This window comes from Malus domestica, chromosome 02, assembly GCF_042453785.1.
Source record: "Malus domestica chromosome 02, GDT2T_hap1".
Classification (NCBI taxonomy): domain Eukaryota; kingdom Viridiplantae; phylum Streptophyta; class Magnoliopsida; order Rosales; family Rosaceae; genus Malus; species Malus domestica.
In genome coordinates this window covers 20,315,369-20,459,547 of record NC_091662.1, presented here as the reverse complement: position 1 = coordinate 20,459,547, position 144,179 = coordinate 20,315,369, and the positions used below count along the sequence as shown (strand labels likewise).

Below are 144,179 nucleotides of genomic sequence, written 5' to 3'. Positions count from 1 at the left end.
CACCATTAGGAATATAATGTTTGTCGATACAAATTTCCACCGTCTCTAGCTTTGACGAAAATGCACCTACAGGGGTTAGGCCAATGAATCTCCGATGCCTCAATTAGTTTCTTTGAGAAGAGTAAATTGTTTAGGGCTTTTTTAGGGTAGCAAAAGTGTACCGAAATTTAATAAAACAAGGGGTATTTATAAGGGAGTGGCAGGCCATGGTGTTAGGGTGTTAACCTACACATGGCGGCATCCTATTGGCCAAAGTTTTATGGAGAAATATTCTCAAGGTATTAAATAGGAAATAATATTTTGAGATAATGGAGTAATTATCCCTAATTGATTTAAATAGGGATTACTTGAATGAGTCAATCTTCAATTGAGAATGTATTAAAGATAGGATTTGGGTAATTAATCCTTATCTTTAATGCTTTGAATTTTCCTTACCAAAGGTAGGTGAGTTGTGGGCAGTCGTATTCAGCTGCAGGGACCTTCAGTTGTGTGTGCTGCACGTGGGAGTATCTGAGAAGCTTGCCCATTTAATGAGGGCAATCTTGTCTTTCTTTGGCAAAAGTCCACGTGTTGCCTCCATAATATTTGGGATTATTTTAGGCTCCACAAATACCCCCACACCTGCTGGGCTAAACGTGGGAAAAAGGGCAATAAGTGTAAAAATCCAAGCTGTATTGGCTTGTAGAGTTGTTTCCCAATTTGAACTTGATCTCCTTCCTTAATTTGGAGATAGACTTCTTCTAGGAAAAGGAAACAAATCCCCTAATACCTACTTAATTCTGCCTTAAGCAGGGGATTAAATAAATTTGGAGCACAATCATCATTCAAAAAAGGAAGAGAAAAGCCAGAGGAAATTTGTTCCATATCCCCTAACTTTCTTCTTCTCTTGCCCTTGCAAAGAGTCGTCTCTCATTGTTGTTTTTCTTCTTCGTGCCGCACCAAGGTAAGAAAAATTTGAATTTTCTTCTTCTTAAATTTTTGGGAGCTTTGGGGCTCAAAAATATTGGCTTGGCAAGGCCGTGGTTGCATGAGGGATATGGCAAGGGTGCCACAGGGCTGTTGTGCATAGGTGGTGCGGCGGCGAAGTTCGTCTGGCGTGGGCTAGGTGCTCGGCTCGGCTCGGCTTTGGCCAAGATGACAGGCACACTGGGAGGCCAGCTTAGGCTGGGCCTCCAAGGTTGTTGGGCATAGGCCCTTGTAGGCGAAAGGAGATAGAGAGGGAGAAACCGACGTGGGTTGGCTCTTCGGTTCCTGTGACCTAGGCCTAAAGGCCTGAGCCTACTTGAAACGAGTTGGGTACGAGATAAGAAATAGGAAGGAGGCACGTGCTTCCTCCCATGTTGGGCTGAGTGGCGTGGGCTGTATGCATAAGGGACCAAGGGCCTTTGGGTTGCACTGCGTGAGAGAAATGGCTAGGCATTTAAGGTTTGGCTGAGTTAGCGAGTTGGGGCATGGAGCCTGGCACTTGACCATAAATGAATAGGTTATTTGATCTTGGCTTGACCATAAATGAGCTTTGGTACTTCTTCAAAATTGGCCACAATGAAGGTTTGGGGCAGCTAAGGTCTCACCATAGGCTGCTTGATACTTCCTACAAAGGTAATCATGAGTAGGTGAGAGATACGTTTAAGGTAAATGGAGAGTGGAAGTCTGATTTCTCTCTTGAGTGTTCCGATTGTCTTTATCAGTGGTAAGTGAACTGCTTCATTCCTGGCTTGCTTGAATTTTTGTTGAGCTGCTTCATGACTTCAGTTTATTAATCGTCTTTCTTACTTTATGTAGATTCGAAATTTGGCTAAACTCTAAGAACTTTGGCGGATACGAAGAAAGTGCACATCGCCTTGGGCATTCCTACTAAGTACTGTGAGTGGAGCTGGCTACTCAATCATCTTTGTCGGGAGAAAGACGGGCTGCCTCTGAAAGAATAGAGAAAATGGATAAAAGATAAGGTGTTTGCTCGTCCGATCGCTGTTATAGAGCCTGCTACCAGTGAGGGTGGAAAGAAGAGACATTCCTCACCTACTTATGAGCCTTCGACCAAGAAGAAGCCAAAGACTTCTTCTACTGCTCGCGATGGCTCGTCTACTATTGATAAGCTTATCATCGATTTGACTTATCCCAAGGGGACTAAAAAGGCTGTTTAGTCTGAACTTGTGAAACCTACTGTTCCAAAGGTAACCACGGTCATTTTTTAGAGAATGACCCAGTGGAAAGGTTCGGTGGTGCCCTTGGTGTTTGGGTTTGTGTTAAAGCACGCATTGGGAGCTAAGTCCGATTCGGCTTCTGAGAGGCTCACCGTTATGAAGAGCGGGAAGGTGGAATCTGCTGTTAAGATGGCCCTTGGGCCTATTCCTTCTTATGCTGCAACTAATTCGTCTGCTAAGAAAGGGAAGTCTACTTGCACAGGCAGCTGTAAGAGATCCATCGAGTTTGAAGCTGGGGAGTTTCCTGAGATCTGTGCGTTGCTGAAGGCTGACCTATTTGAGGACGTTAAAGCATGAGCCAAGTTTGTTAATAGTGTTAGAAAAGTTTTCGTCCTCTCAGACTCTTTTGTGAAGCGTCCTACCTACTAGAGGAAGTCCTCACTTATTACTACAATGCATAAGATTTTGATCCTGGTAGCTAAGCTTATACGCATCGATCAGGATGTTATCGAGTGTGCTAAGGAGATCGAAGTGGCATTGGCAGCTCAGCTTCGCTCAGCTGCTGAAAAGATCGATAAGCTCGAATCTGAACTCACCGTTTTGAATAGGTATGATGTCTCTACCCCTACTTCTATGCAGCTGGAGAATGCCGAGGGTCAGGGAGTTGGAGAATGTGCAGCTGAAGAATGAAAAGATCGGTCACGAAGTGGCGCTTGCTTCTTGTCAGGCCGATTTCTACAAACTTGGCTATGTAGACCATCTTCAGGGTATGAGTTTTTCGAGAATGACTTCGAGACTTTCTCCATTTCTCCAGTTGATTTGTTTGACTTCTTGTTTGAGGCTGCCTTTAGTGAAGTAGCTGAGGGTCAGGCAGTCCAGGCAGGGGCGGCTAAGGATGAGCTGATAGAAGCTTTAGCTGCTGAAAGCAATGCGGCTGTTGAAGGTGTGGTAGTAAAGGGACCAGTGGTTGCGCAGGTTACTGATAAGTATTCTTTTTGCTTAGACTTAGGAATTTTCTTCTTTCCTTTTTCATTCTACTTTATTTGAACTTTGTTGGCCTTCGAGCTGGTTTATCAATTTGCTAGAAATTTAATAAATAGTTTTCCTTGCTTTGCTTCATCCTTCTATTTCACCATGTCTTTTGTACAACTTTACCGTATGATAGACTGTTGTAAGATTTCTAACTTATAAAGCTGGCGGCCAAACTTGTAGCCTCCGTAGGAAGCAGGTGAGTCTATGTATCTATTATAGTCGTGAATCTCGACTTTAGTGGCTTTACGAGCCTTGGCCATCCCGGGGCATGTTGTGAAAATTTTAACTTATAGAGTTGGTGGCTGGTCATGTACTTCTTGTAGAAAACAGAAGAGTCCGCGTAGCTGTTATAGTTGTGAATCACGACTTTAGCGGCTGCACAAGCCTTGGCCCTCCTGGACATATTGGGAAATTTTTTATTTATAGAGCTGGCGGCCGGACACATGCTTCTTATAGAAAGCAGATGCGTCCGCGTAGCTGCTATGGTCATAAATCTCGACTTTAGCAGTTGCACGAGCCTTAGCCCTCCCAGGGCATATTGCAAAATTTTTAACTTACAAAGCCGACAGCCGGAAACGTGCTTCTCGTAGAAATCAAAAGAGTCCGTGTAGCTATTATAATCGTACATTTTTGCTTTAGCTCTTGCAAGACTTAAACCGTAGACCATTGATCGAAGGTGCTGCTTTTAAATAGGCAAACAGGTATTCGTAGTCATAGCAAGTGTAAGTCTTTTCTTATAGATTGCTTAGGGTTGTCAACCATTGGGTCGTCGGTCGGGCATCTTACTTACAGAAGTAAATGACCCGCGTGACCACTTTAGGAGTTAGCCCTAGCTCTCGGAGGCATTTTAGGATTAAGTTGTAGGCGAAATCGCGACTCAGAGGCCATATCATTTCGAGCTACTTGTCTATTAATCTTCTAAGCTGGATGCAGCTCAATACAGATCTCTTAGGCAGCAATTGTAACTTGATTCCGCAGGTCGCTTAACTAGTATTGCAACATTTAAGAGTCGAGTTACGTTTATGAAGACTTGCACGTCGAGGACAGACCATCTAGCCATGTAATTCTTTCATGGGCATGGATCCTCCACTTAGCGTCTCTTCCGATTAAAGAATCAGGTTCCCACATAATAGAATCCTTCAGTTAGCTAAGTCTTTTTAGGAAAAAGTCTATTGTGGCCAATTCTCGGAGCAATCCAGCACAAGTAGTCAATGTATTCAAGGGAAACTGAGCAGTCGTAAAACCCATCCACGTTTGGATATCTTGGATCAGTTTACCTTTTCTTGATGGGAGAGCTCACGCCATGTCTGCAAGGGCAGCTGCACAGGGGTGGTCAGTTTGTTTATGCATTCGTTCCAGGCTTGTGAATAATTCCTTCAATCTTCATTGAAAATAGAGAAATATATTAACTTTGCTTATAAGCAGTAATAGCATATCAACTTATAGTCCTCGACATGCAAGGTCTTGTTTGTCGAGCTGCTTGAGCCTTCGAACTTTATTTATCTTGGACAGGGTCCAAGGAATGGTGGGAGGTCACACATAGTACTTTCTCAAGTTGTAGGCATTCCACTACTTTTCGATCTGTTTATCGTTCATAGTGGTGAAGGTCTAGCTGCCCTTCCTGCCTACTCGGCTAATTCTGTACGGACCTTCCCAGATATGAGCCATCTTTTTGGAGCCTTCTAGGCAGACGATTATGAAGGCCTTTCTGATGACTAAGTCTCCTGGCTGGAACTGCCGGATTTTTGCCCTCTTGTTGTAGTTGGAGAGGATATGTTACTGATAGACCACAATGCATGTGATAACCTTTTCACACTCTTCCTCTACCAAGTCTAAGTTTATAGCCATCTCATTCTCATTCTACTTAAAATTTGGCAATACAATGCGAATGCTCGACACCATGATGTTGGGAGGAATGATCGCCTAAGAGCCAAATGCTAGAAAGAATGAAGTTTTACCGGTTGCTTGTCTTTTGGTGGTGCGATACGCCCACAGAACACCGGGAAGCTCATCTGGCCAGTTGCCTTTCTTGTCTGAGAGGGACTTCTTAAGGCAATCGAGAATGGTCTTGTTGGACATCTCAGCCTGCCAATTGCCCTGTGAATACCGCGGCGTGGACATGGACTGCTTAATGGCATATTTTTTTAAGAACTTTGCCAAGTCTTTGCCCACAAACTACGGACCATTGTCTATGACGATAGAGTAAGGGATGCCGAAGCAGTAGATGAGGTTCTTCCATATGAAACGTTATATGTTTGTTTGGGTAGTTATAATCATGGGTTTGGCTTTAACCCATTCCATGAAGTAATCGGTCTCTACAATCATCATGCCTCAACCCCTAGTGGTAGGTGGCATTGGTCCCACCAGGTCAATCGTCCACTACATGAATGGCCAAGGGCTCATCTGTGGGTAGAGTTCGCTGGCAAGTAGTTTGGGTGAAGTTCGCTGGCTTGAAGCGTTAACAACTGTCCTTTATACATACTCATTAGCATTTTGATGCATGGTCGGCCAATAGTAGCTTGCGTTAAGAACCTTTTGCGCCAAGAATCAGCCTCTAGAGTAGTTTCCATAGACACATTCGTGGATTAAGCTAAGAATCTTCAGGTCATTAGTAGGTGATAGGCAGTCAAGATGTGGTCCTGAGAAGGTTCTGCGAACGAGCATGTCGTTCCACATGTAATAGCATGCTGCCTTTGTTTGGAGCTTCTTAGACTCCAGTCTGTCTATGGGAAACATTTCGTTAACTATGTAGTCGATGATAAGATCCTGCCAACTCGAAGTTGTGTTGATCTGTGCCACCTTAACTATTGGTTCCTCATCTATGCTTGGTTTCTCCTAGTACTCAACCGAGATGGAGCATTTGAGCTGATTGTCTAAGGTAGAGCCTAGGCCTGCTAGTGCGTCTGCATGGGTATTTTCTTTTCGTGGAACCTGAATGAGTGTGTACGCTTAAAATGTCACTAGCTACTTTCGTACCTTCTCGAGGTATTGGGTTATCCTTGGATGTTTTGCTACGTACTCCCCTGAGGTTTGGTTAGTGATCAGCTAAGAATCAGAATAGATCGCAAGCTTCTTCACTACTAGGTCTTTCGCCAATCAGAGACTTGTTAGTAGGGCTTCATACTCTACTTCATTGTTTGATGCTTTAAAGCTTAGAGTGATCGCCTGCTCGAGCATCGAACCGTATGAGATAGTGAGAACTAGGCCTGCTTCTAATCCCTAGTAGTTGGATGATCCGTCGACTTCCAAGCTCTAAAAATCTCCTACATGTGGGGCTTGTGCGGCTACATTGTGCTTGGCTGCCTCTAAGCATTCTTGGGCTGAGTTGCTACATCTTTAAAACTTAGGGTGAATTCTACAACTAAGTCTGTCATGCCTAGGCCTTTATCGCCGTGCGAGGTTGGTATACTAAGCCGTATTAGCCAAGTTCCAATGCCCACTTCATCACTCGTTGAGAAGTGTTTGGACTATGCAAAACTAATCACAGTTATCATAAGTCTTTACCAAGTTGCCAATGTGGTCTGACAGCTGCTTGCCTTTCACCATGATATCGTCGACGTAAACCTCCATGGTTACTCCGATTTACTTATTGAACATTGTGTTCATGAGTCGTTAGTAGGTTGCTCCTACTTTCTTGAGGCCATAGAGCATAACCTTGTAGCAGTATGTGCCTCGTTCGATCACGAATGCGGTTTTCTCCTTATCAGGCTTGTGCATGGCAATCTGATTGTAGCCTGAGTATGCGCCCAAGAAGTTGTGGTTCCCAGATGTTGAGTCAACGAGCAAATCAATTTGGGGAACATGGTAATTGTTTTTAGGGCACACCTTGTTAAGGTCTATTAATCCATTCATACTCTCCATTTGCCCTTATCTTTTTTCATCACCAGCATGACGTTGACCAGCCATGCTGAGTGCACCACTTCCTTAATGAATCTAGCCTCCAGTAACTTTTCGATCTCTACTTCAATAATCGCTACTCGTGGGGTGTGAAATGTCACATTTTTTGGATCATAGGTTTGGTAGTGGGGTCGACATGCAGCTTGTAACAAGCTATCGCTGGATTAATACCATGCATGTTAGAGGGTGACCATGTGAAAACGTCACGATTTTCCCAAAGGAAAACCATGAGTTCCTCATTCTCCGTCGGGCTCAGACGTGAGCTAATCCTAGCCATCTTCTCCGACTAGTGGAGGTCAAGAATGATGTGCTCGACGTCCTTCTTAGGTTTCTATCCTGATTCATCTTCCAAGGCATTGTCGACCTTAACGCTTTCTTCATGCCCTACATGTTGTGATTGTTATTTGATGGAGGTAGAATTGTCTTTCTGCACTTTAGTTGCTACTGCTGAGGCGAAAGACTTCTTCTTCGACTCCTAAAAAACTTGTACAATTTATCACCAAGACATGGCCTGGTCGCCTTTGATCTCTCTAACTGGTCCTCTAGTTGCGAAATTAGATATTTTAATACTAGATCGAGGTCATAGCTCTAATCTTCACTAACCAGGGCCAACCCAATATCCCGTTATGGGGAGATGGGTCGCTGACGATCATAAAGGTCTGCGATGAGACAATGAGAGGGCTGGTTACGTTGAGCGTGATTGTGCCAATGGCAGTTAAGGTAAGTCTATTGAATCTGGTCAAGATCTTTTCTTTGCATTTGATCGTGCTTTCCAGACCCATATTCTGGATGACTGACAGTTGTAGGGTCCACCATAACTCTGTCAACGATAGCGTGGGCTAGTTGAGCAAAAATCACCAAGGCGTTGTCGTGGGGAAAGTCTACTCCCTCGGCGTCCTGCTTGGTGAAGTTGACGATTGGTCCAAGTACAACATCTATGGCTTGAACCTAAAAAATTGATCTCACTTGCTTGGTCTTCCCCTTTTTGGAACTATTGGTGGCCCCACATGCTCGGATTCGAAAAAGACATCATTGATTCAAATCGTCTTAGCTGGGGGTTCGACATCGACGTCTGCTTCTCACCTTAGCCAGGCAGCTGGTTTTTCGACATACTGGTCGTATTTGCCTTTTTTTACAAACTTCTCAAGGTACTTCATCCATGTGATGCATTCATTAGTTGCGTGCCCTAGGCTTTTGTGGAATGCACAATATTTGGTCTAGTCCATCTTAAAAGTGTATCCTCTCATTATTTACAGCATCTTGAACCATGGCTTGTCCTTAAGATTGCAAAGGATTTGGTTGATCGGGATTGAGAACTTAGTGTACACCTTAGGTGTCGTGCCTTCTTTCATCAGGGATTGGTCCCTGCATCTGCTTTCTGGCTCATCTTTGTCATTTAGCCGTTTATCGCCAGCCTTCTTCTGAGATGACTTTACGTCTTTGCGCGGCTACTGGCAGCGTTTAGCCTCATTTCTAAAGGAATGTTTTTCTGCCAAAGCATAAGAATCTGCCAGGGTTAAGTTTTCGCCCATGATCACCTCTCCGAAAAGTAGGTAATCTGCTAGGAGCCTCTTCCGAAAGGCTAAGCTTGCAATGCTATCATTTATCCGACAATCTTCACCTTCTTTGCCTTGAACCTCTTGACATATGTACGAAGTGACTCATTCGGATCATTCTTCATATTGAAGAGGTGGTCAGACTTCTTCTTAATCGAGCGGTATGATAAATATTCCTTAGTGAAAACCAAGGAAAGTTCACTTAAGTTCACGATTGAACGTGGCTGCAGGGTGTGGAACCAATCTTACACCTCGCCTTGGAGCGTCGTGGCAAAGATTTTGCATATGAGAGTGTTATTGTTACCGTAGAGAGTCATGGGGCTTCGGTAGTGTATCAAATGTCTGTCCGGATCTTTATCTCCTTTGAACAAGGTGAAATGTGGCTGGTTAAACTTCTGTAGTGGCTCCGTCTTCTCGATCTCGTTTGTAAACGATAACCTGCTTATGTTGGCCATGTCTTTACAAAGGGTATCGTCGGTAGTCTCAATGCGCTGGAATCCACGTAGTTGCTCTGCGAATAGTACTTCCTCCTATATTTACACCTGGTGGGGCAATGGAGTATCTAGCTGCCCTCAATGTTAACCTACTGGTTTATGTTGCTCTTCGGCATGTTTTGCTAGTCTGTGCCACAGACGTGGTACACGTGGTTCACTCTATGCTACTCGCCGTCACACTTGGCGATGACTGCCAACAAAACTTAAACTTGACTGCTCTCGAGCTCTCCTAGATCTGTCATGTGGCTGCCTACTCTAGTGCCTCGTAGGAAGATATCCTTGTAGGCCTAATCTCGTGTGGATGTTTCACCTGGAATGTCTTGAGTGCTTATCTGAGTGTGGACCCAACCTCGAATGCACATTGACTTGCAAGTTGAGTTAGAAATTAACGTTTCTCTGCGCACTGAGGTAGAAGAAGAAGTTTTCCTGATGGCCCAAACGAAAGTGTACACTACTTGAATTCACAATTCGGGACGAGCTGAACGGCTCTTTGCCAGGACGTCGCTGGAATGAGTCATGTTTTTTCACCCATGTCTAACTTTGGAACACCTTGTTTGGGGCGCGTTGAGTCTCGATGCGCTCAAGGAACTAGTTCACCAAAGTAGTATGCTGCGTGAGGGCGTTTGTCAAACTGGCAACCTGCTCAGGTAGGTGTTGCTCGCCATTTGGATTACAAAAGTCTTGATAATAGGTATATTCATATGTCGTAGAAGTGTAGTGGACTGCAGGTACAAAGCTTGAGCCCAGAGTGGGCATTCTTGTAAAAAAAAGTAGGGTAAAAATAACCCTGAGTCGATCGCAAAACTAGTGGCCGGAATTTGGATTGTCGAATGTGGCCTCATATTGGATTAGGTCGCAGGCTGAGTCGTGGGGCGAGCTAACCCAGCTGGATGGCTGGGCCGGCACCTGCTCTCTTTGGGCTTACACGAGATTGGGTTCTTCTAGCTGTTGGGCTATCACGCCATAGCCTGCTGGCTAAGTAGCTTGGGCATGGGCTCGTTGGGCTGCCTGGCTGGTAGCAACTACTGTGGTTTGAGCTCGGGTTTGGGCTTGCTACTGCAGTGGGATGGGCCTTCTATCCGTAGCCCGTTGGTGCCCTAGAAGCGTGGTGGGTCACTGTAGCGCGTGCCTCGGCTTGGGCTGTTGCTGCTACGGTGGTCATTGTCATGGGCTGCAAGGTGGTGATCGTGGTGGTGGGGCTCATCTCGCTGTCGCATAGAGACATGAGGACTTCCATCGTGGGGTTATATCCTCGTCTCGCTCTCCAGTCCAAATCCTTGTACATATGGGGTCCCATTTATTGTGGTTTAAGAATTTCCTACCATTGTATCCTTTCTCCAAGGATTGTTCAAGAAACATTTCTGGGAAAAATTAATTGATACGATGTGTGAGAAATTCAACGTAATGGAAAATTCAAGAAACAAAATGCAAGAGGCTTCTGTTAGTATTTGAATCAGCATTCAATGAAAGCACCAATTTGTTGATGCAAATTTCCACCGTCTCTAACTTTGATGGAAATGCACCTGCAAAACAATCAACACCTTTGGTCAAGGACCTAAGCCTCACACGCCCACAAGGTAGAGGGGATTAAGCCAATGGATCTCTGATGTCTCAGTTAGTTTCTCTGAGAAGAGTAAAGTGTTTACGGCTTTTTTAGGGTAGCAAAAACTTACCGAAATTTGGTAGCATAAGGGGAATATATAGGGGAGTGGCCGGCCATGGTGTTAGGGTTTTACCCTACACATGGTGGCATCCTATTAGCCAAGGTTTTATGGAGAAATATTCTCAAGATATTAAATAGGAAATAATATCTTGAGAAAATGGAGTAATTATCCCTAATTGATTTAAATAGGGATTACTTACTTGAATGAAGTCAATCTTTAATTGAGAATGTATTAAAGATAGGATTTGGGTAAATTAATCCTTAACTTTAATGCTTTGACTTTTCCTTGCCAAGGGTAAGTGAGCTATGAGCTGTCGTATTTAGCCACAGGGACCTTCAGGGGTGTGAGCTACGCATGGGAATATCTGAGAAGCCTGCCCATTTAATGAGGGCAATCTTGTCTTTCTTGGGCAAAATTCCACGTGTCGCCTCCAGAATATTTGGGATTATTTTAGGCTCCATACTGTCAACTTTGATGGAATATTATGTCTCCTTCTTCCTCTTGCCGGTTGTTAGCTGGAGTTTCGCAATAATTAAAATTCATGGGAAAACTTTAAAATAACATATCTAGCTCAAAACTCAACCATTTTTTACTGATAAGATATCAAAACAAAGCTAGAAAGAGAGGAATCAAATTATACCTATTTCGAGGCCGAAAGTTGGCTAGAGACAACCAGAAAGCCACATCTCATATTGAGGTTCTTGGATTTCATCGATTTTTGGTGGATTGGAGCATGAAATGCTCGAATCTAGGTCTTTGGATGATGTGAATCGATTGCACACCTCAAACTTGCCCAAATGAATGTATTTAGGCAGGATTTTTATCAGGGATTTCGAAACTCTCTGGAGTTCCCCCTCTGTGCCAGAGCTATTTATTTGTAGGTTTTGCCATTATAAAAACGAGAACCATGACCTAGGTGAAACTATAGGGATGAAAGGGTGATGGTTTGGGTAGTTGAAAGTGGTAGCCTTGCTGGTGGGCGAGTGAATGTGATAGTGCTGCTATTTCTCTGTGCTTGATTGAGGGGAGAGGGAAGAGAGAGTTAGAGCATCCCTAATGTGAGCTTTATCCTCCATGAAGCCACTATATTTGAAGCCCTAGTGAGAACTTTCATCTCTAATAAGCCAGAAAATGGAGCTATATCCACCAGTTAGGCTAACAACTTTCTTCATTGGATAACAAAAAATTAGGCTACATCTAGCCCCAAAAAAGCAATGGGTCCATGAGAAAAGTAGCTACCCATGTGAGCCAAATACTGCCACTCTTCCCCCACTTGCGAATACACTTATACTCTCTTTTTATTTTATTTTTTAATTCTTTTTCTTTACATTTTTTTGTTCCAAAGATCCCCCTCCATTTTATTTGTATGTTTAATGCTTAAGACATAAAATGATAGAAGATGTTCCACTAAAAGGGTTTGCTTTTATTAATTTCCAAATAAAAACACACTACATCTTAAAATGACATTGGAAGTTTAGGGACCTAACTGAAAACATAATCCAATGGTTCATAAGTGATAAAAGAGCCTAATCCAATAGTTCATAAGTGACGAAATAAAACTTTATCACAATTTGAATTTTTTTTATATTGAAACGTTCCTAAATTTTTTTGAGATAACACGTCCAAAAATCAACTTAAGAAAAGTCAACACAAAGAAAAAAAAAATTATCGCATAATCAAATTACTACATAATAAATAAATATATAGCTCCATATAGAGCCCGAAAGTAAATAGCCTTTCATTGAGGGAAATCCTATTTTAAAGCCCCAAAGATTCCCTAGATCACCACTTTTTCAGCCATAGATGGAGACCCTCACTGGGATGCTTTTAGAGAGCCAATAAAAGGGATAGGGGGAAAATGAGAGACAAGAGAGGGAGGGAGCCGAGAGAATGGGAGACGGAGAGAGATTGGAGGGAATAGGGTGTGGGCCCCTCTTAGCACACACTCTAAAGCCATAAAGGATAAAATAGAAAATATCTCCCACGACGTGAATTTACCAAATTACCCTTGACATTCCATGTTCATATTCATTCATTAATGTAATACCCTGAAAATTTTAAATATATAAATTAATTATTTATGTTTATGAATATGTGAAGGAAATAGGAAAATAAATCAATAAATGGTTAAGGAAATTTCAGTGGAAAAATGTGAAAATCCGTTCCAGGATTTGCATATTAAAATAAGTATTTTGTAGTCATATTCATAATTACGACATATTTATAGTTACGGTGGATATTTGTATTGATAAGTTAAAAAGATGAAAATGCCCTAGTTGGCTTAACAGAATTATACGAAGATGTATTTTATCCTCATATATTTTAAACTATTTCTTGCCATATTTGAATAGAGCTCAGTCCCACGAGCATGTAGGCGAAAACTGTTCGCCAAATGGAGTTATAACGAATGAAATAGAAACGAACGAATAAAGGGGAAAAATGGTCCTTTTGCCGTGATTCTGGAATGCTCCAGATTTGCTGGAGTTTTGCCTTGGTGTAGAAAAGCCATGTTGTGGTTATGGTTAGAAAAGGGGAAAGAGACCAATCGGGAAGAAGAAGAAACAGAAAAGAAAAAAAAAAGGGAGGTTGGCTGAATGGGAAGAGGAGAGAGGAAGGCTGCCCAATGGGAAGGGGAGATCAGGGAGGGAAAGGAGAAAGGTGCACCCAACCAAAAACTCCATCCCCTTGACCCGTTTTTTTCACCCCGACCCGGTTCGGCCGGCATCCGTTTCCGACGCCCAGCTCCCCACCACTGCCAAATCATTTCCCCACCACTTTCCCTTCAATTTCCAACCAAACCCGACGAGATTTAGACCTCAATTATGCGGTGGAACATTGATGGGTCCGAGGGTGGCTAGGCGTTGATCCTCCAATTGTGAACGTTTTCTTCCATTTATCACCACCATTAGACTTCTCTTAAGCCCTGGAACAAAGCCCAACCAGTTGTAGGGGCAGTGAAGCACCGGAGAAGTCGAATCGAATACACCAAAATTCTAGGGTTTCAGCGGGTTTAAGGAAAATCTGAGCACTTCCCGACCAAATTGGACTTCGGCCCAGGTATAAAAGTTGTTTCTCTTGACTTGCTCTACATTTCTGTAAAATTTGAGAATTTTTAGAAATAGTGAAATTTTTCAGCGAGTCGAGGCGGTTGACCGCCACATGCGGCAGTGCGTGCGGCGGCGCAGGGCTGTTGAGCCGACATTGCATTTTATGTGAATTTCTTTATTTCCAATTATGTTTTTGGTATCGAATTGACATGTTTTGAGTAATAACACGAATGTTGGATATTTTGGATTAATTGAATATTTTCATAATTGGTTTGAAATTGAATTGTTAACCACGAAAGGTTTGATCCCTCTCAAGGATACGTATGCAGTCTAACAAGGTTAGATGCAGCCCTAATAATCGAGAATAAATTCTTTAGTTGAAATTTTTGATCTAAGAGATAAATGGTGATAATTTGAAAATAAAATCATATGTGTGGATAAAAGAATTATGGTTATAGATCATGTGTGGGATTAAGGAATTTAATTAAAGAATCAAAATCAATGGTAGTTAAATAAACAAGAGTTTAGTTTGGGCATATCATCGATATTATTATTTTTTTCGACATAAATATTTCGAGGCGGGGTGTTACAACTAAGTTCATAAATTTTCAAATAAAGTCATACCTCTAAGCTCTACATTCATTCACAAAGTTCATAAATTTTCAAATAAAGTCATACCTCTAAGCTCTCAATTATGTACATCTACAAATACTCATGGATCGTCTACTTCTTCGTTGTCGACCAACGGAGAATTCTTAGGTTGGTTGTTGGATTAGTCATCTTGCAATAGCTTAATGGCTTATCCAATTGGGGAATTATTTCATATGCCTACACCTACATGCATACTAAATTAGTACTCAATCACAATAATTTAACTATTATTACTGCTCAATCAAAGCAACAAATAGTACTTGGAAAACATAGTTAAACCATTTCCAGCCCTATCCGAATCTCTGCATCCTCTTACTTCCCCTGCCTTCTTCCTTTTCCTCCTTCCCATCTCCTTCCACAATATCACAATATCATCCACTCTTCATCTCCCTCTCCTAAAAGCAGCAAAAGAGAGGATGTCATGTAGTTGTTCAAAATATATCGTACCTTATGAATAACTGTTGAACCTATACATGTCATCTACGAGCTCGAAGTAGTCTAGGTTCATAGCCACATTACTCTTTGCCCCTATCAAGACACCCTTGGTGAAGTATACCAACACCATCTTTAACGCATCATCCTCATTTTTGCATTCTTTAAAAGCTTTTTCGAGCTCGACACAAGTCACCGAACCTTTTTGCTACCTTTCTTGGGAACGGTCTGCGTCTTACCTTTGCCTTTCCAACCCTTTCCCTTGCTACTTTCTCCAACAAAACCAATTTTCTCAGGAAAATACTTAGTCAAAAGCCTAATGTTGGAAGGCTCAACCTTTATATTATAGGGTTTGCCACAACGGAGCCCTGTAATGAGGCAAAAATCATTCTTCATGAACCAGGTCACTTCGTAGCCTATTAAATACGTGAGTCTCTCTAAATCTTTCACCCTTTAATTACCTACTTTATAGAGCAATAGTTCATACACCAATTGGCTACTAAAGGCTAGGCTATCGACACTCTCTAAGTGTCCAAATCATGATGCCCTAAAACCAGTAAGCCATGCGTCATTAAACTTTTGATGCATGACTCCTAGTACATGACTTGCTTAAGAAAGGTTGTTAACCCTTCCCCCTATACAATTCTTCCTCCTTTGTTGCTAGTTGAACCCCCTGAGTTGTCATCTCCTGTACACATAACAATACAAGCATTCAATACAACCAAATTGATATATATATGTAAAACATTAACGCAACATGTCAACAAGTTTTCATAACAATATATCTTCAATGGACAAACCTTCATGACTTAAATAATATCAACATAATTCATAAGATTAAAAAAGATTTCATCAACACAAATCATTCCCAACTCAACAATATAACTTAAACAAAACAAAACCGAACGACCTATCCCTTATACACAACTTGCCAACAACATTTCAAAAACTCACATCCCACCGAAATTTCTCAAAAATTCCACAAATATCCACCAATTTCAACTAATTTCATCAACCATGAACCCAATTTCAACTAATTTCATCAACCAACTTCCATAATTAATCAAATTAACATAAATAACTAAATTTATTTCTAGGTTCCATATTTCCAAACTCACCAAATTTCAAATTTACTTCGGAGAATGAAGTATGGCGTTGACTATTAGGGAAGCAACGATTCTGAACCAGGGTCCTGAGATTTTGGAGGCCCTATGTGAAACTTAAACAGAGGCCCTTACATGGTCTAAATTTTGGTTGCTATATTTTCTTTTATATTTTATATTTTTTTTATTGTGTATAAATTAATATAACGCCAAATAAATAAATAAATAAAAATGAAGTATAGTATGGTGTTTATGTAACTATATGGATTCTCTATGTTTTTTGTTCTCATCTCAAGAAACTTTTATGTGTTAAACGAATCAATGGTTATGATATTAGTAACATCTTATAACGAATTTTTTATTGCATTTTTGCTCATGCCCTAAAGTGAGGATGATTCTCACTCCCCCTCTCCCATTGATTGTCGTTAGAATAATTCAAATTTTGAGATTCATGTCTTAAACAATTAAACCAAATTAATATAACGAAGGAGTGTACTCTAATTTCTTTTGATATAGGGATGACTAAATAGAATGAAAATTAGATGATCTTTAAATGGTAACCAAAAGAATAAACGATTCTGATTATGACATGTATTATATTAAATGATGTCATATAAGAAGGGAGCTTATAAAGATTATATTAGACTTTTAAGAATTTTAATTTATTATGAAAGAAATTAAACTACAAATATTTAAAAGAAAAAAAAATAGTGTAGCTCAAAAAGGTTGCCGCACAAAAATTAACAAATATGTGCAAGTAGGGAGTCGAACTCATGCATCATGCCTGAAAACTCCACTATGAAGATAATGTGAATTATTTCCAATCTTTTTTAATATATAGTATATTGTATGTTTTTAGAATTGGTGGCCCCAAAGAATTTGGGGCCCTAGGCAGTTGCACACCATCAGGGTCGGCCCTGCTCTGAACCTAACTCAAATCAAGTAAGCACCATGTATTTTTGTGGAACTAACTGCTCACTCTCGAAGCCAAACTCGCTTGAATTTCTAAACTTTTGTTTGAAATTGTAGTGAGGGCGGTGACAACAAGCACAACAAAACTTTGACTGGGTTTCGAACAACTACTAATTTTTTGAATAGTGAGAAACTTTTCAACAGGAATGATGTTTGAGGGTTGGTGGGAGATGGAAAGTTTTGGAGGAGAAGGAAAATTTAAGAGGGTAACTATTTATGTTGGGTAGTATTTTCAATAAGTGACGGGTCATTTTTAACCTAGTTTCACCCTAAGCTTATTTTAATAGATTGATTTTCAATTATTCAAATTTCATCCAACGGCTCATATTCAATCCGTACGTGCGGTCGACAAAGCTCGATTCGCACCTTAGAAATCGCGATAGAATAATTGCGACTATTTTTTAGCTTTCGAGCTTTAACCCTCTCCATTGTCCTAATCCAAAAGGAAAAAAAAGCTTGACCCAATCTTGGTGGCCCCAACCAAGAAAAAAACGTTTTTCCAAAGAAAAAAAAAAGGTTTTGAGAAATGAAAAATACGTTGCCTTCTTTCAAGTTTGAATCCTCCACCATTCACTCACCATTCTCCATCCCCGTATCTCTCTCTGTGAATGGCGCTCTCTTCCAGATTTTGGCGCCTAAATCTCTTCCCAAAACCTTCACTTTCCCCCTTACAAACCACTCTCAAATCCCTAAAACCCCTCCGACAAAAACTTTGTCCAATCCTTTCACTTCCCATTTCTTCTTCTTCTTCTTCATTGAACTCCTCCAATTCCCTTTTCTCGACATCGAAAAATTCTGCCTTTTCGGAACCTCACAGTCGAACTCCATCTCCCCAAGATGATCTTATTGTTCTGGGAATCGAAACCAGCTGCGACGACACCGCTGCCGCCATCGTATGACTCTGATTTTGCTTCCTTTGGTGCTTTTTGTACTTGGTATTTGTTAATTTTGTGTTTTTTTCTGATGGGTTTTGTTTTGTATTTTGTGGGTTTTATGAGTACAGGTGAGAGGCAATGGTGAAATCCTCAGCCAAGTTGTGTCTTCTCAGGTATGAACATTTTGTTCCTTGGATTTGGTTTGGGTAGTAAAATTGCAGAGTTCTGATGAACCATTAAAAGAAGAAGAATTTGGCACAAATTAGTTTTGCACGTTTAGAGAATGAGGAACCTAGTTACGCTTCGAATTTTTCCGTACTGTAGGTCGTGAATAATGTTCGAAAAGGGCAATTGAGTTATCTAATTTTTCCAGAGAAACCACAATGGAGATTTATGTAATGCAATAAAATGTCCTTAAGGATTCATAATTTCATGACAAACAATCTGCAACTCGTAAATCATCCACAATGGAGATTTATGGTGAATTTGGCAGAGAAAGAATGGTTGTCTATTGTGCTGCTTTTCATATACCTACTTGTTAGAAAAAAAGTGTGCTGTGGAAGAAATATGGTTCTAGGACAGTGCCACATACTACGTTCTTTTACTTACCAATATTCAATAATGACGATTCATTTTTAGTTTTTCTTTGTGGTACTTATAATGGATACGTTCATCTAATCTTGAGCCTTGGCCACATATCAAGGCAGATTTGCTTGCTCAATATGGAGGTGTTGCTCCAAAAATGGCAGAGGAAGCACATTTGCAAGTGATTGATAAGGTATAGCATCCTCTGTACTATCACCTTTAAACGCAGTATGATGTTCATATCTTATTTACATCTTCTACTTGAATGAGATTTTGTTATTTATGTTGAGCACCCACGTAAAACACAAATAGGCTCGATATTTTGCAAACTTGCTGTGTCATTTGGATTGCTTATGCCATTTCAAAGTGTCAGTTGTAATCTAGTCAAATGGTTCAAGGCTATCTCCTTTTTTTCTCGGTGATAATATGGGCCTGAATTTGTGATTGTTGATTGTAGGTTGTGCAAGAAGCACTTGACAAAGCTAAGTTAACTGAGACGAATTTATCTGCAGTGGCGGTTACTATTGGTCCTGGTTTAGGCCTTTGTCTTCGTGGTAAATTGCATAGCAGCACTCTCTTTCTTTCCTCTTTTGCTTGGTGTTGCAAAATTTTCGTACTACTGATGCCTTATGGTTGGGTTTGTGCTATGGAATTTCCAGGGCATAGGTTCGAGGAAAGTAGTAAATGTAATTTTTCTATTTGGCAGCGATTTACCATTCAAAACTGGAAATGGGTTACATTGTCTTTATTATGCTCAGAAATGACCAGACTTGAATTCTTTTGTATCCTCAGAGCATATTAGCACTAATTTTGTATTCATGCAGTTGGTGTGCGGAAAGCTCGTGAAATTGCTGGTAGCTGTAACTTACCAATCATTGGTGTACATCACATGGAGGCTCATGCTCTTGTAGCCAGGTACGGAAATTTTGACTATCTATGCAATGTAAACTGGAGAGGTCGCACTTGGTGCGATGGCAAGTGCCTTCGCCCATGAGCGGTAGGTCTCGGGTTCGAGACTTGGGAGCAGCCTCTCCATAAATGGGGGTAAGGCTAGCCGACATTCACCTCTCCCAGACCCTGCGTAAAGCGGGAGCCTTGTGCACTGGGTACGACCTTTTATGCAATGTAAACTGGAATGTACAAACTCTCTCCCTCTCTCATTTTTAGGGGCATAAAGTATGTGGTTGTTATATGCACTTAAAATATTGATCTGAGTTGCTCTTGTGCATACAATGAATTTCCTTTTCTGATCTAGGTTAACGGAAAGAGAGTTGCAATTTCCTTTCGTGGCCTTGCTTATTTCAGGTAAGAAAATATAAGAAACCGCATTAGGTCTTTTTACTAATTCACTGGACTTTGCATCTACATTTTTAGACTACATGACTGTACCCTTTTCTTTTTTGAAAAATAAAATAAACATAAGAAACCGCATGAAAACACTCATATCCATCAGTTACTTCTGTGGTGTTTGCTGCCATACGTGCAAACTTAGTTTCCACAGGTTGCTAAATACCATTTATTAGTTGTTTTTTGTTCATTTAAAATCTAAAAGTTCTATATTGTTTGTTTTTGACAAAACTTTTTTGGTGGTTTAGCTATGTCTTATTGTCTTATTGATTAAGTTGAAGAAAATTTATTTGAGTGTTTTCTTTGGAGGGGAGGTTTTGAGTTTCGGTGTTGTGGATAAGTTCAGAAGTTAGCATTGCAAAAAAGTGAGTGAGTGAGACAACTACAAGAAAAATTATGAAAAAGTGAGTGAGACTACAAGAAAAAAAATGAAACACTGTATTTGTATTTTAGGGAACATTTGTATTTTTTGGAAGCATTAGTGTGGTTTCTGTAAAACTTGAATTGTCATTAGTTTATAAATAAATGAATTGTTTTGTAATTTCTTCACACTGCAGTTTGGCTATTAATCTAGTATCTTGCTTTTATTTCTTGTATTTCTATCTAAATTTGGATTTCTGCTTTGATAAGAGATGACACTTATGACTTCCCAGACAATCTAAAGTTGTAGACTCAATCAAAGTTTTTGGTGCTGTATGACATTTGATTTGGGATGTCATAATTGTTTAACAATCTTGTTGTCTGTCTTTAGGAGGACACAATCTACTCATCCTTGCTCGTGATCTTGGTCAGTATGTACAACTTGGCACCACAATAGACGATGCAGTTGGCGAGGCATATGACAAGACTGCAAAATGGCTTGGCCTTGACTTGAGGAGAAGTGGCGGGCCAGCTATTGAAGAGCTTGCTCGTGAGGGTGATGCCAAATCAGTCAAATTCTCAGTAAGTTTATTTCAAGGCATATACTGGTTCTACTTAAGAAGTCTATTACAGATGACTGAGATTTTTGCAATGTGAAATTGTATTCTAAGCCTGGTACTCATTTGTTTCTAGACCCCAATGAAACAACACAAAGATTGCAACTTCTCGTACGCTGGTCTGAAGACTCAAGTGAGATTGGCAATTGAATCTAAAAATATGTATGTATAATCTGTAGATATACATTATTATCATTGATTCTTGGTTGCTGCCAGTACTAACTGTACTTTTTTGTGCAGTGATTTATGGTCTGCTATCTTAGCTATTAACTTTTACCCACCCAACTTTCCTATGTTATGCAGTAATACTACAATTCCTCTTTCCTCAGCAAGTAGCGAAGATAGAAGGATTCGAGCTGATATTGCTGCTTCTTTTCAGGTGACTGGATGTATATTTGTCAGTCTTTATCTTATTTTGATCAAATACAGCATTATTCAGTTGTCAGCGTTATTTATCTCTCCTATTTCTTTCTTCACATTAAGATTGTCTGATGCATGCAGCGAGTCGCAGTGTTACATCTAGAGGAAAGGTGTGAGCGAGCAATTGAATGGGCCCTGAAAATTGAACCTTCTGTAAAACATTTGGTGAGTAAACTGCAGCGTTTGATTTGGTATTCTTGAACCCACCACATGATAATGAGCACCTCCTCTTTATGATGGTATTCCTGAATATTGCTGATCATGGATCCCTCCTTATGTTCTTCCTATGCAGGTTGTCTCTGGAGGCGTTGCATCAAATCAATATGTTCGGTCTCGCCTTGATCAGGTTGTCAAGAAAAATAGCTTACAACTAGTCTGTCCTCCTCCCTGCCTTTGTACTGACAACGGTAATTCCTTTTCTCTAGTTTCGGCTCAACTTATGAATGAAGCTAACTTTCCTTTGATAAAAGAGGATCATAGCATTTTAACCATCAGTAACTGACATGACGTTATTTTGAGTATTAAAAGAAATTGTACCTGTAGTTGGCCATCACGAAATTAATGTGGAAAAAATCTCTAGTTTTCCGTCTTTACAAATAATTTTTCTTTTGGAGCGTTTCCTATGTTGCTTGTCAGACAAGGTGGTCGTTGCCTGTCAATTAAGACCGATACCTGAAACTTCAGCTAAAAAAAGACTGATACCTGAGTTTTAACCTTGGCAGGTGTAATGGTGGCTTGGACTGGCATTGAGAACTTTTGTATGGGAAGATTTGATCCACCACCACCTGCAGATGAACCTGAAGATATTGTGGTTTGTATGAAAACTTTTATTACATATTATTGCTTTTCAATCAATTTTTTTATTTTCATGTTTATTGTAAGCGTTATTAATTATTTTGCATTATGAATCAGTACGAATTGCGGCCAAGGTGGCCATTGGGGGAGGAATATGCTGAGGGAAGAAGTGAAGCTCGCTCAATGAGAACGGCCCGCATGCATCCTTCTCTGACGTCTATGATCCAAGAATCTTTGCAACAGCAACCGTAGTCTTCATGTCATGAATCTGCAGCCACTTCATGGTGCTCAACAGTTCGACCCATCCTACAACTCAAATTTATGTTTAGATGATGGTATGGTTGACTCGAACTGAACCACCTATCTAACAGTGAACGGAAGATTGATCTCAAGTGTGGCTCTAGCTAAACGACTGGCCATTGACATCAAGAAAATGTCCTGTAATGTTCGTGATACCCCTTAAATATGGTTCCAAAATCCTTGCAGGAGAGGAGCTTCTTACATTGCCCATGTAATATAACATTGGTTGTGTTAAAACTACTGAGCTGGGTCCGCCATTTTGCAAGTGAGATTTTTCTCTGAAGAGTTGTGCCGTACCTGTATAGTTTGTGACTCCGTGGAAGCAGAATACGATTATTTTGTTTTGTTCATTCACTTGAATAATATTTGATATCAGAATCACTTTGGCCAATGACCGTACTTGGAGATGAGATCAAGAAGACAAAGATAAAGATGTGAAGGAGAAATAAGAATGAATATCAGTGTTTTAAAATACTCGCCTCGGGGCACACCTAGGCTACCTCGGAGACTGGGCAGGTGGCTTGTCGCTTTTGTTTTGTGGGAGCCGATGAAGGACTCAACTAGGCTCGTTGGGGCGTGCTTAGTTGCTTGAGCCCCGTCTTAGGGTGTTTTGAGGTGGTCGAAATCTTGCCTGAAATTTGTTGGGGACCCCAAAGTTGAAGGTTGGCTCTGTTGCAGCAGTTGCCCTTTGGTTTTTCTTTAATTGCAGTGGCAGCATCTACACGAAGAAGATGACCACGCAACAAAGAAAAGGATTTTAGTTTTTATTTTTTGTAGACTTGGCTCAAAACGATGTCGTTTTGGCCAAGTCTTTTAATTTTTTTTAATGACTTGGCGCAATCGTTTTGAGCCAAGTCTTCTAATTTTTTTTAATGACTTGGCCCAAACAACTTCGTTTTGGCCAAGTTTAATTTTATTTTTAAAAAAAAATTATAACCCCAACCCTCTTCTTCCCCATACCAATACCTGATTCCCATCTTCCCATTCACAGTTCACCCAATCACATCACCAATTCCCCAATTCCTCAAACCCTAAATTCTCAATCCCAAGAAGGTTCCATTAGTCGAACCCTGCTAGATGTATCTATCATCATCAGAATCAATAAGTCTAGCAAGGATCCCAATAATCTCTTCCACAATATCATTAGGTAGCACCTCTCTCAGCTTGTTAACATTCTTGGAAAGTTAAAATAAAATTTCAAACCGAAAGTGAGAAGGAAAATAGAAGTCTTTGTTGGAAGATTACTCACATGTGGAGTAAGATTGATACTTGAAGACAAAAAGACGGGGTTTCATGCATGTTGCACTATTGAAATGGACGTCTAAGAAGGAAAAAGTAATGTAGGCCAAAAATCCCGACAAAGATAGATAATAGGAGGAATGCTTATCGATTAGTTGGCATTTGCCAGCCACTAGAGCAAGTAAGAGAACCTACCGTGAATGCACTTAAAGAATCGCAGAGTTTGACCGAATTGATCCCATATTTCAATTTTACCCCAATCTCATACTTCAATTTGTTTCAAAATTCTCCACACCACCACATTTTGTTTCAAAATTCAAGTAAGATTTGCAGTGTTCTAATCTCAATTTGGTCTTGAGTGCTTGTTTGATTGTTGATTAATTGTTTTACAAAGTATTATATGATATAATTATATATACATTCTATATTAAAATATTTAGGTCTCATGAGTGAGGCTTCGCCTCACGCTTAGCCGAGACTATTCATGGAACGCCTCTTTTATGCCTTTGCCTTTTAAAACATTGATGAATATACAACGTGTTTTTTGAAACAAGAGCTAAAACTTACGGTAGAAAAAGTATTATATCTCGCAATTGATATGCACAAATTCACTTGTTTGAATTAATAAACATAGAAATTCAAAACTACTATGTGTGGAACAAAACATAGGAAATTTACACGCCCACCACCACCATCCCACAACCACCTTGAACTCGCAACCACCAATGTCGCTATTGCCGCTACAACCTTGCCATCATTATCATCGCCACCTTCTGTATCATAACAACCAGTACTTTGCTCATCACTAGAACTAGCACCATCACCCTACCATTTTGCTTAGTGAAAAAAAAAATCATTTTCAATTAAAAGTATTTCTTTAGTGTCTTTTATCGTCGAAATAGTTACCCTTTTGTTACCATTTTTAATATAACTATCTGTTTATACCAAAAGTTAAGAAAATATATTGTTGCGAACAAGGTCTAAAATATCAATGATATCGGAAATATTGGTAGTCCAAAAACACGGAAATTTTGATGGAAATGTCGGGATATTATTGATATCGATAAAAATTGAATAAAAACCACGGAAATTGTAAGAAAAACTTGGAAATTTTTATTGAAACTTTGCAGGATGTTTATATAGTCAATTATCTATTAGTTTATCACAAAAAATTGGAAGGAAATGCATTGCATGATGGATTTAACTGATTTAAGTTAATTATATAGCGAGCTGGCAAACATTGTGAGTATAGAAAATATGTAGTAATTAATGAAAGAAATTTAAACACACCATAATAATTTATATATAATGAATTAGTACAATATTTTACACTTTATACATTGCATGGTAAGATACATGAGTGACTTAGTACCACATAGAGTTCCTATGAGGTTTATTTGTACCATACTTAGGGCCTCCGTATTTAGACCTTGTTTAAATACTCGGGGGGCCTCTGTATTTAGACCTTGTTTAAATACTCGGGGGACTCAAATGTAATTATGTAATAAATGGAGGGGCAAATATGTAAAAAGGGGAGGAGCCCTTATTCTATAAAAGTGCCTCCTCACCTTCACAAACGACAAGTCCCTTCACCCTCTCAAAGCCTTTGATATTTAGAGCAAAGCTCTCAAGCTCCCTCTCCCTCTCATCTTTTCACAAACAAAGAAATACAATATCAGTGTGGACGTAGCCCAAACCTTGGGGGTGAACCACGATACATCTTGTGTTATTTACTTTCTTGCAAATTCACAGTCGGATTTACGTTGTTCCAAGACCTTTCCAGTTTTGTGCATCAACATTTGGCGCCGTCTGTGGGAATCGACATGAAAAGCTATGTCGGTTCTCTTTAATTTTTTTCATCTCACCACCATGAATTTGCACAACCTAGGACCCCGGAACCTCCCTCCTTGGGCTTTTCCAGAAAACCTTCGCGGACCTTAAAACTCTCTCGGCCTCTCTCTTGCTTCTGACCTCTTTCACTTCTTCAAACAAAACACCAATCTCTCTCTCCCCTACGAAAACACTCTGGAACCATATCACAACCTCATCCGCCATCACCATGGCCGTTCCTTCAACAACCTTCGTTTTCATCCTCCTCCTCTTCACCTTCTTCCCTCTGACCCACCAAACTGTTTCACTCTCTCTCTCTCCCCAACCTCCCTCTCCAAATCGGGCAACTCCGTCCTAATCCAATGGTCCGGCATCGACTCGCCCCCCCGACTCGACTGGCTCGGCATCTACTCGTCGTCTTCCTCCCACCACAACAACTTTATAGGATACAAGTTTCCTCTCATCCGCCCCCATATGGAAATCTGGGTCGAGCTTCATTTCCCTCCCTCTGGTCAATCTTCGATTCAACTACTCCTTCTGGATTTTCCGCTCGAACGAGTCCGAGGTTGACCCCAGACACGTCGACCAGGACCACAACCCTCCCCGACACCACCCACTTGCTTGCCACCTCAGATGACAAACTTAGCTTCGAATCAGGTCGGGTTCCGAAACAAATCCACCTCGCTTACATAGACGGAGATGACAAGATGCGGGTCATGTTCGTGACACCAGACGGCGGGGAGAGGAAGGTTCGATACGGTCAAAGGGAGGACTCACTCGATGACGTGGTGATGGTACATGTGGGGAGGTATGAAATGGAGCACATGTGCGATACACCCGCCAACAACAGTATCGGGTGAAGAGATCCCAGGTTTATCCACGATGAGGTTATGACCCGACTGGGAAAAGGCGTCAGATATTATTACAAGGTCGGAAGTGATTCTGAAGGATGAAGCAAAACGCACAGCTTTGTCTCACGAAAGGAAGACACAAATGAAACTACGGCCTTTATGTTTGGTGACATGAGGACTACAACACCTTATGCAACGTTTCTTTGGACACAAGACGAGAGCATAGCCACTGTGAAATGGATCTTCCGGCCGTCGTCAACGACCCAGCTAGAAATTACCCACGCTTCGTCGGCAACCTCTGTAATCAGAAGATCTAAGGGTCACAAAGCATTGTGGCCAAGCTTACCAGCCTCCCTTTCTAGCAGTGCCAGCATTGCCTCCCTTTCCAGCAGTGCTAGCATAGCATCACCATCGTGACCAACCTGCAGATTCAAGGGTGCACATGCATGACAGCTCAGAGACAGAAAGAGAGGAAAGTGAAAAGAAAAAAGCAAAAGTAAAAGCAAAGCAAAAGCGAAGATAAGATTCTTTTCTTATTATTAAATCTATTATCATTCCTTGTCTGCCATATTCATCAGGGTCAAGAAACAGAAAAAAAAATCAGAAAGAAAAGCAAAAAGCAAAAAGCAGAAAGCAAAAGAAGATAAAAAGAAACAGACATAATTGCGGTGGTGATGACATGCAGAAAAGAGAATTATAGGCGTGACCCATTGAGCAGAGGGTTGGATTTATTTTTGAATGATGTAATTTATTTTTCTTATCTTTTGGAGACATCTGTATAAACCCTATCAGAGGGTAATAAAAAAAAAACGGCAAGCCCAAAATAATGGGCTGCAATGTCAGGTGGATGGCGAAGGCCCATATGCCCAAAAGAGCTAGGCCCTATGACTCCAAATTTATTCGGCACCCTGCCGCTATTATCACCAACCAGACGATCAAAAGTACGCCCAGTACTCCAAAATTATTCGGTAGCCTGCCGCTATTATCACCAACTAGGTGATCAAAAGTACGTTCAGAACTCCAAAATTATACATGAGCATCACTCATGTCAATCATACATAAACATTCATGACCATCATTCATGTCAACATTCATGAGCATCACTCATGTTAACATTCATGACCATCACTCAAGTCAACATCCATGACCATCACTCATGTCAATCAACATAAACATTCATGAGCATCACTCATGTCAATCTAGCTTTGAAAGCTTCATTTACAGAGCTCTAGCTTCAAAAGTTTCATTTACACAAGCTTTAGCTTCAAAAGCTTCATTCACAGAGCTCTAGCTTCAAAAGCTTCATTCACATAGCTCTAGCTTCAAAAGCTTCATTTACAAAAGCTCTATCTTCAAAAGCTTCATTTATAGAGCTTTAGATTCAAAAGCTTCATTTACAAAAGCTATAGCTTCAAAAGCTTCATTTACAGAGCTCTAGCTTCAAAAGCTTTATTTACAAAAGCTTTAACTTCAAAAGCTTCATTTACAAAAGCTCTAGCTTCAAAAGCTTCATTTACAAAAGCTCCAGCTTCAAAAGCTTCACTTGCAAAGCTTTACCTACAAAGCTTCAGTGCAGGGTATACAAATACCGTCTCCGAACAACTGCCACTTCAGCCCATACATGGATTCAGTTTGAAGTCTCCAGCCAACAGACTCTATTGACTGAAGACTTTGGGGACTACACTATGTACTATATATTGGGCCTCATAAAAAAAATACTTGGGGGACTTAACCCATTATTTATGCATTGAGGAGCGAATCCTTATTCTATAAAAGAGACTCCCTCACTTTCATGAGAGAGCACCCATTATTTATGTACTGAGGAGTGAGCCCTTATTTTATAAAAGGGACTCCCTCACCTTCATTAGAGAGCATCGCCGTTAGCTGAGTAACCGCCTCGCCACGAGCATCACTCCTAACCCATTACTCATGTACTGAGGAGCGAGCCCTTATTTTATAAAAGGGACTCCCTCACCTTCATTAGAGAGCATCGCCACCAGCTAAGCAACCGTCTCGCTACGAGCATCACTCATAACCCATTATTCATGTACTGAGGAGCGAGCCTTTACTTTATAAAATGAACTCCCTCACCTTCATTAGAGAGCATCCCCGCTAACTGAGCAACCTTCTCGCCGCGAGAATCACTCTTAGCCCATCACTTATGTATTGAGGAGCAAGCCCTTATTCTATAAAAGGGACTCCCTCACCTTCAAACGCTACAAGCCGAGCCAACCAAGGTAATATAAGCCACAAGCAGAGCAGCCTCGCAACATATGCTACTTCTAGTTGAGCATCACTTCAGATTGATCACCACCTCATATCGAGCATCAGTTCAAGACAACATCTAGCTACTTCGGCCCACACATGGACTGAATTTCAAGTCTCCAGCCAAAAGACTCTCTTGACTGAAGACTTGGGGGACTACTGTTTGTATCATACTTAGGGCATCTGTATTTAGACCTCGTATAAATACTCGGGGGACTCAAATGTAATTATGTAATAAATGGAGGGACAAATATGTAAAAAGATGAGGAGCCTTTATTTTATAAAAGGGCCTCTTCACCCTCACAAACGACAAGTCCTCTCACCCTCTTAAAGCCTATGATATTCAAAGCAAAGCTCTCAAGCTCTCTCTCCCTCTCATCCTCTCACAAACAGAGAAATACAATATCAGTGTGGACATAGCCCAAACCTTGGGGTGAACCACGATACATCTTGTGTTATTTACTTTCTTGCAGATTCACGGTCGGATTTATGTTGTTCCAAGACCCCTCCGATTTTGTGCATCAACATTTGGCGCCGTCTGTGAGAATCGACACGAAAAGCTATGTCAGTTCTCTTTCATTTTTTTCATCAACAAGGTTCAAAATTTTCACTATCTTCATCATCTCTATGTGTAGAGTAAGTGTATTGTGAAGAGTAGTCATCAAATGATAAATCTCTAAAATAGTTTTGCATGTAGTTGTTAACATGCCACCCATATAGATCCGAGATTGGTTGACGTTGTCCATAAGCAAAATCATTTGAAGATTGAGTCTCGGATTCTTTCCATGAGTCGTTCAATTCCATCCCAACAGGAATGGGATATGAAGGGTAGGGAAATGGTTGGTTATGAGTATAACCATAGTTACTACTTCTCATTATGAGTATAACCATAGTTACTACTTCTCACTCCAACAGAGTCCGAAGTTATAGATAACGAGTCATTTTCTTGACTTGACAAAGTCCCCTTACCTCTTTCTCTACGAGTATAGTCATTCCCTATGGCACCAATTCTTGGTCCTGCCCGCCTACTGCCATGGTCCTCATCCTGTATTACATGCGTGAAGTTTACCTTACCAGTGAAGGGGCTCATAAATCCGGAATGTGGTCCAACATAGTTTCTATATCCACCACTACCTCTAGCTCCACTATATCCTTCATCATTCCCACCTCCGGTGGTAGGTGAGTCTCCTGATCTTGTACTAGAGCTATCATTATGATCAGCAGGATCTTGTGGTTGTGTAGGATTGGAAGAAAGTGGAATTTCAGTGTTTCTTGGTCTTGGGCACAAAAGTTCTTCGAAAGAGTTAGCGCTGCTAGATCCCACCTCCTCCTCTAATACTCTTTCTACATTTATCCCTTCATTACGTGCTTATTCAGCAACTCTTAGAGCTGGGTTACCTTCATCATCATCTAAATGAAGAGGTCTAATCCATTGATAAAGTTGGTTACCCTCTGTATCATCATCTTCAACAACAATATCAAACACATATAGTGTGTCACCACGGTCGACATGATCTATTTCTGCTTCCTTATCTCGAATTTGAAGCTTCATGTTGTAGTAGCAATAAACTAATTTTCCAACCTACTATGAGCCAACCTATTTCTTTGCTTTGTGTGTATGAGTGTAAATGTACTCCAATTTCTTTCACAAGCAGATGGGGAAGCTATTTGTGATAATACTTTGATTGCTAACTTTTTTCACAGTTGGTGCATCAGTCTCATACATGATCCACTATTCAGTTATAATGAAAAACAATGTTGATAAGCCTAATAACTCCAACAAATTCTATTATAAACTGATAGTGAAATATGTTTACACTCACTAGGAGACATTTTTGTTCGAGCAGCAACTAATGTTGGTTCTCCAAAAGTTCTTCTTGCATCTTTAAACCATGTTAGTTGAATTCAATAAATCGTGTTAGTTTAATCCAACAATGTAATTATTATAATTTAAGTAATTGTGTACCTCATTTTCAAATTAGCCAACTGCTGGTGATGCAGGTTCTAATTTAGAGTATACATTATGTACAGCACGTATAAAGGTACCATCATCTCCAACACCGGGTCTGTATTGGTATCGAGGATTAAAATAATATGCTATTCAAAGAAACACATACTCTAATAAGAGAAATAATACTTATGCAACTAAAGAAATGAATTGCAAATTATGACATAATTTATACCTGCTGCATGCAAATCGTGGTATGATGTTTTATACCATCGGTCATCAATTATCTTTATGACTCACCTTGCACCATGTTTTCTTTCCAAGTCCTCCTTCACTACATGCATCAACTTATATATTGCCCTCATAGTAGGATACACTTTTGTGTCAACAATCCGTAAAACTTTGTAAAGAGGTTCAAACAGTTGGCACACATGTTCTGATTGAGTCCAAAAAGCATGATCAAGCACTATACTTTTCACCATACGACCTGCATTTGAGCGGCTAAAGTTGTGGTTAGCCCAATCGTCACTAGTGAATAGTTGCTTCAACCCTGCTTTCTTCTTAATTAGGTTGTCTAATGCAATATAGTTGGTGGCGAATCGAGTGGTAGCTGGACGAATAATTTCTCTTTTGCAAAATTCATGCATCTTTGCCAACAATCAACCGTGATTGTAAATATAATTTGTGATCGTTCTAGCTCTTTTTACGACATTAGCAATATTCTCTCTCTTCCCCATTGCCTCAAACATGAGATCAATACAATGTGCTGCACATGATGTCCAAAACACATTATGATGCTTCATTAACTTTTTCTAGCTTTGACAAATGCAGAACCGTTGTCGGTCACGACTTGGACAACATTATGCTCTCCCACCTCCATGATTACATCTCTCAATAATTTGTAAATATACTTGTAGTTCTTTATATGGTCTGAAGCATCAATAGACTTCAAAAAAATTGTCTTTCCCTTGGAGTATACCATGAAGTTTATGATAGACAATCTGGTCGGGCCAGTCCATCCGTCACACATGATTGTGCAACCATTAGTTTCCCACTTTGACCTCAACTTGTTAACATACTCGCCAATGTCTTTATACTCCATTTCCAAATATTTATTTCTTACCTCATAGGGAGTGGGAGGTTGTACTCCCAACATCGGCCTGTTGACATCCCAATACCATATTTTTGAAATGATGTGATGATGCATTCTCAGTAGAGACATTTTCATAGATAAAGAACTTGCTAATTAGACGCCCCATTCCCTCCTTCACATTACCCTCAGTGAAATAACTCCAAACACTCTTTTGACGTGCTTTGGATGATTTATATAAACTTGGGGCTATTGGTGGTGTTGGTTGTGATTCTCTATCACTTGCTCCCCGTCTCATTTGTGCACCACCACTTGTCCCGGAACCTTGTGCTCTATTAGGAATTTTATGAAGGTGTTATCTTTCCCATGCTGACTGTTTGAAGGCACGTAATGCTTGTTTGAAATTGCGTCGTTCTTCAGGTCCTATGTCATCATCACATTCGTCCTCATCGTCATCATCATCACTGTCAACCGCTTGACCAATGACTTCTCCTCGTAGCCCAACTTGAATATTTTCCATTCCATGTGTTTTCTTTTCCTTCTGGTGTTTTTTATTTTTTTAATAATGTGGTGATGAATGCCTTCACTTCTGGGGGGACATTATCACATCGTTGGACATTATTTCCTGAATCTAATCCACTAAGATGATACTTAAATCGTGTCACTCCGCCACTCATCATTACCCGACCACAATATTTGCAAATTGTGCCATGTTTGTTTCCATCTATTGGGTCTCCATGTTCCCAAGCTGGATCACGTTTAGTAACTCCACAAAAACATCTTAAACGTACCTATATTTATTTTTCATGGAAATTAGGCAATTATTTTTTGGCCAAAAAATATAGTAGTGATCACGGTTATATAAGAGAACCTAAATAATAAAATTATTCTACAGAAGAATTAAATACGAAGTTAAGAAAATGATTGTAAGAATTTAAGTAATTTAAAAAATAATATGGAATAATAAAACCTAATATTAATGAATAATAATCCAATTTGATAATAAAATAATAACATATTAATGAATAATAATGCAATTTGATAATAATCCAATTTAATGAATAATAATCCAATTTGATAATAAAAAAACCTAATATTAATGAATAATAATCCAATTTGATAATAAAAAAAACCTAATATTAATGAATAATAATCCAATTTGATAATAAAACCTAATATTAATAAAATAATAAATAACATTAAACATATTAAAATTATCCTGGGGAATAATTATACAACATTACTTAATTACTTCAAAAAATTAACATGCAAGTATTATTTGGTTCTTAGATCACATGTACGGGTTCACACAACTTTTTTTGTTGTTGTATAAATTACAATAATTTAAATATAAGTTTGTAAACTTACCTTAAATATGGAACCTTTTGTGTTGAAGCTCTGAAAGGGCTCTGGAAAGGCTCTGAAAGGGCTAAGGGAAGAAGAAGAAATGAAAAGGTGTAATAGAGGTGTGATGATTTGATACTCCGAATGTGAAAGAGTTAGAAGTGGCATACGATTTTGAGTATGAAACCAACCACCACTACTTTTTGTCTTGTCAAAAGTTGGCCCGTTTGGGGGATTTATATTATATTATGTAACTTATCATAACACACACACTGACACACACACACACACCGACACACACACACTGAATTATTATGTTTATTTTATCGATATTATTCCGATATTACCGATATTATCCCAATATTACCGATATTATCGATATTATCCCGATATATTGACAAAAATAAGGTAGATACGTGTGAAAATATCCCCCTCTTAAAAAAACGATATTATCGGCGAAATATCGCCGATAATATCGATATTTAAGACCTTGGTTGCGAACACAATTCATAAAATTCGATCCTAAAGTCACGCACTTTTTTTTTTTTAACAAACGATATTAGGATGGGGAGTGGGTTAAGCCTTACAATTTGCTAGCAATAATGTAGTTTAAATTCGTAGTTGGTGAGAATCGAACCTAAAATCTCTCAGTTACAAATAAAAAGAAATACTATTAAACCGTAATAATAAGTGACAAAAAATAATCCTAAAATCACGCACTTACGGGTCATGATAAATATTATTAGAACACGTACATATGAATGCGTAGAGTGAATTAGCAGTCACCCAAATTTCCCTCCACTTTACCACCGTAAAAACACATTGAAAACTCCTCCCTTCCTGTTTCTACGTTTGCAGAATGGAAGTGGGAAGGTTACCAATCTCAGCATCACAGAGAGTAAACTGATATCAGCAGGTTACACCACTCTCGTTGCCCTCTCTTCTCTCTCCCCCTCCGACCTTGCTAGAGGTAATCCTCTCTCCGCCGTCAAATTTCTCTTAACTTTTTCAGTTGTGTTCTGCGTCAAATCAACAGCTTATGGGCGTGCCCGCCAACTGTTCGACGTAAATACTCTTTGAGCTCTGACCGCAATACTGCGTCATACTTTTGAGAGATTTTTCCAAGTACTGGATATTCAAGCGATACTATGTCATAATACAAGTGGAGAAATTATATATTTTTAGGTATACCAGAGAGACTAAATTTATAGGCAATATTTGTAAACTAAATGATATGAAATTTGATGATTGCATTATTACTTAAACATTGATAAGCGTGCTCATTTTTATTGGTGACACATAATTTAGTTTGTAAATTGTTTAAAAATTTAATTTCTCTAGTAATACCCTATATTTTTATTTGTCCTGTCACTTATTTCATGACACGTGTAGCACCCAATGAAATAATGAGCACTTTGAAAAATTTCTCCATACTTCCGAGTTTCCATATAAATTTGAAACGGGTATTCATTTTTGTTATATGAAATGGATTAGTTGTGGTGGTTCAAAGGTTCTAATGAAACAGTGCAGAGGATTTTTAAATACTACAAATGGTAATTAACATTTTGAAAAACAACCTAAAGTTTTCTTTGCATTATGGGTTGAATTGGTTGTAGATGTTCTGCAGTAACAGAGTAGTGTAATTTGCAGATTTTTCTCTATGATGCGTTATAGAACTTTTTTTACAATGGATTTTGGTCCCTTTTTGGTATTTTGGTTAAGTTTTCAGATGTGATGGTTAAAGTTTTCCAGCATTCCTTGTTGGACAGAACTGAAAATTCCAGAGAGTGAAGCTCTTGAAATCCTGAAGGTTGCCTCACTCGATCGTGGGTTGGACCAACCAGATAAAAACAATGCTATTGTCAACGGTAATGATCTCTTTTATCTATATACGCGTGTTAAATGTTCTCGTTCCAGATTGTTAAGCAGGAACATACATTTAAACAAAGATTTGTCTAATCCATCATCCAAATTTACAATTTGACGATATAACATCTCACTACCCTATACTATCTTATCCTTAAATGAATTTGTATTCTTTGTGTTCCACAGTTATACGGAATGTCATTATCCTTCTAGTGTCCTTATTTATGGCCTTGTGGCTTCACTAGGAAGTTCACACGAGCCAAATACAATGACTTAACTGGCATCAATTAAGCTCACAGGAGCCAAGTAATGCTTTGACCCCCATTTGTCCATGATTTTTCATCAAATTTAGGGCAATAATGTGGTTCTTCCTGTATGATTTCCATGCCGTGCAGTATATGATACAGCACAGAATATGTGCACTTGTTATATCCATGTCAGTTAAATGTTCTTTTGTCACCTATGGTCGATAGCTGTTATAACCTCAAAATAGGTGTGGCTTCTACTTCCATACAGTAACCCTCAGTTAAGATAAGTCTGGCTATTACTGGTTTCCGTTTTGCATACCATCATTGAGTCGTATAATACTTTGATCACTTGTCATTTTTCCTCCATTTTGGTATATTTTTTTGAACTGAAGTTACCTCTTCGTTGGTTGTCTTGCATTACCATTGATCACAAGTGCAGCAATAATTACAGTGCTTTTTGTCTTTGTGTAACTATTTTGTGGTATTGGATTTTGTCTGTGTTTGTTTCTGCAACTTCAGTCATTATATTTACATTACAACTTTTTTGTTTTTATCGTAATGGAACAATTACTTGAACATATATCTTATGCCACCATTTTTGTATATTTTGAAAACTGAAGTCACAAACCAACTTTGTTCTGTCCCTTTTAGGTGAACAAAATGCTTGGGAAATGCTCCATGAAGAGCTGTCATTTCCACACATCACTACATCTTCTGATGATCTAGATAACATCCTCGGTGGGGGAATTAATTACAAAGAAGTTACTGAAGTTGGTTTGTTATTTTCTTACCCTATTTGGTGTAATGTGTATGATATGGCCATCCATTTGTACACTTTTGTCTACATTCCATATCTATGAGCACCAAACTGGAGCAAACTTTCATTTGGCCAGGAAATGATTTTTATTGTATTTTCGGTTTTTGTTTGAAATAAATAGGTGGGCTACCTGGGAATCGGTAAAACACAGATGGGGTACATGGTTTCTCCACTCTGATTTTTTATTTCTGTTCATTTCATTAGTTTTCAAGGGCATTGAATGCATACTTTGCTTTGTAGGATTCAACTTGCCGTGAATGTGCAAATTCCAGTTGATTTGGGTGGCCTAGGTGGAAAGGCAGTATATGTCGGTCAGTGTCAACCTTTTGCTGTCTGTATTCTATGTTTGACCACAATTTCCAGTTGCATCTGGTGTTTAGAATATGGTGCTTATATGATACTTAGATACAGAAGGCAGCTTTATGGTGGAATGGGCTCTACAAATTGCTGAAGCTTCCGTAGTGGAAATGTCAAATTATAATGAGCTTTTGAAGAAAAATCGAGATTGCCAAGTTGAAATTCAGCCCACTGATATCTTGGACAACATATTTTATTTCCGTGTCTGCACTTATACAGAGCAAATTGCCCTGATAAATTACTTAGACAAATTCATCTTGGAGCATAAGGATGTAGGTATAGCATTACCATATTGATTTAGATTGTGCCTTGATACATCTTAGAGAATCATATACGCAAGGAAGTTCCTATGTTCTTATAGGATCATGTGTGTGTTTGTTCTTTTTGTTGATAAGTTAATTGGACTTCTTGGTGTATAACTTTATACCATGCTTAGTTTTATTATTATCTTTTTGACTGATGAATAGTTCACCGTAAACTGATATTGGTTGCCCATTTGTTATCATTGTATGCATTATATATACCTGTCATCCCTGGAAGTACTAAATTTCTTCCGAATGTTTTTCAGGTTAAGATTGTGATTGTTGATAGTGTTACCCTTCACTTCCGCCAAGATTTTGAGGAGGTTTGGACATGTGCAAAGAAGGCCTACTGACACTCCGGTTAGAAGATGCGACTACGGGATAGAGGTTCAGGGCCGAATGGGTAGAGGAAGACCTAGGAAAACTTTGGAAGAGACTCTAAGAAAAGACTTAAAGTACTTGGATCTAACAGAGGACATGACACAGGACCGAGCACAATGGCGTTCTAAGATTCATATAGCCAACCCTACTCAGTGACTTGGATTTTTCAAGTCTCCAACTGAGAAGTTTTCCTCACTCGAGAAATTAAGGGAACACTACCTCAACCTACATGCTTCACTCACAAAGCTTCAACATACAAGCTTCAACAAAAGAAAAATTCAAAGAACTTAGTGAAGAAGGCTTTGGTGTATTTAACACAATACGTTGAAATGAAGCAAAGCTTATTTATTGATATCTCCGATAAGTTACAAATATGTACATATACATGAGTCAAAATAAACAAACAAGAAAGGGCCTTCACAAAGGTTGCTTAGGAGAAGTCTCAGCAGTCGGTAGAGCCCCAGAAAGAGAAGGCACCGGAGGGTGATCACTTGGAGCCTCAGTACTGGACAAAACCCTAGAAGGAAGGGGCATCGGAGGCTGATCATTTGGAGCTTCATTACGCGGTATAACCCCAGAAGACGAAGGCAATAAATGCCTTTAGAACAAACCCAAAAACCTCTGATGATCAAGTAAAATCTGGCCATCAGATTCCTTCACCTGGTCAAGCTTCCTCTTCATGTTTGTAGTATAGTCATGTGCGAGCCTGTGCAACTGTTTATTCTCATGCTTGCGCCCTCTAATCTCCTGCTTGAGACTCATCACTTCAGCTGCCAATGATTCAACTTAGCGGGTTCGAGCAAATAGGCGTTGGGCCATATTCGACACAGAACCTGCACATCGAACACTGAGAGCCAGAGAATCCTTAACAGCCAACTCATTAGACCGTTTGGAAAGAAGTCTGTTATCTTTGGGAGTGAGAATGTTCCTGGCCACCACCGCAGCGATCATATCATTCTTCATCACGGAATCCCCAACGGTAAGAAGACCAGTAGGGGATAAGAAGGATGGGCGCCATATGTTGTCTGGAGAAGGCGCGGCTGCCTCTTCACCAAGGTTCAAGTCAAAACGACGGTCGGAAGGGCCAGACATTTTCAAAGGTGTTGAAGAGAGAAGAGGTCGAACAAATCAAGAACTTAGAAGTGTAAGAATGGAGCTTCTACTGGTGGAGATTCAAGTGTGCTTTGGAACTTAATGCCAGCCTCTATAAAAATCTGCACTCGACGAGCTTCAGAAATCGAAAAGGCGTTTGCTTTCTCAAAAGCTGGGATGCTCAGAGACCACGAGGGCCAATTTCAGAGATCGAAGAGGCGTTTGCTTTCTCAAAAGCTGGGCTACTCAGAGACCACGAGGGCCGATCTCAGAAATCGAAGAGGCACCTGCTTTCTCAGCCTTGTCAGCACCTGTCACATGCACATTCAGCTTTGCGGAAATTACGGGCAATCTGTCGAAGATTTCTGGTGAAGTAGAAAGCACGTGAATCTTACTGTTCAATCATCCACTTTTCACACGCAACATCAGCTCATAGGTACCACAGATAACTTTGCCAAAGATCTCTGACAAAGTTTAGACACGTGAAGCTTGCAGCTCCCACTACATCGCTATGACCAAGAAGGGTAAAAGAATAGCAAAGAAACAGCACTAACAAAGTTTAGACACATAAATTTTGAAGGTTTAGCTACCATATTATTACCCACAAGGGTAAAGGAACAGCACCACTGCTGGATAATTGGAAAGTCCCTGTGTGTCAACCTCTGTGCTCCGTGGCAAGGTAGACTAGCAAAAATGCCCAACCTTTACTCACATTCGAGAAAACACTCCTAACAAGATTGCTTGCTCCAAATTCGAAGAGGCACCGCCCTCCGAATCTAGAGAGCCAGACTCCCAACAGGATTACTTTCTCAAAAATCGAAGAGATACCGCTCTTTGAATTTCAAGAGCTAGACTCCCAGTAGGATTGCTTTCTCAAAAATCGAAGAGGCACCGTTCTCCTAATCTCGAGAGCCAGATCCTCGACAGGATCGCTTGTTCGAAAACCGAAGAGGCATCGCTTTCTCAACTTCGAGAGCCAGATCTCCTTGGATAAAGCTTGTCTGTAATCTTCACACATAACATCAGTTTTCCAGATACCACATACCACTTTTTCAAAGTGTTCAGACATAGTTAAAACACGTGAAGCGGGCAGCCCCCACTACAGTGCTATGACCAAGAAGGGTAAAGGAATAGCATTACTACTTGTTGTTAGGGAGACTCTTATATATGTTGACCTCCATCCTCAACGGACAGGCAGACCTGCAAAAATGCTCAACCCTTCCTTATATCTGAGAGGGCACTCCCAACGAAGCCTCTCGAAATACTCAGCTTTCTTTCCCCCCGATAATACCTCTGCAAACAAGCTACACCAGAGCAAGAATATCTCATATCATCAGGGTTAAAAGCAAGAATATCTCATATCATGCTTTTTCCCTGTCTTTTCCTTTGGCCTTGTTCTTACCTGCAAGACAAGGAGAAATAGAGCAATCAGTCAGTACTTGGAATCAAGCTTCCAGTCAGGAACTGACTGCCTAGAACCCCTTACCTGATTACTTACCTGGCATTGCTCTCGAGTACTCATCTTCAACATCTTATGCTTCCAGATGAGATACCACATCTGCCTGAGGAACAGATAGGGCTAGTGAGAAGGATACAAGGAAACATGTGGAAACAAGCGTAACAGAACACGTGCCGATACTTCTACTACTTTGTCAACAGCAAAAGTATCCCATATCAGCAGGGTCGAACGTACTCTAGATTTGATGGACTTGTTTTGACCCTTAAATTCTTCAGTCCTCCTTATACTCTGGAGGTAACCAGAAAACCCTCCAGCCCAGTTCAAGAATAAGCTTGTGGAAAGTTACTTCTTCAAAAGCAAAAGTATCTCATATGATCTCTTTTCCTTTTCTTCTCTTTATCCTTCATGCTGCCTGCAAGATAAGGAGAATGAGAACAATCAGCCGGAACTCGAAATCAAACTTCTGATCTGGGATTGATTGCTTGGAGCTCTGATTGCTTACCTTGTCTGTCACCTCTTTTAGCAGATCCCCTAGCTCGGCGACTTGGGGGACTCCTACTACATGGTTTGTATCGCGCTTGACCACGCCTGAAACTACAAGTAAGCTTCAAGTGAAATTGATACATTACCTTATGCATCTCCACCAGTTAAAGATACCACCCCTGGACAGAGGAAGAGTATTTCCAGAGAAGATGCCATATCTATCTATGAGACAGATAAGGCAAGTGAAGACGGTACCACACTTCGGTACTTAGAAGTTTCGTGATTACTCAGTGGCTTGGATCTTGCAAGTCCCCAACCGATGAGCTTTCCCTCCAACCAGGAGGCCAATCACAGAGCGACACGTGTCGACATTAGAAGCCAATCATAGCGCGACATGTGTCAACATCGGAAGCCAATCACAACACGACACGTGTCAATGTCAGAACAAGGCTAGAAACTCTCTTCTATAAAAGGAGATCATTCTCCCAAAATATTTCCTAATGTCATTTGTACTAAATCATTCACTTGTACCCACTAAATGAGAGCTTGAACCTATGTACTTGTGTAAACCCTTCACAATTAATGAGAACTCCTCTACTTCGTGGACATAGCTAATCTGGGTGAACCACGTACATCTTGTGTTTGCTCTCCTGTCTCTATCCTTTTATACACTTATCCACACTAATGACCGGAGCAATCTAGCGAAGGTCACGAACTTAATATTTTCTGTTGTACCAAAGTTTTCACTGATTTTGTGCATCAACAATCCTTAAGTCCTTACCTTTTTGCATTGGTAATGGATGAGTTAACAGGACATATTCAAGATGTTATTCTTCGGTGTATGCTTTACGCAGACGATATAGGGTTGATAGATGAAACTCAGGAAGGGGTAAATGCGAAGCTTAACCTTTGGAGAGAAGTGTTGGAATCTAAAGGTCTTAGCCTAAGCCGATCAAAGACAGAATATATGTAATACAAGCAGGATGGATGAAGTGGAAGAGTGCATCCGGCGTGTTGTGTGACCGTCGTATGCCACTGAAGCTCAAGGGAAAATTTTATAGGGTCGGCGATGCTATATGGCACAGAATGTTGGGCGGTGAAGCATCAACACGTACACAAGATGGGTGTAGGGGAGATGAGGATGCTTCGTTGGAGGTGTGGGCTCACGAGAAAGGATAAGATTAGGAATGAGTGGGTTGGACATGTGCAAAGAAGACCTACTGACGCTCCAGTTCGAAGATGTGACTACGGGACAGAGGTTTAGGGCCGAAGGGGTAGAGGAAGACCTAAGAAAACTTTGGAAGAGACCCTAAGAAAAGACTTAGAGTACTTGGATCTAACGGAGGACATGACACAAAACCGAGCGCAATGGCGTTCTAGGATTCACATAGCCGACTACACTTAGTGGGAAAAGGCTTTGTTGTTGTTGTTGTTGGCTCTCAGGACTTGGTTACTTGGTGGAATGGCCTTAAAGTTGATGAACCTTGCAAAGAAATATAATATGGCGGTAAGCATTAGTTTTCGTCCTTGAAAAGAATTCTAGACTAGTTTACTCATTTTGAATGCAAGGGAAGAGTCTTACATTTCAATATTTGATTTCACTTTCTGTGATGAAACGGCTTCTTTGAAATATGTCAATATCACTTGACAAGTTTGTTAGGAAGATCTTGGATAGATGACAGATCTACTATCAGCAACCGGAGAATGGTTAAGATTTTCAAATTAGTACGTCTTGTGTTTTTACTTTTGTGTGTACATATAAGAGCTAAAACGTTATTTGGAATTAGTTACTGAGCTACTCATTAGATTGCCACAATACATTTGTGTGTGATATGAATGTGTGATGCTCATCAATGTCATTCACGTTAACTTTGTCATGCATTGAACAGCTTGCGTGATGTGAAATCTGCAACACTCTACAACTGACAATATAAATCTATATAAATACTGTTGTGGCCATGTATCTCATATATTACTATGTTCTTTGGATCGTATTTCTTGTGACCATCCTAATTATTTTCTTCTTAATAAACCTTTGTTATTCTGGTTTTATTTAATTTTTCTTGCAGGCTCCAATATTTTGCCTCGTGTTTTATGTGGCAGGTTGTCATATTCAATCAAGCGACCACTAAGCATGTAGAAGGTTCATTCCATTTAAGTCTTGCACTAGGTAAGTTCCATTCTCGGTTAGTTCCCACCTCCAACTTCAACACTCAGTTTGAATGGTCGATATAGTAGTTTCCGTCATCACTTTGCATGGCTGTTGTTTCATTATACTGTCTAGGTGATAGCTGGTCACATTGTTGCACCAATCGAGTCATATTGCATTGGAATGGTGATGAACGAAATGCGTACCTAGACAAGTCACCTTCTCTCCGATCAGCATCAGCTCCATTTTCCGTGACTAGTGAAGGGATCATGAACTCTGCTTCAAACCATAAGCGAATCAAATTGACGTGAGATTTCAAATTGGACGAGGTTTATTCGTCAGTTTGATTTTTTCCCTTCGTCTTCGAGTAAATGGGCGTTACTTCATTTAGTTCCAGCAGTTATAAGAGATCAGAGAAGGGAAAACGGGAACTATTTCATCTCTTTCTATAGGCATCACTGTTTTTTTGCAAATACATCACTGAGAATAGAACCTGTGAAGTGAGTGGTACCATAACTGCAAATGATTGAAAGAAGAACTCTGTTTGTCGCCCCCCAAATGCGGGAGGTTCTTTGTATACACTCGGTGATAAGGCAGATTTTCTCTCCGAACGCACCGTATAGTTTGCAGTGTCTTGACCATTTGGCGGAAAGTTTACTTTTGTAAATGAATTTCCTTAGTGTGCAGCCCACCATCTTTGAATAACTTAAAATATAGCTTTTTAGTGAATTTTTACTTATACAAGATTGTTAAGAATTTGTCAGGTTTTATACTAAATGAATTGGTGTTTAAAATTTAGAAAACTTATGGTGTCTTAGTGTGATTGTTTTGATGACGTGGGGTATGGTGCATGTATATGCTGTTGAGAATGAATATCACATTGATGGAAACAGTCGAGGAGGGACCTTTTACGTGTTCATAAGTAAATGGAGCTACTCCTCATATTGGCAATTAGTTTTATGATGGAATCTCAATTTTTTTTCATGATATCAGAGCAATTTGTTTCACATGTGAAGTGAAGCCCACACATGCTCCACACTCGACTTGTGTCGTCTACATGTTAGACTTAAAAATTCGTCACACGTATGGGGGTGGGGGTTGAGAATGAATCACACATTGTTGGAAGGAGAGGCCTTCCATGAGTTTATAAGTAAAATGGACTAGTTCTTATATTGTCAAATAGTTTTATGGTGGAACCTCTTTCGTGTGTGACCAAACCTTTTTGTTGAATGTAGTTAGAATTTGGAAAAAGGGATGTATCTCTCCCACAATCTTGGTGTATCTGGTGAAATCATATATTGTGAGTGATGTAGGTCATGGACCAAAGGCATTATTATATTAAATAATTGACAACTAGAACTAAACTAATATAATAAGATACATGCATTTTAGAGCTATAATGCATGTATCTTGCTTTAAATTTGTCACTTACGAGATTTTTAGTATTAACTGAAATCTTTTAGTTTTCTAGGAGTCATTTTTTATGGGTTTATTTCATTTGTCTTTTCATATTTCTCACTTAAATTGTAAGCCTATAAATATTTGTATTTATAGGGGTAGAAGGGGTGTAGAATTTGTTTCAATTATCATATTGAAATTGAGTTGTAAACTCGTTTTTTAAGTGGTTTTCTCTTGTTTAAGAGTGTCACTTTGTTTTTGTAGTTGTCTACGTCGTAGGCTAGTACTAGAAGCAAAGTTTTTAAGGTTTTCAGATTTCTTCTCGTATTAGGAAATAGTGGACCCGACATATCTATTATTTTTATACCAATATTGTTCATTTTATTTTCACTTTTTATTATCCTACCACGTTGTGTGCTATATCATTGAATTCCACTAGTTCTTCGTTATTCAATTTAATGGCTAGAAAAGGGGATGAGTGCATAAGTAGAAAACGAGAGTGTATAAACAACTCCCCTTACAAGTATTGCTTGGATCTGATTCACGCTTTAATTTTGTTATGCATTTTGGTGATTGGTTATCCTTCTATTGTGTTAAGATAAACGTTAAGTCACCCATGCATGCACATGTGAATGGTTGTAACCCATCGACGTAAAGAAGTTTCACAATGCATCAACAACTGGGTAACAAAGCAAACACAAAGACTTAAGATGGGATTTAAACACAAGATCTTTGGTGTTCTTAACTACTTGAGTTACGCTTCTGCTATATTTTTCAAGTAGTAGGAACGAGGCAAATACAAAGACTTAAGAGCGGTGGTGGATGCACGAAGGGGCAAGAGGTGTCACTTGCCCATCTGAATGTCCAAACTCGAAGCTTTGCTTGTAGCATGGAGATTTGTCACAAGGTGTTTGAACTAAAGGTGGGCAAATGGGTAGAGGAACCGCGGCTAGTGTAGGTTTGGGGCAGGTACGGGTCGGGTCCTCTTTTTTATGGGAACAAACGGGGCGGGCCATGGTTATTTACGGGGCGGGCCGGTTCCTAAACCTTAGAAAAACGGGGCCCCGGACCGGCTCGTTTCTAATTATAATCGACGGTCGAGATTGAATGATAACCTATCATTCAATCTGAACCGTTAATTTGTAACCTAGGTTTCCAAAATCCAAATCAGTTTCAGACTTCAATGAATCAGTCTCAGTAACTTTCGAATCTCGATCTCTCCAACACTCCCCAACCCTCTCAGCTCTCTCAAATCCGTGGCGCCACTTCTTCCTCCACCTTTTCCGACACGACTTCGGCCAGCCACAAGCAAGCCACACACACAGACAAGCATAAGCACCCTGCTACTCACTCTCTCACTCCCACGCCTCACCTTTCCAGTTTCCACCGTCACTCCCTCGACGGCTACTGTCTACCATCGGCGTCTAGACTACCATCGGTGTAACCAAGACTTTCTGGGGTGGGAAAGTCGAACCTGCTTAGGTTCACCAGGAACAAGTTTAATTTGGAGTCCAAGTCTACCATCGGTGTCGAGTTCACCACTAAGACTTTGACTGTTGATTCCAAGCTCATCAAGGCTCAGATTTGGGACACTGCTGGCCAAGAAAGGTGATATTTTTTTTCTCCTATTTCATTTTTCCTCTCAGTATTCTCTATATTTTTAGTTTTTCTGATTTGGGTTTGATTATCTAGCTGATTACTTGTAAATATTATATTTCATTTTTCCTCTCAGTATTCTCTATATTTTTAGTTTTTCTGATTTGGGTTTGATTATCTAGCTGATTACTTGTAAATATTATATATATATATATATATATATATATATATATATATATATATAATATCTTGGTTTGAGTTTTGATTGAATTGTATGCGCAGCTCAATAGTTAGTATGGTTATTCTTTCAAGTATTGATATCTGAGGTGAACAGGAAAAACCCCAAAATTCAGTTTTGTCAAAAGGGTTGTCCCTTTTTTTTCGGAAATTTCGTGGGGTCATGGAGTTTTTGTCTGTCTCCCTAATTTTCAAGCACTTATTTTGAAATTTTACCTATAGATTTGCGAAGTTTTGCATACTCATATTGTTGCAGTCCTCTTTTTCTTGAGGAAAGGATAATTTGATACTTGTATATATAATTGGTTGAGGAAGATGTTCTATTATATAGAAGATGTTCTGTTATTGGTTGAGGAAGATGTTCTACTATATAGTATGTCTTATGTGTGTGTAATGTGTATCATTCCAATGTGTAACATATTCTATGTGTAATGTGTATCATAACCAGATATGACGTGGGGGTAGTTTATCCCATACCTAAGCACCACATATATGTGTAGAACTGTAGTTTTTGCTTCTTCTGTGCAGTGCATTTATGTGTTGTGTGCTGAGCTTAGCTGTGTGTGTTTTGATTACTATATGGTGGGAAAACAGTGAACGTGCTTCTTCCTTGTTTTGATTATTAATTGGTGTGTTTCAAAATATCTTTATTTGATTAATGAATATACTTTCATTATTTAATTTTTACAGATTTTTACATAATGTCTCAATCTCAAAGCCAAAGTACCCTTAGTACTAATGTAGCATCATCCACGGCTACATCACCATCACCATGTCCTCCCCAACCACCAACACAAGCACAACCCACATAGTCAAAATCATCAATGCCTCCCCCAAAACCCTCATCCTCCAGAAAAAGAAAAGCACCATTTATTCCAAAGACAAAACAACCAACTATATTAGCTACACTAGAGAGATCTTCTTCTGAGAGATCTTAGGTTTGGGATCATGTCACTAAGTGTACCATCTCGGAAATACAAGAAGTAGAAAAGGATGGAAAGAAAGAGATGGTGGAGGTACAAGTATTGAAGGCTAAGTGTAACCATTGTAAGTCCATTTTTGCATGTGATACTAGTAGGGCTGGAACTAGTACTTACATTAAACATATCAATAAACATTGCAAGTCATATAAACCAACTGATGAGTTGCAAAAGGTTCTAGGCAGTTCTGGACCTTCTGGGGACGTTAATAACATGCTTGTTTCTAAAGGGTGGAGCCAAGAAGAGGCAGTGGAAGGTATTGTTGAGTATATTGTGATCGAAGAGGTAGCTTTTAGTTGTGTGGAGAGTGAGGGGTTTAGGCGGATGATGTGGAAAGTTCAGCCTAAATTGCATGTTCCATCTCGGAGAACTATTGTGATGAATTTATTCACTATGTATGATACCATGTGTTGATGCACAAAATTAGCGAGGACTTTGGTACAATAGAAAGTGTTAAGTTTGTGACCTTCGCTAAATTGCTCCAGTCACTAGTGTGGATAAGTAAGTAAATGGATAGGGACAGGGAAGCAAACACAAGATGTATGTGGTTCACCCAGATTGGCTTTGTCCACGGAATAGAGGAGTTCTTATTAATTGTGAAGGGTTTACACAAGTACATAGGTTCAAGCTCTCATTTAGTGAGTACTAGTGAATGATTTAGTACAAATGACATTCAGAAATATTGTGAGAGAATGATCTCTATTTATAGAAAATAGTTTGTAGTTTCATTCTGACATTGACACATGTCGTGTTGTGATTGGCTTCTGATGTTGACACGTGTCGCGCTATGATTGGTTTCTGATGTCAACACGTGTCGGGCTGTGATTGGCCTCCTGGTTAGAGGGAAACTCTTCTGGGTCCTTGATGGTATAACGTTGACCGATGCTCAGTAGTTTCGGGATTGGTCAAGTAAGGTACAAACAGTGCTCCCTTAAGTTCCCGAGTGAGGGAAGGTCCTCGATTGGGGACTTGTAAGATCCAAGCCATTAAGTAATCACGAAACTTCTAAGTACCGAAGTGTGGTATCATTTTCACTTGCCTTATCTGTCTCATATGTAGATGTCACATCTTCTCTGGAAGTACTTTTCCTCCATCCAGGGGTGGTATCTTTAACCGATGAAGATGCACAAGGTAATGTATCAATTTCACTTGAAGCTTACTTGTAGTTTCGGGCTTGGTCAAGTGCGATACAAACCCTATAGTAGGAGTCCCCCAAGTCGCCGAGATAGGAGATTTGCCGAATGAGGTAACAGATAGGGTAAGCAATCAAACTTCCAAGCAAGTAACCTGGATCGGAGGTTCGACTTCTGCTTCATGTTGATTGTTCTCCTTCTCCTTGTGTCGTAAACAGCAACAAGGATAAGGAGAAGGAAATAGAGAATTGATGATATGAGATACTTTTGATTTTGAATAAGTAACTTTCCACAAGCTTATTCTTAAATTGGGCTGGAGGGTTTTCTGGTTTCCTCCAGAGTATAAGGCCGACTCAAGAATTTGAGGGTCAAAACAAGTCCATCAAATCTAGAGTACGTTCGACCTTGATGATATGAGATACTTTTGTTGTTGACAAAGTAGTGGATGTATCGCCACGTGTTCTGTTATGCTTGTCTCCACATGCTTCCCTGTATCCTTCTCACTTGCCCTATCTGTTCCTCAGGCAGATGTGGTATCTTCTCTGGAAGCATAAGATGTTAAAGATGATTACTCGAGAGCAATGCCAGGTAAGTAATCAGGCAAGGGGTTCAGGCAGTTAGTTCCTGACTGGAAGCTTGATTCTAAGTGCTGACTGATTGCTCTCTTTCTCCTTGTCTTGCAGGTAAGAACAAGGCCAAAGGTAAAGACAGGAAAAAAACATGATATAGGATACTCTTGCTTTTAACCTTGATGATATGAGATACTCTTGCTCTGGTGTGGCTTGTTTGCAGAGGTATTATCGAGGGAGAGGAGAAAAAAGCTGAGTATTTCGAGAGACTCTGCTCATAGTGCCCTCTCGGATGTGAAGAAAAGTTAAGTACTTTTTTTTATTTGCAGGTCTGCCTGGCTGTGGAGGATGGAGGTTGACATATATAGGAGTCTCCCTAACAACAAGTAGTAGTGTTATTCCTTTACCCTTCTTGGTCATAGTAATGCAATGGGAGCTGCAAGCTTCACGTGTTTTAACTTTGTTAGAGCACTTTGAAAAAGTGGTCTGTGGTATCTGGAAAGCTGTTGTTGCGTATGAAGATTGCAGACAAGCTTTATCCAAGGAAATCTGGCTCTTGAAGTTCGGAGAGCGGTGCCTCTTCAGTTTTTTAATAAGCAATCTTGTTGGGGATCTGGCTCTCGAGATTCAAAGAATGGTGCTTATTCGATTTTTGAGAAAGCAATCTTGTTGGGAGTCTAACTCTTGAGATTCGGAGAGCAGTGTCTCTTCGATTTTTTAGAAAGTAATCATGTTGGGAGTCTGGCTCTTGAGATTCGGAGGGCGGTGCCTCTTTGATTTTTGAGCACGTAATCCTGTTGGGAGTCTGGCTCTCGAGATTCAGATAGCGGTGCCTTTTGAATTTTTGAGCAAGCAATCGTATTATGAGTGTTTTCTCGAATGTGAGTAAAGGTTGGGCATTTTTGCTAGTCTGCCTTGCCACGAAGCACGAAGGTTGACACAGATTGGGACTTTCCAGTTATCAAGCAGTGGTGCTGTTCCTTTACCATTATGGGTAATAGTAGGGTAGATGGACCTTCAAAATTTATGTGTCTAAACTTTGTTAGAGATCTTTGGCAAAGTTATCTGTGGTACCCGAGGAGCTGATGTTGCGTGTAGAAAGTGGTGCCTCTGCGGAATCCAAAGAGTGGTGCCTCTTCGATTTTTGAACCAACGGCCCTGTTGCCCTTTCTTTTATAAGGGCACCAATTATGTGCAAGAAGTACATTCAGAGAGTTATTGCTTGTAGGAATTTTCCCCTTACTTAAGAGATTTATTGCACCTCATGTTGGAAGTATGCCCACAAAGCCACTCATTTGATGTAATAGCTTTTGGAATACTTATTGTATTAAACTATTATATGTTTAATGAAGGGCAAAGCTTATTGTTAATCACTATTTATTGTATCATGTGTTTAAGCAATAAGGGAATCCAAGGAAAGTATTTAATCTGAAAGAAAAGTGATCTAAGTAAGTTAGATTAACGAGACCTTTCTCTTATGTTCATTCCTAAAACGTTCCTAGCCATAGGATTGCCAATTGGACATTGACAATCCGCTAAAGTTAGTATGTGTTATGTCAACTCAAGCGTGAGTATGACTAGTCTTAAGTCATTTAGTGTTGGACACTAAAACAAACACGTAGGTGCTCGAAAGGGTAATCGAGTACACTGAACTACGATCAAAAGAGAGTTCGAACATACATGTCATGTAAGAACTTGTTAGTTGCAATATGCAAAGTAGTTTTTTGACCTGAGGCATCATAGATGTCTAATGGTTAGGTCTTTGATCTTTGATCATGTCAAAGGCATTCCATCGAGATTGTCCACGGCATTGTTGGGGTTATGATATCTAGTCATGTAGGCATATGAATGCACAACAAGGGATCTCTAACCTTCCATGGTGGAAGGAGAATACTCTAAGATATGATTCGGGAGTCTTTGGCCAAAGCATATGAATATGACTTAGGAAGTTTGTTCCAAATCATATTAATTTAATCATATAAAGAAGTATCACATTGGATAGTAGACATGAAACAAAATATCACTCAACAATGTGATTAAGAGTATTGTATTAGAGAATGACCGTATTGCTTTGTAATTGTAACTGGATAGGTTCTCCAACCACTTCTACTTAGCTTGGGTAGCCATGACATACTGCTAGGTGTCACTTATGGTTTGAGGAAGCCCTGAAGATTAGCAAACACTAATCTTCAACAAAGGGAGAATTGAAATGTTGTTTCAATTCACAATCGATCGTTAAGAGTAACAATCGCCCACTGCCTCGCTAATTGGAACCTAATGGATCGTACACCGAGTAAGGATGAAAGTGAAGAAATATAAATGAGATGGATAAGCAATTAAATGGTTTAATTGAGAATAGTCAAGATTAATTAATTAGTTAATTAATTTTACGAAAGGTTCGTATTGGGCTTTTAAGTTGGTTTTGGGTTTCGGGGCCCAAAAGTGTTTTGGTCCACAAGGCCCATTATGTTTAAGTTGTATGACAACTAAAACAAAATGGGCAATTAGCCCAATAACAAAGACAAGGCCGGCCATAAGGGTAAGTGGATGCAAACTTGAATTAATTACAAGTTTGCCACTCACATGTGATGTAGTATAAAGTCAACTTTATAGCTTTTTCTCATTAGGGTTTTCTTGAAGAAAAGAAGAGAAACACTTTCTCTCTTTTTCTCTAAAAGAGGCCGGCCACTTAGGGAAGATTTAGCTAGCAATCTTTTCTTCTCTAAGTCATCCATTTCATCTTCACACCTCATCCTTGGTGTGGAGACTTAGAGACACCAAATCTTTGGTGTTTTTGGAGATCCTTTCCTCACATCCTCAAGGAGCAAAGGAGCATCAAAAGGAAGAAAAACACAAGGAAGATCCAAGGAGGTAGGAGGTGACTTGAAGGCCCTCCACTTGGGTGAATCCCTTGTGCAAACAAGGATGAGCTTCAAGGGTAATGAATCTCTAAATCATTCTCTCTCTTTAATATTGTTAAAGAGTCTTGTGATTCACCATTCACTAGGCTTTGAAATTTATGGGTTTTAGAATTGTTTTAAATGCATACCTACTTTAATGTGTTATTAGTTTGCATATATGTTCAAATGTTCTCACATGTTCTTAGCTAGGACAAAATTTTCCTTCACCTCATTTCCCCTTCATCATTTCTGAGAATGTCTGGCACATTCGACCATCGTTTTGACTTGAACTTTGGTGAAGAGGCAGCCATGTCTTCTCAAGACAACATATGGCACCCATCCTTCTTATCCCCTACTAGTCCTCTTACCATTGGGGACTCTGTGATGAAGAATGATATAACCACTGCGGTGGTGGCCAGGAACCTTCTTACTCCCAAAGATAACAGACTACTTTCCAAACGGTTTGGTGAGTTGGCTGTTAAGGATTATCTGGCTCTCAGTGTTCAGTGTGCAGGTTCTGTGTCTAATATCGCCCAACGCCTATTTGCTCGAACCCGCCAAGTTGAATCATTGGCAGCTGAAGTGATAAGTCTCAAACAGGATATCAGAGGGCTCAAGCATGAGAATAAACAGTTGCACAGGCTCGCACATGACTATGCTACAAACATGAAGAGGAAGCTCGACCAGCTGCAGAAATCTGATGGTTAGATTTTACTTGATCATCAGAGGTTTGTGGGTTTGTTCCAAAGGCATTTATTGCCTTCGTCTTCTGGGGCTCTACCGCGTAATGAAGCTCCAAATGATCAAGCATTGGTACCTCCTCCTTCTGGGGTTCTGCCTAGTACTGAGGTTCCGAATAATCACCCTCTGGTGCCTCCTCTTTCTGGGGCTCTGCCGACTGCTAAGACTTCTCCTTAGCAACCTTTGTGAAGGCTCCCTCTTGTTTGTTTATTTTGATTCATGTATATGTACATATTTGTAACTTATCGGAGATATCAACAAACAAGTTTTGCTTCATTTCAACGTATTGTGCTAAATACACCAAGGCCTTCTTCACTAAGTTTTTTGAATTTTTCCTTTTGTTGAATCTTGTATGTTGAAGCTTTGTGAGTAAAGCATGTAGGTTTAGGTAGTGCTCCCTTAATTTCCCGAGTAAGGAAAACTTCTTGGTTGGAGACTTGAAAAATTCCAAGTCACTGAGTGGTCGTGAGACTTCCGAGTATCAAGGTGCAGTAGCATATGGTAGGAGTCCCCCAAGTCTCCGATCGAGGGAGTTGACGAAGGAGGTGTCTTGCTAGTAGCCAAGTTTCCAAAGTAACAAAACTTCACCATTTTCCTTTCTAAGTGGTAGCCCAAAACTTCTCCTTCATATATATTTGTTATGAAAGTTGTTAAGCCTAAAGAAGAGGAGGCCTAGGCAATTTTTTTTTTTTTTTAATTTTCGAATTTCCGAATTTCTGAATTTTCAAATTTCCAAATTTTTGAATTTTCGAATTTCCAAAAAAAAAAAAAATATATATATATATATATATACATATTAAGCTTTATAGGTGAAGCTTTGTAGGTGAAGCTTTGAGGTTGAAGCTTTGTTGGGTACCATGAATTGATTTTGCTTCACACTATATTGATCAAGATAGTGTGAAGCTTTTGTAGTTGAAGCTTTTGTGTTGAAGCTTTGTAGGTAAAGCTTTTGTGGGTGAAGCTTTTGTGGTGGGTGAAGCTTTTGTTGGTGAAGCTTTTGTGGTGGGGGAAGCATTTATGGGGGAAGCTTTTGTGGTGGGAGAAGCTTTTGTGGGGGAAGCTTTTGATGGTGAAGCTTTTATGGGTGAAGCTTTTGTGGGTGAAACTTTTGTGGTGGGTGAAGCTTTTGTGGGTGAAGCTTTTGTGGTGGGTGAAGCTTTTGTTGGTGAAGCTTTTGTAGGTGAAGCTATTGTGGGTGAAGTTTTTGTAGGTGAAGCTTTTGTGGTGGGTGAAGCTTTTATGAGTGAAGCTTTTGTAAATAAAGCTATTATGGGTGAAGCTTTTGTGGTGGGTGAAGCTTTTGTGGGTGAAGCTTTTGTTGGTAAAGCTTTTGTGGGTGAAGCTTTTGTTGGTGAAGCTTTTGTTGGTAAAGCTTTTATGGGTGAAGCTTTTGTTGGTAAAGCTTTTATGGGTGAAGCTTTTGTAGGTGAAGTTATTGTGGGTGAAGCTTTTGTAGGTGAAGCTTTTGTGGTGGGTGAAGCTTTTGTGGTGGGTGAAGCTTTTGTGGGTGAAGCTTTTGTTGGTAAAGCTTTTGTGGGTGAAGCTTTTGTTGGTAAAGCTTTTATGGGTGAAGCTTTTGTAGGTGAAGTTATTGTGGGTGAAGCTTTTGTAGGTGAAGCTTTTGTGATGGGTGAAGCTTTTATGGGTGAAGCTTTTATAGGTGAAGCTATTGTGGGTGAAGCTTTTGTAGGTGAAGCTTTGGGGTTGAAGCTTTTGTTGGGTACCATGAATTGATTTTGCTTCACACTATCTTGATCAAGATAGTGTGAAGCTTTTGAGAATTTGTAGTTGTCCTCCGTTGATGAAGCTTTTGTGGTGAAGCTTTGTTGGGTACCACGAATTGATTTTGCTTCACACTATCTTGATCAAGATAGTGTGAAGCTTTTGAGAATTTGTAGTTGTCTTCCATTGATGAAGCTTTGTTGAATTTCCCTTTTTTTTTTTTTTTTGGGAAACTAGAAATTTGAAAATGTGGGAGAGACAACATATACAAATTTTGCTTCCACACTATTGAGCAAGAGATTGTGATGCAAGCCACACCTTGTAGTAGTCGAAAGTTTGGATGAACCATATAAATTGAATTTGCTTCAATCAGTCTTGAATTTGCCTCGAAGTTTTAAGAGTTGTAGTTGCCCTCCATTGATGAAGCTTTTGTTGGCACCATAAATTGGTTTTGCTTCACACTATCTTGATCAAGAGTGTGTGAAGCTTTTGAGAATTGTGGTTGCCCTTTATTGATAAAGCTCTTGTTGGCACCGTAAATTGGTTTTGCTTCACACTGTCTTGATCAAGAGTGTGTGAAGCTTTTGAGAATTGTGGTTGAACTCCTTTGATGAAGTTTTTGTTGGCACCATAAATTGGTTTTGCTTCACACTGTCTTGATTAAGAGTGTGTGAAGTTTTTGAGAATTGTGGTTGCCCTCCATTGATGAAGCTCTTGTTGGCACCATAAATTGGTTTTGCTTCACACTGTCTTGAACAAGAGTGTGTGAAGCTTTTGAAAATTGTGGTTGAACTCCTTTGATGAAGCTTTTGTTGGCACCATAAATTGGTTTTGCCTCACACTGTGTTGATCAAAAGTGTGTGAAGCTTTTGAGAATTGTGGTTGCCCTCCATTGATGAAACTCTTGTTGGCACCATAAATTGGTTTTGCTTCACACTGTCTTGATCAAGACGTGTGTGAAGCTTTTGAGAATTGTGTTTAAACTCCTTTGATGAAGCTCTTGTTGGCACCATAAATTGGTTTTGCTTCACACTGTCTTGATCAAGAGTGTGAAGCTTTCTACAAGTTGTAGTGTTTGTATTGTTACAGAGGGGAAATGTCTGAAGCAGATGCAAAAGGGCTGAATAGCTTGATCTTCGTATGTCATGCATTGAAGTTGTTGTTGGCTTGCAATAAGACTTTGTTGGTGACTATAACTCTTGTTGGGCATAAGTGCTCCCCTAGTTGAGTTGTCAAGCTTAAGGGTTTTTTATTATTTGTGAATGCTAGGAGTTCACATGTACAAGTTATACCACTCGTCTTCTGGTAACCTGGTTGGTGGCACGAGGATAAGTTCCTTCTTCACCTGGTTGGTGGCATGAATGGCAAGTTGCCAAATGATATTAGAGTATGGGTTGTACATTTCATCACCTGGTTGGTGGCATGAAGATGAGTTCCTTCTTCACTTGGTTGGTGGCATGAGTGGCAAGTTGCCAAATGATATTAGAGTACTGGTTGTACATTTCATCACCTGGTTGGTTGCATGAATGAGAGTACGGGTTGTACATTTCATCACCTGGTTGGTGGCATGAGTGGCAAGTTTCCAAATGATATTAGAGTACGGGTTGTACACTTCATCACCTGGTTGGTGGCATGAAGGAAAGTACGGGTTGTACATTTTATCACCTGGTTTGTGGCATGAAGATGAATTCCTTATTCACCTGATTGATGGCATGAGTGGCAAGTTACCAAATGATTTTAGAGTACGGGTTGTACATTTCATCACCTGGTTGGTGGCATTAAGAAGAGTACAGATTGTACATTTCATCACCTGGTTGGTGATATGATGATGAGTTCCTTCTTCACATTTCATCACCTGGTTGGTGAGAATAAGGGCAAGGTGTCGAGGCACATTGTAGCAAGTGTCGAAGACACAAAGTATGTTGAACCCTTTCGAAGCACAGTTGGCTTATGTATGGATGTGTTGGAATGTATGATGTTTATGTATGAATGTGTTAGAATGTATGATGTTTATGTATGAATGTGTTGGAATGTATAATGTTTATGTTGATTGATATGAATGATGCTTATGAATGTTTTGCTATGCATGAAGGGATCCATCCTTTTAATATGTGAACCATGTTAGTTGTAACACTTAGTATCACATACTCACTAAAGTGTCAAAGTACGCATGTTGAAGCTCTGAGTTGGAGTATAAGGGTAGGTCAGCGTAAACCAAGTGTTCTAGTGCTAGGAACGCAAAAGACTCAGAAGAAGTTGTCTGAATTCCTTCTTTAAATATTTGCCGAATGGCTTATGTGACAAAAGATCTCAAGCGGTTGAGAGTCAAAACATTTGTAATGTGTATGCCTTCTTATAATAGCATTTCCTTCAGTACCTAGTCCTCCACTTTGAAAGAGTGAGGCTTGGCCCTATAGTCATAATAATCGACGGTAAGTTAACCCCTGGTTGTCTTGATACAAACTTTTATCCCTCTTGTTGTAATGGGCTTGCTGAGAGTAAAAATCGTTCCTCTTACCAAAAGACAGATACGTTTGGTGACTTAACTAGTAGCTAAATAAGGTAGGAGATGATGCAATGGGTGTTTGAATGGCCAATATCTCCTCACTTGGTAGAACTTGACTTCCACTTCCCATTTGTTGATAGAGGTTAACCATATGGGGTTCCATTGGTATGTCATTGCTTCGGCGGAGGCGTGGTTGTAAACCTGTGTCATCACCTCAGAGTAAGTCTTCCAAGTGTTGGCATTGATCATGTACTTGAAGAAACAATCACGTAGGCCTGCCGTGAAAACCTTGAGGGCTGTCTTGTCATCTGCCTCAGCGCAGCGAGAATTTTCATGGCTGAAGCGACCAGCATACTCTCATAATGACTCGTCTGGGTTCTGGCGAATAGTGTATAAGCCATCAGTTTAGAGCTCCGCCAAAGAAGGTGGAGGGGAAGAGAATACATCCCTCTTCGTCGGTGTGCATCCGATATGCCATGGTGGACTTAAAGAGATTAAGGTTTTCAATTGGATCCTCCCTTCCAGTATAGAGTTGTAAACCAAGCTTTTTTTTGTCTTCGCTTGAAGGGGGTGTCGAGGATCCTTCTTGTGAGAGGGCCAGGCCTGGGTTGGTTCCAGTCAGGTATCTCGGCCTGACGTTTAGCCCTCAACTTGTTTACTTCCTCAAAGAGCTGTAAGACAAGGGGGTCTTGAGTGGAGTCATGTACCACTGGAATTTTCTTTCGTAAGTCTCCATCGCCTATTGGAAGTAGGAAAGTTTGAGCAAGGGCGTGTGGTTTTTTCTTGGACTCGCCGTACTGACTTTTAAGGTGAGTCTGTTGGAATACCTCAGAGTCCCCTATACCTTTATGTTCCTCTGGGACCTGTCGTTCCTTCCCTAGATTGGCAGCTGGCCTGGGTTGTGGGAGGGGACCGAGTCTTTCAGAAACCCTTGGGTCATTGATCTTCGAGCATATGTGGAGGGGATTTTCTCGACGTTGCTTTAGGAAGTCTCGGCAGTCACGATAAACGGCTTTCAATCCTTCCAACCCTTCTGCAATGAGGTGTCCTCCTCCATTTCTTCTACTTCGGGTCGAATCATCTGGGTTGAGAGAAGTCTTATATTGATCAATGTTTTGATGATTAGCTCGCTTCTCATCAAGGATACCCATGTCGAAGGGAGGTGACCCTCCGTGTTAGGGGGCACCCAAATGATGGTTGATGTCCACAGGCGCAACGAGCTCGAGTGTTTGAGTACGCCTAGTTTCGTGGAACGTCTCAAAGAGCTTCTCATACTGCTCCTGGAGGACCTCATTCTTCATTGCTATCTTGTTGTTATGAGCTTCTAACTCATCAACTTTAGCTTGAAGAGCAACCCTTTTTCCTTCTTTCTTTCGTTGCTTCGCACTAAGTGCAAGAGGGGTGTCATTCTGTACGTTGTGGCTTCCTTCGCTCCCCATGTTGGACAGGGATGCCTGGTCAAAAGAGAGTGTATGAATGGTGGAAACCAACTTGGCAAAGCTGAAGAAAGTGGGAATAAGTGTCATTCCCACAGACGGCGCCAAATGTTGATGCACAAAATCAGCGAGGACTTTGGTACAACAGAAAGTGTTAAGTTTGTGACCTTAGCTAGATTGCTCCAGTCACTAGTGTGGATAAGTAAGTAAATGGATAGGGATAGGGAAGCAAACACAAGATGTACGTGGTTCACCCAGATTGGCTACGTCCACAGAGTAGAGGAGTTCTCATTAATTGTGAAGGGTTTACACAAGTACATAGGTTCAAGCTCTCCTTTAGTGAGTACTAGTGAATGATTTAGTACAAATGACATTCAGAAATATTGTGAGAGAATGATCTCTATTTATAGAAGATAGTTTGTAGTTTCATTCTGACATTGACACGTGTCGTGTTGTGATTGGCTTTTGATGTTAACACGTGCCGTGCTATGATTGACTTCTGATGTCGACACGTGTCGTACTGTGATTGACCTCCTGGTTGGAGGGAAACTCTTCTGGGTCCTTGATGGTATAACGTTAACTGGTGCTCAGTAGTTTCGGGATTGGTCAAGTATGGTACAAACACCATGAAAGATCAGTTAAAAAGGGAGATACACAAGCATAGAGTGAGCTTGACTACTGATACATGGACAAGTGTGCAAAATTTGAACTACATGGTGCTAACTGCTCATTTTGTGGATGATGAATGGAATATGCACAAAAGGATTCTAAACTTTTGTTTAATTTCAAGTCATGAAGTCAAAGGAATAGGGAAGCTGATTGAGCAATGTTTGGTTGAGTGGGAGATTGAAAATGTGATGTATATCTCAGTTGACAATGCATCGGCTAATAAGGTGGCAATTGAGTATGTTGTTCGTAAAATGCAGAAATGGCCTAATACTAAAATGATTATGAATGGCAAGTTTATGCATGTGAAGTGCTTAGCTCATATCATCTTGATGGTGAAAGATGGGTTGAAAATATTGGATACAAGTGTGGATACTCTTAGAAATGTCGTGCGGTTTGTGAGATCAAGTCCCCGAAGGTTTAGTTATTTCAAGAAATGTTTGGAGAATGAGAAGTTGGATAGTAGGGGTCTAGTTGTTATGGATGTGCCTACTAGGTAGAATAGCACATACATGATTCTAGAATCTTGCTTGAAGTTTAACAAAACATTTGAAAAGATGTACAAAGATGATGAAGCCAATATATACTCCACCTATTTCAGGGAAAAGGTGCTTAATGATGAAGGAGAAGAAGTGGCAAGTAAAGGGAGGGCTGGACCACCTAAGGAGGAAGATTGTGATGGTGCAGAAGTGTTTGTGAAATTTTTGAAGGCCTTCTATCTTGTAACTTTGAAAGTTAGTACAAGTAAGTATCACACATCTAATATAGTTGTTCATGATGTCATTACTGTGGAAAATGAGATTGAAAAGCTTTTTTTGCCTAAATATATGCAAACTGGAGGAACTGTAGAGTTGGTGCTACGTGATATGGCAATGAGCATGAGAGCCAAATATCGAAAGTATTTTAGTTCAATTGAGTCCATTAATCAAATATTTGTAGTTGCCCTTGTCTTAGACCCAAGGTTCAAATTAAGGCACTACATGCACTTGTGTAGAAAGCAATTACAGCTTCTTGAAGAAGAGATTGAACATAAAAGTAATGAAGTGAAGACATTGTTGAAGGCGATGTGTGGTGAATATGTTCACCAAGCTTTCGGTTCACAAACACAATAAAAGGGTAGAGAAGATTTATTGTTGACACTTCTTGTTCAAGGGTAAAACAATCATCTTCTAGTGTGGCAACAGAAAATCCAATGATATTTAGTCAAATGATGGATGATTGGGAGAATGAACTAGAAGACACCGGGGATATTGCATTTGCACATGAGGTGGATAGGTATCTCCTTGACACTCTAGAGAAAGCACCACATGATTCACCATTTGACATTTTGAAATGGTGGAAGTTGAAAGGGAGGAGCACATATCCCACACTTGCTTTGATAGCGAAAGATGTGTTGCCAATTCAAGTGTTAACAATTGCCAGTGAGAGTGCATTTAGTGCAGGAAAAAGAGTAATTGACCCCTTTAGATCAACTCTCCTTCCTCAAACAATGGAGTCATTGATATGCCTCCAAAACTGGTTAAGAAGTGAACCAATTAGCAACATTGAGTATGAAGCAAGTCCGATGGAACTTGAATTTTATCAAGAGTGTGAAGAAGGTAATTATTTTGTTTTGTATAGTTTGGTTTATAACTTTATAATAATTGGTTTACAATTAATGTGCTTTTGTTCTTTGTTGTAGAATATAAAAGAAGAAGAGCAGCAGCAAATACTATATCTACAACTACAAGTTCAACAATCTCACCAAGTGTTCCTGAAATTGAAGATCCTCAAACAACTCGAACGAATAAAGGAAAAGGAATTGCCAAATGAATAAACTTTAAATTTCAATGATTCAATAAGGATAATATGATGTTGGATGTTAAAAATGTCATGTTTATATTCTATTTTTCCTTCCAGATTCAATGAGGAATGTTGTTGGAACGTGGACGTTGGATGTGGTTTAATTTTTGTTAATCTATGAATTTGGAGTCTTGGACGATGTGTTGTTATTTTGGACGATGTCATGTAATATTGTTATTTTGGACTCTCGGAATTTGGATATGTTGTTATTTTGGACGTTGGTATTGGTAGTGTCGTGGTAAAATCATAGAATCTGTGCAATTACTGCAATATTGTTTCAACTTACTATCATAGTTTAGTGTTAACAGATTTTTTTAAGATGGTATGATCGCATTGCTTATGTCATCACAGACTTAGCTTCGCTAATGAATGATGATTTCAACCATTTTAGAATATATCTTTTTATTTATCTAATATATTACTAAGATTCGGCTATAGTAAATCAGTAATCAACACATCCTCTACCTCTCTTTTTTCCAAATATGTCGATAGTGATACCAGGTAGAGAGCAAACAAAACGATAAACTGCAAATTAAGCAGACAATATGATGAGCAACTTGCTGGAGCAAATTAAACAAAACGATAATTGTTTTTTTCCCAAAAAAAAAAAAAAAAAAAAGGAACCGTGGACCCGGCCTTCCCGGACCGGCCCGTTTGAAATGGGCCGAGTTGAGTTCAATTCCTGTAATGAAATATGATGTACCCGGCCAGGCTCCGGTACCTTCAAAATTATGCCCGGCTCGTGCCCAGGCCTAGTTTGAACAAGTGCTCTGTATACGAGAATGTGAAGGTGAAAGAGTTCCACATTGGTGAAAATAAAAAGCTTTGTATGAGCTTTTATAAGTAAGTTGGGTTACTCCTCATATTGCCAATTGGTTTTATGGTGGAACCTCAACTTTCTTCATGATATTAGAGTTAGGTTGGCCCACATGTGAAGCTCAACGGCCTCACGTGCTCCACGTCACCCAATTTGTGTTGTCCACGTGTTTGGCTTGAAATTCACCACACGGGAGGGGGTGTGTGAGAATGTGAAGGTAAAAGAGTCCCACATTGGTGAAAGGTTGCATGGGCTTACAAGTAAATTGGGTTACTCCACAAATTACCAATTAATTTTATGATGAAACCTCAACTTTCTTTAGTGCACCTTCCTAACTTTATTTAATGACATGACAAATTTTAGGTCATTCCAAATTAGTGAAGAGTTTTATTACGGAGGCTCTTGTTTAAATAAAATCTAGGTACATTTCACTTCCACTTCCACTAGGAAAAGTTCCTAGAATTGTCACGGATGACATCATTGATTGAGGGAGGGAAGGTGAATGAAGTGTTGAATTGGTTGATATAAAGTTAATAATTTGTTATAAATAGGTAAAAGTTAGAGAAATAACCTTTACTAAAGACATGAGCAAAACGGGTGCAAAATATCACACTATAACTTTAGTAGCTATAATACAAAGGATGGCAGATAAAGAGAGAGAGGAAGATATAATGATATTATTTATTTGATTCTTTCTTTCGTAGTGTGTTTTGATAACACACGGATCACTCTATTTATAGAGCTGCTCCCATGAGAACATCCAAAAATGATATGATGGCTACTTTTAACAATATTACATAACAACAAATGTATCACTATCATTTTCACCTTTTTCCAAATGTAAGTGGGATGTGGGTATACTAATGCATGTGGGATGTGGGCATACACCATACAGCTTTTACAACACTACCCCTTGGATGCCCACATATCAACATCAGTTGCCTTGTTAAAACCGTACTTGGAAAAACCCAGTTGGAAAAAACTATAGCGAAGGAAAAAGAGTACAACTTTACCTTGATTGTTGATATAGTGTTTATGTAAGCTTATGTTGCCTCGTTAAAACCTTGATAAGAAAAACCCAGTGGGAAACATCCTAATCGAAGGAAAAAGAGTATAACATGCATGTATGATGGATACTCCTCCTGATTCTGCATTCTTCAAATTTAGTTGATTAGTAAGCCGACGAAATCCGATTCCCTGCACTAACTTCTGAAATGTGCACTTTGGTAGAGATTTGGTGAACAAGTCTGCTAGATTTTCATTGGAACGAATTTGTCTGACTTCAATAACTTTAGCCTTCTGAAGCTCATATGCACTGAAAAACTTTGGAGATATGTGTTTAGTCTTATCGCCCATGTTGAATCCTTCCTTCATTTGGGCAATACAGGTTGCATTATCTTCATAGATGACAATTGGAGTCTCTGTCTTTGAAGTTAGACCACATGAATTCTGGATATGATGGATCATTGATCTTAACCAAGAACATTCACGACTTGCTTCATGTAAAGCAAGTATTTGCTTTGTTGAGCGCCATGAGATTGTTGTATCTCCATTAGTGAACACATATCCAGTTTATGAGTAGGCTTTATGCGTTCTGAGAGGAAACCAGCATCTGCATATCCAGCAAGGATCTAGTCATTTGTGGATTTCTCTGAGTAGAAGAAACCCATGTCTATTGTCCCACGAAGGTATCGCAAAACATCTTTGATTCCTTTCCAATGATGAATTGTTGGAGCAGAGCTATACCTTGCTAACAGGTTAACTAAAAAAGCTATATCTGGTCGAGCACCTATTGCACTCATATATGGTACTTTTGGACCAAGGACCATTTCATCATCTTCTTTTAGACGAAATGGATCTTTCTTAATGTCCAAATAATGAACGACCATTGGTGTGCTAAGTGGATAAGCCTTGTCCATTCTAAATCGCTTCAAGATTTTTTCAATATAAGCTGATTGGTGAACCAAAATTCCACTAGCATAATGCTCGATCTACAGGCCGAGACAATATTTTGTTTTCCCAAGGTCTTTCATTTCAAATTTGCTTTTCAAATATTCAGCAGTTTTATTGAGCTTTTCAGGAATTCCAACTAGGTTCATATCACTGACATATATTGCCACTATAGCAAATCCAAAATTGGATTTCTTAATGAACACACAAGGGCAAATGACATTGTTGATATGTCCTTCTTTGATCAAAAACTCACTGAGACGATTATACCACATTTGTCCAGATTGTTTCAGCCCATATAATGATCGCCTTAATTTTATTGAGAGCATACCTCGTGGTTTGTTAGTCATTTCAGGCAACTTAAGTCCTTCTGGGACTTTCATATATATGTCAGTATTTAATTCTCCATATAGATACACGGTGATGACATCCATAAGTCGCATGTCAAGTTTTTCTGAAACCACTAAAGTTATTAAGTAATGGAACGTAATTGCGTCCATTATAGGAGAGTATGTCTCCTCACAATCAATTCCAGGTCTTTGTGAAAAACCTTGTGCAAGGAGTCGTGCTTTATATCTTGCAATCTCGTTTTTCTCATTGCACTTTCTTGTGAATACCCATTTGTAACCCACGGGATTTAAATCAGGCGGGGTTTGGACTATCTATCCAAAAACACTTTGCCTTTCCAAGGAATTTAATTATGCATGGATTGCAACTTTCCATTTAGGCCAATTTTGTCCTTGTTTGCATTCATCAACAGAGCAGGGCTCAATATCATCGCTTAATATGATCTTACTGGCTATTGAGAATGCGAACATATCGTCGATGATTATTTCATTTCAATCCCACAATTCGTTAGACATGCATAATTTATGGAGATTTCTTTGCTTTCATGCACTTCTGTCTCTTCAGGGACATGTGTCTTATCAAGGACATTTTCTTTTTCAGAATCATGAATTGGGGATTTATCATTCATTTTCTTTTCTTGAATGATTTCATTTGGATTCAGTTGTGCCCTAGTCTTTCTCTTTCGAGGGATTGAATCTCTTGAACCTAGGGGTCTACCACGCTTCAGGCGTGCACCAGATGATTCATTCACTGCCACTTTATTTTGTCCAATAGGGACATCCATTCTTATAGGTGCATTTGCAACTGGTATATGTCACTTTGTCACTTTTGAAGCATCATTAAATGCATCTGACATTTGATTAGCAATACTTTGAAGGTGAACGATCCTTTTCACTTCATTTTCACATTGAGTGCTTCGTGGATCAAAATAAGATAAGGTGGGAACAACCCATGTCAGCTCTTGCCATTCTTCTAGAACGGTCTTTTCTCCCCTAATGACGGGAAGATTGTCTCATCAAAATGACAATACGTAAAACGAGCTGTAAATATATCACCTGTCAAGGGTTCTAAATATCTAATGTAGATGGTAAATCAAAATCCACATAAATTCCCAATCTGCGCTAAAGTCCCATTTTAGTATGTTGTGGAGGAGCAATAGGCACATAAACAGCACAACCAAAAACTCGTAAATGTGAAATGTTTAGCTAATACCCAAACACGAGTTGTACTGAGGAGTATTGGTAGTTGGCTATAGGTCTCAATCGAACCAATGATGTAGCATGTAAAATGGCATATCCTCATACAGAAACTGGCAATTTTGTTTTCATAAGTAGAGTGCGAGCTATTAAGTGAAGCCGCTTGATCAATGCTTCTGCTAAACCATTTTGAGTATGGACATGAGGAACAGGGTGTTCAACATCAATACCCAATGTCATGCAGTAATCATCAAAGGTTTGAGACGTAAATTCACCAGCGTTATCAAGTCGGATTGACTTAATGGGGTAATCTGGGAACTGTGCTCGCAACTTAATTATCTAAGCAAGAAGTTTCGCAAAAGCTACATTTCGAGTAGACAAGAGACAAACATGTGACCATTGGGTAGATGCATCAACCAAAATCATAAAATATCGAAATGGTCCACAAGATGGTTGAATAGGCCCACAAATATCCCCTTGAATTCTTTGCAAAAAATGATGGGGATTCAGCATCAACCTTTAGTTGTGATGGTCTAATTACCAACTTCCCTTGAGAACAATCCTTGCAAAGGTTATCATTTGAGATAGCAATGTGTTTGCTCAATAATGGATGTCCATAGAGTTAGTAATGATCCTACGCATCATGGTGGATCCTGGATGGCCCAGACGGTCATGCCAAAGCATGTAAAATTTTGAATTAATGAACTTCTAGTTCATGACAGTATGTGATTCAACTGTCTTTATGTATGTATAATATAATCCATTCGACAAACCACGCAACTTCTCCAATATACGTTTCTGGGTATCATTGGAGGTAATGCATAGATACTCCACATTTTCTGCATTTTTTCGTTTCAATGTGGTATCCATTTAAACGTATGTCTTTGAAACTCAACAAATTTTGAGTAGATCGAGTAGCATACAACGCATTTTGTATGGACAATATTGTTCCATTTGGTAATATAATCTGGGCTTTCCCTGAGCCTTCAATTACATCTGATTGGCCTGATATTGTTGTTACCCTTACTTTTGTAAGCATTAAGCTTGAGAAATACTTTCGTTCACGAAGTATTGTATGTGTGGTTGCGTTGTCTGCAAGATAAATATCTCTTCCATTTCTTATGTTTTGAGAATAACCAAAGTTTTTATCCATGCTTTTTAAGTAAAAGGTTTCACAGTTAAAAACAACTTATTCATAATGTTTGTACCATACTTGACCAATCCCGAAACTACCGAGCACCGGCCAACGTTATACTGTCAAGGACCCAGAAGAGTTCCCCTCCGACCAGGAGGCCAATCACTACTCGACACGTGTCAAGATTAGAAGCCAATCAGAGCGCAGCACGTGTCAACATCAAGAACCAATCATAACATGACACATGTCAATGTGACAAAGCTACAAGTTTTTCTATAAATAAGGGTCATTCCCCCACAATATTGCCTAATGCCATTTGTGTTAAATCATTCACAAGAACTCACTAAATTGAGAGCTTGATCCTTTGTACTTGTGTAAGCCCTTCACTACTAATAAGAACTCCTCTACTCCGTGGACGTAGCCAATCTGGGTGAACCACGTACATCCTGTGTTTGCTTCTCTGTCTCTATTCATTTACGTACTTATCCTCACTAGTGACTGAAGCAACCAAGCAACCAAGCGAAGGTCACAAAACCTGACACTTTCTGTTGTACCAAAGTCTTCGCTGATTTTGTGCATCAACATTTGGCGCCGTTTGTGGGAAACGACACGAAAAGCTATGTCGGTTCTCTTTCATTTTTTTTTCATCAAATCTCACCACCACCGTGAATCTGCTCAACTGCGCTCACACACTTTCAACGGAGACCCGCTCAACTGCGCTCAGAAACACCATGCAAAAGATAGGTCTTCAATCATTGATCGTATATATACCACGATCCTAATCTAACGATCCTTTCTCAGCTTGAGCTAACACTAAGAGGAGAGAGAGGGATCGAGAGAGACGTTTCTTGTGTGTTAGTACATTTGACTGGATCATGGCCTCGTTCACTCAGCCCGAAGATGACTCAGTCCCGATCACCGTGTCAACTCGCCCGTTCGACGACGACGGTTATCTGGGATACGACCCGCGACTCCCCTCCCAGCGATTTGACTCCTTCGTCGAGGCCGAGTCGCTCAAGGACTCCGCTACCGATTCCCCAATCTTCCACGGCTCCGCCGCAGGCGATGCTTTCGCCACTCAGCCTGCGTCGGAGGCTTTCTCTCCTCCGTCGATCTACGCCGAATCGAATGGACAGGGCTTCAATGGAGGTTTTGGCGGGTCCGACGATCCAATTTTGCCGCCTCCTTCGGAGATGCTGCCCGATGAGGGCTTCGCTCTCAGAGAGTGGAGGAGACTTGTTGAAATCTTTCTCTCCTTGGACCGCATCGGGGAAGTCTTTCTCTCCTTAAACTCAGATGGGTTGTCTTGGAAATCGCTCGAGCCATTGGAAAATGATGACTCAATTTTTTTGGGCAATTTTTCAGAGTAATTGCTGCTTTAGAACTTCAATTTGGTTCATGCTTTTGTTTAATGTCAAACTGAAATGATTATAGTGAAATGAGATCTGTAGCTGTGATCCAGTGAAGTGTTCACAAAAAAGCTGAAAAGTCAAGGTTTAGTGCTTTCGAAGAGGCGAAAATGGCGTCGTGGGATCACTTGGGAGAAATTGCAAATGTGACTCAGTTGACGGGCCTAGACGCTGTGAGGTTGATTGAACTGATAGTCAAGGCGGCAAACACGGCACGAATGCACAAGAAGAATTGCAGGCAATTTGCACAGCATTGGAAGCTGATCGGGAACTTGTTGGAGCAACTGAAAATCTCGGAGCTTAAGAGGTATCCGGAGACAAGGGAGCCTCTGGAGCAGCTCGAGGAAGCTTTGAGAAGGTCTTACATTTTGGTCAATAGCTGCCAAGACCGGAGCTATCTGTATTTGCTTGTAATGGGATGGAGCTGGGTAGTACCACTGCACATGATTTGCAGGTGCAAGTGCAGGTGCAGGACATCAGGAAAAAGAGGGAGTGCAGCAACATTAGTGAGGAACAGAAGAAGTGGAAGCTCCACTCCACCTTCCATCATACCCAACAGCAAAAGAAGAGACAGAAGGAATAACAAGAAAGTGGAACGGGTTTGGTGGGAAATATCCCACACCCCATTGTCGGCCAAGGAAAGAAAAAGAAAAGAAAAAAGAAAGAAAAGAAAAAAGAAAGAAAGAAAGAAAGAAAAGAAAAAAGAAAGAAAAGGAAAAAGAAAAGAAAGAAAAGAAAAAAGAAAAGAAAAAGAAAAAGAAAAGAAAAAGAAAAACGTTTTCTTTTTAGAAAACCACCCATTATGTCTCCACCATGCCTCCACCGAAAAAAAGGGAGAAGATTCTTTTCCTTTGAATATTTTATTATTTTTATGATTATGATTAAAATAATTATTATAAAATAATTATTATATTATTTCTATATCATGATGACTCATGATTAAATAATATAATTATTATAAATGATATCACATGATTAATTCCACGTTATTGATTTATACAATCATACTTATGCTGTCATTTGTTGTCAGGAATTATCGAGCAACCAGCTCTACTGATCAACATTGATCTCTTGCCCAACCAGGACATCCACTTGCTTGGACACCCACAAGCTCAGACACCATTCATTTTGGGCACTTACAAAATCAAACCCAACTTACAGACCCAAGTCATGTCGAGAATCAACTCATACTGAGTACACATTGACATAAAGTATGTACTTGCAACCAGGAATGCCACGAGCCGAGCCGCCTTGCTGCGAACGTAGCCTATTACCGAGCAACCTGGCAATGGGCATCGACTCCGGCCGAGCAACCTCTCGCCGCAAGCATAAGCCTGTAGCCAAGCAACCTTGCAATGAGCATCGACTCCAGCCGAGCAACCTCTCGCTGCGAGCATAAGCCTCTAACCAAGCAAGTTCTCACCGCGAGCGTAAGCCTCTAACCAAGCAGCCTCGCAACGGGCATCAACTCCGGCCGGGCAACCTCGTAACGTGTGCTCCCTCTAGCTGAGTATTACTTTATGTTAAGCGTTGACTCATGTTGAGTACTGGTTCAAGACAGCATCTAGTCACTTCGGCCCACACATGGACTGAATTTGAAGTCTCCAGCCAAAAGACTCTCTTGACTGAAGACTTGGGGGACTCCTGTTGGTACCATATATTGGGCCTCGTATATTTGGGCCTTGGGCCTTGTATTTGGGCCTCACACTAAAGCCCATACTTTGTAAAAGAATAGGAGCCCCTTATTCTATAAAAGGGGACTCCTTCCCTCATTCTAAGGGAGGCAAAGAGCCAAGCCTAAGAAGGCTAAAAGAAGCTCTCATTACATTCAGGAGAGACCTCACACCACCGAGGCTCTCTTCTCCCTTCTCCTCTCTCTCTGGGGGACTTCCCCTCAAACACTTGTATCTATACAATTACAGAGAAACAGAATCAACTACAGTGTGGACGTAGCCCAAACATTGGGGTGAACCACGATAAAATCCTTGTGTTCTTCATGTTCTTGAGCGTTTGTGCAGATTCACGGTCGAATTTACGTTGTTCCAAGACCGCTCCGGTTTTGTGCATCAACACATAATAAAAGGGAATTGAAATGCCATTTTTATTAAATTGAAATGCGAGTTTTAAACTACAAGTTTAGAATAAAATATACATCAAACATAAATTATTCAATCGAACCGGTACACTTCATTCCTTCTTTCCATAATGAAGTCTGAAACATCTAGGTAGGTTGTGTTCAACTGCCTTGATAAGTTGAGCACTGGATCAGGTATATCCATTGGTCTTGCCTATCGAGGAAATTGATCTCGACACCCTTCTCCTTGAGGGAGGCTTGATATAGATTCACTAGTTGTTTTGGGGTACGACAGGTACGCGCCTATTGCCTATTGCCACCACACCTATGGCAGGCTCCTTCAGAGTTTCTAGAAATGCTGTTCATATGAGCTTTGCCTTTGTGGGGATATGCATTCTTGAAGCTCGAGCCAGAATTATACCTTAAAACCTGGTTGTGAAACTAGACACCATGGTTCTTGCCTTTCCCGTTCCACCAGCCTCGCTTGTGGCCACATCCTCGTTTGTAATTATTGCCACGAGAGGATGTGGTATTCCCTTCAAAGGAAATAACATTCATTTCTAGGAATGATGCCAATCCAGTAGGTCGAGACAGATGATTCTTCATCAGGAGCTCATTGTTTTGTTCAGCTATTAGGAGCACAGATATCAACTATTTGTATTCAGTGAAGCCTTGCTCTCTATACTGTTGCTATAGGAGCACGTTGGAAGCATGAAAGGTGCTGAAAGTCTTTTCCAGCATATATTCCTCAGTGATGGTTTCCCTACATAGCTTCATCTATGAGCTAATTCTAAACATCGCAGAATTGTACTCAGCTACTGACTTAAAATCCTGGATCCTTAGGCGAGTCCACTCATAACGAGCTCTTGGAAGAATCATCGTTTTCTAGCGATTGTATCTGTTTCTCAATGTATACCAGAGAGCTAATGGATCTTCAACTGTTAGGTACTCACTCTTTAGTCATTCATCAAGGTGGCGACGAATAAAGATCATGACCTTCACCCGATCTTGAAAGGATGCACTGCTTTCCTCCCTTATGGTTTCTCCAAGATTTCCTGCCTCCAGATGGATCTTGGTATCCGCTACCCAGGTAAGGTAGTTCTTCCCAGTAATGTCCAAGGCAACAAAATCAAACTTTGCCAAGTTCGCCATTTTCTTTTCTGAAAAAAAAAATGAGATGTGTAAGAACTTGCAATAATATGTATTCCTAGAGGAATATAGTGTTAGAACTTCTGGTTCTTACAAATTTTTCATTTTGATTTTCAAGCCAAAATGATAAGCACTCGAAACTTTAGGCTCAAGATTTACATGATTGATGAGAAGGGCGATTGTACCGCACCATTCTCATTGAAGTAAGCGTAGGATGGGCGATTATTTCGAACCACTCAAACTGCAAGAAAATTTAAATATGCAGAGTAGGATGAACGATTATACCACACCACCTAAAATTGCAGTAAAATTAAATAGCAGGCAAATTTAAATATGTAAGGTGGACGATTATACCGCACCACCTAAAATTGCAGTAAAATTAAATCTGCAGATGGGCAATGATACTGCACCATCTTTGATCGTAGTAAAATTAACATAAATAAATATTATGTTAGTAATCAGAAACTACAACAAACAAGAAATCAAATATATAAGTAATTGTTAAATTGAGAACGAGAAACAGGCATGGTGCAAACAGTTCTTCACGAGGGTATATCCAGCAGTTGAGGCAAAGGAAGAAGAAGAACAGTAAAATCCTAGGAGGAAACATTTTCTTTTTCTTTCGGCGAAGGGAAATGAGAAATGGTTAGAGAGTCGTGCTGATAACATGTTATAAATAGGCAAAAGTTAGAGAAATAACCTTTGCTAAAGACAGGAGCAAAGCAGGTGTAAAATGTCACACTATAACTTTAGTAGCTATAACACAAAGGATGGCGGCAAAAGTTAGAGAAATAACCTTTGCTAAAGACAGGAGCAAAGCAAGTGCAAAATATCACACTATAACTTTAGTAGCTATAACACAAAGGATGGCAGATAAAGAGAGGGAGGGAGATATACTGATATTATTTATTTGATTCTTTCTTTCACAATGTGTTTTGATAACACATGGATCACTCTATCTATAGAGTTACTCCCATGAGAACATCTAAAAATGATATGATGGCTACTTTTGACAATATTACATAACAACAAATATATCACTATCCCTTTCACCTTTTTCCAAATGCATGTGGGATGTGGGTATACTAATGCATGTGGGATATGGGCATACACCATACAACTTTTACAACATAATTTAATTTTGTTTAAATGGAATCATGTGAGTAAACCCGCAGCCAAGTGCAGCTTAATTTTGCTTAATTTTTTATTTTTATTTTTAAGATTATAAGGGTGTGTTTGTTTGGGCTCACAAACTTTTATTAGACTGGACTGAACTAATTGTTAGTCTAGTCCCATGTTTGTTAGGCAGTAGGATTAAGTTAAGTGGGATTCAATTGGACTCGCTCCGACTATCTCCCTCGCTAAGAGTTCTTAGTGAGCACCCCTAAATATGACGGGATTGCTAAGACCGTCTTCGAAAGAGTTCACTCGTCCTGCTTCTCCTGCTCCCTCATCCTAGTCTTGCTCTCTTATCCTTGTCCTGCTAGTCCTCATCCTGCTCCTCTTTGATTTGGTTTTGCAGATTTGAAATTATTATTGGTTTTTTTTTTTATCAATTTTGTTGTTTTGGGTTCCAAGTCTCTGAAATTTTTGAATTTTTATCACAAAAATTGGGTGCGATTGTGTATTGTGATTGGGTCTGTTTTTGTAATTAATTGCTACCCATTTGTTTTCAAATTTTCTTCTATTTTTCTTGACAATTTGATGATCCTTAGAGATGGGAAATCCGTCCATCATCGGATTTTCAGTGCTTCCATTAAGTTGCCTGCTAATTACACTTCTAAGGCTTTTAATTTGTTTCCCTCTATGTTTGTTGTATGATTATATCTAAGGTTGTATGATTTTATTGTCAACAAAATAATATGACCCAGATTTATACTTCTCAATTTTACAGTTTTGTAAAGATTCAATCTTTATGGTTAGCTAATTAATCTGAAATTTTTTTTTTTAAAATTATGAATTCCTTATCCCATCCATGATTAATCCCCTCTTTCATCTCAATTAAGATCTAAAAACAATTTAAATTTAGAGATTTGTGTCTATCCATTATATAAATCTCGACATTTAAACTTATCTAACGATATAAATAGGAAATTATTATTGGGACTCCAAAATTTTCATTTGGCACTTCAAACTTTTTATATTTAGAAAGGAAAATATAAGATTTTTGAAATGCTAATAACAGTTTTCTATAAATAATGTGATAAACATTACCGTCACTTGAAAGTCAGGAAAAAATGTTTCCGTTTTATGATTGTGTGCCCAATCTAACCACCACTAAGATAGCAACTAGATCCTAAAATTACCAATCATAAAAATCCATACAAAGAATAGCCATCGGACAAACCAAGGTGGAACAACCAAATCAAAATAATTTCTTTCAAATTAAGGGCTCATTTAGAAGTACTTTTAAAATGACTGAAAATGGTTTTGATGAAAATATTTTTGAAACTAATTCTTAGTAAAATTCAAGTGGATCCTAGAAAAACATTTTAAGTGCTTCTTGCAAGAAGCACATATTTATTAGTTCCTTTAAAAAACATTTCAATTGAACCTAAAATCTATTTCACTATAAGCACTTTTTATCATTTTAAAAACATTTTCAAACAACCTTAAATTGATTTTCCACACAACACGAAAAGTTAGAAAAATGTAAAAATAAATAAAAAAGCTTCATTTTAATCCTTGGCAAAGATGACTTTTTTATTAAAACCATGAGTAAGATCAAAATCTAATTTTAGTCCCTTGATACATTAATAACCTGATTTATTAATTATATTTTGATTTTTTAATTATTTATCTTTTTCTTTCTAAATTTTAATGTATTAATTGTATTTCATTATAATTTTTATTTTCATTTCATTCATCGTAATATATTTTGTTGTGAACATTTAGATAAACTAATTTTTGTTATACAATATATTTTGATGTACATTATCTTCTTCATTTAGGTATATTAAATTCATTATAATACATTTTGGTGCTTACATTTAGGTACACACATTTCGGTACATACATTTCGATACAAACATTTAGGTACATTAATTCAATATAATACATTTTCGGTACTAACATTTCAGTGCATACATTTCGGTACATACATTTAAGTACATTAATTTAATATTAATACATTTTGGTGCATATATTTAGGTACATACATTTAAATATATTAGTTCAATATAATATATTTCGATACTAACATTTAGGTACATTAATTGAGTCTTTCAAGTTTGAAGAATGTTAAATAAAATTAATAAATTAACAAACTCTTTTTTGGTCAAAAAATAAATTAAAATTTGTGTATTAATAAATTTAAACATTTAATGGGAGACGTTAAATAAAATGCACATTAATTATTTTGAATTAAGGGCACATTAGGGACTAAAATCAATATTTAATCTAACACCAGATTTTTTTTAAATTTTAATCTTCTTGAGAGATTAAAGTTCAAAAACCCCAAAAATAAAGGTCCCAATTTGCCTTAGAAGGTGAAAATAAATGGAAGGCAGAGCATTCCCTAACTCCTACCCTCAGTCAACGGCACAGATCGGACCTTCCCCAAATCTAACGGTCAGCCCCTCTCTCTACCTGTCTCTTGCGCAGACGAGAAGCTCAAAGCCCCGGCTCTGCTATCCCAATAAAACCAAAGAGCTCTCCAACCGCTCTCTCAGACTCTCACATAGTCTCTCTCTCTCTCTCTCCTCTCTCTCCTAGTTCTCTCTCTCCTCTGAGCCATAGCCAGAACCACAGAGCAGCAGCCATGACTTCATCTTCATCTGTTACTCTGTCCCAGGCCCTCCTGGCCCGAGCCATTTCCCACCACGGCTCCAACTCCACCTCCGACCGGGTCTCCCTCTCCACAACCCTCACACTCCCCACTTTCTCCGGCCTCAAATCGGCTTCTTCTTCGTCATCGCCGTCGTCTTCCCGCCTCCCGCGCCGCAGGCTTGGGGCCAACCGGCCGGTCCGGGCTGCCGCGGTCGAGACTCTGGACAAGACCACGGAGACGTCGTTGGTGGAGAAGTCGGTGAATACGATCCGGTTCTTGGCGATTGACGCTGTGGAGAAGGCCAATTCGGGTCACCCGGGTTTGCCCATGGGATGTGCTCCAATGGGTCATATTTTGTACGACGAAATCATGAGGTACAACCCCAAGAACCCCTACTGGTTCAACCGTGACCGGTTCGTGTTGTCTGCTGGACACGGATGTATGTTGCAGTATGCTCTGCTGCACCTTGCCGGATACGACAGTGTAAAGGTGGGTTTCTTATGCTTCATTTTTCTGGGTTTTGTGTATTTTGTGTTTTTGAGTTGAAAATTGATTTGGGTTTTGTGGATTTGGATTGAACTTTGGTGTTTTGGGTGGAGAATTGGATCACTGCTGGAGAAATGTTTTAGCTTTGAGCTTAATTTTCTGATATTCTCTCTCTTTCTCTAGCTTTCTCTCTCTACACACGTGCATTAGATTTGGTTCTGCATGTTTGTTTGGGAAATTCATAATGCATGTAGCCTTTTGTTCCATTAGAGTTGCATCCAGCACTCCACATGTAAATTAATGTATGATTACTGTTAGCTTTGTTAATTATCCGATTGATTTCGTATGATTGACTGAATGTTGGTTATAAGCTGATGATTTGATTTTGGATCAACGAGTAGGAAGAAGATTTGAAGAGTTTCCGTCAATGGGGAAGCAAGACCCCTGGACACCCTGAGAACTTTGAGACACCCGGTGTTGAAGTCACAACCGGTTAGTTTCTCTTCCATTTTCGATATTTAATTGAGTAGTTCTGAGCTTGATGGTTAATTTGATTACTCTTAATAAAGGAAAACAAATAATAGCATTAGCTGGTATTCTTACGTGTATTTTCATTTTATGTAGGTCCCTTGGGGCAAGGTATTGCGAATGCTGTTGGTTTGGCTCTTGCTGAGAAGCACTTGGCTGCACGTTACAACAAGCCAGACAGTGAGATCGTTGACCACTACACGTAAGATTACCTTAACGTTTGAACTCTTGTTTTCTAGCTTCTGCTGTTTTGATGTAAATCTTTAATGCTTTGGTTTTGCTTAGCGGTTTTGTTGCTGTTTCAATGCAGATACTGTATATTGGGTGATGGCTGTCAAATGGAGGGTATTTCAAATGAAGCTGCTTCTCTTGCAGGGCACTGGGGGCTTGGGAAGCTGATAGCCTTCTATGATGACAACCACATTTCCATTGATGGAGACACTGAGATTGCATTCACCGAAAGTGTTGACACCCGTTTTGAGGGTCTTGGGTGGCATGTTATCTGGGTGAAGAATGGAAACACTGGGTATGATGAGATTCGAGCTGCCATTAAGGAAGCAAAGGCTGTCACGGACAAACCCACTTTGATAAAGGTCAGATATAAGCTGCCTTCTTTCTAGATTATCAAATATGTTCATTTGGATGTGATAGGATGGAAAACCATTTGTCTATTAACTGTTATAGTTCACTTAAAAGTGTCTACAATTTGTGGTATTTGATTTATCCAAATATGCATTCTGGCATTGTCTGATGAAAATGTTTTTTTTTTTCTTTTTCCAGAACATGTCTAGTTGCAAGGGTTCACTTTGATTTCATACTAATCAATGTTGTGTTGAACTTTTGCATTTTTTAGGTGACAACCACCATTGGTTTTGGATCCCCAAACAAAGCAAACTCATACAGTGTTCATGGTGCTGCACTTGGTTCCAAGGAAGTTGATGCTACCAGGAAGAACCTTGGATGGCCATATGAGCCTTTCCACGTGCCAGAGGATGTTAAAAGGTAAGGACCACTCCGTTTTAATTTCTATCTTTAATCAGTCTCTTAGCATTAATTACTCATCATCTTGTTTCTATCTTAGTCACTGGAGCCGCCATACCGCTGAAGGTTCTGCACTTGAAGTTGAATGGAATGCCAAGTTTGCAGAATATGAGAAGAAGTACGCAGAGGAAGCTGCAGAGCTGAAGTCCATCGTTAAGGGTGAGCTACCTGCTGGTTGGGAAAAAGCACTCCCGGTGAGTAGAACTTTTTTTTTATTGCTCATCTTAGCTTATTTAGATATTTTATACTTGAGCTATTTGGAAATGAGCACAAACATGTTGGGGAAAGCATTCTGGATGGCATTGATATCACACCCTAATTTTTTCAGGGCCCTGCATTTGGTTACTGTCTAGTGGGGGTAGAACTAACTTGGTCTGTTACAACCATTTTGTATATTAACGTATCTGTTTAAGATATGAAGGTCATCTTATAAGACCTCTTGATTGCAATTTTCCAGAGGTACACTCCTGAGTCCCCAGCTGACGCTACCCGAAATTTATCTCAAGCGAACCTTAATGCCCTTTCTAAGGTTCTTCCCGGTCTTATTGGAGGAAGTGCAGATCTTGCTTCTTCTAACATGACTTTACTGAAAAGTTTTGGAGACTTCCAGAAGAATACCCCAGAAGAGCGCAATGTAAGGTTTGGTGTAAGAGAGCATGGAATGGGAGCCATCTGCAATGGGATTGCCCTTCACAGCCCTGGCCTGATTCCTTACTGTGCCACTTTCTTTGTTTTCACTGACTACATGAGAGCTGCCATAAGGATCTCTGCCTTGTCAGAGGCTGGAGTTATCTATGTTATGACCCACGATTCAATTGGTCTTGGAGAAGATGGACCAACCCATCAGCCGATTGAGCACTTGGCAAGTTTCCGGGCAATGCCCAACATTTTGATGCTCCGCCCAGCTGATGGGAATGAGACTGCTGGGGCATACAGGGTTGCAGTCCTTAACAGGAAAAGACCATCCATCCTTGCCCTCTCTCGACAAAAGTTGCCCAATCTTCCTGGAACTTCCATTGAGGGAGTTGAGAAGGGAGGCTACACAATATCAGACAACTCTTCCGGTAACAAGCCAGATGTCATTTTGATGGCAACTGGATCTGAGTTGGAAATTGTTGCCAAAGCTGGCGATGAGCTCAGAAAAGAAGGGAAGACTGTTAGAGTTGTCTCCTTTGTTTCTTGGGAACTCTTTGATGATCAATCAGATGACTACAAGGAAAGTGTCTTGCCGGCTGCGGTAACAGCTAGGGTTAGCCTTGAGGCTGGATCAACATTCGGGTGGCACAAGATTGTTGGAAGCAAAGGAAAGGTGATTGGAATCGATAAATTTGGGGCAAGTGCACCGGCTGGAAAAATATACAAGGAGTATGGCATCACTGTTGAGGCAGTTGTTGCTGCAGCAAAAGAAGTTAGCAGTTAAGATAACTGGATATTTTGCAGATTTGGTTTCGGTTGGAGATCATCATCAGGGTAAAGAGGTCATATTCCTGTGATTTGTTTCGCGGGTACGGTCTCTTCTGTTTTAATAATAAAAATATTTTTTTTCTTCACGTTGTTGCGTATAATTCTTGAATGAAAGCAACATAGATCAAAAAGAGAGAGAGGGGGAGGGTTAGGGTCATGTTATTTGTAACAACTCTTGGACCAATCTTGAGTTTTGTAATGCTGTGTGCTTAATGATTGAGTTTCACTTTTTCCATCTCACTTTCTTCACTTTGTAACTTAAGAAAGCTATGGGAATGCTGCAAGTAAAAGAGTTAATTTTTCAGTTGAATAAATCTCTACCCTTCTGATTAGTACCAAATTAGTGAATTTGATTGGATTGGATTGGATAGGATTGGATTTGGATAGTGGATATTTGTTTCAAGCCATTCAAAAATCAGTAGGGTGATATCCACATTTCTGGTCTGGGAACTACCTCCTATCCATGTCTAATAGGAGGGGGTCCCACATGTGGGTAATGAAGGGCAAATGTTGACCCTTAAAGTTTGTGGTAGTTGAAGGTGTATGCCCTCAGCTTGCCTATCCATATTGTTTGTCTTTTTCTATTTCTACCACCAAAAACTAGGTTGATAATTTGATATGGTTTGGAATGGAGTCATGTCATGTCATGGGTTATGGGTTAGCAAAAGTTGAGTGCAAGAGAAGACAGGCTGGTTGGTGGTTTCCTTCCCTCCAATATCTTTTTCCCTGGAGTTGAATTGAGAGTCAAGTTTGTTGTTGGCAAATTGCAATGGACCCAGTTTAAGCATGAAGGTGCTCAGAGAATCCCAGCATACTCACCTATTGGGCATGTTCTCTTCGGAATAATACTTGCACTTCTTTAAAGGGGATGAGCTCATTCCACTTGCAAATATCGTATTTTATAATTGGAACTATTTAATTCTTTAATCTTTATTTGAAGATCATCTTTACAAAAAAAAATAAAAATCATTCGAATAAGTTATTTAGTCATCTAAGTGTATCAAATAAGTGTATCAAATAAATAAACTGTTACTTGATACTTAAATTGTTGATTTATTTGATATTATTGTTGATTTTAATCCCCCCTAGTTGATCTTGTTTATCGAGAGTTTCCGCTATTATGCAAACTTATAAGATGGTGTTATGCGAATCTATGAACAATAAAGTAAACATGCCATCCATAAACACAAAGAATTTAGTGAGGTTCAACGAACATTGCCTACTCTTCGCTTGATCTCTCTTGAGAAATCACCTGCAATACGTAGAATAACAACTTGATTACAAGAACTTAATGAAAACCCTTATACTCAACCCAAAACCTTGTTTTAGATCTCTCTATCACTCTTGGCTCTCTAGTCTCTATCCTTGTTTTTTCTTAGCTGCTTGTATTCTGTTCCCTATTCGTGTCAATAAACAACACCCAACAAGCCTATTTATAGTCCATAGACCATGGTCTGGTCTATGGTTACATGCCTTACAAGTAGATGATTATTAAATTCTTTTAGAATAGGAAAGACTAACTTATTTCCTAATCCTAAACTGATTTGGAATTACAAAGAAAAACATATTTCCAACTTTTAGTTATTTAAGTATATCAAATAAATAAATTGTTACTCGATATCTAAATGGTTGATTTTTATCTCCCTTAGTTGATCTTGTTTATCGATAGTCTCCGGTATTATGTCAACTTATAAGATGATGCTATGTGGATATATGAACAATAAAGTAAACACGCTACACACAAACACAAAGAATTTAGCAAGGTTCATCGAACATTGCCTAATCTCTCTTGCGAAATCACCTGCAATATGTAGAATAACAACTCGGTATCAAGAACTTATTAAAAGCCCTTATGCAAAACCCCAAAACTTGCTTTAGATCTCTCTATCACTCTTGGCTCTCCACCCTTGTTTTCTCTCAATTGCTTGTATTCTGTCTGCTGTTCATGTGAATAAACATGCCTATCTTAAGGGCTGGTTTGGTATTGCTGTGCTTTGAAAAAAAGCTGCTGTGAGAATAAGCGGCTGTGCTGTGAGAATAAGCGGCTGTGCTGTGAGAATAAGCGGCTGTGAAATAAAGCCAGTAGAGTGTTTGGTAAACTTTTTTGTGAAAGTGCTTTTGGAAAAAAAATCAGGATGATAGTGTGTCTTTTCATTAAAGGAGCACTGTAGCACCGTGTGCTTTGAAAAAACTGGCTTTTTTTCAAAGCAGCAAATAGCAGCTTCAGCTTTTCCTTTGATTTTCAGCTTATTCTCACAGCAGCTTCCAAAATAAGCCCTTTTTTTTCAGTTTACCAAACACAAAAATGACCCTCAGCTTTTTTTCACAGTGGCTTTTTTTAAAATCACCTCAATCCCAAACGGGGCCTAAGTCCTTTTAGAATAGAGAAAACTAACTTATTTCATAATCCTAAACTGATTGGGACTACAAAGAAAAACATATTTCCCAACTTTTATGGGAAATAACCTGTGCACATTACTTTTCTCTTTTCTGAACACCAATTGAAAATTTATACCTATTTGACCTAGATATTTTGTCGAGCCAAATCACAACAATGGTGAAAAAGGAAAGGGATTCAACTTCCACCATATTCACCCAATCATCTTATCTGGGTTCTTGAAATTTGATCAAACGGTTAGACTTATTATAACTTTTAAAAAGACCTCCTGTTTGTAATCATTGACTCAAATTTCAAGAGCCCAACTTGATTGATTGGATGAATTTGATGGAAAGAATCCGAAGATAATCTTTTTCTAGTGAAAAAGATAGTGGTGGTGAGCCCTGGAATATACTGTATGCTTATATTATAAGGAAAATTAATGAAAATGGCTTAAAAACTTTGAGTTTTAATGATAAGGACAAAATAAAGGGTAAAGTGAATAGTACCATGATTGACTTTTTAATGTAAAAATGTGGTTTTTCGTTAAAGTGAACAGTACCGGGTGTTTTTCGTTAAAGTTCTCATTATTATATTCCTCCTCCTGAGTCTTGAAGTGTTTGTTGGTAAAGCAAGGTAATGACATAACCCTGGATATTGACAAATGACACGTACATACCATTTAATTATAGAGTAAGATGCTCGCGTGCTTAGTATTTGTCACCTAAATCTCTTTATGCCTTGCATCTATCTACTACCAAACAATAAAAATATATATTATGGGATGCGATTATACCAACCCAAATGCACAGACCTTATAAGAACTTTGAAGTTATGCGATCCACTTAGTATTACAGTCTAGTGATATTCTTCTTCATTTGTAAATGAGAGGTCTTATGTTCGATTTTTACCAAAAGCAAATTTAGGCCACATTATTATGACAATATATATATATATATATATATATATATATATATATATATTATGTGCAAAGTATTTTTTATTTTTTATTTTTGGGTGTGTTGGGGCAGAACAACATGTTCTAATTTGACGACCTTGATTTTGAGAGACTTGGGTGTAAATGATATGGCCATGCCCCACACAAAGTGGCCCAAGATTACTCCGGACCCCGGAAGAAGCCTGTGTTTGCATGCCAAGATTTATTCCTACATTTTTGAAGAAATTATGGCGTATCACCAATTCCATTTCATTCTTTTACTTCATTTCTAGTTTGGAAAATGATAAATTTATACTTTTTTTTAACTTTTCATACACTCATGTTTGGTCTTGATCATTATTTTTGTTTGATTTATTCAATTTGATTATCAAAATAAAGAAGAGTGTGATAAGCTAAAAGATGGAGAGGAAAATAGTCTCCCTTTATGCATGTTGAAGAATATAAAATTGGAAATTTGACAAGATACAATGCAATTTATAAGTGAGTGATTATAATACTAATAATAATATCAGGTTTTGCTTTTAAATGATACAATGTACACTAAAGATTGAGACAATGAATTAGTTTTGAAGTCATCATTTATGAGATTCAAACATATAATCTTTAACTTAATAATGTAATCGTATGGTCAAATGCAAATTGAAAAATACATTAATAAAAAGTGCATGGAGGACAAGATTTTATTAAATTTAATTGATGCAATGTGTTATCTTTATGCATGTTTTTTTTTTTTTAATTGTAGAGCAATTTGATAGGTTCTTTTCACATGTTTAAGCGAAAAACACGTGCGTACATTTGTCGTTTTTTTCAATTTTCCAATGACATAGTTCAATTCCATGAAAAAAATAATTATATAATTGAATTAAGAAGTTGGTTGCACATGTAAATCAATGCACGTATGGTGTTGTTGGCACAACACGTGCCATGCTAGCACGTGTAGGTCACGACCAATCTTCAAAATTATAGTGCATATTGTTCGACAACATTGTGGTCACATACTAGTGCATATTAATACTCGGGGATAGATCAAATTTTTAAATTAAATTTTGTAAATCAAATGATGTGGATATGATGATTAAATTATTACATAAGTGTTGATTAACGTGTTTATTTCCTATTGAGTGACACATTATTTGGTTTAAAAATTTGATCTCCCTAGCATTATCCTTAATATTCAATTATTCAACCGTAGGTGGTAAGTATCCTTGTCACATTGCGAAGGCCTCAACAATATGTACTTTTTTTTTCAATGTTATGAGAAATCTCTAATTCGAATATCCTTTGAAAAATCGAAAGAAAAAAAAAATACTAGTATTACAATTTAGTAGTATTACTAAATTCGACTTCAATGAATGAGGAGTTTGATATCAAATTAAGATTGACCCATTAGAATGTCATGTGATCCATCACGAAGTTGATACCAAATTATGATCAATCTATCATGTTTTTTTTTTGGTTGACAACGGTGAATAAGCGCTAAAGAAAATAAAAGATTATATAAGAATATCACGAAACCAGGAGATCTCAGCTACATCTATTACTAACATCCGACTAGAAGGAGGAACTTGCTCAAAATAGACTGGACCCAAACTGCATGACAGATCCAAACGAGCCAAATCATCAACAACAAAATTTCACAAGACCTACTTTGAGCATGACAATTCAATACTAAACTTACCAAAAGGTGATTATCCATTTTTGCATTTAAAATCAATTGTACTGTAAGTGCAAAATTTGGTTCCACCGTAAGCTTCTTAATTCCATGCCAATCTATCATGTTTTCTAAGCTCAATTCTTAGTCTCAATATCGTTTTTTTTTTTTTTTTTAACAAACGATATTATCTACACTAAGGAGGTAGGGGAGTGGGTTAAGCCTTACAATCAACTAACAATAATGTGGTTCAAATTCGCCTTCAGCAAAAATCAAATCTAAAACATCTTACTTACAAATTAAGAAGAATGCCAATAAACCGTCATACTAAGTAATGTCTCAATATCATCATTGTATATGAAAGAAAAATTATGAAGTGAAACTCTTATAATCCCCCGCTAATAAAAGGGGTCGGTGAGAATGGTAAGGATTTTGGTCATATGAGTGAGAAGCGTGTTCTTTAGGAGAGAGAGATGAGAGTCGAGAGGGGGAAAAGGGGAAAAGGGGGAAATTTTTCTATGGTTAGGGTTTTACCCAATTCTTTCATTTAGTTTTGCTAATTGGTGGTTGCATGCATGTTTTATCTCTCTCTAATTGGAGCTAAGTTAACTAGTTTGCTAATTAAGTGGTTGAAAATTCCTCTAAGTGACAATTGCAGTAAGAAATTAGGGCTTGAAAGTGACTTGAGTGTTTGCTTTAGGGTGATGCTTAGAGTAAGCAATGGTTTATTAGAGCGGGTGAGACCACTATCCCTAGTCTAAATGGTTTATTTGTTAGAGTTTTACTTGAAGTGGATTTGAGGCTGCCACTTAAGAGGCTTCTGATAGTGAATGATGATGAGGAGTGTCCCCTCTTGTTGAGTTATGAAAAACTATTTGAAGTTTGTTTTTATTGTGGAAGAAAGCACACTGAGAGACACTCTTGCCTAATGGATTTTGATAATGATGGATGTCTTTTAGTTGATAGGATTTTTGAGGATGGGCCATTTGTATGTCCTACTGATTTCCCAATTAGTGAGGAGACTAAGGAGGAGCTTCATGATGGAGTTATGTTGTTGTTCCCTCAGCACATTTTAGTTGATGAGTTTAGCTTCGCTGAAGGAAAGGTTCATGCTCGTGGTGATAGCACTCAGGAGCAACTTAAGGAAGAGAAAGGATGGACTCCGGTGCTTGTGATGAGAGGTAGAAGTGCAAATAGGGGAAGAAGTTTAGATAGCGAAGATGGTCGAAGCTATGATAATGTAGTTAGGGGTAATAAAATTTGGGTGTTGCGTTCTGATCTTGTGTCTAAATGGTGTCTTATGGCTTATGGAGGTTCTGATACTGGGATTGCTGGTGGGAAGAGTGGTGTTGCTGAGCAAGCTAATGAGAGTGAAAGTAAGGGTAAATGTGTTAAGGAGGTAACTGATCTTGAAACTGGAGAAGAAGTGTTCATGGAAATTGAAGAGGGAGTGATTGAACAAGTGCAGATTGGAGGTAATAGGGAGATGATAAGAAGTGAGGCTAAAAAAGGAGCGGGTCCGAGTTATAACTTGGAGGATGTTCACTAATGAAGTTTTGCCAATCAATTTAATTTTCTTCGTTGTTTAAATGCTTTAGATGTTTTTTGTATTGTTGAACCGAAGTCTGACCTGGATAGTGGTATAGGTGCGTTATTGTCTAAGTGGTTCTTTAAATTTCTTTTGTTTTTTTTTTTTTTTTTTTGCTATAGGTGATGGTAGGGCTTGAGGCCTTTGTTTGTGCTGGAATGATCTTAATATTAATTTAAATGTGCTTGCCCATTGTTCTAGATTTATTCATTGTGAAGTCATGGAAAAAAGTTATGAGAATTATTTCTTGGGAACTTTAACGAAAAGTACCCGGTACTGTTCACTTTAACGAAAAACCACATTTTTACACTAAAAAGTCAATCCTGGTACTATTCACTTTACCCTTTATTTTGTCCTTATCATTAAAACTCAAAGTTTTCAAGCCCTTTTCATTAGTTTTCCTTTATTTCTTGTGTGTATGCGTATCCGCAAAAGAATATTCAATCTCAACTGTGGAATGAAATTATTAATCTAATTTCAAGTAATGATTTTAACTAGTCTTGGATGCTTCTTGGTGATTTCAATAATATTATGAATATTGGAGAACAGGTGGGAGGTGACAAAAATGCCAATAATCACATGATAAATTTCAATAGCTTCCTTAATGATGGAAATTTAATCTTTATCCCTGCCTCTGGTGTGCCATTTTCCTGGTACAATGATCATAAGAATAGTACTATTATCTTCGAGAGGCTTGATAGGGCTGTTGCTAATATGAGCTGGCTCAACTTGTTCCCTAATGCAAATCTCCGTAACTATCCTATTTTTTGGGTCTAATCATAGTCCAATCTTACTTGACACTAATAGCTATAATAGTGTTAATAACCTGGGTGCGAGTACCTTTAAGTTTAAAGCTATATGGCTCTCCCATCCGAATTTTAAAACCGTTGTAAGTAAAGCTTAAGAGTCAAAACATCTCTGGTAATCCTTGTGATAAGATTAGAGAATATTTTGGGACTTTTAAATTTCTGGTTAGAAATTGGAATAAGAAAGTGTTTGGGAATTTATTAAGAAGAAAGGTCTCATTTGGGACCTAAATAAGGTTCAGCATGAAATTATGAATGTTTTTTATCCGAGTAATCTTTTTGATAAAGGGCTTGCAATAAAAAACAACTAAGTGAAGTTTTAAAGAATGAGGAGGAGATTTTTTGGGCACAAAAAGCTAGAAATAATTGGCTACAACTTGGTGACAAGACTAAGGTCCCGTTTGGGATTGAGGTGATTTTAAAAAAAACCACTGTGAAAAAAAGCTGAGGGTCATTTTTGTGTTTGGTAAACTGAAAAAAAAGGGCTTATTTTGGAAGCTGCTGTGAGAATAAGCTGAAAATCAAAGGAAAAGCTGAAGCTGCTATTTGCTGCTTTGAAAAAAAACCAGTTTTTCAAAGCACACGGAGCTACAGTGCTCCTTTAATGAAAAGACACTATCATCCTGCTTTTTTTTTTCCAAAAGCACTTTCACAAAAAAGTTTACCAAACACTCTACTGGCTTTATTTCACAGCCGCTTATTCTCACAGCACAGCCGTTTATTCTCACAGCAGCTTTTTTTCAAAGCACAGCAATACCAAACCAGCCCTAAGTATTTCCAAACGGTGGCCACATAAGAAGGAAAAGAAATGAAATTAATAAAATAAAAGATAACCAAGGAATTTAGTGGTGGAAGGGAGATGGGATAGAGAGAGCATTTGTTGATGATTTTAAAAATAGGTTCTCTGCTTCTAACATGCCTTCCCCAATAGTGCTAGATAATTTCGTTGATATCATTGAACCTTGTATAAAGTGCTAAACAAAATGGTTATTTAAATAGCCCTATCCTTGAAAGTGAGGCTTTTGATGCTGTTAAAAGCATTGGTGCTTTGAAAGTGCCGACATTAAATGGAATTCATGCTTCCTTCTATCAAAATTGTTGGGATCTTGTTGGCCCCTTGGTGTTTAACTTAGTTAAGGATTTTTTTCGACAATGAATCAAGTCTTAGGTTGTTTAAGTCTAGCTTTAGACCAATTAGCCTTTGTAATGTCACATACATGATTATCATTAAAATATTGGTGAATAGACTTAAACCTTTATTAAACAGTTGCATCTCCAGAAACCAGGGAGCTTTTGCTTCAGGAATATCCATCTAGGATAATATTCTCATTGCTCATGAGATGTTTTCCTCTTTTAAAGGCAAAAAGGGTAAAAAGTGGTGCAATGGCTGCTGAACTTGACCTTGAAAAGGCCTATGATTTTCTCAGCTGGGGTTATATCAAAGTTATGCTTATTGAATATGGTTTTAATGTTCACTGGATCAATCTTATCGTGGAGTATTACTTCTACGTCATTTTCTTTACTTATTAATGATAAGTCTCATGGTTATTTCTATCCTTTAGAGGTATCAGGCAAGGAGATCCTCTATCTCCATATATCTTCATCCTTCGTATGGAACCCTTATTTAGACATTTAGATAAGATGGGAAAATCTTCTAGAAGTAATGTAGGCTTGTTAACTGCCCTAGAGGTTTTAGAATCACAAATCCTATGTTTGTAGATGATTGTCTTATTTTTGCAAATGATTGCTAATGTGTTGGATAAGTTTTCTCACGCTTCAAGTTAAAAGATAAATTTTCATAAATCTTCTCTATATTTCTCAAATAACACACTTAATCATACTAGAAATGAAATTGTTAATATTCTTCATATTCAACATAAAACCGCCATTGTTAGGTATCTAGGTATTCACAATATCATATTCTAGAAGGACCAGGTTAATGCTATGGAGCTTATAATCAAGATTAAAAATAAACTTTCTGGCTGGAAGGCAAATACCCTCTCTAAAGCCGGAAGCCTAACTCTTATAAAAGCTAATTTGTTAGGTGTTCCCAACCATACTATGTCATGTTTTAAGTATCCTGAGAAGATTACTAACATTATAGATAGCGAAAGTAGAAAGCTTTTTTGGAGAAAAAATTGCAAGCTGGTCCCTGTGACTTGTAATAAAGTTTGTTGTCCCAAGGAGAATAGGAGTTTTAAGTGTTAGGAGAACTATTCATTTTAACAATGCTTGTTTAGCAATGTGAGGTTGGAAAGTCCTTACTAATAACCAGAATTTGAGGGTTCAGATTGTCAAGAAAAAATACTTAAATCAGGAGGATATCCTTCACACCAAGATAAGACATAACCATTCATGTGCCTGGAAAGGTATCCTTAAAGCTAGAGACGTCATTAAACTGGGGCTGATGTGGGTTGTGGGAAATGGAGATAACATCTACTTCTAGACCCATAACTGGGTTTTTCCTTTCCCACTTTCTAGTATTGTTGCCACCAATGATTTGGATAAGAGCTTAAAAGTAAGTCAGTTCATTAATAATGGCCAATGGGACAGAGACCAACTATGGTTGGTGGTAGAGGAGGACATTGTAAATAAAATATGTAATATCCCTCTCCCCTTGATTCCCCAAGATGATTCTTGTTGTTGGAGGCCAAATGGTAATGGTAAGTTCTCAATTAAGTCGGTAACTTGGATCCAAAAATATGATAATAATAATGCAAATGCTAGAAAACTTTTAAAGAAAATGTGGAATCTTAAGCTGCCTCATAAAGTGAAAAGTTTTAGTTGGCTACTTATCCTAGGAAGGCTCCATATAAGAGACAGACTAACAAGACATGTCAATAATATTCCAGCTATCTGCCCTATGTATGTGTAACTTGGAGGATGAAAGCAGATCCCAATTATTCATAAATTGTAGTTTTCCTAGACTTGTTGGAATTGTCAAGCTGTCTCTAATAACTTAAGGCTAAATCAGTCTTTCTTATTTAATGACTGGCTTAATGTTCTAGCTCACAGAGTTAACGAAGGATTATGTGATCTTAGTAAAGCTTTACTAATTTGCTGGCAAATTTGGAAATGGTGGAATCTGCCTGTGTTTCAAAACAAAAATCCAAACTTTGTAAGGATTGTTAAGGTTGCTCTTAACTTTAAATGAGATTTCATCACTGGTAACGATAATAATCCTGATGATTGAGATGGAAGAAGACATCAATCTTCATCTTCTATCCGGTAGTCCCCTCCGAAAGCTGGCGTTGTTAAACTTAATTTTGATGGCTCCGCAAAGTGCGCCTGCTGGATTTGTGATTAGAAATAAGAAATGGGATCCCATTGTCGGTTTATTGGTCAGAATACTATCTTTGTGGCGGAATGTCTAGCTCTTCGGGATGGCAAAGTTTAGAGGTTTATCTTGTATTATAGTTGAGAAAGATTCGAAGTTCGTGATTGACTCCATACGTGGTGCTTATAACCCCCCTTGGAGACTGAAGCTCATTCTGGAAAATATTCGTTGGCTTGCAGGTTTTTTTTTAGGACATTTGTTGGAAGCATGTCTTCAGGGAGGCCAACTTTCTGGCGAATGCAATAACTAGTGTTGGTTACTCTATTTCTGATTTTCATGTTTGGGATAGAACTCTTCCTAAGGCTGCTCATCATGCCTTCTTGTTTGATTATACCTAAACTGGTTGCCCTAAGTAGACCTGACATTCGTGTCATGTTTTCCGTGTTCGTGTCGTTTTTGTGTCATACACGATATCTTAACGAGTCATGTCTTGTAACACCCGTTAAAGTAAACGGATAATATGACCCGACACGAAATTGACCCGTTAATATTATCAGGCAATATGAGCCGACCCGTTACTCGTTAAAGAAAATATATTTTAAATCAATAAATAATGAAAATCTAAAAAATGAAATTTGGTGAGTAGAATAAAATATAAACGACAATTGACGGTTAAATTTAAATCTAAGGTTTATGGATTATGGTGTCGGATTTCTGAGTTGTCCTTTTCACGAAAGTTGTGAAGCTTGTCATTACGCGTGATTGTGTATGTGTGTGTATATATATATATTGTACATTTTTCACTCCTACAATAGTTATTATTAAATTTATGAAATTTTCACTCATAAAAAAAAAACTATTCATGAGATTTGGAGGGTTTTAAAAATCTAAACGACCGGCGGATATACCACAGGAGGGGTTCGTCATGCTCCTAGCATGAAAGGGCTAGCACTCAGGGTAAGAGTGGGCTAACCACGCTTAAGAAAGCGTGTTCCTTGGGCTCAATGTTTGCCTTAGTAGGAGGAGGGGAAGATAGGTGATAGCAAGTCAGTGGTAGGTTGCTTGTTTAAGGAATGCCCAAATAGAGTCTACGAGGAGGGGGTCAACCTAAACGAGAATGGATACGGCATGAGAGATGATACAGACGAGTCGCCAAAGGTTCAATTTCTAATTCCTTTATAACGGTTAACTCAAGGGATTCGATTATCTTTTACGCTAGGTAAGACCGAGATACGTATGAGGTGCCAAAGGTTCAATTTCTGATTCTTTTACAATGGTTAACTAAGGGGTTCGATTCTCTTTTATGCTAGTTAATCCATAATGAAAGCGCAAGTGCTAAAGAATCTGCCTCTAGCTCTACGAATGATGGTATAAGTTACATATTTTGTACGAAACGCCACTACCCCTATCCAATCTAGTAATGATAATGCCGTTTTGTGAAATGTATTATTCCATAGTTAAATATCCCTTTGGCATCTGGATTTCGGTGGCAGACCGACACATGTAAACTTTCCCGGCAAGAACGTATGCTAAACTTTTTGCTTTTACTATTTCACCCAAGAGAGTGCTCCAACCGAATAATGTAGGACAACCTCCGCCCCATGTAACCATCGTCTAAGTGTAGATGATGCAATCACAAGCGTTTATATATGCTTACATTCATGATTATTTTATTTATTTTGAGCTCCTTTAAAAATACTATTCATGAGGGTTTGTATGGTTTTAAAATTTCAAATGACAATGCACCCATCCTCAAAGCGTAGATGATGCGATTACGAACATTTGGATATTTTTTCACATTTTTTGCACTTGTAAATTAATTATTATAATTTTTTACTGTGTATTGTATTTTTAAATTATTCGATATTTTTTTATTTTTAATGTGTTTTTATAATTTGTAATCTCACTTTTTGTCTATAATATACTATAAAAATACATAAATAAATAAAACTTAAAATTTTAAAAATTTTATATAATAATAATACAATAATACATATTTAAAAAAATAATTTTTTTTAACGTGTCAAAATGAGTTATTCGCGTGTCACGTTCGTGTAAACCTGTTAAAGATCCGTTATTAACGGGTTCTTATTGTGCGACTTGATAATGACTCCAATTAATTATCGTGTTGATTCAAAATCCGTTATTTTGTATTATTTACATGTCTTGTTAACAGATCGAGGGAAAAATTACCTGCTATAGCCCTAGAGGCTTTTATTTTTAATGAAGTTCTTTTCTATGAATAAAAAGGGTCGGTGAGAGACTCTGACACTTTCTATAGCAGCCCCTACCAACCCAACTAGCGTACAAATTCCTTTCAAACTCTATACTCTCTCTCAAAGAAGTCAGAGTGCACCATTTTAAAGCACAACGTACAACCCTTCCAAGCACAAAGGCAAGCACACCTACCACCCTCGTCTCCATCTCCCCCATCTCTTTTTCAAACTTCTGGTGGCAGAATTGGTTGGTGAATTGTTGGAGTCCATCAATCCCTACCTACGACCATTCTCACCAAAACCCCCAACTTTCCCTTCCGCCAAGCTCCCACAATTGTAGAGACACCAATTTAGACAACTCTCAAAAGAGATTTTTTGAGAGAGAGATGGCCCAAGTGAGCAAAATCTGCAGCAATGGAGCTCAAAGCATCAATCTTTTGCCCAATGTTTCCAAACCCCAAATGCCCAGATCATCAAATTTTCTCCCATTGAAGTCCCAGTTTCTGGGTTCCTCAAATTCTTTGAGTTTGAAGCTGAAAAATGGGCTTGTGGGCAGTTGGACCGTCGGTAAAGTCAGGGTCGATCCGCTTACAGTTGCAGCTTCAGTTGCCACAGCAGAGAAGCCGTCCACGGTTCCGGAGATTGTGCTGCAACCCATCCAAGAAATCTCGGGCACCATAAAGTTGCCGGGTTCCAAGTCGTTGTCGAATCGAATTCTGCTGATTGCTGCTCTCTCTGAGGTATGTAAAGATTGTTGCTTTGCAACTAATTGTGATACGATGATATAAAAAATTTGAGTTTTTGTTGTATTGTGATTAGTAGTAGTTGCTGAAAGGGGAAGAAATTGGAGAGATTTTGTGGATTTGGGTTCTTGTGTTTGTTTTTCGATTTCGAGGATTTAGTATTCTGTTAGATTACAGACTAGAAAAGAATGATACCTTGTCAAAAAAGAGATTGACTAGAAGGATTGAAAATTATTGAACACTGAGTGCTATGGTATCTCAAATTTACTTGAGGAGATCGAATGATCGGGAATGTTTCGTTCACTAATTAGACATGGTTCAATCTCGGGAATGTTTCGTCCACTAATTAGACATGGTTCTGTTTGGTTGATAAGAAATCTAAAAAGAAAATTCAGTTATTAGGGTGATGTTATCGAAGTTGCATTATTAGAGAGAATGAAATATATTGCTCCTTAGAGTGATTGATGATACTTCTTATCACTTCATACATGTGTTTCAAGATTTCCTTATGTATTAAAGCATCCTGGTTAACATGATTATTATTTTTTTTATATATATTTTTTATGCTATTGTCAGGGAACAACTGTTGTTGACAACTTGTTAGATAGTGAAGATATTCATTATATGCTTGGTGCATTGAAAACCCTTGGGCTGAATGTTGAAGAGGACAAGGAAAACAGGCGAGCGGTCGTGGAGGGTTGTGGTGGTCGGTTTCCTTTGAGTAATGAATCAGTAGATGAAGTGCAACTATTCCTTGGAAATGCTGGAACAGCAATGCGGCCATTGACTGCTGCAGTTGTTGCTGCTGGTGGACATGCTAGGTTTGTCCTATTTCCATGTTGACTAGAAGTGTGATTCCTTCCTCATTCCGCGGATTTTTGTTTCTATTACATTCTGCATCACCCAACTTTGTGATGTTAAATTATTTTAGTAACCTTGAATATGGTAGTACAGACTGATATTGTATTTTAAAAGGTTTTCCTATAATATTGAATCTGTTTCAGGTATGTACTTGATGGGGTGCCCCGAATGAGGGAGAGACCAATCGGAGACTTAGTTGATGGTCTTAAGCAGCTTGGTGCGGATGCTGATTGTTTTCTTGGAACAAACTGCCCTCCTGTCCGTGTGATTGGAAAGGGAGGCCTTCCAGGAGGGAAGGTGTGGTTTGCATTATCTTGTACATTTATGGTTGTTCTGTAATGCCTGCAGTTTTGATGCACTTAATCAATTCAATCCACACTTTATCTGTTGTTTTCAGGTGAAGCTCTCTGGATCAATTAGTAGTCAGTACTTGACTGCTTTGCTTATGGCAGCTCCTTTGGCCCTTGGAGATGTTGAAATAGAGATTATTGATAAACTAATTTCCATTCCGTATGTGGAAATGACTTTGAAGTTGATGGAACGCTTTGGGGTCTCAGTGGAACGCAGTGATAGTTGGGATCGGTTTTTGATCCAAGGAGGTCAAAAGTACAAGTATGTTTTATTCAATATATTGCTGAACCACTATGTGATATATGATTGCATTGTGTAACAAAATGAAAAATATATCTATCAGGTCTCCTGGAAATGCTTTTGTCGAAGGCGATGCTTCAAGTGCTAGTTACTTTCTAGCTGGTGCTGCTGTCACTGGTGGGACTGTCACTGTTGAAGGCTGTGGGACAAGCAGTTTACAGGTAATTTCTGGGACCAATATCTTCTTATTCTGTTCACTTCCCAGTGTATGAATGATAGATTTTCAGATTGATGGGCCAACCTATTTCCCGATCGTAATTACACATTTCCAACCATCGCTTGGATGGTTTTTGAAAAAGAGTTATCACTTCGAGAAAATATGACATCTTATAACCTTTTTGGTTTCTCTTAATCAAGGGAGATGTAAAGTTCGCTGAAGTTCTTGAAAAGATGGGTGCTAAAGTTACATGGACAGAGAATTCTGTCACAGTTACAGGACCTCAACGACTTTCTTCTGGAGGAAAACACTTGAAAGCTGTTGACGTCAACATGAACAAAATGCCAGATGTTGCCATGACTCTTGCTGTAGTTGCTCTTTTTGCCGATGGACAAACTGCCATAAGAGATGGTATGGTCTAGTCTTTTTCCTGTGAATGGCTTGTGCATAATATTTTCGTTGTTAGTAGACAATAAAGAAAAAGGGTGGGTGGAGTCCGCATAGGTGTTTAGAACTGGTAAATAGACAAGTAACAAATCAATCTCGTGGTTAATGGATCCATGCTAAAATATAGAGGCTCCTTCGGTAAGATGAAAGTAGAAAAATCTTTTTCTTAACAGTTAGAAGTGAGGATGAATATTTTCCGGGTTGAGGCCCTTGCTGATACATATATCATTCAAGATTAATCTTTTTGCGTATCTGAGCAGAATGCTCATGGTTTTAAAAGTAGTTCATATTATTAAAAAATAGCATGTGAAAACAATCACAAAGGTCTGCTTTGACTTCTTGAGTTCTTATCATCAGTGGCAAGTTGGAGAGTGAAGGAGACAGAAAGGATGATCGCCATATGCACTGAACTAAGAAAGGTTCGTTTTAGTTGGCTGCCCTCACACTTGATATTCCCACACCTTCATATGCTTGTTACTTCTCTAACATTTTTCGGACCTAAATTTCAGCTGGGAGCAACCGTTGAAGAGGGACCAGATTACTGCATAATCACACCGCCAGAAAAATTAAACTTGACAGCAATAGACACGTATGATGACCACCGAATGGCCATGGCTTTCTCTCTTGCTGCCTGTGGAGACGTTCCAGTTACTATCAAGGATCCCGGTTGTACCAGAAAAACATTCCCCGATTACTTTGAAGTCCTCAGGAAGTTTACCAAGCATTGAACAGTGGTTATAAGATATATTTATCTGTAGATAGGGAGAGAGAGGGATTGTCCTTGTGCCTCTACAGCCAAAGAAGTGCAGATGGAAGCCACACTTGTTTCAGTTTCTCTTTATTCCCCTGTAATTTTGGATGATTTGTCTTTGCAAGTTGAGCTCGTTATTGTTTCTAATATTTGTGATCTGATTCTACTCAATATTGGTGATTCATGATTTGGTTCGTGGGTCTTCTTTTGTACCTTTCTTTGGGACAAACTTGATGTCAAGAAAGGCATACGTTGCTCGGTTTGTTAAGTATTTGGTTCAAAGAATTTGCAATGCAATTCTGCTGTTTCCGTTCCAGAGTCTTTCTTTACATAATGCAGTGTCTGCATTTCTTAATCTGAACATTTCGAAATTGAACAACATTCATGGCTGTTCGGTCATCGCTTTCGCCCTTTTTATTCATGGCTGTAGCAGATGGACGCTTCATTACCTTTTCTGGATAGTTGGATGGTTCGTTCGGTTAGAGCTTCAGCTTCTACAGCAGAGAAGCCGTCAACAGTGACAGATAGTGTTGCAGCCCACCAGAGAAATCTCGGGCACCGTAAAGATTGTGGCGGTTTAATTAGCTGATTTTAGTTAATTTTAAGGGTTGCAAGTTTAAATTCATTTTTTGTTTGTATAATTATCCCATTAGCACCTTTCTTTGAATCCGTATGAGGCAAAATGTCTTCCAATTAGAACACATATACGTAGCATTGAGTGGTACGAAAAATTAATGTTTGAGATTGAAAATATAATATTTGTGGAAATCAAATTTAACGGCTAAAACACTCGACACTGAGTGCTACGTGTGGAGCCAAAAATAATCACAAGGCAACATGTGGATTTTTTGACAAAAAAGGACAAAAATACCCTTGCGGTACAACGGGATTTCTACGCGTGAGCAGCGGGCAACCATCCTTCAACCAAGTCAAAAGTGCCCAAAATAGGTAACAATTAAAGCATATTTCATCAAATCCTTTCTATAAAGTAATTCCTAAAACCTAATTTATTCCATATATTTTCTATTTCATTATTTAGCTAATCAATTAGCAAAATAATATATTCCTTTCATATTTCCTAAAATTTTCCTTTAAAAACATAATAATTGACTAATTAAGGGATTAATTGCCTAATCAATCCCCTAGTTGTCAATTAAATCACTCTTCAATCACCCATTCAACCCCAAAAACAAGTCAAAGGCCGGCCATCCCCATTCAAAAAGGAGTCCACCATACTGTCTACCTTTTTTTTTTATTTTTATTATTTCTCCCTTTTAATTACACTAATTAGCTAGCCAATTAATTTCATAACCACCAAAACATTCCCTTTATATTTAATTAGCAAATTAATCATAATAAATTGGCTAATTAAACCAAAATTAAACCCAAAAACCTTACCTAATGGCCGGCCACTCCTTCAAAGAGGGCCGGCCTATCCCTATAAATAGGCTCCCATTTTCACCAAAAGATCATTCCAACACACTTGCAAAATTCTCAATACTTTCTAAACACTTTTCTCTCTAAATTCTAACTTTGGCATCGGAGGTTCCTCGGCCAAAGCCCCCCCATTCATCGTGGGCGCGTGAGGCTCTTGGCCTTGACCCTAAGGTGTTAATTGTTTTGTAGGTGCAACTTTGTCCAAGATCAAGGAGGAAGAAATTTGCATCCACACTACGTAGCATTAAAAGACTCGACACTGAGTACTACGTAGCATTGAGTGCTACATAAGATTAAAACACTCGACATTTCTTTCACTAAGGATGTAGTTGTCAACCATTTCTTTCTTGATGACAACTTAAAAGGAGGCTGAACTAGAAGGGATACAAGATAAACCAGTATCTTGAGTGTTTTGGCATCTGAAATTTACTTGGGGATCAAGTAATTGGACAGAAGACGATACTATCCTGGTAGACACAACTATTGTTGTATAGTTCAGGGAACAACTTGCTAGATAGTGATGATATTCATTATATGATTGGTGTACTGAAAATCATTGGGATAAATGTGGAAGAAGATAAGGCATACAAACGAGCGTTCGTGGAGGGTTGTGGTGGTCGGTTTCCCTCAGGGAATGAATCAAGAGATTGAGTTCAAGTGTTCAGCTTTTTCTTGGAACTGCTGGAACAGCAATGCGATCATTGACTGCTGTACTTGGAAACACGAACTGGAAAAGAAAAAAAGCAGGCATCACCCACCTTCGATGCTCGAAAAGAAGGCAGCATATATCCAAACACCACCAATTTGGATCTTCTTGTACCCTGCAAATCTTGCTCAAGCACCAACACTTCAAGCATGCGTTTTCTCTAATCTCAATCTGCTTTCCCTGCATATTTTTTTTTTCATCACCGTTGTTTTTATATCCGGTTTTATAATTCACTACAAACTTTGGATGTTAAACATATTTCAGGCATGTACTTGATAGGGTGCCCGGAATGAGGGAGAGGCCAATTGGAGATATGGTCGCTGGTCTTAAGCAGCTTGGTGCGGATGCTGATTGTTTTCTTGGAACAAACTGCCCTCCTGTCCGTGTGATTGGAAAGGGAGGCCTTCCAGGGGAAAGGGTGTGGTTTGCTCGTCTTTTATATTAATGGTTGTTGTTTAACTGGTAAGTTTTTGATCAAATGCTACGATGCATAGATACGGACACGGATACGAGGATACGACACGATACGACACGGGGACACGTCAAATTTCTAAAAACGAAGACACGATACGTTTGGGATACGGCAATTAAAAATATATATAAATATATCTAAAATACTTTAAAATAAGCATTCAAATTTATTACTCAAATTTAAATTTATTTCAATAAACTCCAAATAGTTAGAAAGATAGTCCATCCAACAAGCAATTAGTCTTCAAACTTGAAAAATTAAAATGAACATCCAAACTAAAATTAAAAAAACAAAGTCTCATTCAACTTCCACGTTCATGATGTCTCCTCTAGTAACTAAAGTAGTCTCCAATGACGGTTCATCTAGTAACTAAAGTAGTCTCCACATTCATGAAAGCATATCCATAAATATTATAATCTAAATATCATGAAAGTACAATATTATATTATTTATAATACACAAAATACAAAATAATATTATATACAAAAAGCAATCAGATTGAACAGGTTTTCAAATCAATCAGATTGAACAGAGGCTTTCTTTTAGCTTCGAATAAAAACAGAAACAGGTTGGGGCTTTTAGGTTCGAAAAAAAACAGAAAAGGGTTCTGTACAGATTGAGTTTCAAAATTAACAAAGTGAAAACGAAGTCGAAGGCTCTCACCAGCATTTGCAGACGGAGACGATGGAGACGACGGATTAGTTGCAGACGGAAACGATAGAGACGACAGACGGACGGAGCAATTGCAGACAACAAGTCTGATTTCTGAGGTTCGAAATCGTTTTGGTTTTTAGTTAAACAATCGTTTCAGTTATCTAATTCGAATCAATCACGATTCTGTGCGGAATCCGTATCCTCTGATTTGGATTTTTTTTCCTGATTATCCTCAGATTTTGTTTGAAACGTATCCGAAAATTATGATACGCGTATCTCGACAGTATGATACGCGTATCTCATCAATAAAGAACGTATCCCTTCATTCTGATACGTATCGGGAGCGTATCCGTGCGTATTATGTACGTATCCGTATCCGTGCGTGTCAGATACGGGATACGTTGAGTTTTCCCCGTGTCCATGCATCGTAGATCAAATGCAATGTAAAACCATAAAAATAAAAATAAAAATTTGCTGCCTTGCATGCCAAAATCCTGATTTTCCTATCCGGATCCACTCCTATTTTGGCCTGCCGAGGCGATGAGATTCATCAGTTTAATTCAAACTTTATTATATATTGTTTTCAGGTGAAGCTCTCTGGATCAGTTAGTGGCGTATACTGGACTTCTTTGCTTATGGCGTCTCCTTTGGCTCTTGGAGACATCGAAATTGACATTGTCAATAGACTCGTTTCTAGTCCTTTTGTGGAGATGACTTTGAAAGTGATGGAACACTTTGGTGTCACATTGCAACATAACGATATTTTAGATTGATTTTTCGTCCAAGGCGGTCAAAAGTACAAAGTATGTTTTATTTAGCCGAACCGCTGTGAGAAATATTGTTTTCTTGTGTGTAACAAAATAAAAAGAATATACCAGGTCTCCTGGGAATGCTTTTGTCGAAGGTGATGCTTCGAGTGCAAGTTACTTCCTAGCTGGTGCTGCTGTCATCAGAGGAACTGTCACTGTTGAGGGCTGTGGTATTTTGCACACACCAATATATTTTTGTTTAATTCAGCGTATGCATAAAACAAATTTCAGATTGAACATATTTAGATGTTTTCGAATAATTTATTTCCAAATTCGTAGTTACAACTATCTATTAGACGATTTGTGAAAATAGTTGTGAATTATGCATACAAAATTCAAGTAATCTAATGACTTTCCTCGTACTTGATATTCCTAAACCTTTTCTCTAACATTTTCGGACGTAAAAATTTCAGCCGGAGCAACGGTTGAAGAAGGATCAGATTACTGCATGATCATACCGCCGGAAAAACTAAATGTGACATGAATGAACATGTACAACGACCACAGACAGGCCATGGCATTCTCTCTCGCTGCATGTGGAGATGTTCCGGTTACCATCAAGGATCCCGGTTGTACCAGTAAAACATTCCCTGGTTGCTTTCAAGTCCTTGGGAAGTTTACCAAGCATTGGACAAAGCAATGCAGATGTAATTTTGGATGCTTACATTTTTCAAGTAGAGCACATTAATTAGTTTTTCTAAGATTGTGGTCTTATTCCACTCGATATTATTGGATTAATTAGTTTTTCTAAGATTGTGATCTTATTCTACTCGATATTAATTATTGGATTAGCAATTAGTGCTTGGATCTGCTGACCTTTTTTTATTTTTTATACGAGTTGATATTGGGAGAAAGCAGAATTTTGTGTTCAATTCTTGACCGTATGATGAATGATCTTAACTAGTTGAGTTACAAGTTTTTTACAATCTTCAAACAACTCTTTCTTTCTTGTGTTTGACTTCCGAACGTACGGATGAATATTCTTGACGAGTTGAGCTACTAGCTCTTTACAATTTCCAGAACCACCATTTCTTTCTTTTTATAAAAAGGTAACTGGAAAAGTAAATCTTGCGTTTGACTATCGCGCACATATTGAATGCTCTTTAACCAGTTTAGATATAAGCTTCTCACGATCTACGAACTACCGTTTTTTTTGATACAGGTGCCAAGCAAAATCTCGTATCGACTCTCGAGCGTATAAATAAATGTTTTTAACCAGTTAAGATACACGCTGGTTACGGATTTGTAAACCCTTCCTCTGGTCTACCTTTACATGTGATAAATGGCATCAGATTTGTCTTGGGGCAAACTCTAAACCGACAGTCCACCCAAAAGCACATTTTGTTAGGCCCTGCATAGTACATAGGTTTGCAGGAGCACCGTCCAGAATCCACATATCCACTAAATTGTGAGGGTGTAGGGCATGATTGCAATATACTTTATCAATAAACTACAAGTTGGGGGCGGGGTAGATTTAATCACGTGTCCGTGTCCGTGTCCGTGTCCAGCTAGCTGCTTAGATTAAATTGCAGGGCATGGAGCACGATGCCAGCTTATTAAACAAAAAGGACTAACAAGACGTGTTCCTCTGTCTTCTTTTGCATCAGTTTCACATGCAGACGGTGGTGATTGTCCGATGCAGCAAATAAATCTATTGAGTTATTAATGGTTGTTTGTTAAGATCCGTTTAATTTGATATTATCATAATATAGAGATAAGGTGGTAGTGACGATGATGGCGTAAAATGAGATCAAACTAAATAGATCTTAATTAGTACTCATTAACAATTTAATAAGTTAATTTACCACAATGACCGAGTAACTATTTCACATTTTTCAATAGTCATTTCCACCAAGGTCACTGGATTAAGTAATCCAAACCTTTAAAATTTCATTCAATAGCCCACATGTTTTGATGCCTTAAAAGTTATAATAATTTTTTGTCGTTGCATGAAATAATTTTTGGGCGGTGAAACATCAACACGTACACATAATGGGTGTAGCGGAGATGAGGATGTTTCGTTGGAGATGTGGGCTCATGAGAAAGGATAAGATTAGGAATGAGTGGGTTGGACATGTGCAAAGAAGGCCTACTGACGCTCCAGTTCGAAGATGTGACTACGGGACAGAGGTTCATGGCCGAAGGGGTAGAGGAAGACCTATGAAAACTTTGGAAGAGATCCTAAGAAAAGATTTGGAGTACTTGGATCTAACGGAGAACATGACACAAAACCGAGCGCAATGGCGTTCTAGGATTCACATAACCGATCCCACTTAGTGGGAAAATGCTTTGTTGTTGTTGTTGTTGTTGTTGGATGAAATATTAAAGATCCGGATCATTTAATTCAATGATCTTGATGGAAAAGATCAGGAGATGATGACTTTCTTTTTCAACAATGCACACTGAATCTTGAGGATCAAAAGTACTTCAAGTTGCAGTGTTCTTGGCATATTTTGGTTGCTGTGCTACGATTTATGGCATCTTGTTTTACATATTCTTCTTGGTTATATGATGTGACGTGAGATTGATGACTGTAGTTCTTCGGGTTTATGGATTATTTTACGATTTTAGTGGTTTTGAGTTGCATGGACTTGACTAATTTTACGATTAAGTGTTGATATTATCTCAAACTTGATCACATGTGCAATTTTATAGGTGTGGAGTTTTTTTTGCAAAAGACCTCGATTCATTTAGTAGTGAATCAACAGTCTTCCGATGTGCAATTTTAATTTAATGAATTTTTCTGATGTGAGACATATGCTTCAACAGTTTTCCATTTCGAACTTTTTGTTTTTCGTATCCGGTTAGACCTGGTGTATGATGTAATGTTGAAGTTTATATAATGAAGTTATTTCTTTTGATAAAAAAAATGCACGGAGTTATTGTGTAAATGGTGTATGGAGAAGTAACAAGGGTTTATTGAGAAAAAATTGAATGATGCTTTGACATAACACTTGTTAAAGAACTTAGGTGAATCACAAGTAAAAACTTTTAACAAGTAATAAATTTCAACTCGAGAATGTATGTCGCTCATCTTGTCACGTGACATAGAAGTTTTCACCTAAAAGTTCTTCTCAAGGTTTTATTCTTTACATAAGGGCTAACAAAGGAATAAAGAAAAGAAGGGAAAAATGTTATTCCCTAATAGCAAACAGCAATAGCCAGGAAAAAAGGCAGATAAAAAGGGGTTGGAAATGGTTGTTCTCTTTTCAAAATGTAAGAGTATGCATGCAATGTATTATCATAATTAAAGAGTATGCTGTTGTAGGGAAGGTGGGGCACAAATATAGGTGTGATTTCTTCACCATCACTATTCCTACATTTTGAGTTGAGATTGTTATCAACCCACATGATACATGCTAGCCTTGGCATGCCATAAATTGCACTATAAGATACCAATAATACTTCTTGGAAATATGCTTTTGCCTTCATTTCAAGTAAGTCCTTTCATTACTAGTACTAGTCACATTTGACTCTCTCCTTGCATTTTCTCTTCCTACAAGTCATTTTTTTTTTTTCCGAGCAAATCGCAGTATCTTATGTACGCAAAAACAACTCATTATAAACACAAAAGAAAAAAATTGTGCACTGGAACTGTCAGGGGTGGATGGAAATAGGAACCAAGGTAGTCTCAGGACCACCCAAGTTTGGAAAACATACACGTTTCGGTCTTCCGAGGACCCTCCGAATGTTATATTGAAGTTTTTTGTATTTTTATAAAAACTTGTTGAGAATTTTGAAATTATATTAACACCTCTTGAAATTTAAAATTGATTTCACAAAACTCCGTCCGTTAAAATTTCATCCAAAAATTTATCATATCATAGAAAGTTATTGACATGATAATTTTAGCCTTAGAGGTAATGACGCGGCCTACTAAATATTTGATATAATGCATGTTAGACATATCCCGACATGTTGCGTCAACATCACTCAACAAGTTCTTTGTATATCACTTATCAAATTGCTTCATCATATTCCAATATTCGTTGACATGTGCACAACAAGCCGACCAAGTGAATAAACTGATTTTTTCTTTTTACGCCCTATTACTATCTAAAAAAACATTGTGTTTAACAATGGGACCCTCCAAGATTCAAATCTTGGATCCACTACTGGAGTTGTAACTTGTCTTAAAAAAATGTGTTCTTTTAAGTAAGGGCAAAGTATACTTCGAACAATGTGGCATAAAAATGAAAATGATAAACCGATGACAAGGTTGATATACGCATCTACTATGATATGTATCATTTGTGTCTATCTCACTTCTCACACGATGTAAGTAAGTCCGTCTGTCATGATAACGATAAGGATAGAAAAGCTTCTTTGCCACATCAATGTGCAATTGCATATAAAAGCGTTGAACAATCACACATGACAATCACAATCAGCTTAAGATCGAATTTTAAGCTCACCTGCCACAAAATCGAAAATTTAAATAAATATGTAAAACAATGTTTTATTTTTTATTTTATTTTTAATAATCGATATTATCTATACTAAGAGCAGGGGATGGGTTTAGCCTCACAATGAGCTAGTAATAATATAGTTCAAATTCATCTTTGGTGAGAATCGAACATAAGACTTCTTACTTACAAGTGAAGAAAAATACTAATAGACCGTAGTACTAAGTGACTATAAAAAAATGCTTTGAAATACAAATTACAATCATTATGTATTTATATGACCCAACATAATTATGATCAACTAAATAATCCAAGGAAAAAAACATTAAAATTAAAACATTGGACAAGTTGTAGAGGAACATTAAAATTAAAATATTGGACCACTCTCCCTTTGAAATTCTTCAATTTTGTTAGTTTTATTATTTGTGTAATATGTTAATAGAAGATAGATAGAGACATGATCTTTTTTTTTTTGTTACAAGTGACCACTGACCACATTGGCACATTACATATACCAATTGCTTTCACTCTTAGGACAAATTTTGGTATGTGATGTGAAGTAAATAACGCGTGACATGTTGATCTAACTACAATTTTACTCAAATTATAATATACAGAACAAATTTTAGGCTTACAACTCTCTGTGTTTGAGGTTTAATAATTAGTAATTGTATAAATTATATAGTTTGGGTGGACTTTGTAACATCTAGGCAAGAATATGACGTAGTGTTAGGAAACTTACGATTTCATTGAAAATTTAGTCCGATGGAGTCAATATGAAGAAATGTAGAGAAACTCCCATGGTTGATTCAATTATTGTAGTGATTGATTGCAGATTACTCTATGTAATTATTACCATAACTCTCCCTTTTATGAGAAAATTGCAATTCCTCATCCCAAAATTTGCATATTTTAAGCGAAATTTCACATTTTTTTTTTGTAGTCATATTATTGTTTAATTTTGTTGTTAAGACATTGTGAGATGTCGAGTGCAATAAAAATAATTTTAATTTTTTTGCTTTTGGGGGCTAGAGCATCTCCTCAACTGAAGATGCAAATTGCCTTGGAATGGCATTTCACATTTTTTGTTGGTGGAAAGCTCTCTAGTGGGAGATATTTTTCAATGTTCTTCGAACACGGATGATACACCATATAAGGTGATTAAAAAAAGAGTCGGTGACCATTTGGAATGTTAATAATAACCTTGAAGAAAAACATACAGGATAATAGGTGATTAAAAGTACATGAGATGCGGTGAAAACACTACACTAGACATATGAATAATGATCCATGCAGGGTCATTCAATTTATTAGCAAAAGCAACCATGTGGATACAGGGTCATATCAATCCATCACATTACACAAGCACGGTCTCTACACAGATTACATTTCTTTTTAACAAATTAATTAGCACTTTTTTGTGCACATGCATGTACGGGTGAGGAGACTACATTTGCCTCTGGTGAATTGCTCCTTTCTGCAGGTGTGTTTACAATTGTTAGACGAAAAGCACAACCCCTTGAACAATGTGCTCGGAAACTCACAGATCTTTCCCTCAACTGCCTTGCTTGACTCAGTCCTTGCCTTAACACCCATTGGCCCCATCTCTAAGGATCAAATTTTTTTGTTGGATAAGATGCTTTAATCGAAACATCATAAAAAATTAATTATTAAAAAGAGGTATAATTACCGGTAGCGGCCAAAAGCAGGACAAAAACGAAAGCGATTGAAACAAGACGCATTGAACGCTCCATTTGAATCTGTGTGTACGTGAGTGTGTGCTTGATCTGTGTGTGTGCTTGTGTATGATAAGAGAGATCTCAGACGCTGATGCAAAGGATAATAACCATGCAAAGCTTATTATATAGGGATCTAGTGTATATTAATGAGAATCAGTCTCCGTAAAGCGAGGTAGCTCCATACCCAAAATATAAAGTTGAAATTTCCAACTTAAGAGACACCATAAACCAAATTCCTATTTTTGTTGACTAAGTTCTCCGCCATACATTTTTCTATGCACATTAGTGTTTCTTTTTCAAGCACATTTGACTTATTATTCACATTTTATATGTAAATGAAGCGGCATGTATATATATCTCACATAAAATACCATAGTTCTTATAACAATATATTACTGCGTTAAGATATTGTGAGATGTGGAGTGCAATAAAAATTCTTTTAATTAATTCTATTCAAATCTAGAAAATAAACATAGGCGTCAAAGGAAAAAAATTGTAGATAAATCACTTCTCTTTCAATAAAGAGAAACTAAAAAACCGTTCATCAAAAAAAAAAAAAACTGTTTATTTCAAAAAAGAAAACAGAAACTAAAAATCAGTTATTTTTTCTTTTGGTTTATTTTGCATTTAGGAGCTAAGAATGACACACTCCGATCGAGATCGAGACATGCTGGCCGTCACGTGAGGGTGACGTAGCCATGTGCACAGTGCGAAAGCAATAAAGATAAGAAATATACAAATAAATAAAAACCGAAAGCTACTAATGTACACTTATAAACAGGAAGTGCTATGAGTGAAATACAAGTGTAAATACGCCTAATCAGTGCATAGAAAGTCTAGGTGCAGTCCAGTAGGACAAGTACGTTATACAGTACCAGAAGATGTCCTACAAATATTTTATTTTGTCAAAACCGCCGAGATCCTTGTACGCCACCAACAGCAAGTCTACCTAAAACCTGGAGGGGGGCAAAAAAGAAAATGTGAGTGGGCAAAAGCAAAGCTTTTCAAAAATCATTTCATTTCTCAAAAGTTCTAACCCCTCGCCGTAAAACCTGTATAATTTTCCCAGAAATAAAATATAAACATATGCATATATATATATATATATATATATATATATATATATATATCTCAATTTAAATCATGCTTCACATAACCATATTCATAAGTATGCCATGTCAAAACATAAAATAGAATAAGTAATTCAGGTGAGAATAAATTCATGGAAAATAACATATTAGCCGGAACCCCTGCAGAAGTCTGTACGGCTGAAATCATAACTCATTAGTCAATCTAGCTGGAGTAACTACAAATGACCTATATGGCACTACACTGCACACAAGTCAGAACCATTAAAAGGGTATGTATGACAAGACTGAGTGTAATATAATTATGCTCAATACTATGCTTTCATGATAGCTGGGCGATAAATCGCTAGTCACCTACGAGTCGGAACCACCTATGATGGTCTGTACGACAGGACTATGCACCTAAATTGGATCCAATGTGAGCATAGGGTGCGGAATGTGACATTATATACAAGCATGTGCCATATCTCTGGCTAATCACTAACATCGGGGTGCAGATTTATGAGCTCTATGCTTCTCAATTAGTCACAACCGTTATTCACATTCACAATTCATAAACTTACCTGGGCTTACCTGAGTGTCCATAACACCACAATTATATTTATGCATACAATTCTAACTCATGGTTTAAGCATAAATCAATAGGCATGGCATTTTCAAAGCATAACTCATTTAAATGCATATTCTGGGAAAATATCAAGTATATTAATATATACTGAAAACCAAAAGCCCACTCACTGGTATGTCGAATGGTCGTAGCCCCCAAGTCGCCCTTGACTGCGCTTGTCCTCGGGATAAGTCTCTCCTATATGTGAAACAACTATAAAAACGTTAATTTAAAGCACATAACCAATACTAGCTAATAATTTCTCATACATTGCTCAAACATCAATGGGATGTTTGAATATACCAAAGTGATCTACACAACCTCACGAACATCCCCATATTTTTAGAAACATTTTTTGACCACCCACGTGCCGCCACGCGCCGGCCAAAGCATGGCCAGACGCTTCGCCCACGTGCGGGCACGTGCCAAGCACACTGACGGCGGCAACGCCGTTAGGAATATTCCGTTCAAAAGCAAGCATATACTGTCAATTATTAACGGTGTCATCTAATGCCGTTAGCATATTCCGTCAAAATTGATGGAATATGCCCTTGTCTTCTCTGACGAGTCGCTGGACGCCGGTGACTTCGCTGGTTTCTGGAATTTATTTCAAAACCTTATCTTCTTCATTTCTTAACCAAATTCCATGAATTTTGAACCAATTTGAAGATCTCACCAATACGAACAAAACCATACCTAACTCGAGCCCCTGAAACCCTAGAAACTAGCTGGAAAAAGCTTCGATATTCCGGCAAATCTTAAAACCCGTCATTCTCGATAATCTGACATCCAAATTCTTCCAATGAACCACTTCGAGCCTTGTGAGGACCTCCTTAAGTTACCTGTAAGCTTGAAATCCCCAAAAACACACGATTTTACGATTGCATGAATAGTGACATAAATCGGGTTAGGGTTTTCACGAGTTTTCGAAGAAGTTCTTACCTAAAAATGGTACCATTCAACTCGTATGAACCTCAGAAACACAATGGTGTCCTTTAAACCCTCGATCTGCAAACTTTCGTCTAGTTTGTTGTTAATCCATACGAGAGAAAAGGAGAGAGAGTGAGTCCGAGGGAGAGAGCACGAAGAGAAGAGAGAGAAAGGTACTTTTATGTGTGTGTGGTCCAAATTGGGTCACCAACCAAACAACTAAAACTTTAAAATTTTGATTGAGTCCAAACCTTAGCCCATTTACACACACTACCACCAACCGTTCAAGGGCAATTTCGTCAATTTATGTTATCGATAACTTTAATTCGGGACGGGCTGTGACAAAGAACATCTCCAATGAAAGATGTAAATTGCTTTGGAATGGCGTTTTACATTATTTTTTTAGGTCGGAAAGCTCTCTAGTGGGAGAGATTTTTTAGTGTACCCAAAATACGAAGTGGTACACTACGTGTCACTATACAACTGGTGAGATACTTGTGTTAAAAAATTAACAACTTAAAAAATAAAACTCCCTCCACTTATAAAATGATACGTGGTGTACCACTCGTGTTCTCGACACAATGAAAATTTTCTCTTATAATGTGAGAGATGGTAAACACCCATCTTGACTAAAAGATGTAAATAAAAATTCATATATCTTTTGAAGGTGAATTCCTCCAAATGAGACCAAATTTGCATATCTCCCATTAGAGTTTGACAAATGTAAAAATGAAATGTAAGTATAACTTTTACATTTGCATCTTTGATGCCTTAAGGCTCTGTTTGGTGAGTTGGATGGGATAGCTTGTGGCTAATTAAAATAGACTTGAGTTCAGTCCGTTTTTTGTTGTGTTTATGAATTCACAATAGGGTGTGTTACCTAATTCATCCTTATACATAGGTTACAAGTTATGTCTTCCAAGTCTCCGTTAATCCTATCCTAGCCCTAAGGCGCAATGCCATCTAGCACAACAACCGGACCCTAAAAACCTGTTTATAATTAGCCTCATTGAGTCAAAATCCCAAGCGAGCAAAAAGAGAAAAAAATGTCATCCACACCATCAACCCAAATATAGAGACAACTCCCACACAAAAATGCCGCCCCCCAAAATAAATGGGGGCAAAAATTTAGAGGTGTTCCTATCCAATCAAATGTTAAACTTCCACCTTCAAATTTGGGTAAACCACCTTTCTCCTTCCTCCATTAAACTAAACTTTGAATTTTGACAGCCTAAAAACAAACAAAAAAACCATAATATTTGAAATTTCTTTCTTTTGATTCAGAACAATCATCTCTGAATTGTTTGCAAAAATGAGCCCCAAATCTATCAACTGAAAAATAAAACCAAAACAAGCTATCTTTGCAGAAAACCACCATCAGATTAACCGATTTTAATTAAATTTAAACACTTGTTTTGTCTTGTTTGATCTCCATTAAATATTGCAGTTCTTTGTCCTCTGTTCTCCATCTCTCTCTCTCTCCTCTCTTTCTCTCTCTAAACGGGGATTAAACACAAATCATTAACCCAAATCAAAATCTTTGAACTTTGTTTTTTACTCTTTCTGCATAAAAGAAGAGAAACTGCTGCCACCGCCACCAACCCATCTCTCCAAGAAACCAGAAATTCCCCCTTTACCAAATCACAACATGGAAAGGAGCTGAAAGGAGCTTACTTTTTCTTATCTGCAACCGCCGCCGCCGCCATATTCAGAAGAAATCTCGACGACCCCAGTTCGTCAAACCCTGAAGCGGACCCGAATCCCAAGCTTCCCGGCCGAAATTCAGTAATCCGAGACCTGGGTTTTGCACGCATTCGCCATTGAAGATGACCCATCTCGACAACAGTCCGTCGACGCCCGGAAAGTTCAAGATGGACAAGTCGCCGTATATTCACCGCCTCCGCTGGCACGGCTCGCTCGCCAAGCTCACGTTCTGGTCCTTCGTCTTCCTCGGCATGATCTTGATCTTCTTCTTCCGCTCGCCGTCCTCCAATTCTCTGCCATCCGATCCCTCCCGCCGCTCTCTCAGAACCTACAACTGGGGCGGACCCGCCTGGGAAAAACGGGTCAGGTCATCCGCCAGAGTCCGTTCCCGCCACGGAATCTCGGTCCTCGTCACCGGCGCGGCGGGCTTTGTCGGGACTCACGTGTCGGCGGCGCTCAAACGCCGCGGAGACGGGGTCCTTGGTCTGGATTGCTTCAATGACTACTACGACCCTTCGTTGAAGAGGGCTCGGCAAGCGCTTTTGGAGCGGAGTGGGGTGTTCATTGTGGAAGGCGACATAAACGACGTCACTTTGCTGAGCAAGCTCTTCGAGGTGGTGGCGTTCACCCATGTGATGCATTTGGCCGCCCAAGCCGGTGTGAGGTATGCCATGGAAAACCCAGGCTCATATGTTCATAGTAATATAGCTGGTCTTGTTAATCTTCTTGAAGTTTGTAAAAATGCAAATCCACAACCTGCAATTGTTTGGGCAAGTTCTAGTTCTGTTTATGGTTTGAATACTAAGGTACCCTTTTCGGAAAGAGACCGGACTGACCAGCCGGCTAGTCTCTATGCCGCTACCAAGAAAGCCGGTGAGGAAATTGCGCACACTTACAACCATATCTATGGCCTTTCCCTTACCGGGTTACGGTTCTTTACTGTTTATGGCCCCTGGGGAAGGCCTGATATGGCATACTTCTTTTTCACGAGGGATATATTGAAGGGGAAAACCATTCCAATCTTTGAGGCGGCTAATCATGGCACCGTTGCGAGGGATTTTACCTACATTGATGATATTGTGAAGGGATGCTTGGCGTCATTGGATACTGCTGAGAAGAGTACTGGGAGTGGGGGAAAGAAGAAGGGGCCTGCCCAATTGCGGGTTTTCAATTTGGGGAACACATCGCCTGTGCCAGTTACGGATCTTGTGACCATTTTGGAGAGGCTTTTGAAGGTAAAGGCTAAGAGAAATATAATGAAGTTGCCGCGTAATGGGGATGTTCAGTTTACGCACGCAAACATCAGTTCCGCTCAGAGGGAACTTGGGTATAAGCCCACAACAGATCTGCAGACAGGGCTGAAGAAATTTGTTCGGTGGTACCTCAGTTACTACTCTGGTGGGAAGAAGGCTTCTGGATGATAAAATTCTTTTGATTGTGTGGTCGACCCCTTTGAATTCTTGTTCATTATAATTCATATGATTGTTTTTAACATTTCTGTCATTGCCCCTGTATCGTTTTTCCATATATCATAATGATGTAATGCCATATGAGGAGGAAACCTTGTGAACTACGGTGAAGAAGTTTTGTGGCTGGGGGACATTGTTTTCTAAGCACTCCATGCTGTATTGAGCGAAAACGAGGACCATCTCTTTATTTTTTTCTTGGAATGTAATTGTTGGAGCTACAGCGTTGTAGAATTCATGGCTGATAGAGCATATGCTAATTGGTGAACGTGTATTATTGCCATGCAATCAATAAAATACCACAGGATAGTTTGGTTCCTTACTACTACATGAAGTGAATCACAGTTTGTTTTTGTGTAATAACTTATTAGTATTTCATAAAATGCATTGTGTAGAATTGATGTCCATCAAATTCTTCTGCTGCGGTTTTATGGTTAATTTTGCAGCTCTCTGCCCTCTGACCTTTTAGAACCAGCTTAAGTATGTCACGCAGCTCAACGGCAAGACTAACCCTGCATGCCGTTTTGTTGCTTAGAGTCAATGACTGATCATTCTTGCATATCAGGTTCGCTCTTCAGTTTTCTTTTACTTTCTGGTTTATATTGTCATTAATACACATGACATCTGAGGTGCTCAAGTTATATGTTCTGCCGGGCTTTACATTCCACGTTTGAATCTTCAAGGAATGAATGAAAAATCATAATAGGAATTTGGTATATTACAGGAGAAATAAACTTAAGTGTTATGTTTCTTTGTAGTTTCTACCTTAGAGTAGTTTACTGTTTCCCCCTAAATGACATAGTTAACCGAAGAGATATTTTTATATGAATCTCTCTAGCATTTTGTTCTCTCCCCATTTAGGGTCCTTATTAACTGTTTGGTTTTCTTCTTTTGTTGAAAGACGATGAATATAGAAGTACTTAATAAAGCGGAAACTGAAAAACTTGTAGACATTTATTCATATATCTTCCTTTTGTTGTCAATTTCTTTTGTTACAGACTTTACCTGTCCGATTTTGAAAGACCTGTTTGTCGTTATACGTATGTTATAACTTAAAACTATCTCAAGTAACTCCTTCATCTTTTATGACACATTTCGTTGTGCATGATATGGTTTTTGTCGTTGTGCATGATATGGTTTTTGAACACTGCAGATTGTCTTTGTTTAGTAGGTGAATTATGACAAAGATGATGATTTCATAGTCCAAATGCAAGGTTGGACTTTTCCGGTATGCAAGTAGCGTAAGTAAAGATTGATAGCATTTGCATAAGTAGAATGTATAACAGCAGTGCTCTGGCAGAAACTAGATGATTTGCTTTTCATGACAATTCATTTATTTCCTGTAATCATTCTCATGCCCTGCCAAATTAAGTTCTACACGAAGGCAAGAATACGCTTGGCTCGTTGTTAAACTTTCTTTAAATGCTTGGGGAAGAATGCATTCTATTATAAACTATTAGTTTGTGTCCTGGCTAATAAGTTGCAGGAACATTGAATCGTTAAGATTATTTTGCAAGAAGTTCGAGAAAGGTAATATTCTTTTCTCAGATATCTGGCACGCTATGTTATCTACACTGTTAATCAGAGCACACATTCAACAAGAAACTGTAATTAATAGTCCAGATTGACAGTACGGCAGCATAACATACTTTAGGTAAAAAAAAAAAAAATCATCAAGCTTTGGCGGAGCATGCAGAACGGAAAAGGTGGGAAAGCGTCAAGCATACAGTTGTCTTCGGTCTTGTACCGGCATCATTTGACAAGTAGTCCGGAACATGCTGGGAAAGCTTCAAAGTGTAAGGAGTTTTCTTCTATGCCGATTCGACGTATGTTTTAATCGTGGTGTTAGTTTGTTTTGCATCTTAGACGTTTATTGCCTGTCATTATGTGTTCTTTGGAGAGGGGCCGTCCTCTCTAACAATTCAATTATTTGATGTGCCTCAATATTGGCTTTCCATTTGGACACTTCTGAGAAATTGTGTTTGGTGTGTGTGCCTGATTTAACTTGTCATACATGCGTCCGTAGACGGTATTGAATAATTGATTGAATTCCCGCCTAGGTGCCAGGCGGCTGGTCATTGCCACGATTAATTCCTAAGCGTTTGAAAACTAAAAAATGGCGCCTAGACCTATTTAGGCGTCCTCTTAGCCCACCTAGGTGCCCGACTAAACCGTCTAGACCCATCTAGGCACTTGTTTAAGTCGCAATTCTCACTTAGGCCCATGCCTAGTTGCTTAGGTGCTAGGCTTCAACCCACCGTCCGACTAGCGCCTAACGTTTTCTAGAACCTTGGTTAAGAGACCCTTTACGAGGCCACACCTAATACAATACTTAGACGACTGCCGCTAACCTAATTCCTGGCATGGCATTAGTCTGTTTTTCTATTTATTCAAAACCAAGCCTAGTAATTTCGTATCCTTTTTCCCGTGGTACGAATCATCAAAACCAGATTGAACTGTACAGTCGATTTTCTCATCAACCAAACAGAATGTCTCTCTGTTTCCTAAACAAAAAAGAGGTCGGGAGATAAATGATATCATTGTTTGTTTGTTGACGATGATCATATCAAACTGAACTTTGATTTTTCTCACCAAAGAAATCACAAGAGAACAAATTAGCCGTCTCAATATAGTAAAAGCAATATTGTTTTGGAAAATTGTTATTGGCACGTCCAGTTGTGGTTCAAGATTGCGAGTTAGTGACTCGCTTCTGCTCACTCAACTCAGACATATGTCATTCATTCCTAGCTCAATAAACCAAAAGCCTATTAAGACAGTGAGGGCTACTCTTGTATAGATAGAATTGAATAATATTAGAGACGGTAAATAGAGACACTTTTAGTGATGAATAATATTATTCCAAAATAAAATATGAGAATTCAAGTAGGCATTTGTTAGAGATGACTGCTTGGATATGATAACTCCCTAGTTTCAAGGTGTAGACATTAAAATTTCGGTGGCATAAATGTTAGCCATTGCATTAAGATTACATTTGTAAACGTTGAAATTTTAGTGTAATAAATGTTGACCATTGTATTAAAATTACAACCTTCATTCACTTCACCTACAACATTCACCCAAGTTTCACCTACAACATCCACCCAAGTTTCACCTACAACACCCACCAAAATTCACCTACAACATCCACCAAAACAAATGGATGGTGGTGATTCATTTCCAAAGCCTATAAATAGGCTCCTCCATCAAAGAATCAAGGAGGATTTTGGCATACACTTTCTCTACTCCCAAATTGGAAGAGAATTCACACCACACCAAAGCCTTGAAGCCTCGAAACTCTGAAGCTCTCAAGCAAATCCCGAAGGATCAAAAAAGCCCTCTTCGTTCTTCGTGAAATCCTCCTTCAAGATCAAGCCCTAACGCCCCCCTTGAAGAACTTCCACCAATTCAAGATCAAGCCCCGACGGCCCTTGAAGAAGGTGTTCATCATTCATCAACTGTTCGTCCAAGATCAAGCCTCGACGGCCCTTGGATCAACAACACTACATCTACACGTTTCAAAGATAGAATCAGAGGATAAATTTGTAAAAGAGATTGTAACCCCTAAATCATTAATACAAATATTATTTTGTACACGTGTTCTTGTCTCATTCATCGCAGGAATTTCCGTGTTTACAAATTTGGCACGCCCGGTGGGATTAGTCTCTACCTCTCATCTCTATCTTTGAATCCGCAACAAGCACAAATGGCGTCAAGGAAGGCCCAAGTTGTTCTCGCTACCAATGCAAGAAACAAGAGCGTCATCACGACAGGGGGCGTCACTTCAGGCATCATAACTCGAAGCAAGGCGAAAGCTCTTTCTGCCGCCTCTTCCGCCCCTGCATCAACTCCGCCGAAGGCACAAGAGCACCCGAGGCACAAATCGGTGATCACCCTGGCCTCGCTCAGGGCGCCAAGAGAGGAAAGCCAGAGGAAGTACTCTGAATCCTTACTTTCTGGTGCCGACTCAAGCAGCGGCATAGCTATGCAAGTCATGGTTGCTGGAACGACTTCAATTGAGGAGCAGCTGGCTCAGATGAGTGAAACAATCGCAAAACTCACAAGGACTGTGGAGGAAAAAGACCTGTAAATCGCAGCACTCGTTAACCAACTAGATGCGAAGCCCGATGAGAAAGTCAGGCAAGGGGATAATCCAGTAAAGAGGGAAAACGACGAGGATGAGGAACCTCCAGTGGAGAACGTCGAAGAGACGCTGAAGCCAGACCAAGCGGCGACGCTCATGGGGTCTCTCTCTATCCAGCAGCTGCAGGAGATGATCGCCAACACCATCAAGGCGCAGTATGAAGGAAGCTCACATGATTCCGTACTATACTCAAAGCCCTACTCCAAGAAGATTGACGCTTTGAAGATGCTAAGGGGTTATCAACCACCAAAGTTTATGCAGTTCGATGGAAAGGGGAACCCGAAGCAACATGTCGCCCACTTCATTGAAACCTGCAACAATGCTGGAACAGAAGGAGACTACCTCGTCAAGCAGTTCGTGCACTCGCTGAAAAGTAACGCCTTTGACTGGTACACCGACCTCGAGCCCGAGTCTATCAACAGTTGGGATCAGCTAGAAAAGGAATTCCTCAACCGCTTCTACAGCACGCGCCGCACCGTAAGCATGCTGGAGCTGACCAGTACGAAACAGTGGAAGGAGGAACCCGTCGTCGACTACATCAATAGATGGCGTTCATTAAGTCTGGATTGCAAAGATCGGCTTTCTGAAACCTCTGCCATTGAGATGTGTGTTCAAGGCATGCACTGGGGGTTACATTACATTCTCCAAGGCATAAAACCAAGAACGTTTGAGGAGCTGGCAACGCGTTCCCACGACATGGAGCTGAGTATCGCCAATCACGGAAAGAATGAGCCGATCACCCACTTCAAGAATGATAAGGTGTTCGCCCCGAGTGTGGACAAGACTGGAAAAAGCCTGCCAAGGAAACTTTTACTGTCAACACTACCCCCATCAAAACCCCATCTGCGCCTATCAAGACCACCTCTGCGCCTATCAAGATTTCCTCCAAGACCAAGGCAAAGGAGACAAAGAGAAGTGAGCCTCCTCGCACCCAAGACAAGTATAAAAACACCTTGAGAGAGTTGGAGCAAAAGACGTACCCTTTTCCTGACTCAGACGTGGATGCGATGTTAGATGACTTGCTGGAAAAGAAGGTAATTGAGTTACCAGAGTGCAAGCGCCCTGAAGAAATGAATCGAACGAACGATCCTAGGTACTGCAAGTACCATCGTATCGTAAGCCATCATGTGGGCAAGTGCTTCGTCCTCAAAGAACTCATTATGAAGCTAGCACAACAAGGGAGAATCGAGCTAGACCTTGAGGACACAGCCGCAACACATACTACTACGGTGGCGTTCGGATCCTTCGATCCCGTGCCTCTCCAAACGACACCCGACCATTCCTATCAATGTGCAAGCTACACGGCGCCTTCTACACAACCATCGCCGGGGGCAAACGAACAAGATGCGTATACCGATGATGATGAAGGATGGACATTGGTGACCTACAAAAAAACAAGGAAACCAAAACCACAAGCCATAAGACCAAAGGTGGAACAAGTGAGAAAACACCGTCGCCGCAACAGTAGGAAGCCAGAGCCACGCATTCCTGTCTCATTGTACGAGTACTTCCCGAATGACTTCTTCCAACAGTGCACTATCGCTGCATGCCATATGGTCGAAGTAGAAATGGAAGAACCTTCAAAAGGCAAAGATATCACCACTGAGGGAGAAAAAACTTTCACGCTCGAAGAAGGTTTGCCAACACACTTTAGCATTGAGGAAGCGTTACGATTACCAAAGAAGATGCGAATAGCATTAGCAGCTGTCTTGGAAAGTCCCAATGAACACGAAGTGCAAGAAAGCAAGAACGAAGGCTTGAAGCCTCGGCCACATGAATGTGCCACATGTTGTGCCATCGAGGACGCAATCCATTTCACCGATGAAGACTTGCTGCTAGGATCCAAGCCTCACAACCGTCCTCTCTTCGTCTCTGGGTATGTAAAGGGGCACAAAGTCAACCGCATGCTTGTGGATGGTGGATCAGCCATAAACATCATGCCAAAGTCGACAATGACTACAATCGGCATCAAGGCGGATGAACTGTCCCTAAGTCGTCTACTAATCCAAGGTTTTAATCAAGGAGGACAAAGAGCGATGGGCATGATCCGAGTGGAGATGACTATTGGTGAACTCAAGTCGAGCACGATATTCCACGTGATTGATGCAATAACTTCCTACGGCTTACTCTTAGGAAGGCCTTGGATCCATGCGAATGGAGTAATACCGTCCACCCTTCACCAATGCTTAAAATTCTACCGAGAAGGAGTGAAGGTGATCTATGGCGACACCAAACCATTCACTGAAGCCGAATCACATTTCGCAGACGCCAAGTTCTACATGGATGAAGACATGGTGCCCGAAGCCCTTCCAAAAGAGATCAAATCCACGGGCAAAGCAACACCTAAAAAGAAGGAGCGACAAGCCATGCCCAAGAAGCAAGAAGAAGAAGTTACGCCGTCCTCAAGCAAGAACGATAATGAACTGGCTAAACGTGCAACAACAAAGGGGAGTAGGACGCCCTCAAATGGACCAAACACACCCGTCTTCCGATACATCCCGATGTCGAGAAGAAAGAATGGTCAATCTCCGTTCGAAACTGGAGCAAACAAAGCCGATGCACAGAGGCATATGGATAATGTAAAGTTGCTCAAGACGAATGCAGTTTTACCTCTGACACAGCTAGGCGGCACTAAGGTCGCAAGACTACCACAAGGCTTCATAAAAGCTCTACCAAAGGGGGTGGAACCAAGCTTTCTCCCAACCCAGAGGACCGAAGAAGGTTTTGATCCAAACGCCTATAAACTCATGTCGAAAGCTGGCTACGACTTCGCTTCTTCTTCGAATCATGGAAATAAGGTTTCAAACACCGTTAACAATAAAGAACGTGACCTCACCGAGACTCAAAAGAAGTTGAAGAAGCACGGTTACGGAGTTGATAACAACAAAGCTGGACTAGGCTTCACACCAAATGCACCCGTGAAGATTTCAAGCAAAGCGAAAAATGCTAGCACTCAACACATCAGCGTGAGTATTGAACAAGATCATGATGAGCCTAAATCCACCCCTTGGACGTCAGTCTTCGATAGGATGAATCGTTCAAGACCCAGAATGTCAGCACTTAACCGCATTGGTGGTCAAAACCGAACCTTCGTCTTCAAGAGACTTAACATGCCAGCATCCCAAAGCTCTGTTTTTGAAAGGTTGTCAAAACCTAAGAAGCAAAGCAACACGACTAGCTCTCTTCCTCGTCAGTCAGCTTTGGAAAGACTTGAAGACAACAAGAAGTTTTCTAAAAATAGGAAGACAACGTCAAAGGAAGAAAAGCTCGACACGATAGCAGAAAAATGTGATATTCGAAGCTCGATTCCTTCAAGGATGAAGCGCCAAGCAATCTTGGAGGTGGACACAAATGGACCACTAAAAGTAAGAAGGCGCACCATCATCCATACTGGACAATCTTCATGCCGACCAGCCCAAGAGGACGACACCGAAGAGGAATTCCAAGATGTCTTCCACATCACGATCCAAGAAAGCAGAGAAGATGAGATCCCCGAAGAAGATGTCACTGCTGCGCCACCGCAACTTAAGGATGGGGGGCAATCCACGGTTGATGATCTCAAGGAGCTCAACTTGGGCACAGAAGAGGAATAAAAACCTATCTTTGTAAGTGCACTGCTAAGAGCAGACGAGATAGATGAGTACTACCAACTGCTATCAGAGTACAAAGACGTCTTTGCCTGGACTTACAAAGAAATGCCCGGCCTTGACCCTGTCATCGCTGTGCATCATCTTGCAGTCAAGCCTGGAACACGACCAATAAAGCAAACTCAAAGGCGCTATCGATCCGAGCTCATTCCACAAATCGAGGCAGAGATTGACAAGCTAATCGAAGCAGGATTCATTCGAGAGGTGCAATACCCCAAATGGATCTCCAACATCGTCATCGTCCTTAAGAAATCTGGGCAAATACGTGTTTGCGTAGACTTCCGGGACCTCAACGACGCTTGTCTGAATGACGACTTCCCCTTGCCAATCATCGAAATCATGGTGGACGCAACCACTGGCCACGAGGCACTGTCATTCATGGACGGCTCTTCTGGATACAATCAAATTCGTATGGCTCTCGAAGACGAGGAACTAACAGCATTCCGCACTCCAAAAGGTATCTACTGTTACAAGGTGATGCCCTTTGGTCTAAAGAACGTTGGAGCTACATATCAACGAGCAATGCAGAAAATCTTCAATGACATGCTACACAAGAACGTAGAATGTTATGTGGATGATGTGGTGGTCAAAACAAAGAAAAGATCAGATCACTTGAAGGATTTGCGAGTAGTGTTCGAAAGGCTGCGAAAATACAACCTCAAGATGAACCCGTTAAAATGTGCGTTTGGCGTCACCTCCGGAAAGTTCCTCGGCTTCATTGTCAAGCACCGTGGCATTGAAGTGGACCAATCAAAAATCAAGGCCATTCAAAACATGCCCGAGCCAAGAAACCTGCACGAGCTGAAAAGTCTACAAGGACGACTAGCCTTCATCAGACGCTTCATCTCCAACCTTGCAGGGCGTTGTCAACCGTTTAGCCGACTCATGAAAAATGATGTTCCGTTCGTATGGGACGAAGCGTGCCACAATGCTTTTGAAAGCATAAAAAAATATTTATCAAGTCCACCTGTCATGGGGGCGCATGTGCCCGGGAAACCACTCATATTGTACATCGCCGCTCAGGAAAGTTCAGTGGGAGCACTCTTGGCACAGGAAAACGAATTCCAGAAAGAATGAGCGCTTTACTACCTGAGTCGAACACTCACCGGCGCTGAGTTGAACTACTCCCCAATAGAAAAAATGTGCCTTGCCTTGGTGTTTGCCATCCAGAAGCTCAGACATTACATGCATGCTTACACCATCCACTTGGTTGCTAAAGCTGACCCGGTTAAGTACGTCATGTCCAAGCCAGTCTTGACAGGGCGACTAGCTAAATGGGCGTTGATTCTCAATCAATACGAGATCATTTACGTCCCAGCTAAAGCCGTTAAGGGACAAGCATTAGCAGACTTCCTTGCCGATCATCCAATCCCAGCCGATTGGAAAATCTCAGACGACTTGCCTGACAATGAGGTATTCTACATTGACATATTCCCGAGATGGACGATGTTTTTCGACGGATCCGCACGAGCAGACGGAGCGGGGGCAGGAGTAGTATTCATGTCGCCACAAAGGCAAATACTACCTTATTCATTCCAACTAAGCGAATTGTGCTCCAACAACGTCGCTGAGTACCAAGCACTAATCATCGGGCTCCAAATGGCGATCAACATGGAAATCACAACCCTTGAGGTATATGGCGACTCCAAGCTCATAATTAGTCAACTCTTGACTGAATATGAGGTGAGGAAAGATGATCTCGTTCCGTACTTCCGACTGGCGACTCAGCTGCTACAAAAGTTCGAGGCCGTAACACTAGAACATGTGCCGAGAAAAGAAAATCAAATGGCAGACGCTCTCACTAACCTAGCCTCGAGTATGATACTAGGAGAAGACGAAGCTGCAGATGTGCCAGTTTGCCAAAGATGGGTCATCCCCCTCGCCACCGAAATGCTACTAGATGATACAAATGTCATCTCGGTACTTCCAGTCGATGTTGAAGAATGGAGACAACCATTGATTGACTACTTGGAGTCTGGAAAACTTCCAAATGATCCTAGACACCGCTCTGAAATACGTCGACGAGCACCTCGCTTCCTCTACTACAAAGAAACACTCTACCGGCGCTCTTTCGAATGAGTACTTCTGAGATGCCTAGGTGAGGAAGAAGCCAATCAAGCCATGGAAGAAGCACACTCAGGCGTGTGCGGGGCACATCAATCTGGACCAAAGCTACATTTCCAGTTCAAGAGAATGGGTTACTACTGGCCAAGTATGGTGAAGGATTGCCTGGAACATGCCAAAAGGTGCCAAGCCTGCCAATTCCACGCCAACTTCATACATCAACCACCTGAACCATTACACCCTACAGCTGCTTCATGGCCATTCGATGCATGGGGATTGGACGTCGTGGGACCAATTACTCCAAAGTCGTCTGCAGGAGAAGCTTACATCCTAGCTACAATAGATTACTTCTCCAAGTGGGCTGAAGCCATACCCCTAAGGGAAGTAAAAAAGGAAACTGTTGTACGTTTCATCAAAGAGCATATCATCCACAGATATGGTGTGCCTCGCTACATTATCACTGACAATGGAAAACAGTTCTCCAACCGACTTGTAGACGAGCTCTGTGAGAAATACAAATTCAAGCAACACAAGTCTTCCATGTATCATGCTCCGGCCAACGGTCTTGCATAAGCATTCAACAAAACATTGTGCAACCTCCTAAAGAAAGTGATCGGCCGAACAAAGAGAGATTGGCACGAAAGAATAAGCGAAGCACTTTGGGCATATAGGACGACGCATAGGACTCCTACCCAAGCTACCCCTTATTCTCTCGTATATGGCGTGGAAGCTGTTCTACCGCTAGAAAGTCAAATCCCCTCACTTAGGATGGCTATACAAGAAGGCTTGACTGATGAAGAGAATGCAAAGTTGCGCCTTTAAGAGTTGGAATCACTCGACGAAAGAAGGCTCGAAGCTCAACAACACTTGGAATGCTACCAAGCACGGCTATCCAAGGCATTCAACAAGACGGTCCGCCCAAGGTCTTTCCAAACTAGAGATCTCATCCTTGCATTACGAAGGCCTATCATCACAACTCACAAGACAAAAAGCAAGTTCACATCAAAGTGGGATGGACCGTACGTAATACAAGAGGTTTACACGAACGGCGCCTACTTAATCATGGCAGAAGACAGCTTGAAGATCGGTCCCATCAATGGCAGATTCTTGAAGCGTTACTACCCCTAAAAGGCGATGACCAAACTCCTAGCCTGCATGAGCCTAAACTGCACAGGGCACAAAGCTCCTGGCCCGCAAGAGCATAAACTGTGTACGGCAAAATCATCATCAAAATCACCATAAAAAAAAATAAAAATAAAAAAAAAATTCATCGCTCATTTGAACTACGTTATGACTTGATCTCTTCTTTAGAAGAGTACGTAGGCAACTTGAGACTTCAAAATTTCAAGTACAGTCACATCATCATAAAAAACACAAACACTTTGAAGAATAAAAAGCGAATTCAAAATATGAATACTTTATTTCTTTAAATGAATGGTTTGGTTACAAAGCCGTATCACAAAGGTGAGCATTACGCCAACGTCACCACAGAGGAAAGTTGTGACCAAAAGGCACTACACAGCATAAACTCGCTGCAGTCTTTGCACAACCCTACAAGGTAAAGGTGATGCACTGGAACAAGCTCCAAGCAGCAGCGACAAAGAGCCCATGGCAAGCAGCAAGGTCAATGTGCACGGCAACGTCCCACACCGAGGAAAGTTGTAACCAAAAAGGCACTACACAGCATAAACTCGCTGCAACCTTTTGCACAACCCCACATGGTAAAGGCGACACACTGGAACAGGCTCCAAGCAACATCGGCAAATAAGGTAGCTATAAGACGGTCCTTCAAAGCACGCTGCAGTGGCAGAGGAAACCAAAATGCTACGCAAACTCGCGGCAGAGCCCCGCTGCAGTCCCTTGCACAGCTCCACACGGCAGCGCACCACCGAGGGAAAACTGTGATCAAAAGGCACTACACAGCGAAACCTCGTTGCAGTATCTGGCACATCCACGACCTGCTACCACGGCCCTACAAGTTTCGTGAAGATCCTGGCGTCAAGCTCCGCCTTCTCAATATTAGAGATTCCTGACATTATAAGCAAAGAAATCCATCAGTGGAGGCATACACGCATTGTGCATAAAAATAAAAAAATAAAAAAATAAAAAAAAATAAAAATATATATATATATATATATATATATATATATATAATGGAAAAATCAGCTTATATATATATGCATGGGTGCAACCATCAGTTATATATATATATATATATATATATATATATATATATATAAAATAAATAAATAAAAAAAAAAAATCAACTTATATATATAGGCATAAAGAGTGATGGGACGCAACCATCAGGTATATATATATAAATCAACTTATATATATGCATGCAGAGTGATGGGACGCAACCATCAGCCAACTTTCATATATATATATAAACGTATATATATGTGTACATGTGTGCGTGCGGTGATGGAACAAAGAAAGCCCGTGTGTATATGTGTGCACGGGGTGATGTGACAAATCAGCAAACCAACTTCCATATATATATATAAAGGTATATATATGTGAGGTATATATTAGGAGAAATATTCTCATTAAATCAAGAAATAACTTTTACACTTTGAGTATTTATATACAACTATCACAACTATCACAGTTGGCATTACAACTAACAGAAAGTGTAACTAAGCTAACAAACTAAACATTCCTTAGCCTCTAAGTATTATCCCTTGAAGGTGTAATTACATTTTTATCCTTAATATCCCCCCCGCAAACGAGACTGGGGTAATCTCAGTTGGAGTTTGTCACGAAGAAGGATGAACCGAGGTTGGGACAGAGATTTGGTGCAGATATCAGCCACCTGATCCTGTGTATTGATAAACTGCACAGAAACTTGATTGGCGAGAACCTTTTCACGAATATAATGATAATCAAGCTCGACATGCTTTGTTCGAGCATGAAAAACAGGATTTTTCGCTAAAGAAATGGCAGAGAGATTGTCACACCAGATCGTGGGAGAATGAGGCAGAGAATAAGAGATGTCAGCAAGCAGTTTACATAGCCATGTGATTTCCGCAGCCGTATTTGCAAGAGAGCGATATTCCGCTTCTGTGGAGGAACGAGCAACAGTAGGTTGCTTCTTGGCACTCCAACTAATGAGAGATTTGCCAAAATAGACACAGTATCCGCCTGTGGATCTTCTGTCCAAGGAACAGCCCGCCCAATCGGCATCGGAAAAGGCTTGAATAGACGGAACTTGAGGGGACTTGGGGAACCATAATCCAAGATCAAGAGAACCTTTAAGATAACGAAGAATACGTTTTACTGCTTGCAAATGGGAAAGTCGGGGACTATGCATAAACTGACATACCAAATTCACAGCAAAACTAAGATCAGGCCGAGTCCAAGTCAAGTACTGAAGAGCTCCAACAAGAGATCGATATTCAGAAGCATTATCGAGCAGAGGAGACAAGTGATCCAGCTTGGTTGTACTGAGAGGGGTGCTGCAGGGCTTGGCACCATCCATTTTTGCTTTGGCCAAAAGATCCAAAATATACTTGGTTTGAGAGATGAAAAGACCAGAAGAGGAATGTTTAACTTCAATACCAAGAAAGTAATGAAGAGCACCAAGATCTTTGATGGGAAACAGAGCACTGAGTTGAGTGATGACCTGTTGACAGGCTGCAGGAGAGGGGCCGGTGACTAAGATGTCATCGACATAGACAAGTATGAACACCGGAGTAGAAGAACTCTTTATAAACAGAGAATGATCACTTTTGGACCCATGAAAACCAAGAGAGTGCAGAGCATTATGAAGCTTGTCATACCAAGCTCGAGGAGCCTGTTTCAAACCATAAAGAGATCGGTGAAGATGACAAACATGATGCGGGTAGGTTGGATCTTCAAAGCCAGGGGGCTGTTGCATAAACACTGATTCAGTAAGGGTGCCATGGAGAAAGGCATTACTGACATCTAATTGATTGAGGAACCAATCAAACTGAGCAGCAAGAGTGAGCAGGAGACGAATAGTCACTGGTTTTGCCACGGGACTAAATGTTTCAGTGTAGTCAAGCCCCTCTTGTTGGTGAAAACCCTTAGCAACCAAACGGGCTTTGTACCTGTCAATAGAACCATCGGGTTTTCGTTTGATCTGAAACACCCACTTACAGCCCACAAGGTTATGAGAGGAAGAAGAGGGTACAAGTGACCATGTACCAGTGGAGGCAAGGGCATTGAACTCTTCTTGCATTGCCTTGCGCCAATGAGAGTGTTTAGAAGCTTGTAGGTAGTTTGAAGGAACATAGTCAACTACAAGATGGGAAGGAATAGGGTGTTTGGTTGCAGCTAGGGCTTTGGGTTTGAATATGCCAGATTTTGAACGAGTTTGCATTTGGTGGGTGTTGATAGGTACTGTAGGTTGGGAGCAGGGATTTGGGGAAGCTGCAGATGGTTGGAGCAGATTTGAAGATGCTGCAAAGGTGGGAATCTGGGTTGTAGAAGGGGCAGAGGGTGTAGGTGGGGTGGAGACAGAGTGAAATGTGAGCGATGAGGGAATAGAGGGGGAGTATAAGGGAGAGGAGGAGACAGGTTGAGATGGAGACGATTGTAAGGTATGAAACGGAAAAGTAGACTCATCAAAGAGGACATGTCTTGAAATATACAACCGGTTAGTAGATGGATTTAGACATAGATAGCCCTTGTGATTTAAGCTATAACCCAAGAAGACACAGGGTGTGATTTTAGGATCAAGTTTGGAGGATGTGTATGGTTTCAACCAAGGGAAACAGCAACAACCAAAAACCTTGAGAGATGTATAGTCAGGAGCTTTCTGGAAAAGAGACTGCCAAGGAGAGTATCGAGATATTGTGGGTAGCCGGTTGATGAGATAAACAGAGGTTGCAAAAGCCTCAACCCAATAAGCATGAGGTACTTTAGATGCTGCCAGGAGAGTTCGAGAGGTCTCAACAATATGCCGATGCGTACGTTCGGCACACCCATTTTGCTCGGGGGTATGAGGACAAGTGAGCTGATGATGAATGCCATGACGAGCTAAGAACTGAGAGAATGCAGTACTAACATATTCACCACCAGAATCTGAACGTAATGAAATAACTTTTGTACACAGAGAATTCTCAACAAGTAATTTCCATTTCATAAAGGTGGAGAGAACATCAGATTTACACCGTAAAGGATAGAACCAACAATATCTGGTATAGTCATCTATGAAAATGACATAATACCGAAAACCATGATGAGACAGGATGGGTGAGGGTCCCCAAACATCCGTATGGATAAGCTCTAAAGGTTTGCGGGTTATACAAGTAGTACTAGAAAATGGAAGTTTAAAACATTTTCCTAGTGCACAATCGGAGCAAAAAGCTTTATTTGAAGCAGCAAGAACAGAAATACAGGATTGAGAAACCAACTTATTCATGATCTTTACAGAAGGATGGCCCAGTCTTTGATGCCAAAGATGTTGGGGAGCTTTGACAGAGGCAGCTAAAGCTTGACTCGAGGTAGCAGGAGAGAAGGATGAGTGAAAAGGATAGAAGCCATGTTGAACCGGTCCTTTAAAAAGCATTCTCCCCGAAGAAAGATCCTTCACAGTGAAGTGAAAAGGATAAAGATGCATAGAGCAAGAATTGTCAAGAAGAAATTGATTAGCAGAGAGAAGATTGTGCTTTAAAGCAGGAACATGTAAGACATTCTTTAAAGCAAAAGAATTAGTAGAAGTATGTAAAGAGGATGAGCCAGAATGGAGAATAGGCAAACCTTTGCCATCTCCAATATACACTTGCTCAGGACCAGTGTAGGCTTCTGGATTCTGAAGGTTGGCATATGAGTTTGTCATATGGGAACTAGCACCAGAGTCAACAATCCAGGTAGGAGTAGAAGGAGAGGTACCAGCAACCATTGCAGAATGAGAAGATTTGCCATTGTAGTTTTGATCCATGCGATGAGGACAATCACAAGCCTCATGATCTGGTTGTCGACAAATCTGACAGAAAAGCTTTCGAGGGAAAGATGAGTTATTACGAGCTCCACGATTGAATCGCTGATTATTACGAGAGTAGGTATTCCTGCCATTGTTGAATCTGGAATTTCCACGATTCTGAAAAGTGCCCCGATTTGGGCCCTGATAATTACGATCCACATTGCGACCTTGATTGGAGAACGAAGAAAGATGCTGGGCAGTAAATGCTTGAGGAATAGAGGGAGCAGGCAAGGGAAGAATACCAGCTGAGGAATTATATGCCTGGAATGGTGCAATGGAGACAGATTTCTTCCGATTGTTGAGTTGAATCTCCTTACTGAGAAGTAAATCGTGTAATTCATCAATAGTCGTGGAACCAAGACGAAACTGAATAGCATCCACAAAAGAATCAAATTCAGGAGGTAAGCCATGAAGTGTGACGGAGATGAGATCGGAATCTTCAACAGGAGCACCAGCACTTGCTAGGGCATCGGCAATTTCTTCAATTTGCTGAAGATATTGAGCAGCAGTCAATTCACCTTTAACAAGACTGCGAAGACGAGAACGAAGCTCATGGATGTGAGACTGAGATGCAGTGGCGAGACGCGATTCCAATTTCGCCCAAAGTTCGCGAGCAGAAGTGACGCCAACTGTGTAAGGAATCAAAGAATCAGATAGAGTTGAATTGATCCAGATGAGAATGTTCTGATCATTCTCAAACCAAGTAACATAAGCAGGATTGAGAGTGGCGGTGCGATTGCCAGAAGAATCAAGAAGATATTTGGGCGGCGCCGCCATGGATCCATCAATAAGACCAGTAAGATTGTAGCGACGAAGAATTGGAGCAAATAAGGCACTCCAGGTCAGGTAATTTGTGGTGGTAAGCTTGAGCGGAACCATAGATCCAATATTTTGGATGGTAATGGAGGAAGAAATCGCAGAATTAGGGTTAGGATGTGGATCGGTGGACTCAAAAGAGGAAGATGTAGCAGTCACCATAGCTGGATTGAGAGAGAAATCACAATCGAGAAGAACAAGATACGATCAAGAACAACCAAGACACGATCAAGATCAAGAACAAGATCAATGGATCGGAGAAGATGAAGCGGTGCAGAGAGAAGCAGGAAAAGAGGATCGAAAAGGAAACGTCGTGAGACTTATGGCGAGTGATACCATATTAGGAGAAATATTCTCATTAAATCAAGAAATAACTTTTACACTTTGAGTATTTATATACAACTATCACAACTATCACAGTTGGCATTACAACTAACAGAAAGTGTAACTAAGCTAACAAACTAAACATTCCTTAGCCTCTAAGTATTATCCCTTGAAGGTGTAATTACATTTTTATCCTTAATAGTATATATATGTGTACATATATGCAAACTGTGATGGGCTGTGAGAGGACAACCACCTGCAACATACATATATATATATATATATGCAAACCGTGATGGGCTGTGAGAGGACAACCACCTGCAACATACATACATATATATATATATATATATATATATATATGCAAACCGTGATGGGCTGTGAGAGGACAACCACCTGCAACATATATATATATATATATATGCAAACCGTGTTGGACAACCAGGTTCCGTGTATATATATATATATATAGATATATATGAATGCATGCATGCACAACCCAGGAGATCAAAGTCATATATATATATATATATGTATATATATACATGAATGCATGCACGACCCCAGAACATCAGAGTCGTCCTCAACTTGAAGAAAATAAGCCTTACCGTGTAAAGGCTCCGCAAAGGAAGGCTAGCGACTGCCTTCGTTTCTTCCTTCACCACGGCCTTCAAACCTACACTTGCAGCTACTTTTTTGTCCAGCGCCAAGTTCAACAGACAGCAGAAGCGAAGAACGCAGTGCAGCGAGGAAGCAGTGCACGCAGTTGTGATTGCAGTCAGCAGCAGCGCATGATTGCCGGACAATGGTGCAGTGGCGATGCAAGGCAGTAAGCAATGCAGTGGCTGAGGTTGTGCAATGGTTGTGCAGTGACGGTGCGATCCCATGTATAAGTATACATATGTATATATATATGCAGAAGAGACTCAGAGGAGCAAAAGAAGTGCGGTGATTGTGCAAATAATGGTGACTGTCGCAAACAATGATCCGCGTGAAGAGAGGAGTGCAGAGAAGAATGCAGTACAGTAGCTGTGCAAAACAATGATCCGCGTGAAGAGAGGAGTGCAGAGAAGAATGCAGTATAGTAGCTGTTCAAACAGTGATCCGTGTGCAGAGAAGAACGCATATAAGAATGGTGCGGTGACTATGCAAATAAAAAATGGTACAGAGAAGAACACATGAAAAAATGGTGCGGCGACTGTGCAAATAAAAAATGGTACCGAGAAGAACACATGGAAAAATGGTGCGGTGACTGTGCAAATAAAAAATGGTACAGAGAAGAATACGATGCAGCAAGGAAGACCCATGCTCTCCACTTCGCTTCCCCTTTGAAGAATCATGTTCCTAGTTTCTTAAATATATATATAAAAAAAAATGATGAAAGGTGTTTGGTGCGTCAGGCAACATCCACCAAAACAAATGGGATGGTGGCGACAAAGTCATTGAAAGATAGAAAAATGGGAAGGATGGTGCATCAGGCACCATCTAAAAGAAAGGTTATGGGATGGTGCACGACATCATTTTGAAAAAAAAAAAAAAAAGATAAAAATAATAATAATAATAAAATAAAAGAGGGAAGTAACACACCTTAGTTAGATATACGTTTTATTTGCGTTTCAACACAATGCACGGAATAAAATAAGGCATGTCCATTAATATCTCCGAGAAATTACAAAAAAAAAAAAAAAAAAAAAAAAAGTAGAAAAAGCCTTCACGAATGTCACTTGTGTGAAGCCTCAGTACTTGGAGCCTTGGTACTTGGTGGAACCCTAAATGAGGGAGGCACTGAAGATAGCTTATTCGGAGCCTCAATACTTGGTCGAACTCCAGATGACGAAGGCAAAAAGTGCCTCTGGAATACATCCACAAACTTCCGATGGTCACTTTGAATTCGACCTTCGGAGTCCATCAGCTGATCAAGCTTCCTCTTCATGCTCGTCGAATAACTATTTGCAAGCACATGCAACTCTCTATTCTCACGCCTGAGCTGGCTAATCTCTTGACTAAGAGCTGCCACCTCGGCTGTCAATGATTCAACCTGGCGAGTTCGAGCAAGTAAGCGTTGGCCCATGTTGGAAACGGAGTTCGCGCACTGGACACTGAGAGCCTGGGACTCTTGAACAGCTAACTCATCGGACCGTCGTGAAAGTATCCTATTATCTTTAGGAGTGATGAGGTTTCTAGCTACAACCGTAGCCGTTGTTGCATCCCTCATCACAGAGTCTTCAACTGTAAGAGGGCCATTAGAAGAAAAAAAAGACGGGCGCCATACATTACCCTGACGCGGTGCACCTGTGTCATTGCTAAGACTCAAATCTAAGCAAATGTTAAAAGGGGAAGCCATTTTTCAAAAAATACCAAAAGAAAAAGGTTGGATGAAGTAAAGAGTAGCAAAGATAATTTTTCACGGGCAGGCGATCTTCAAATTGTGCATGTTGAATACAATTGACACCTCTTTAAAAGGAGAGGCAGCACAACCATTCGTTCATAAATTGAAGAGACACCACTCTCCGAATTTCAAAACCCGGATTTTCCTGCGTAAAGTCCGTCGACACTTTTCAGACACAATCTCAGCTTTCGGCTATCACGTGCAACTTTGTCAGAGATCACTGACAAAGTTGAAAACGTGTGAAGTCCATTACGCCAACTACCGCACTTCTGCCGACAAGCGTGGGTGACAAGGCCACGCTCACCCTACCACTTGATGTTGAGAGCTCACCATATAATTCGACCTCCATCCTATAGCAAGACACACATCCAGCTTGACCCATCTTCCTTGCCGAAGGCATCTGCAACCAAAACTCAGTTTTCTTCCTCCCTGAAAACACATCCAGCCTGACCTTTCTTCCTTGCCGAAGACATTTGCAACCAAAACTCAGTTTTCTTCCTCCCTTAAAACACATCCATCTTGACCCATCTTCCTTGCCGAAGGCATCTGCAACCAAAACTCAGTTTTCTTCCTCCCTGAAAACACATCCAGCCTGACCTTTCTTCCTTGCCGAAGACATTTGCAACCAAAACTCAGTTTTCTTCCTCCCTGAAAACACATCCAGCCTGACCTTTCTTCGTCGCCGAGGGCATCTGCAACCAAAACTCAGTTTTCTTCCTCCCTGGAAGCGCCTCTTCAACCAAGCCACACCAGAGTAAAGGTATCTCATATCACTGGGGTTGAGAGCAAGAGTATCTCATAACATGCTCTCTCCCTATCCTTTTCTTTGTCCTCCTTCTTCACTGCGAAGACAAGGATAAAGAAAGCAATATGTCGGAACCTCCATTCAAGCTCCTGATGATGCAGGTGAAGATGATGTAGATGAAGATGATGCATCGAAGCATATGGAGACAAGCGCGACGAATGCATGTGCTGATCGTCCGCTACTTCTTCAAAAGCAAAAGTATCTCATATCACTGGGGTCGAAAGCAAAGGTATCTCATATCATGCTCTTCCCTCATCTTCTCATTTGCCCTTGCTCTTGCCTGCTGAACAATGAGAAAGGAAGCAATCAGTCGAAACCTGAAATTAAATGTCCGACCAGGAACTGATTGCCCGGAACCTTTGCCTGGTTACTTACCTAGCGTTGCTCTCGAGTGCTCATCTTCAACTGCTGATATGTCTCGAATTCCCTCAGCAAACGCTTCAGGAGTGTGGATCTGTTGACATCGGCGCTTTGCACTGAAGCTGCCAAGCATGAGTGAGTCGCTGAGAGGTGGTGCTCCGAAGAACCATTTAAAGGTAAAAGGTTGCATACCGCTTCAGCTATGCAAAAGAAACAAGCAAAGAAGAATGCAACACAACGAGCTGGAACAAATCATGAAGCACGAAGCCTTCCCTGCATGACCACATAATCCAGACAGAGGAGTTCAAGTAAGGATCCAAGCTGGACACCGTTGCTCTAACCAAAAGGCTCGAGGAGCTTTAACAACCTTTCGCTGGCACCGTCACCGAAGAGCAAAGCCTCGATAATCCTTAAAGATCAAGTCACCAACTGGAAGAAGAGCCCATCGATCTTGAAGATCATACTGTTGACCAAACTGCTCAGGGTTCATATGAAAATGCTGCGAACTTCCTTGATTTTTCAAAGCATGCATGTCCTGAAACTGCTCGTGGTCATGTTTAAGTTCGAAATCAAGCCTCAACGACCCTGACTCAAGATCAAGTGTCCACCACCCTCGAGTCAAATCCAGTTCAAGATTAAGTCTGTGGAAAGTCATTTGGAGGCAACCAGAAAACTCCTCCAGCCTAGTTCAAGATCAAAGCTGTGGAAAATCAACAAGCACAACAAAATACGTGCTAATTCATCCATTATCAAAGCCAAGGATCGTCTACTACACGAAGCTCCTTGTGGTCCAATTTCATCCAAGATCAAGCCTCAACGGCCCTTGAAGAAATTTCAAACAAAATTCAAGAACAAGCCTTAACGGCACTTGAAGAAACTCCCAGACCAGTTCAAGATCAAGCCTCAACGGCCCTTGGGTCGACAACTGCATTAAGGGACTTCAAAACGCATCTTCTACATGTAACAAAGCACATGTATACAACGCGCCTTGAAGTGGGGGCATTTGTAGACATTGAAATTTCGGTGGCATAAATGTTAGCCATTGCATTAAGATTACATTTGTAAACATTGAAATTTTAGTGTAATAAATGTTGACCATTGTATTAAAATTACAACCTTCATTCACTTCACCTACAACATCCACCCAAGTTTCACCTACAACATCCACCCAAGTTTCACCTACAACACCCACCAAAATTCACCTACAACATCCACCAAAACAAATGGATGGTGGTGATTCATTCCCAAAGCCTATAAATAGGCTCCTCCATCAAAGAATCAAGGAGGATTTTGGCATACACTTTCTCTACTCCCAAATTGGAAGAGAATTCACACCACACCAAAGCCTTGAAGCCTCGAAACTCTGAAGCTCTCAAGCAAATCCCGAAGGATCAAGAAAGCCCTATTCGTTCTTCGTGAAATCCTCCTTCAAGATCAAGCCCTAACGCCCCCTTGAAGAACTTCCACCAATTCAAGATCAAGCCCCGACGGCCCTTGAAGAAGGTGTTCATCATTCATCAACTGTTCGTCCAAGATCAAGCCTCGACGGCCCTTGGATCAACAACACTACATCTACACGTTCCAAAGATAGAATCAGAGGATAAATTTGTAGAAGAGATTGTAACCCCTAAATCATTAATACAAATATTATTTTGTACACGTGTTCTTGTCTCATTCATCGCAGGAATTTCCGTGTTTACACAAGGCATACTAAAAGAAATGGATGATAACTCCAAAATATTGTCCTAATTGAAAGTAGATGACGAAATAGTTAGGCAGAGAAAGTGATCTCCTCTAATCTCCCAAGAAAATGGTAATATTAAAAGGAAATACTTTCCTTCATAAATACTATATCTTCTACTTTCAATCTTATACGGTACTTGGAACTTGTCCTCTATTTCTTTCTTTAATATACATTATTCTATAATGTTAGTGTAGTAGTGAGTGAGTAAAATTAGGGTGGGCACGGTGCGGTTCGGTGCGGTTCCACCTCTAAAATGGAACTGGAATCGGAAAATATCAACGATTCGATTCGATGCGGTTCTGTTTAAATTTATTACTAGAACCGTACGGTTCGGTTTACACCGGTTCCGATTCGGTTCTTGCCGGTTTTCGGTTCTGAATACTAAATTATTTGAACACCACATCATCATGCATTCAAATTAGACTTGGCATTCGTGTCGTGTTTTCCGTGTTCGTGTCGTTTTCGTGTCATACCCGATATCTTAACGGGTCGTGTCGTGTAACACCCGTTAAAATAAACGGGTAAAATGACCCGACCCGAAATCGACCCGATAATATTAACAGGTAATATGACCCGACCCGTTACCCGTTAAGGAAAATATATTTTAAACCAATAAATAATCAAATGAAAAACATAATACTAAATAAGTATATACATTTCATATTATCACATCCAAAACATAAAAACGCAATTTTGTTTTAAATATATTTTCGCTTACCTAAAGTCTTTAATAGTTTTTTAATTAATGTAGAAGTGTAAAAAAATATAGAAAAAAAATATATAAACACTCGTAATGACAAGCTTTATAACTTTCATGAAGAGCTTAACTTCGAAATTCGCCACTATAATCATATAAATCATAGATCAAAATTTAACCGTTGATTGTTGTTTACATTTATGCTTCATTGTTCTAATCAAATTTCTTTTTTTTAGATTTTCTTTTTTGAAAACATGATCTATTAGAGGGTTCAGGTAGATGAACGGTTTGGATCGTTGGATCGTTGATATTATATTTAGAGTTCTACGTTTAGTGAAAATATTGCTTGATGTTTATAAAGTTTCTACAAATTATATGACATTGACTCATATTTCAGTTAATCGTAAATATCGAAACGTGATATCATCTTCTTACATCGACCAGATGATCATGTTTTCAAAAAATAAAATTTTAAAAATGAAATTCAGTCAGAAGAATAAAGTGTAAATAACAATTAACGGTTAAATAAATTTAAGGTTTCACTACTACAAAATTATCTATTGCTGGCGGTCCAAAAACTTTTTTCAACGATCCAACCGTCAAACTTATTTGTACACATTCCAAGATTGCATACGTAAAAATCTTTAAAAAAAAAACATTCAGAGATTACGTAATGGAACAAAAGTTTTCGACGGTTATAAACGAAAAATCACAATTTAACGGTTATTTTAGCTCCGATCTTGATGATTTTTTACAAATACACTCCTCGACCCTATAAGAATGTAATGAATAAATTTGATCTTTAATTTAAAGTATTTACACTAGTGGATACCACAAAAACTTATTTTATACTTAATAGAAGTATAATATTAACTCTAAGTGTTTGTTTAATCTACCGTTTTGACGCAATATGCATTCTACGAAACTTTTTTCAACGATCCAACTGTCAAAATTATTTGTACACATTTCAAGATCGCATACGTAAAAAATCGTAAAAAACAAACATTCAGAGATTACATAACGGAACAAAAGTTTTCAACGGTTATAAACGAAAAATCACAATTTAATGGTAATTTGAGCTCCGATTTTGATGATTTTTTACAAAAACACTCCTCGACCCTATAAGAATGTAATGAATAAATTTGATCTTTAATTTAAAGTATTTACACTAGTGGATACCACAAAAACTTATTTTATACTTAATAGAAGTATAATATTAACTCTAAGTGTTTGTTTAATGTACTGTTTTGACGCAATATGCATTCTACAAAACTTTTTTCAACGATCCAACCGTCAAACTTATTTGTACACATTCCAAGATCGCATACGTAAAAAATCATAAAAAACAAACATTCAGAGATTACGTAATGGAACAAAAGTTTTCGACGGTTATAAACGAAAAATCACAATTTAACGGTTATTTTAGCTCTGCTTTTGATGATTTTTTACAGATACACTCCTCGATCATATGAGAATGTAATGAATAAATTTGATCTTTAATTTAAAGTATTTACACTAGTGGATACCACAAAAACTTATTTTATACTTAATAGAAGTATAATATTAACTCTAAGTGTTTGCTTAATCTACCATTTTGACGCAATATGCATTCTATGAAACTTTTTTCAACGATCCAACCGTCAAACTTAGTTGTACACATTCCGAGATCGCATACGTAAAAAATCGTAAAAAACAAACATTCAGAGATTACGTAATGGAACAAAAGTTTTCGGCGGTTATAAACGAAAAATCACAATTTAACGGTTATTTTATCTCTGATTTTGATGATTTTTTACAGATACACTCCTCGACCCTATAAGAATGTAATGAATAAATTTGATCTTTAATTTAAAGTATTTACACTAGTGGATACCACAAAAACTTATTTTATACTTAATAGAAGTATAATATTAACTCTAAATGTTTGTTTAATCTACCATTTTGATGCAATATGCATTCTACGAAGCTTTTTTCAACGATCCAACCGTCAAAATTATTTGTACACGTTCCAAGATCGCATACGTAAAAAATCGTAAAAAACAAACATTCAGAGATTACGTAATGGAACGAAAGTTTTCGACGGTTATAAATGAAAAATCACAATTTAACGGTTATTTTATCTCTGATTTTGATGATTTTTTACAGATACACTCCTCGACCCTATAAGAATGTAATGAATAAATTTGATCTTTAATTTAAAGTATTTACACTAGTGGATACCACAAAAACTTATTTTATACTTAATAGAAGTATAATATTAACTCTAAGTGTTTGTTTAATGTACTGTTTTGACGCAATATGCATTCTACAAAACTTTTTTCAACGATCCAACCGTCAAACTTATTTGTACACATTCCGAGATCGAATACGTAAAAAATCATAAAAAACAAACATTCAGAGATTAAGTAACGGAACAAAAGGTTTCGACGGTTATAAACGAAAAATCACAATTTAACGGTTATTTTAGCTCCGATTTTGATGATTTTTTACAGATATACTCCTCGACCCTATAAGAATGTAATGAATAAATTTGATCTTTAATTTAAAGTATTTACACTAGTGGATACCACAAAAACCTATTTTATACTTAATAGAAGTATAATATTAACTCTAAGTGTTTGCTTAATCTACCGTTTTGACGCAATATGCATTCTATGAAACTTTTTTTAACGATCCAACCGTCAAACTTATTTGTACACATTCCGAGATCGAATATGTAAAAAATCGTAAAAAACAAACATTCAGAGATTACGTAATGGAACAAAAGTTTTCAGCGGTTATAAACGAAAAATCATAATTTAATGGTTATTTTATCTCTGATTTTGATGATTTTTTACAGATACACTCCTCGACCCTATAAGAATGTAATGAATAAATTTGATCTTTAATTTAAAGCATTTACATTTTTTTATATATGAGTGATTTTATATATATATTTTTACATTTTTTACACTTCTACAATAATTATTATTAATTTTGCCCTCAAATAAAAAACATTATTTATGAGGGTTTGAAGGATTTAAAAAATCTAAACGATAATATAAGTGTAACAATGATCTATTCGTGGAGGAATAATGATAAATCACGAGTGTTTATATATTCTTTCACATTTTTCATACTTGTATGTATGTCTTCTTAGTTCTTGCATATACAAATACTATACCAGTATATTTTAATTTTGGACAAGAATATGTTATGTAAAATTTATCCTAGTAATGATAATAAGGAACTCTCATAATAAAAATAAATAATGACTAATTTTTTTTTATAATTTTTTTATAATTTATATAGAACAATAATACAAAACTATATATTTAATATAGAATATATTGTATATATTAATATGACTATTGTATTTTATAATAAATCTTTTAGTAATTAAACTTTAAAATTATTAAAATAATTTTTTTCTTAACGGGTCGAAACGGGTTACCCACGTGTTACCCGCGTGTATACCTGTTAAGAACCCGTTATTAACGGGTTCTTAACGGGTCACCCGATAGTGACCCGATAAGTTATCGTGTTGACCCGAAACCCGTTATTTTCGTGTCGTTTTCGTGTCGTGTCATCGTGTCGTGTCAAAAACTGCCAAGTCTAATTCAAATACATCTTCTAAAACCAAGGTTCTAAAAATCGCTAGGCGCTAGTCGGGCGGCGGGCTGGGGCCTAGGCGGGAGCCTAGGCGGACTAGGCGGACTAGGCGGATTTAAGTAAATCTATCATATTTCAGGTAAATAAGTGTCTGCTTCTACTTGAAATACATATAATTTCATCATAAACTACAAAACAGAATGCATATATATCATGAAGTATTGGAACATAATGAAAACATGTGAAATAAGAATATAATGTTTGTTCATTCAAGTATGCAACAAGTCTCTTACAATTTATTGGAAAAAAACAAAATGCAAAATGAAAGTTATGTATTTTCTGTCTAAGTGAGTTGCAACCTAGGCGGGTCTAGGCGGGCTAGGCGGGTGCCTGGGCGGGCTAGGCGGGTGCCTGGGCGGGCTAGGCGGGTGCCTAGGTGGGCTAGGCGGTGGGCTGGGGCCTAGGCATTAATCGGGACGGTGGGCTGGGGCCTAGCGCCTAGGCGGCGCTATGCGGAGATTTTTATAACAGTGTCTAAAACTGATTATATAAAGTTGCATATAACACATCTTTTTTAATGCAAATGTCTTTGGTAGTGGCACCAAGTCAATAAAAAGAGACAACTAATAGAAATATGCATTGGTCAGTTAGTCAACAAACAAAAAAATGAAGAACTCAAGTAGCATTACATTAGTATCATGAAATTGGCAGCAACAACATTAGTAAGCAAAAAGAAATATTGAAATTGCATTAAAGGAAATATGCACTGGTCTCTTGATATTGGCAGCAAGAAGAAGCAAAAACAAAAATCCAAATGTCCTTGCTAATTGGCAGTCGCTGATTCTTTTTCAAACAACAGCTCTGTACACAATCAAATAACATATAATCAAATCAAACAACATATAATCAAATCAAACAACTTATTTCAAAGAGCAAGCATAACCAAACAACTTATTTCAGAAAGGAAGCATGGTCGACAAAGTTTTGAGCACCATATAATTTGTATTCATTACACTAGCTATACAAAACATGATCTCAAATAATTTGACTATCCCATATGATCTCCTCTCTCTCTCTCTCTCTTCAAGTCTGCTTTCTCTGCAACCAAACCCTCACCCTAACCATACTCAGTTTAATCAACCAAAACACAAAAAGAAAAGAAAAGAAAAAAATGGGGTTGGTCCAACCTATAGTGACATCAGCCTCCTCAAAGAACAAGAACATGAATTCAATGAACACAACGACCAAACCTCCTCAAAACTCATGTACCAGTTATCCCATATATCTTATTGTTGAATTCAAAATTATATATCTTACAACTCAAATTAACAAGGAAGGTGCTAAAAAATTAAAGTTACATACCATCACTAGTAAAAGGTGATAAGTTAGGACTAAATAGTTTATGAATCCCCAATGCTAGATGTGCCACCATTCCTTTTTTCTTGAACATATAAAAATCAAGAACTCATTAGAAAATAAGAAAGCAAGCATGCAACAAAACAAGAGAAAAAAAAAATTAATGAAAAATAAATATTCATACCTGTTTCAAGTGCTTCATAAAACTCTATATCTGCCAAGATTGTCTCATCGTCTAAAATTGAGATGTTATCGGACATCAACCAGTTTTGAGTACAAATTAACATCTCTACCATTAGAGGAGTCAACAAAGAACAATATGAGTTCACAATCCTTCCTCCTGTGCTAAAGGCAGATTCTGAAGCTACCGTTGAGACCGGAATTGCAAGAACTTCCTTTGCAATTAGTGCCAACACTGGGTATTTAACACCATTCAATTTCCACCAATTTAAAATATCAAAATCTTGACCCACTTCCACTTTTTCATTACGATCTAACAAGTACCTATCAAATTCATGGTCCGAGAGCACGGCATTACTTGCTTCAACTTCTTTTATCCAACTTTCATCCATTTCTGCTCGTTTTTCCCCCTTCCATGTTTTTTTGGATCAGCCCCACCAATAGTAGTTGTAGTACTAGTAGTATTAGAACAACTATTAGCACTAGAACCACTTGGTTGGTTAGAAGAAGGAACATACTCATCATATAGTTTGAAGACTAAGCTTTTTATCTCATCCTTCTTAGCCATGGCTTCATCAATACTACAACCACGACACTTCAAAATATGTGGCACATAGCCCAGTTTATATCTTGGATCAAGCACAAGTCCCACAAACAGAAAATGATTCACTTTAATAAGATCACCCCAATACTTATCAAATTTCGCCTTCATGCTTAGTGCCATTTCATGCAATATCAAACTTGTGTAGGTTTGAGTTAATAACATATCTTCTTCAACGAACAAATCAACTATTTCTTCGTCAATTGCAAGCAAATAAAAAAAAGTACTATGACAAGCCAGATGTAAAGTAACACTCATCTTCAATGTCATTTGATAGAACACTTTCAAAAAATTGACAAAGATAGCGGCATTGCTCCAATCTTCCATATTTGGTGGCACATACCTCTTTTTACCATTGGAAGGTCCACCCACTCGTTCTTCTTCTCCCGGCACATCTTCACCAAACCATGACAAGTATGCAATCTCATCATCTCCCATTCTCACAAAAGCTTTTTCAACTTTCAATGCATTCGTTAACATCAAATAGGTGGAATTCCACCTAGTTGGCACATCTAAAAAAACAAGACCCTTGCATTCAATTTTCTCCTTCTTAACACAACTCCTAAAAGTTTCCACCCTTTGTGGAGGACGTTACATACACCAACGCATTCCTAATAGCTAAGATGGATTTATCTAACGTCATCAAACCATCTTGAACTATCAAGTTAATAATATGAGCACAACACCTGACATGCATATGATTTCCCTCAAGTATCATTCATGAATTTTGCCAATGACACACATCTTTGTCTTCAAATAATCTATTGCCACCTTGTTTGAAGAAGCATTATCGACCGTGATGGTTAGTACATTCTCCAAACCCCAATCTAGCAAACAAACCTCAAGAAGTTTTCCAATGCAGTTCCCCTTGTGATTAGCTATGACACAAAAGTTTAGTATTCTTTTGTGTATCTTCCAATTACTATCTATGAAATGTGCCGTTATCACCATGTAGTTTACCTTTTGAAGACTTGTCCATGTGTCGGTTGTGAAGCTAACTCTATGTGAGGCTAACTCTGTTTTCAATTTTTCTTTCATTTCATCAGACATGAGGACAAAGTGTCTCGCAAGTGTCCTACGAGATGGTGGATAAAAATGGGGGCAAACAACACTACAGAAAAACCTAAACCCTCTCCCTTCAACATGTGAAAACGGCAACTCATCTAAGACAACCCTTTGTACCAACGCCTTTATGCAATCTTCTTTTGTATTCCCCCTAGCCATAAGAGTACCAACACCATCATCAAAAGACAAAATCTTTTGCCTTTTATCCTAATTTATTCTCGGATAACTCTTACATCTTCCTCCCTCAATATGTTTTGTAACGGTTGAAGTACCATTTCCAGAAGGGTTAGCAGCAAAGGTAGTAGAACAATGCTTACACCTAGCTCTCCTTCTAATTATTGTTTCTTTGGTCCCATCTGGCTTCACAATGTTTTCTATGTCATCATATTCAACAAAATGGTCCCATACCTTTGCCCTACGCCTACTGTTCCCAATAGGAGGCAATGGAGGAATACCACTTGGTTGAGTTGGTGATTGTGCCTGGGGTGGAGTTGGTGGTTGGGGTTGTGGTGTTGTTGGTGGTTGGGATAGGGTTTGAGTTGGTAGTGATGGTGTTGGACCCGGTAATGACGAAGGTGATGATGAAGAAGCAGATGCAAAAGAAGAACAAAAACTATGTGATTTTGATTGGTTCGTTATTCCTAAAATAGACAAAAAAAAAACAAAAACTATGTCACTAACATACATATTTTGAATTATAGGAATATACTGAGTGATTAGAACGAGAGAACAACATGCCCACATCATAAAACTAAACAAAAGCATAGAACATGTTAAAATTCCAACCAAACAGAAGCATGAAAGACTTGAATTAGCATGGATCTCAATCACTTAAAGGCAATCAAGGCAAATGTTGTACTGCCTAAAGGACAAGCTACATTCTACTTTCTCGTGGTTATTGATAATAGTAGCAGAAAACACGACACAATATTTGTAGTGAAAAATAATATAAACGAACATTTGTAACAAATATATCTAAAATGAAACTCCAAAAAGAGATAAGAGGCCATACTGAGAAGATCTACAATTAAACCATTTTATACCTTAGAGAAACTATTAGGAGGAATTCGATGAAGATAGTCTTCCAATGCTTTTACATACACTAAAAGGTCTTCAGCGTAGCTGCATACAAAAACAAATTGACCCGAAAGAGAACATCATAAATCCATTGCAAGACAACACAATTATGGAATTAAGTGCATAAAGAGCTTACTAGTCTATTCACTACCATTGAACAAAACAATGAAACATAATAAATAAAAAGGGAAAAAGTAAACAAGGATAAACCTACCATAACCTTCCAACCCCCGTTGAGCATCCATCTCTTGCAGGTTTAACACATAATGTTTCACAGTGAAGCTTTGAGGTCAATTCATGTCATAGATTTGGTATTGATGAACTAATGAGATCTTATTTTCTCCTCACAGTGAAGATCGATTCTTGATTTTTGTCATCAGTTGTGCCACTGCAGAGCAACCAAAAAAAACAAATTGTTAATTAACCTTCAAATCATGTTAGAAGGGGTAAACATGCTATGAAGTACTAATTTCAGCACAGTTAAACACTTTATTTTTTCCCAGGCAATAGTGTTGTCAATTAGAGTGTTGTTTTTCCTTGAGCTTTTACTGGTGCTCCATCTTATTTCTTGAAACTTTAGTTTAAGATAGGGTGTTATTCATCACCCTCATGCTTTCATCAATATGACTTACATTTCACATTTTTGTTACAGGCAGCAGAGGGGCATTTTGTTTATGCCTTTCAAGGAGGTGAACCTCAAATAGATAAGTGAGTCTGGGACTCTGGTGGATGATTGTTATATATTTATCTTGTTTATTTCTTTTGATGTTACAGAATTAAAGAAAAGTAAATTGTTTTTATTCCTAAAATTTTGAATTCTACTACAACTGAAGCTTTCGCAGAAACTGAACCACATAACCAATTGAACCAACTGAACCACATAGAAGAAGAGATTCCAGGCAATTCTGAAATTTCGAAGGTGAAGACTCTACAACTAATTCCTAGAAGTTTTTTTCATATACAAAATCTTTACCTAAGAAGACCTCCACTTCCTGAAATTTCAAAGGTGAAGACTCTACAGTCTACCCCACACCAAAGACTAAGCAAAGAAAACCATTTTGACAGTATTCCAGCTTAAAATGGCCCTAAATAAAGGGGGCAGATTAAAGCCGATGACATTTCTGTAGAATCTACGAACTTAAAACACCCTTATTGAACCCTACAGACCATCTATATACAAATGTCCCTAAATGCAGGACAAGAGTCACAGGATTCAATTAGACAATAGACAGTGTTAATCACACATATATAGTGCAGGTAAAACAGAATGGAAATCCAGTGGAACTCAACCATCCATATTCCTAATCTCAATTTCAAATATAAGAAAGATAGAGAAAATACCAAGGATGGAGGAAGGAGGATGAAGAGTGCCGTTGCAAAAGCTGAGGTTGTGGGCTGCCTGAGGAATCGTTGATATTTTTGGATGAGAGGTCGTGGTGAGGGTCGGATCTCGGATGTGCGAAATAGGGGAATAGGGATATGAGAGGGGTGAGGCTGCGTGAGTGAGGAGGGTGAGGTGAGTGAGACTGTCTGATTGTGAGTGAGTGAAACCTAATTGGGATGGGATTCCATGCTTTGCAACTTGGTGAAACTCATTTGTCAACCTATTATATCATGACCTGTGTGTATATATATATATATATATATATATATATAATTTATTTATTTATTATTAATAAAACAGTTCGATTCGGTTCTGGCCGGTTCTTGTTCATTTGAAACCGGAATCGGAATCGGTTTAAACGGTTCGGTTCGGTTTTTGACTCAAAGTTGACGTTTCCGATCAACACAGTTCTTTTTGGTTTTTTTTCATACGGTTCGATGCGGTTTTGCGGTTTGACGCTTTTTATGCCTACCCCTAAGTAAAATAATGAGTAAGAGTATGCTAGATTAAGAATTTAAAATCCGTTAATAAAAAAAAAAAAGATACAGCACAAAAGGATACTAAAAATCAACCAAACCAACACGTGAGCTTAAAAATTACAGTCAAACCAATTGAAAAAAAAAAGCTCTAATTGATTGTTAGTTAAAAATTATTTCAATGAACTTACCCAGGCTACTACAAAACAAAAGCAAATGGCAGACTTGCTGATAATGAATGAGTAATCCACATCGACGAGGAACTGGGACGAATCCTCAGAAGAAAGGCGTATAAAAGCAGACCCATTCAGTACGGACAAAGCACGCAGCGGCACGGTGAGCACAAAGTGAATTATTCATTCGCCTTTTACTAAAGAATACTGTGTGTTTTTAGGGTAAATAGTCAAAATGATCTTTGAGATTTACATAACTTATCATTTTGATCCCTGAGCTCTTAGTCGGAAGTTTGGGCAATTTTCAAGGCTTCGTAAATAATTTCAAAGTTGACTGGTCGGAGTGAAAAATTGAAAACTCGCCAGAAACTGGGTAAACTTTAAACGTTCATAACTTCTTTAATACTCAACAGAAACTGGGTAAACTTTAAATGTTCATAACTTCTTTAATACTCAACGAAATCAAGTGATTCAAAAACAAAAATCATACTTCTTGATGAGACAAAGATAATGGTACCTTTTTTTATGGCTAACTCTTCGTCTCGTTGAGAAGTATGATTTTCATTTTTGAACTTTTCGTCTCGTTGAGAAGTACGATTTTCATTTTTGAACTTTTCGTCTTGTTGAGAAGTATGATTTTCATTTTTGAATCACTTGATTTCGTTGAGTATTGAAGAAGTTATGAACGTTTAAAGTTTACCCAGTTTCCGGTGAGTTTTCAAGTTTTCAATCGGACCAGTCAACCACTTTTATCGATTTGGAATCTCAGGGACCAAAGTGATGAGTTATGCAAATCTCAGAGACCATTTTAACGATTTACCCTTTTTTTAAAGGGATTTCTCGTACAAGAGAAGCCCTACAATCTCAGTTCAACTCTATAGTTCTCTTTCACAAGTTTTCGATTCTATCAGCACTATGAAATAATGAAAGTGCTAAATGTCTTCTTTTTGTTTAACAAATTTAGTGACGTGGATACTAGAAACACTATTAATTTTTCTTATAATGACTATATAAAATAAAGCTTCTTGATATTGACGAGACTTGTTGGAAAAATTTAATTAGTTAGCAATTTGGTTTATTTTTATTTTACGCTATTTTTCATATGTTATGCACGAGCGATTTGTAGTGGGATGGATAAGGGTTATGATTCTTTTTCTATTAGGATCATAACCCTTACATTTTTATAATATTCGTCTCGCAACACATTAGAATTAAGTTTGATAAGTTGTAATCTTTTTGAGTTTATATAGGATGTAGCCTTCTTGAAATTTTGTAGTGTTGTTCTTTATTTTTGTCTATAACTAAGATTTAGAGTTGCAATTTCTAATCAAAGAAAGGAATTTCGCACTCAAAATCAAGTATTTAGCGATAAATTGTAGCAAAGTGGAAATTTGCTTCATTATGATATGGTCTTTGCCCGGCCAACTTTATGTGAAATAATTAAGAAAAGAGTAAATATTACAATTTAGGCGAATGATGTGACTAGTACAAGGGCCGTGTTGAGGGTGTGCAAAGGGTGTACTGACACAGAGCCCCTAATTTACGAGAGTTTCCCAAAACAATTTCATCCTCCCCTATATATTACATTGAGAATTAACTCGGCTCCTCAATGAATTAAGCTGAGTTCCTCCTTAATTCACTATGTAGCTAATTCACGGAACTTCATGCTTATGATCAAGACCGTTCATATTATAAATCATTGTGAAGATCATCTCTGCAAAAAAATCAATT

General features: G+C 39.0%; 5 protein-coding genes and 1 long non-coding RNA gene across 17 annotated transcripts; all 6 read left to right on the top strand.

The window, feature by feature from the left end:
• The first annotated feature begins 17,422 nt into the window (after window positions 1-17,422).
• Window positions 17,423-22,682, top strand: LOC103405985 (probable tRNA N6-adenosine threonylcarbamoyltransferase, mitochondrial). 8 transcript variants are annotated; one of them, XM_029093142.2, is made up of 14 exons: window positions 17,507-17,885; window positions 17,996-18,040; window positions 18,571-18,645; window positions 18,910-19,006; window positions 19,112-19,138; window positions 19,277-19,367; window positions 19,708-19,757; window positions 20,551-20,741; window positions 20,853-20,938; window positions 21,017-21,155; window positions 21,278-21,361; window positions 21,489-21,603; window positions 21,919-22,011; window positions 22,109-22,682. In XM_029093142.2, the coding sequence occupies exons 1-14, from the start codon at window positions 17,601-17,603 to the stop codon at window positions 22,150-22,152; spliced, it is 1,422 nt and encodes a 473-aa protein (XP_028948975.1). In that variant the 5' UTR covers window positions 17,507-17,600; the 3' UTR covers window positions 22,153-22,682. The 8 variants fall into 8 exon arrangements, with proteins under 8 accessions (XP_028948977.1, XP_070664984.1, XP_028948967.1 ...); XM_070808881.1 differs by having other exon boundaries at window positions 17,509-17,885; window positions 21,080-21,155; XM_029093133.2 differs by having other exon boundaries at window positions 17,509-17,885; window positions 21,919-22,007.
• Window positions 22,683-33,638: 10,956 nt separating this feature from the next.
• LOC103406023 (DNA repair protein RAD51 homolog 3) lies at window positions 33,639-42,815 on the top strand. Its single transcript, XM_008345051.4, is given in 11 exon segments — window positions 33,639-33,754; window positions 33,757-33,828; window positions 34,628-34,726; window positions 35,624-35,742; window positions 35,911-35,945; window positions 36,030-36,100; window positions 36,195-36,418; window positions 36,715-36,771; window positions 41,278-41,370; window positions 41,967-42,033; window positions 42,148-42,815. Coding segments are annotated over 11 exon segments (1,050 nt in total). The 5' UTR covers window positions 33,639-33,717; the 3' UTR covers window positions 42,324-42,815.
• A 30,495-nt stretch (window positions 42,816-73,310) lies between these two features.
• Window positions 73,311-77,339, top strand: LOC103418499 (transketolase, chloroplastic). The gene is made up of 7 exons (XM_008356623.4): window positions 73,311-74,074; window positions 74,473-74,563; window positions 74,696-74,801; window positions 74,910-75,192; window positions 75,453-75,601; window positions 75,681-75,834; window positions 76,098-77,339. Exons 1-7 carry the CDS (start codon window positions 73,577-73,579, stop codon window positions 77,058-77,060), a joined length of 2,244 nt encoding a protein of 747 aa, XP_008354845.3. The 5' UTR covers window positions 73,311-73,576; the 3' UTR covers window positions 77,061-77,339.
• Window positions 77,340-90,001: 12,662 nt separating this feature from the next.
• On the top strand, window positions 90,002-93,855 carry LOC114821172 (3-phosphoshikimate 1-carboxyvinyltransferase 2). 2 transcript variants are annotated; one of them, XM_029093112.2, is made up of 8 exons: window positions 90,002-90,717; window positions 91,297-91,541; window positions 91,725-91,878; window positions 91,979-92,193; window positions 92,276-92,393; window positions 92,590-92,800; window positions 93,194-93,255; window positions 93,346-93,855. In XM_029093112.2, exons 1-8 carry the CDS (start codon window positions 90,364-90,366, stop codon window positions 93,562-93,564), a joined length of 1,578 nt encoding a protein of 525 aa, XP_028948945.1. In that variant the 5' UTR covers window positions 90,002-90,363; the 3' UTR covers window positions 93,565-93,855. The 2 variants fall into 2 exon arrangements, with proteins under 2 accessions (XP_028948945.1, XP_028948943.1); XM_029093110.2 differs by having other exon boundaries at window positions 90,044-90,717; window positions 93,194-93,855.
• A 1,462-nt stretch (window positions 93,856-95,317) lies between these two features.
• Window positions 95,318-98,463, top strand: LOC103449023 (uncharacterized). Of its 4 annotated transcripts, none has more exons than XR_011573575.1 (3): window positions 95,318-96,192; window positions 97,444-97,835; window positions 98,079-98,463. It is a non-coding gene; the product is annotated as an uncharacterized lncRNA (long non-coding RNA). The 4 variants fall into 4 exon arrangements; XR_531311.4 differs by lacking the exon at window positions 95,318-96,192 and adding an exon at window positions 96,218-96,972; XR_011573573.1 differs by having other exon boundaries at window positions 97,444-98,463.
• A 9,002-nt stretch (window positions 98,464-107,465) lies between these two features.
• On the top strand, window positions 107,466-109,933 carry LOC103418498 (UDP-glucuronate 4-epimerase 3). The gene has a single exon (XM_008356622.4). The coding sequence runs from the start codon at window positions 108,262-108,264 to the stop codon at window positions 109,558-109,560; it is 1,299 nt and encodes a 432-aa protein (XP_008354844.2). The 5' UTR covers window positions 107,466-108,261; the 3' UTR covers window positions 109,561-109,933.
• Window positions 109,934-144,179: the final 34,246 nt, after the last annotated feature.

Excerpts from the sequence above, each read along its gene's own strand:
- LOC103405985 (XM_029093133.2), top strand. The coding sequence starts at position 17,601 with ATGGCGCTCTCTTCCAGATTTTGGCGCCTAAATCTCTTCCCAAAACCT. Across the intron at positions 18,041-18,570 it reads GCCAAGTTGTGTCTTCTCAG|GCAGATTTGCTTGCTCAATA; the intron begins GTATGAACATTT and ends CCACATATCAAG. Across the intron at positions 19,758-20,550 it reads CGTGGCCTTGCTTATTTCAG|GAGGACACAATCTACTCATC; the intron begins GTAAGAAAATAT and ends GTCTGTCTTTAG.
- LOC103418499 (XM_008356623.4), top strand. The coding sequence starts at position 73,577 with ATGACTTCATCTTCATCTGTTACTCTGTCCCAGGCCCTCCTGGCCCGA. Across the intron at positions 74,802-74,909 it reads GAGATCGTTGACCACTACAC|ATACTGTATATTGGGTGATG; the intron begins GTAAGATTACCT and ends GTTTCAATGCAG. Across the intron at positions 75,193-75,452 it reads ACAAACCCACTTTGATAAAG|GTGACAACCACCATTGGTTT; the intron begins GTCAGATATAAG and ends TGCATTTTTTAG.
- LOC114821172 (XM_029093110.2), top strand. The coding sequence starts at position 90,364 with ATGGCCCAAGTGAGCAAAATCTGCAGCAATGGAGCTCAAAGCATCAAT. Across the intron at positions 92,194-92,275 it reads CAAGGAGGTCAAAAGTACAA|GTCTCCTGGAAATGCTTTTG; the intron begins GTATGTTTTATT and ends TATATCTATCAG. Across the intron at positions 92,394-92,589 it reads GTGGGACAAGCAGTTTACAG|GGAGATGTAAAGTTCGCTGA; the intron begins GTAATTTCTGGG and ends CTCTTAATCAAG.
- LOC103418498 (XM_008356622.4), top strand. The coding sequence starts at position 108,262 with ATGACCCATCTCGACAACAGTCCGTCGACGCCCGGAAAGTTCAAGATG.